Source organism: Barbus barbus (assembly GCF_936440315.1).
Source record: "Barbus barbus genome assembly, chromosome: 3".
In the NCBI taxonomy this organism is placed as follows: domain Eukaryota; kingdom Metazoa; phylum Chordata; class Actinopteri; order Cypriniformes; family Cyprinidae; genus Barbus; species Barbus barbus.
The window spans coordinates 29,008,338-29,152,516 of NC_136731.1; the positions used below are offsets into that span (position 1 = coordinate 29,008,338).

The window sequence follows — 144,179 nt, forward strand, 5'->3', positions numbered from 1 at the left end:
ATCGTTGTTGGAGATGAGGCCCAGAACCACAGTATCATCAGCGAATTTGACAATAGATGTGGATCTGTGAGAGGACACGCAGTCATGCGTGTAGAGAGAGTAGAGCAGGGGACTCAGGACACAGCCCTGTGGGGCTCCTACGTTCAGGGTGATGAGGTTTGAGGTGAACTGGCCAACTTTCACCACTTGAGGTCTGCCGGTGAGGAAGTCTTGAATCCAGTCACAGAGTGAGGAGTTTAGGCCGAGGTCTGTGAGTTTAGAAGCCAGCTTGATGGGGACTATAGTATTGAAAGCTGAGCTATAGTCAATAAATAGCAGCCTTACATAATTCCCATTGTTGCTGTCCAAGTGTGTGAGGGAAGAATGGATGACGTGAGAGATGGCATCGTCGGTAGATCTGTTTGGGCGATAGGCAAACTGAAGAGGGTCCAAACTATCAGGTATGGAGGAGCAGATGTGGCTCTTTACAAGTCTCTCAAAAACCTTCATGACTATAGATGTGAGGGCAACTGGGCAATAGTCATTCAGGCAAGAGGGTTTATTGTTCTTTGGCACAGGGATAATGCCAGATTTTTTGAATGAGGTGGGAACCACGGAGGTAGCAAGGGACTCATTAAAGATGGAAGTGAACAAACCAGCGAGCTGATCGGCGCAGGACCTCAGAATACAAACATAAACAAAATATTCTGGGATATGTCATTCTGAGTTTTTACTTTTGATGGTGGTAAGAATTTTAATTTACCAGCATTTCTTTGGATGTTATAAAACCATTTTTTCTTCCTCCCATTGTTTCTGCCATCTACTTTTCACATTGTTTTAATAACTTTATCTCAGTCTTACCAATTTACTTTCATGTCTATATATATATAAAACTTTCCTTTGGCTACCTTTTCACATTCACCTGCCAATGAATATATCCTTACTAACTCAAGAGATTGCATTACAGTAAAACAAAACGATTTGCTTTTAATAAAACAGTCATTAATACAATTTCTAGACAGTTCTGAGCCAAAAAAAAACATGAAATAGGTAATTAACTATTAATACTTGAATTAGGTGTTGAGGCAGTTATCAAGGTGTTCAGGGTTGCATAATAATTACAGACAGGTGTGTTGGAGCAGTGTTGGAGCTGAAGTATGTAGTAGCTCTCCAGGAGCAGGGCCGGAGACCCCTTGTCTATACAAATTATGATCTTTTTGGTTATTTCTTTCACCCACTGTTGTAGTGCAACAGGGGTTCCATTTCATGTTTTGGAGTCTGTACATTTTGTATCTCTCCCTTATCTGACATACACCTTTCAGCACTCTCTGTTGCTATTTGCACTTAGTGTAAATAAAATCCATCGCTATTTGCACTTAGTGTAAATAGCAGGGGCGTAGATTACGCGGGGGACGTGTCCCCCCCACTTTTTATAAAAAGTAAAGTCGTCCCCCGCACTTTTTCATTGGACAGTTGTGTTCTCGACATGTTGAGGTTTTAATGGAGCAATGTATATAAATGCAGAATGATTTAAAATTCAAAAAGACAAGATAATTTATACATGACGTTTACGTTTCCATGGCAATCAGTCACTCAGTTTGTCACGTCACGACATGCCCAGGCTCGCGCCCGCGGTCCCGCGCTGTATCCATCATTCATTAAGGTCGAGATGAGTTCAAAGCGGCAAGAAACTCTTCACTCCTTTTTTACGAAGAAGTCAAGCAGCGTAATTTGGCATGTGGGATCCGAATAGTGTTGCACGGTGTTCAGCGACTCTGCCTATTGCTCTTGTTGAATAATTAGCCAGTTTTGATGTTCATTATATGGAGGGGGGGAAAAAAGCTGCCTGGACAAACATGCACTTATTTATTTTCAGTGTATTTTTCCGTAACTCTTCCGTACTTTTGTAACGTCTTTTATTTTAACACGTATGAATGTTATCAGAACCCTTCAAATAAGAATAAAGATAATGTCGAACTGAGATTTTATAGCGTTTGCAGCATTGTGACACTCTGCCAATTCTACATGATGTATTTCAATCAAGTGTAGCACTGATCTGATACAGGACCGATCTTCATTTAGGGGTGCTCTGTCATTAGTGCACTAATTTGACGTTTTTATGTGTTGTCAAGAATGAACAAGAAACAGTCAGCCTAGGTTTGTTAGGACAGAATCAGGACGACACACAAGAAATACAAACTTCACAGGTGAGAACAACTGATAGAGTCTTTTAACACCTGGCTGTTTTTACATTGTATAAAATATATTAATACACAATCGTTTGTAGGATTATATATGGACCAATCATAGAAAATAATTAGTCAAATATAGAAAAATAAAAAATAACATTAGTATGATGAACAACTTCTCAGCTATCATTTTTAACTACAGTATGTAATTATTAGCTTGCATATTGGTTGTTTATTAGTACTTAAGCACATATTAATTCTGTATTCTTCATGATCATATTCTGCATCCCATAATCCTAAACTTAACAACTACAACGACTACCTTACAAGCTATTAATAAGCAGTAAATGAAGAGTTTATTGAGGCAAAAGTCATAGTTAATAGTGAATATGTGTTTGTCATTCTAAAGTGTTAAAAAATAATTTAGGATAAAAATGATTGGTTATTGTCCAGCAGTAATTAGTTATTTTCTTCTGTATGTCACTATTCCCTGTATGTACATGTTTCAAACACTACTTTATTTGCTGTAGACAGAGGCAGAAGTGAATTCAGAGTTGAGAGTGGATGAGGTTTCAGTGAGGCTTCAGAGGTAAAGATTATTTACAGCATTGTCTATGATAAGATATTTATTTTAACATAGACTAATCAGACTAATGTATAATAAAACAGAACAGAATAAAGGAGTATGTGAATGTGCAAGTATCCATTACTGTGTGCCATGTACTCTACATACAACACACGCAAAATACAATCTGAAATATGTAAACAATAGTACCCTTATAAGGACATCTTTGTAACTTATACTCAAAAAGGTGCATATAGGCTACCTTAGAATACCAATATGTAGCTACCGTAATGACTTTTGTATCGTTTGACTTATATTTCACTGCTGCATGGTTATACTCTGTATAATGGTGTATGTGACGAATAAAAATCTTGAATCTAATGTACAAATATGAAACTTTTTGGGGTAAATAAGGTACAAAGATGTCCTTTTAAGGGTACTGTCCCAGTAACAAGCTGTTGGATTTCTTTCTTTTTCTTTTTTCTATCTTTCTTTCCTTCTGTTTTATAATAATATATAATAATATATAATCATAAAGCATATTAAGCAAAAAGGTATGATTAAAGATAAAACCTGTCAATTAGACAAGGGTTAACTGAAAAAAAGAACAGGTATAACACTAGACATTCCGTCCCCCCACTTTTGAAATGATGGCTACGCCCCTGGTAAACAGCATCTGTCACTAAAAAAATATGCTATTTGCACTTAGTGTAAATAGCATCTATTGCTATTTACACTTAGTGCAAATAGCCGCTGCCGTTAGAAAAATGGCGGCATGGTCCGATTTGCCAAAAGCCGGTAGTGAGCGGGCTTTGTAGGCATTCTTGAACTGAGTGTAGCAATGATCCAGTGTGTGGTCCTCTAGTTGGACAGGATATATGTTGATAAAAGTTCGGCATGACCTGTTTGAGGTTGGCTTTGTTAAAGTCCCCCGCGATGATAATGGCAGCGTCAGGATGTTTGTTAATGTAGCCGCTGAGCACATCGTGAAGTTTAGAAAAAGCCAAGCCGGTGTCTGTCTGTGGTGGAATGTACACAGCAGTATATGATCGATGAAAACTCCCGGGGCAGATAAAACGGGCAGCAAATAATGTAAAGATGTTCCAGATGAGGCGAGCAGGAACGCGACAGAACGGAGATATTCCTGGGACCAAGCCAAGTCCTGATCCCAGCTGAACTCCTCTGGTGTGACTTTAAATGCAGTCCTTGAGCCAAAAACTCATCACCAAACACCAATGACTTGTACATAAGGGTACAGTCATTTTAGTCACATCCAAAACTGTTGCAACAGAGATGGAAATACAATTTTTAAATACATGAACTATGTTTTCATCTTTGTTGCCACAGTTTTGTTAGTGCCTTTTTCTGTTCTAAAGAAGGGGGTGTCCCAACACTTTTGCCCATATAGTGTCTATACAAGTCATTGGTGTTTGGTGATGAGTTTTTGGCTCAAGGTCTGCATTTAAAGTCACACCAGAGGAGTTCAGCTGGGATCAGGACTTGGCTTTCTGCAGACCAGTCAAGTTCTTCCACACTGACTGAATCAATCATGTCTTTTTGAACCGTGCCTTATACACAGAGGCACTGTCATGTTAGAATAGAAAAGGGTCCTGTCCAAACTGTTGCTAGAAATATTAGAAGCACACAATTCCCTAGAATATCATTATATGCTTAAACATTAAGATTTGTACTAATAGAAATGACTAAAGTAGTCAAACCTGTTCATTAGAAGGGGGTGACACCATACTTTTGGCAATATAGTGTATTAGAGTCAAAAGTTTTTACAGAGGGAATTTTGATAAAATCTCATTTTGTCACTCCATAATTCAGAAAATACTTTTATTGACAGAAAACAATATATTTTCAAAATGATATTGGGGGGAATAAAACAAATTATATATGAACAAATCCCTCTGCAAAAGCCTTCAGGATACAGACAGGAATACAAATGTAAAGTTTGGTGTGTGTGTGAATTCTACTGAAGTGGAGATATATGGCGAAAAAACTCATTTTGATTAAATGGCCTTTAAAAATATGTATTGTAATTGAAATCTATTGACACAAATAGATAAAGTGCTATAAAAGAAACACTTAACAGTGTCTTTAGGATCTGAAAAATACACTTTATGAAAAACCAAAACCAAAAAATATCAAACTTGACAGGTGCATGAAAAAATTGTTTTTGCCTGCAGTGTCTCCCCTTAAGAAAGATTTAACATTAAATGATATTTCCTTCAAAGACTGTTTTTGCTTTGCAGCAAAGATTGGAGAGGATGGTGAAAGGACTGAGGACACTAATTGTGAAGACTGTATGTTATCCATGAGAGGCTCTGAAATCTGGAGGAGATTACATTAGTCACAAAGACGCCACAGAAACCTGTTCTAGATTAATTAGAAAATCTTGTCAAACAGGATTTTAACCCAACTGACTTTTATGCTTTGGGAAGTGTCCTACTTAGTGGTTTTGCAGGCAGAGTATTTAGAGAAATGTTCACATTTGTTTATTTATTAAGAAAAGGGTATTCAATCCTTCTAAATTTTCTTAAAAGAAATTATGTTGACATTAAACACACACACACACACCAAGAATTGTCAATAACGCTTGAAGAAACCTTCCTGCAAAGCTACAGTATTGTGAAAAGTTCTAGGCACTTGTGTAAAAATGCTGTAAAGTGAGGATGCTTTGAAAAAATGATTTATTAACTAAATCAAAACAACATTTGGTGTGAGCATCCTTTGCATTTAAAGCAGCTTTTGGCCAATGTGCACTTGTTCTTGGAGCATCTTGGGAGACATTGCCACAGTTCTTCTGGATTTAGTCTGTCTCAGTTTGCTCTGTTTCTTCATGTCATTCCATACAGACTGGATGATGATCAGATCTCTGTGTGGACTCCTTGTGCAAACAAAAATATCACTGAATTATTACAATTAATGGCTAAATTAATGTTTGGAAAGCAAAAGATAGATATAAATGACTTAAAACCTTGGTGAAAATACTAGCAGCTCAAGACTTTTGCACAGTACCGTGTGTATATATAATTAGATTAACATTAAGATTATCTATCTATCTGTCTCATATATATGGATGTTGATAATCAGATTTATGTAAATATTGATATACTTCTTTCAAAATTACATTTATCTAATTCTGGAATTTATAGTAGCCTACAAATGCATGCAGAAGAGAACTGAGTGTGAACCATCGGGCATCGGTTTTGGCCTGCCTCCACAGCTGATCCAGTTGTTATACATTCAAGGTTGTTTGACTGAGGTCTGGTGTAACATGAGAGCAGCATCTCTATGTCAGAAAGCTCTCCGCTCTTCCCCTGCAGCCCATCCATCCTGCATAACACTCCATCTACACACACAACTCTTCTCTTCTGCAGGGCAGTAAAGAATAGCTGGGATGCTCAATATAGGACACATATTAAAAATGCATGACCTTTAATGACTGTTCATTTATATCTTTTCTGCTTTTTTCCCTGTGGATTGTGATAATTTTGTGGATTCTCAAAGCACCGCGTAATGTACGTCATCCCAGATCAGAAGCAGAAAATGACCCCTTTATTTCAAAGGCAAGCCGTTTATCGCCTGTTCATGTGAACGACATGAGATAAATGACTACAGTTCTCATGAAAAAGACGTGTTATGTTAGCGCATTCAGAATGGAAAGCTTTCTTTGCCAACAAAAGCCCTGTTTTTCTAACTGGCTTTGAATCAGGCTAAGATGCAACAGGGCTGTCCTGTTTGGGCAAATTCTCTGTAATAATGCTTAGCTCTTGCGTCGCTCCCCAACAAATCTATCACTTCTGACGTTTTGGCCAATAGAAATCTGAGCTTGGTGCAGGTTGTATGGAGGGATTGGCCGACTTGTTGCTAAGAGTCAAAGTGCAGTAACTCATCGGAGAGGCATGGCGTTCCCACACTGCTGAATAGAGAACGCACCCCGTTAAGCAGAGACACATACACAAGGCAGACAAGCGTGTCGCAGCTTGTTGAAATATCATGGGAAATTGCACAAGTGCACCTGCAACAAGCTCCCTGGATATGCATGAGCAGAATGTTTTGTGCAATCAAAAACATAGAGAAAGACACTACAAACTAGAAACAGTTCAGGACAGAGTAATGAGAAATAAGAGCGTTTGTTATGCACAAGTATTTGTAAGCGATTTAACTGTGTACATTGTGGGTAGTACATTTTATTATTTTTAAAATGAGGTCTCGGGTCCCCAGGGGGCCACAAGGTGTTCCATGGAAGGTGTAGGTGGAGTTAAGTTTGAACTTACTGAATTTGGCATTGTTGTTGTTTTATGGTGCCTTCTAAAGACTGGTTATACATCATGCCATTAATTGGGATTGTATTATTAATACAAAATAATAAAATATATTGGTAAATAAAAATATATATTATATATTTTACAGTATAATATATGTATACTGTAAAAACTGTATTACTGTGAAATATCATTGTAATAGAATAAAGTTTTCCATTTAATATATTTTAAAATGTAATTTGTTCCTGTGATGGTAAAGCTGAATTTATTCCAGTCTTCAGTGCCACATGATCCTTTAGAAATCATTCTAATGTGCGGATTAAGAAATATTTATTATTATCATTTATGTTGATATTTTTGTGGAAACCATGATACACATTCAAAGGTTTGGGATAAGAAAATCGTAAATTAATATTTTTATTCAATAGGGTCGCAATAAGGCCAGGACACTTCTGAAAAAGAGGCTAATCTATACATTTCATGTCATTTTCCTTGATAAATTTAAGGACAATTTACTAAACTGATCAAAATTGACATGAAATTACATTTTGAAATACAAATAGAAAATAATTTAACTTTTTGAAATATACCGTTTTGTTTTACTGCATTTATGATCAAATAAATGCAGCCTTGGTGAGAATAAGATACTTTTTTCAAAAACATCAATTATTCCAAAGTTTTGAGTAGTAAAATAGATTACAGACTAAAATACATGGCTGCTTTTATATTTTAATTTTTTAAATAATCATATTTTGGGTGCTTTGGCATAAAAAACAAAACAAAAAAAGCTTTAGAATCAAAGAACTTTCACAACACTGAAATACCTAAAATGCCCTCTGCTGTGCTAGTTGTGTCACTACAGCTAAAGACACTTAAATTACACATTTCTTTGCATTCAAGCCTGGGTTAAAAATGCAGAAAGGATGATATATATATATATAAATAAATAATAAAAAAAACACATTTCAGAAGTCAAAAGTGTTTATTTAGTTTGACCAGGTTCTAGCATTACCATCATATACATTTTCCCCAGTCGTAACTTGCAATTACATATATAATATACTATGTGAATACACAAATTTGTAAGCATAAAAAAAATTCAAATACAAAAACATGTTATAGGATAATAATAAGTATAGGAACAGCAGTGACAAAGTGGAGCAAAAGACAATTCAGTCTGCTTTTGCCCGTTTTCAAAATACATTTTGCAGATTGCACGCTTTAAATGGAGAGAAAAATAAAAATAAAAAATTAAATCTGAGGTGAGATACCAGCCTCAGGAGGGAAAAAAAAAAAAAAGCGAACTTCACCGGGGCCCATCAAAAACAAGTTTAAGTAAACGGGCAACTGAAATGTACACCGTGGCTGACAAAGTCCAGCAGACATAAAGGAGAAGTGAGATTGGTGCATCAGTGTGCGCATCCTAATTTCTCCACCAAGAACTTGGAGGCAGGGCATAAAAAAATAAAATAAAAAAATAAAAGCGAGTTTAAGGGCTGCAGCGCCCTACACAGTGATGACCATCACTCTCCAGTGTCACGGCCTGAACGATGGGCGTTTTCAGTGCGCTGTCTGGAGCCTCGGAGGCCATAACAGAGGCACGTTTCACCACGAGACACTGACTCAGTGAGCAAGCAACTTAACACTCCAACGATACGAATCCAAACCTCCTCTCTAGCTGCTAAGACACAAGGTTAACGTTAACTAACTAGGTAACTGAGAGGATATGTAAACATACAGGCCTTGAAACCAAACTAGAATGTGCTGTCACATAGTCAAGGCAAGTAAATGTGTAGTATTATTGTTTATAAAACACTAGCCATGTAAACTTCGCCTCGATCAGGCAATATTAAGAGATTGGACGAATCTCTGCAAACAATTATAGCTTGTATTCCACTAGTAAAAGCCCTTTGTGTGTGTGTGTGTGTGTGTGAGAAGATTAGGAAAAATAACATGCACTGAATATGATGCTCTTTAGTCTATATACAAGATGTCAAATAGATATGCTTGAAGCCTAGCAAAGTGATGTATTATTTCCCTGACCACAAGTCCAAATGAAATTCAGATCTTGTGTCAGTTCATTAAAGGCAACATTGTCGAAATGTTTTTAAATAAACTACAGGATTATGTATATTTGGAATCAACTTTCAAAAAGTTTAACAAATCAGGAACTGCAGTGTTAAACTATGTAGATGTTAATTTTTGTCACTCTTCTAGAAGTTCCGTTCTGTCTCCATCTCTTACCAAAGTGTCAACAAAATAAGCCCTACAACGCCACTAATTAACAGTCGCTGTCATGTAAATAAAGCATTGTTCGAAGAAGTATTGCCAAAACAAATCAGACCGAATGCCATCGTGGCTTCGCCTTAATTCTCCAATTAAACCAAATCTAGCTCTGTCACAAAGTCAACAGTGTTTGGTGTTTTCACCCCCAAAAAATGTTAAAAATAGTTCCAGTTTATCCAAACTCCAAGTTAATCCAAGTGGAATGAATATGGGGATGGAAGACAAACCTTTTCGGTTCCGTTTTGTTTTTAAACAACTCAAGGCAGCGACAGTAAAACCTCACATAATGAGAGGAAACTTTCAGGCAAACAGTCACCGATGTTCTTTCACCCTTCCAGTATAAAATCTAGCACTATGCGAGTCAAAAAAATAAATCAAATCAAATCGTAATCCCATCTGCTCTTACAAACACGCTAAAACAAAAACCCATGCTATAAAAATCCACCTTCCCTCACCTGTCAACGTTATATATAATCCATCTTAATAATGTAATCTTAATCAAAAAAATACTTTAACTTTTTTTTAAAACTCCACTCTCTTAATTATAATCTTAAACAACGAGGTTCAACTTTCTGGCATAATATACAGTTTTAAGTTGTTTTTTTTTTCCATTTTAACAAAATTTCTCACTGGACCACAAATGACATGATAAACATTTTGTGAAAGTCGATAAGAGACCCTGAGTAAACATGATTGGACCATGCGTGATTGAGGCCCTTTTTGCTCAGCTTACTAATGACATGCATATTCCTACCTTTCAAACAAAACGATTCAGATAGACCCGCCAATGTCAAGAAACAACAGTCCGGTATAACGGTGCAGGCACAAACAAGTGTCAATTAATCTAAAACAAAACAGAACATCCATTCCAAATAGGTTGTCATTCCGCTTGACAATTCTCTCTCGATGTGATATGGTGCGTGTTGTTTTTCCCAGCAACTGCAGGACCGGAGGATATAAAACACAGTTGTTTCACATTCGAGAGCCTTGTTCTTGAAGAATCTGCAAAAGAGAAACAACTGTTAATGGATGGATTGGATGATGAAAGTGAGCATGTCTAAATAAAACAGGGAAAGACATGAAATATTCAATATATGATTTAAAATTCACCACAAAAAAAGGGGACAGCTCATTTCTGTGAATCAGTCCAACAGTGTATATGGCTGTACATCACTACGCATTGTTTAAAAATAATAAATAAATAAATAATAAATCTTAAGAGCATTCATTTAAATATTAATGTAAACAAACATTTAAATAAACAACATAATAAAATGTATATAAAATCAGCTTAAAAAAATCTGTTAAGTGTCATGATACCATTATCATTTCTATTAATTTTTAAATTAGTTATGTTTTCTGTTTTAATTTTAAATCAAGTTTTAGAAATTTATTTGAATCTATTTTTATGTTTTTAATCATTTTATCTATGTTTTATAGTTATTGTCGTAGATCAAGTTAACCAAAACAAAATTAAAAAGTAGTGATGCCAATACAATTCAATACAAACTAAATATTATAGTTAACTAAAACATTTGGCATGGTAAAGAAGAATCAAATATCTTTGATTTAGATCTATTATTTGGCATCATTATTTTTAAAAATTAATTATTGTAAACTGGTAATAAAACAAATTATAAAAAAAAACATTTGATTTCAGCTACAGTTCAGCTATACATATACCTCTCATGTCTTAATATCTATTGAATTAAATTAAATCTCTTCATGTTATAAGAAATGGTGTGGAAAACAAGCCTTGTTTCTTTTACTAAGAATTTACTACTACTTGGATAATGGCAGTTTGATCGAAAAAGAAAATTTAACATTAAGGCATTGCAGAGCAAATAAATATCAAAAAGTACACTAAACATTGTTAAAAATCTGAGATTTTTCCACAATCACCCAGCCCTAAACGTGAGGCCTTTGCTTATTTGTATAAGCGATTGTGTGGCCCTCACAGGAACCATACAACAATGCCTTGGTGATTTCATCCCAATGTGTTTATTACTTTGCATAACCCTTGTTGACCTGATACAGCATTACACTACCACAAAACTACGGAAACAGAGCCGAATGAAGCCATAGAAGATGATTTTCAGAAGGAAACTTGTGGCTGCAGCATCTGATGGGGAAGCATTAAATATTGAGCAGGTTTTCCATTATTATCTGGGATCAGAAAGCAGACTAGATGAGCAGAGGATGTAATTGTAGGGCTTTCTAATAGGCGCGAGTACAGGCAGATGGCATGCGTCAAATTGAGCATTACTAACAGAGATTCAGAGAGGGAGGGAGCAAGCGAGTGCCACTGCCTTCAGCAGAGACCTAATTATCAGCTTAAGTGATATGTAAATGATGCCTCACCAAGAAATACTGGAAAAAAATAAAAAATAAATAAATAAATATTTTCACATCCTCAGTGTGCACGGCATGCATGGAAACAAAACACTCAGGCATGAACACATTTGATCTGGTTAATCAACTCTTTGTATGTTATGCCATGTGACCATCCGAAGAGCAGAGCTTTGGGATATTTTCTTACGATATGTGCATAAGTGACTATTTCTGTCCGGGCACGAGGGAAGACTGCACCGGAGACTGTGAAAGGGTTCTGTCAGCCTCACCTTGGCCTTTTCACTGGGCTCGCTGTTTGTGCCGTATGACTGATTGTGCAGCTCCTTGGAGACCACGCAGAGGAACTCTGCTTGATCCTCATTTCCATAGTTGTACGAAGAGCCGATGCTAACCAACTGGCAGGAGAGAGGAAAGAAAAACACATGACGACAGTATTTCCATAGTGAACCGATTTGACTACATAAGATATAAATACAAAAACACTTCCTTGCGATATATTGTTGTTGTTGGTGGTAATAGTGTGTAAAAGAGTACATGTAAAAAGCAGAACCCATCATGGAATGCTTTACATCAAAGACCACAGAGAACAATTTGAAAACAAATATAACAAATGTGTCCAGGTCATATTTTACCACAAATCCCAAAACAAAAAAAAAAATTAAGCTTTTTTGTTTTGCATTGAATTGACAGTTGTTTTGGTAAAGAAGTGACTAATGGGAAAAAATAAAAAAAAATAAAAAATAAGCAATTTAATATTTCTCAGTAATGTACTGAATTTTATTTTATTTATTTTTTTAAAATATTTTTTTGCATTAAAGTAATATTAATTTTGTGGTGATGAAATGACTGCAATGATACATTAATTAATGAATTAATTAAATATGATATATATCATGGGTAGTTGACAAATAAAAATTGGACTGTGTCCTATGGTGTGATATAGCAAAAATTATATATTTCAAATGTTTATTTCCTTTAATTTTGATGATAACTGACAACAAATGAAAGTCCCAAATTCAGTATTTCAGAAAATTTGAATATCAATTAAGACCAATGCAAAAAAAAATATTTTTAGAGATGTTGGCCAACTGAAAAGTATGAACATGAAAAGTATGAGCATGTACAGCATTCAATATTTAGTTGGGGCTCCTTTGGCCTGGATTACTGCAGTAATGTGGCATGGCATGGAGTCGATCAGTCTGTGGCACTGCTCAGGTGTTATGATAGCCCATGTTGCTCTGATAGTGGCCTTCAGCTCTTCTGGATTGTTGGGTCTGGCGTATTGCATCTTCCTCTTCACAATACCCCATAGGTTTTCTATGGGGTTAAGGTCAGGCGAGTTTGCTGGCCAATCAAGAACAGGGATACCATGGTCCTTAAACCAGGTACTGGTAGCTTTGGCAGTGTGTGCAGGTACCAAGTCCTGTTGGAAAATTAAATCTGCATCTCCATAAAGTTGGTCAGCAGCAGGAAGCATGAAGTGCTCTAAAACTTCCTGGTAGACGGCTGCGTTGACCTTGGACCTCAGAAAACACAATGGACCAACACCAGCAGATGACATGGCACCCCAAACCATCAATGACTGTGGAAACTTTACACTGGACCTCAAGCAACGTGGATTATGTGCCTCTCCTCTCTTCCTCCAGACTCTGGGACCTTGATTTCCAAAGGAAATGCAAAATTCACTTTCATCAGAGAAGATAACTTTGGACCACTCAGCAGCAGTCCAGTCCTTTTTGTCTTTAGCCCAGTCAAGACGCTTCTGACGCTGTCTCTTGTTCAAGAGCTTGACACAAGGAATGCGACAGCTGAAACCCATGTCTTGCATACGTCTGTGCGTGGTGGTTCTTGAAGCACTGACTCCAGCTGCAGTCCACTCTTTGTGAATCTCCCCCACATTTTTGAATGGGTTTTGTTTTTCGTCTTTTGGACAACTGTCAAGTCAGCAGTGTTCCCCATGATTGTGTAGCCTACAGAACTAGACAGAGAGACCATTTAAAGGCTTTTGCAGATGTTTTGAGTTAATTAGCTGATTAGTGTGTGGCACCAGGTGTCTTCGATATTGAACATTTTCACAATATTCAAATTTTCTGTAATACTGAATTTGGGACTTTCATTAGTTGTCAGTTATAATCATCAAAATTAAAAGGAAATAAACATTTGAAATATATCAGTCTGTGTGTAATGAATGAATCTAATATACAAGTTTCACTTTTTGAATGGTATTACTGAAATAAATCAACTTTTTCATGATATTCTAATTTTATGACCAGCACCTATATATACACGCTTTTATCCAAAGTGACTTACAAATGAGGACATTAGAAGCAGTCAAAACCAACAAAAAAGAGCAACAACGTGCAAGTGCTATTACAAGTCTTGGTTAGCCTAACGCAGTTCACATAAAACAGTGTTATTTTTTTTATTTTTATTTTTTAATAAAACGAGTAGATATATATATAAAAAACAAGTAGATAGAATAGAAAAAAAACTTGTGTTAGTTTTACAAGAAAAGCAAGCAGTTAGAGAATAAATATGCAATTTATAGAAGGTCAAATGTGTTTTTTGTTTTTTTAATAAAACGAAGACAGATAGATCAAATACAATTAGAATAGAGAGTCGTTTCTTGAAGATGGGTAAGGATTCAGCTGCTCTGATTGAGTTGGGCAGGTCATTCCACCAGATGGGAACAGTTAATGAAAAAAGTTGGTGAAAGTGATTTTGTGCCTCTTTGGGATGACACAATGCGTCGTTCACTTGCAGAACACAAGCTTCTAGAGGGTACATAAGTCTGAAGTAATGAATTTAGGTAAAGGGGTTCAGAGCCAGTGGTGGTTCTGTAGGCAAACATTAATGCCTTGAATTTAATACGAGCAGCTATTGGTAGCCAGTGCAAATTGATGAACAGAGGTGTGACGCAAGTTATTTTCGGATCATTAAAGATTACTCTTGCAGTGGCATTTTGGATTAATTGTAGAGGTTTGACGGAATTGTCTGGAAGACCTGCCAATAGAGCATTGCAATAGTCAAGTCTGGACAGAACAAGAGCCTGAACAAGGAGTTGTGTTGCATGTTCCGAGAGAAAGGGCCTGATCCTCTTAATATTGTATAATGCAAATCTGCAGGTTTAGCAATGTGGTCTGAGAAAGTCAGCTTATCAATCACAACTCGAAGGTGTCTGGCTATTTTTGAAGGAGTTATGGTTGAGGAGCCTAATTGGAAGGTGAAATTGTGATGAAGTGATGGGTTTGCTGAAACTACAAGCAGTTCTGTCTTAGCTAGGTTGAGATGAAGGTGATGGTCCTTCATCCAGCAAGAAATGTCTGTTAGACATGCTGAGATGCGAGTAGCTATCGTCAGATCATCAGGATGGAGAGGTAGAGTTGAGTGTCATCAACATAGCAGTGATATGAAAAGCCATGTTTCTGAATGACAGAACCTAGTGATGCCATGTAGACAGAAAAGAGAAGTGGTCCACCCCAGTAGCTAGATGTTGCAACTTGGATACCTCACCTATCCAAGATACCTTGAAGGACCTATCTGAGAGGTAAGACTCAAACCACTGGAGTGCGGTTCCTTCTATATATACACACATATACACACATACACACATATATATATACACATACATACATACACACACACACACACAAGCAATGTGAATGCTCCTGAGCTAAATTTCAACTGTCCCAGATAAGGGTATGATTACATGCAATGGAATCATTTAAGTTCTTTATTTTTAATACATTTGCAAAGATGTTAAAAACCTGTTTTTTACTTTGCCATTATGGCGTATGGAGTGTAAATTGATGTGGGGGGGCAGTAATATAAAGCAGTTTAACATAAGGCAGTTTAACATTTAAATTAAAATTATTTCTGTTGATTTAATTATGCTAAATTACAAATTATTGCTATTATATTCCAAAGCAAAAAATGCTATTTGAAAGTCACTTGTTTATCTTTTGGTGTAAGGCAACAAACTCTAATCATGACAACATGAGTGTTTGCTTGTGGGGGAAAAAGAAGAGATGATTTGTCAATGTCTCTGTCACATTGAGAAATATTATGGAAAAAGTCAAATGGGCAAGCGAGATGAAGAGAATCAGTAAAACCCATCACAGATTATTCACAACCAATCTTTTATTTGGACTCTGAAAAAGGAGCATCAACATTTCAGGAAGGCGATCATTGACTTTACACGAGTACTGATGCTTCGGCCTCTTCAGTTTCTAGTTAGTGATTAGACTGAGCCACCAGATGCTCTCTTAGATGCTTCACTCACCACAGGCTGTTGAACTCCAGACACTTCCTCACACCTGCCACTGACTACAGATGAACTCACTTGAGCACCTAACCGCCCACCACACCACAAATTAAAGCTTGTCCCTCAAACACCCCAAGCGTAAAGGCTTCACTGTTTCTATGCCTTACCCTTCCACCACAAGAGCATGAATATGCAAAAATAAAAGCAAACACTGTTTAGCATGCTAGTCAAATAAAAGCGAACTTCCAAAAAGAAAAACTTCTACTGCTCCTAGATGCCCTAAGATGATATCGATCTCAATGCTAAACTTTTCAGACTGCACCCTCAAGGCAAACATCAAATTTATCAAAGCAAATATCACACATCACTATACTAACATAATACACAGTTGTTCCATTGTTTTACCTTAAAGGGATAGTTCACCTAAAAATGAAAATGTTATCTATCTGCTTACCCAAAGGGCATCCAAGATGTAGGTGACTTTGTTTCTTCAGTAGAACACAAACGAAGATTGACATTTTTTGAAATCACCATTGACACTCCTAATTGAGATTGTAGATAGAGGGTCAATGGTCCATTTGAGAGATAGGTGGCGGTAATGCACTTATAAGTCTGTGATCCACCGTGAAGCAAGTAGTAGTAGTTCAGGACAGTTGGACCGGGCGGCGGATCAGAGGAAAAACAAAAACAAAACAATATAAACACTGATCAGTTTCTTGCACAGACCAATCGTTTCTTGTCTTTGGACCTCAATGTATCGTCACATGAAGCAGGGTTTAATTTGGTTTTGTATGTGTACGCTTTGTTTTTTCTCTGAAAGCCGTCAGTACCATTGACAAACCGTTGCAGTCTGTCAGTCATATAATGTTAGAGTTAAAAATCTTTGTTTGTGCCGCTGCTCCCTTTTTTTTTTTGCGGTGAATTGTGGGATTTTTCAGGGAGCGAACATTCCAGTGAACTGGAAGGATTTCGCGATTGAGACAGCCCTTAAAATAGCCGACTCCCTGATCAGTGCCCTAACTAATGAACAAGTGAGCTGAATGAGATGCACCCAATGTATGTAATGTACGCGGATATGTTTTTTACGTTCAGATCAAAGTGTAAACAACAAACAATGTTTCCGTGTACGGTGCTGCTGACACAGAACGTCGTTTACGTATGTGATACTCTCCAAAATGGCGCTATAGGGTGACGAGGAGGAGACAAATTATTGAATTAAGTCATTATTTTTGTTTTCTTTGCACACAAAAATATTCTCGTAGCTTTGTATTATTTTAATGATGTTCTTGTTACGTTTCTGTGCCTTGAGTGTGTTAGGATCCTAGCTGTTTATGGGAGGGTCTGAGAGCTCTTGGAATGCATCAAAAATATCTTAATTTGTGTTCTGAAGATGAACGAAGGTCTTACAGGTTTGGAATGACATGAGGGTGAGTAATTAATGACAGAATTTTCATTTTTGAGTGAACTATCCCTTTAAATTGTGTCCATGAATTAAGAACAGATTAAGGTCAAAGCAAGCATTTTCCAATCTAGCCATTTAAAAATAATCAATTTATGATGGATGATGACATAAAATGTTGATGGAAACAACAACCCAACACTATCTATTGCAATTTCTACGCACAGCATTTTTAAAAGGTACATTTACAGGGGATGCCTGGCATTCTGTCACCTTAATGCTGCCCACATAAGGCAACACATCAGGACGAGCCAAAAGCAGGTCAGGAGTGCACACACACCTCCCTCACTGCACCAGGGAAAACCCTCCCATACTGCACGCTTCATAGATTGACTAATGCCACCTCCACACCACATGAAGACTGCAAACTTCCCCATTCGCTACAGACTTTGCTATGAATTTTCAATGGATGGGTGTTGTAGAAGATTTTTATTAGTCAAAATCTGAATTAATCAAGTATAATTAATGTGAATTTAACCACTTGTGTATTAAGTTATATTTCCATTATAAGCATATGCCTGTGTGTTAAGGGCTCGCATGGATGGAATGTTCTGACCCTCATGATGGAAAACATATGTGGAAATACAAAGGAGGCTTCTTTCCTTAAACACGTCTAGGAGCCCCTTCTCTCTAGGGAAAGAACATGTGTGTAAGGAATATTGCCAAAAAAGGAAAAATGCACATGTATGAAATGTTCTGAACACGCCTAGAGGAAAGACTATTTAAAGAGAAACTCAGAGAACATTTGGTAGAACTTTTCTGCAGAAGACTTCTCGGCTTTATTTTCTTGTTATAATAAAGTCTATTTTCTGGCATCAAAACCCCACAAGGCTCTGAGAGTTATTCTTCAGAGAGAAGGGAAACCACCACAGCGTCAGTGCATTTAAACCTGAACTGGTCTGGTTCAGATGTTTTAAGAGAAAGAAAAAGCACACTGAAACATCAAGTGAACACAAAATGTTTTGCAAACTAGTGTAAGTGTAGTAAAATTAGCATCCCCACATTTGAATCCGTATGTAACTTCTAACCATTGAAAGCAGCAGAAGCACCTACTTAAACCACTGCCTTTAAATCACAGATGTCCACAGATGACCATCATATTTAAAGAACAGCATATTTATCAAAGTTGTTACATCCTGTCTACAACAGACACAACTGATGACCACAATAGCTGGAGTCAATCCACACTAGAAGCTGCAAGCTATTGTACAATGTTCACTAACTCCGACCAATCTGCAGTAAGCTCAAATAAAGGAATGATTACTTATATATACACAACTATGCTGCAACAACTGATGAACGGCTGGTTTTATGATTAGAGGATATTTCATCCACAAAAAAACAAAACATTTTAATTGTCACAAGTGATTTTAGGCATCACAACATTGTAATGTACAATTATATATAAAAATAAATTAATTGAGAATTGAGATTACATTTAACAGGTGTCATCAAGTGTTTTTAAATGTTAATTGTTTTTTTGTTTGTTTTGGGTGAGTATTCTTATGATCAAATAGGACACATTTATATGATCAAAAATGCAGGATAATAGTAAATGATATTGTGAAATATTAAAATTTAAAATAACTGTTCTCTATTGTACTATATATTTTAAAAACAATTTATTCCTGTGATTACTCCAGTCTTCAGTGTCACATGACTCTTCAGAAATCATTCTTATACTGATTTGATGGTCAAGAAACATTTTTTATCAACACTTAAAATCAGTTGTGCATCTTAATATTTTTGTAGAAACAGTGATATTGGTAGTATTGACTTTAAAAAAAAATTTAAATACTACTGTGTTTTACTGTAATTTTATAACTGCAAATATCTTAGTGACCCCAAGCCTTGGACTGTAATCAATTTAATCAATAGTATATTTAATTAAAAAGTGTGTGATATCAGCCAGCAACCGATATTGTACCAGTATATTGTGCATCCCCAAATAAACTCCTACAGTTTTTCTAAAGATCTGAAACAAGAGGGTAATCCTAATGCTCTCTTGTGTTTCTAATCACCTGTTCAAATTTCCAGCCATCTGACATGGTGGAGACCATCTGTGTCAGTTCCTCCTCCTGACACTGCAGGACTCTGTAGACGTGCTTCACAGGGAGCTGAAGAAATAGGAAAAGCAAAAGAGAAGACAGACAAATACTATATGAAGAGGCAAGACACACCTTTGCTTTCTTTTATTTTTTGTCAGTGCTCTGATTTAACTGCAAAATGACCCACAAATGTCATCAGATTTAGCTGAGAGGGCAGATTTCAGGACACATTTGTCATGGGATATGGCAAGAACATTTTGAAAGGACCTAGAAATGCTGTGGAAGATGAACTTATGTAAAAGAAAGGTCTGCAGAATGACCCAAGTTACAATTTTTATGACTGATTAATATGTTTGAAATCAATGGCCCTCATTTATGAAACATGAATAGAACAAGACACTGATGCTTGCATACAGAACTACCACAGGCTCAGCACCCTCCTACTTCCACTCACTATTACGAACCTACATGCCCTCCAGAAGTCTGAGATCTGCTAGCGATACCATCACAGAGAGGCTCAAAATCACTCTCCAGAACATTCTCGTTCACCATTCCTGACTGGTGGAATAATCTTCCCACCCCTATCCGGACCGCCGGATCCCTGTCAATCTTCAAGCTACAACTGAAAACTCATCTCTTTCGGCAGTACTGGACTTCATCCTAAACTCAAAAAAAAAAAAAAAAAAAAAAGCTCTTTCCCTCTATCTTTCTCTCCCTCCCTTACTAGCTTGTACTTATCTGAACAATGACTGAGACTTGGTGTTACGAGCACTTCCTCTGTCTGATTGCCTGATTTTTGTATTCCCCAATTGTAAGTTGCTTTGGATAAAAGCGTCTGCCAAATGACTAAATGTAAATGTAGAACAACTGTGTAAATAATCTGTTTAATAAATAAAGCCGTTAATAAATATGAGCTAAACCACTGAAATGTATTGAATGTTTTTACTCAAGGCTTTTTATTTCTTTGGAATATCTTTTTTTTTAGATTTCTTAGTTAGATTTCATGTTTCCAATGAGCACAAGTAGATATACTTTTATACCCCCTGCAGAACAACCCTTTTTCTATATTCTGAAGATTTACATATACTAATTTTACACAATAATATACTTAATTTTGTTAGATAAGTAAAGTAGCATAACAATAAAAAAAAATAAAAAATTTAAATTACATTCAAGTTCCAAATTGGACGTACCTGAGCCATCTTACAATCCCTCTCCCTGATTTTGTCTTTGACCAGTTTAATCAATGAAGTGATATTGTAGAATTCAGCCTCTTCCAGCACGCCTGACGGATTAAACAGATTAAATATTTAATAAAAAAAACACATATCATTAACAAAACATCTTAATGTCAAGAACATGTCACAAACAAGTTTCAACTGAATTTAGCTGCCAATGAGAACACCAGAAGAAATCTAACAGCATGTTCAGCCATATCTTAAAAGTTCATGATGGCATTCCCATCATACCTTCCTCTGCTAGGCCTCGGTTCAGCACCAGCTTTCCATGTCTCAGATAGTTGAGCACCGGACCAAAATAAGTGGGATCGCGGTCTATCAAATAAGCACCGGTTTCATCCTGGATGAGGAAAGAGCATTGTTAGTGCCATAAGACTCCTCTCCAAAGGATTTTAGCATAATAAGAATAATTTATTCAAATGTGGATTATTAAATTAGTCTTAAATGATTTTGCAGCTCACTAGATAGTTTGTTTAAATCAGTATCAGTACTGAAGAGTGTCTGTTAAGGTGTGGCTGACATTTAACATACATGCTGCAGAGCCCATAGGGATGCTGATCCATCTGCAGCACAACATCATTACCACGGATCAATACTGAGGTCAGAAAAGCGTGCTTTATTCCACAATGTTTACGCTAAAACAAGAGCAACTGGCAAGTGTAACTTTAGTTAAATCATGCAGTTTCTGTTTTGCAATGAAAACTTCTTTAACTGTAAGAAATATTTTTGACTAAGCCGACAGACAGACAAAATTCGGTGTCTTTTTCAACCTTCGTTGCCCTAATAAATGATGCATACTGACCTTTAAAAGTTTTAAAGCATCCAGGCAACCCTATTTCTTCTTCTGTCACAAAGAAGAAACTAGACGAGTTATTAAAAAGACCAATATACTTGTTTGACATGATAAATAATCAAACTCAGTGCATAACATATATTAGCACTAATTAAACCAGTTTAATTGGTTGCCAATTCTATTCTGGATCAGTTCCTCCCAAGTATAGAGTGTTTTAAGTATTAAAAGGGTTATTTATTCATTTAATTATTTAGCATTTTGCTAGCAATAAAAAAAAAAAAAAAAAAAAAAAGTAATATAGGAACGAAAACCGTAAATATGTAAAATAAAAAAATTATATATATATATCCTTATTTTATTTCCCTAATTTTTAATATTTATAAAAAAAAATAAACAAACCAGCAACTCATTTCTGTATTGTGTACTCCAGATAAACACTAGCAAAAGTATTTTGTTTAATAGGATAATTAATAATACAGTATATCAGTGTTCATTTCGTTGACGAGTAATTTGTCATAATTGTCGTCAACAACATTTTTTTTTCACCGACGACAACGAGACGATGATGAACGAAAACTCTTTTCGAATGACAAAAACTATGACGAAAATCTATTGACATATTCGTCAACGGATAAAAACGAGACGAACATGTTAGGGAGGGACGATTTGGGAAGAGATTCATTCAGAACATAGTTCTGTAGTGCATAGTTAGGAGGTTAGATGCATAAATATGAACCGGCAGGACATAAGCTATAATACACTTGCTGCACGTCTCATAAAACATTCAAAAATGTCAATATGTGGAGTAAAGAAGAGCAGACATACGGATAAATCTGATGACGCAAGAGAGAACTCGATTCGGTCCGGTTTTCTGACCGCAGACACTGAAGCATACACACAGAAAGCGCGTCTCACAGCGTGCGAGTCACATGAACAGAGAATTACACATAAAATGATGTCGAATTGTCCGTTTTGACGAGCATTCACATAAACACAGTCAATTACGTCTTAAGTGAACGTAAACAGTAGGGAGAACGCGTATCAGTACACTGCATCCATTGCATTCGGTTTTAAAGGGATAGTAGTCTAATTAAGTTGCTATTGTCTGTGGCATTGATGTTAATCAAGCAACAAAAGACAGACAGAAAATCACTAACTGGCCTTGACTGAAAAACTTTAGTAGCCCTAAAGATTAATTTAAATTTATTTATAGAACTAAATATGTCTGCTTGAAAGAATGAAGAATATTGTAAACAAGTTGCTATAAAGAATGCATGATTATCCTATATAACCAGTGGTATTTCATTAAAATGAAGCCTGTGTTCTTGTTCTTTATGAGAAGCGGTTTTATTTCATTTTAACATAAAGGCATGTTGTGTGTCACCGCAGTTAAATCTGTGTCTATCATGATAAAACCTTAATATCAAACTTATATAATGAGTTTGGAAATTTTAGAGAAATGTTTAATAAATGCACTGTAACTAAACCCTGTAAATTAGATTTTAGTCGACTAAATTTACTGTAGATTTAGTCGACTAAAATGTTATGATATTTAGTCGACTAAAACCAAAAACAACTCAAATGACTAAACTATGACAATCTAAATCAAAATTTGCTGTCAAAATTATCACTGCAGTTTATATGTTAATAGTTTAATCTGATGAACATTATTAAAATAATTTAATTGGTTTAGAACACAATTTTAACACAATAGTTAATAATAACAATCGTTGACTTATTCAGATAAACAACAGTAAAATTAATAATAAAAAAAAAAAAAGCATTTAATAATCTTGGTTAATTGCAGCACATACAATATTATGAATCGTTAGCTATCTAAATACACTAATGTGAAAATATACAATTGTACATATGAATATACAATAAATGCTGTAAAAGTATGGTTGAATATTAGTTCCTGTTAACTTGCGCTTTTAAACAGAATCGATATGTGAGCAGTTTAATCAGTTAATAGCTAATTTAAGACCTATTCGCACGGGACTAGTATTATCTGGGACCATGTGTGATTTTGAAATTTCCAGCCAGACAGACGGTTACTAACAAAGACTAGTAAACTAAGTAATAAATAAGGTTTACTAGTACAAGCATTGGTAGTTTTTATTACTTACGGTTTAGCGAGAACAACACTATTATTGAGGTCCTTGACCCGTATCGCAGCAGGCAAGTCTGTACTAATAAAAAACATAGACGAGGTGTTCTTGTATTGCAACATTAAAGGCTTACACGAGCTGATGCTATTTACGATATACTGCAAACGACCTCTTTAACTAGAACTGACAGAGCTGACTTTATTTGGCGAACAAGCTAACGTTACATCAAGTGTTATCAGTTAGGCTAAGCTAGTAAGCGGAGCTCCATTCACTGTAACTTTACCTGCTAGCCGTCTAGCTACAATATTAAAACACACCAATATAGCGAAATGAAACACTACTGATCCGTCATTTTGAGTTTTTCCAGATTAAGCGAACTGTTTAAAGCCCAGATAAGCGAAGTGGCGGTTAGTGTTTGCTGTCATGCTCGCGGTATAAATACCTTGTCAGAGTCGAGGTCGGGGTCGGCCTGGCACAGGCGGTACAGGAAAGACTTCGGGTCTCTGCACAGCGTTTGTCTCGTCGTGAGAAAGTACGTGCCGCCGACGTTCAGACGAACCCATTTGGACAAGCCGCCTGCAGACGGCTGCAGTCTCTCTCCGGGAGAAAGAGCGGGACACCTGCGAGCGCTCGAGCCGCTCGGGTCAGGGCTCTTCTCCGCCATCCCTCCTCGGCACTCCCGCTATCTTCACTGATGATGGAACTGAGCGAGAGCAGGAAGTGTGCGGAGTTTGAGAGCCGCTGTGCCCTCCCATCCCAGCCAAATACTCCGCCGGCTGTGTCTCCAAATACACAGTGCTGACTATCCAGACTGCACACTTTTGACAGCCAAGAACGCTGCGCGCGCAGTGATGCCCTAGAATTATACCTAGATAGGCAGCTCGGTAAGTTTTGACACGTAACCATGATTTTTTATTTTTTTATTTTTTTTTCAAACTACAGGAATTTTCTTTTTTATTTTCCTTTTCCCCTCAAACATCTTCTTTCTTATTTCTAAGAAATTATGTAATTAAAAAAAAAAAAAACAGAAGTGGACTGACAAGGACCTCATTGAAAAATCATGCTTTGGTAGATCTTAACAAAGTGATTATGACAGCTTAAAAGTAGAAATGATGTGAAAAAAAGTGAATTATGACATACAAAGTCAAAATTATTACATGCAGCGTAATAATTATGAGATAAATTGCTGAAATTATAAATTACATCAATGGTAAATATCAATTATGACATAGAAAGTAAAAAGTGCATTGTGTTTTAGGGTTAAAGAAAATGTCTGTAAACTTACGGTAAACTTAAACTTAAAAATTGTGAGAAAGTCAAATTCTAAGATAAAAAGTCATAATTATAAAATACTATGAGATAAAAGGTCAAATATGACAAAAATGTGAAATTATGAGGAACTAAGTCATAATTATGAGATTAAAATTTGAAGTTGTTATAAAAAGGCAATTAAAACATAAATCAAAATTATGATATACTAAGTCATAATTGATAGACGTCAAAATTATGAGATACAATTGTAAAAGTTCAATTGACGACATTTTGACTTTTCGTCTTAGTCATAATTTTATTTTATGTCATAATTATGATTTACAAAAGCAATATATTTTTTTCTTATTCTGTGAGATAAGGTAATATTTCTTTGGTTTAATAAGATAAACATCAGTAAACATTTAATTGATCAATGGTTTAGTTTGACAAACACAAGTAGAACAGTTCATATTTCAATGTCTTAGATGAGTATAGTGATCTAGTTTATATTTCTATGGTTTAATCAGATAATGTTTCTGCATCGGTGGTATGAGAGTGTGCATCGTGTTCTCGTGCAATAAGGATCGAATAAAGACTATTTGAGTGAGCCACGTGAAGACTGATAATACAAAAGACAGTACAGTGAATAGCAGGCATTTATCATCACTTGATGGTCCCTCTATTGCTACAGTATAAAGTGAGATGTGTTTCTCATAGCTGTTGTTTTACTGGGTAGGAAAGCCTGTGAAAAACCTAAACCCTAAAACCTGGAAAGCCGAATGGAAATGAGAAATGAAATGAGTTCATTCGGCATGACCTCATTTCAGCACTGCAAGATGTTGATAAATGTAAACAGCCAGCATGCATGAGAGAGCCAGATGTACAAGACATGGAAAGTCTATTGGGAGCTGTTGTCTTAGCACTGCTGTCTCGCACATGCTACCAACACTCTGTCAGAAACACAAGCAGAAAGATGTTACTCTTTATATACTCTTTTATTATGAGACTTAACATGATTTTCTCCTGGACATTCTTCAGTTTCATTAAAGGTGCGCAGAAACCCAAAGGGCATACACATTGAATCTGATATAATTTAAGTGACCTGATTAGGACACATAAAAATCTTGCAAAATATTACAGCCATCATTTACATTCAAAGGCTTTACATCTCAATATTTACAACACGTGGCCCCTGAACATGAGTCAATTAAAATCTCTGAATATTAGAATTTACATAATATTAGGTACTACAGGCTGAGCCGCTGCCAGCAAATGATCTGATATATAAGAATAAAATTACGCAAGGTGCAAATCCAGTAACACTGTGTTACTTTCTGAATAATACATCATCTGTACATCACAGTTATATTTGCTGACAAACCTAGTCGATTTATAAATACACGATTGAACAATTCCTCAAAAAACACACTTCTGTGCTTGGTTCTCACTTGCAGTTACAGCATTTCCGTTCGTCTGTGCTGGACCAACATCCTTTTAAATGTATTAAGTGGTCAAAAACTGCATCTGCAAGCACGGTCCTTATTTACAGTTGCGATTCTCTTCACAGCTCAATTCCCATAGGTATAACACCATATTTACACTGCAAGAGAGTGACCTGGCTTGTCGCAACACCTAATGCTGTTCGCTTGCTGTGTATACTGTGTAACGTACCTTATCAAGTACTAAACCGATATTTATAAATAAAGTATAACATAAAACAAATATAAACAGCAGATTTAAGGAACCCAGTGCAAGTTTCACATGTGAATCCACAAAAAAAATCCATTGCTGGGTAAATTTCATACTGAATATAACGGCTCAAAAGTGATTTTTCAGATTATGATAATTACATGTAATATGATATTATACAGGTGAACAAGACTTGGAGAATAAATATAAATATATTAATGATGGGTGTATCAATTTAATATGTACTTGACCTGTTGGATCATTTGAATGTCCTCTATCATTATTATTTTACAAGGCAACAGATTGAGTGCCCCCCCCCCCCCCCAAGCTTTTGGGGATACTTCCTATGTATATACATATCTACATACACACACACACAGACACAGACACACACACATATATATATATATAGTACAAATTGTGGTTTTGCTGAGTTTTACTAATCTCTGATTCTATATTACACCTGCTAAATATGGAATATTTATGCACTAGTCCCATAATTGTGCAGTTGACTTCCTGATTGGTTGTTGAATGGTGAAGGACTCCGACCTCTAAGACTTGCCTTGACTCCAGTGGTCTTCTGATGCCCCAGCATGCCAGTAGTCTCTTATTAGTGATATACTGTTCCCCACACCTCTTTAATCTTCTTACACCATTTGTCCGCATTACCATTGGGATCCATTAGATAATATGTCCTGTTTGGCTGCATATGAAAAACAATGAAAAGATTTAGAAGCATTTAGCAGAGTCCCAAGCAGTACTAAGATATTACAGGGCTCTAGACTGCGACCATTTTTTGAGAGTGTGCCAGTAAATATTTGACGTGGTCGCACTTGTGCGAGTGCATGGTCTGCGCCGCTCCAAAGCGTCTGCTTCATACAGCGCGCGCTGCAGAGCCGCGGCACATTATAGCAGGAGTCAGATTTCACTGATCACGTGAAGACAGGCGCTTTCAGCGCGAGCGCTTCAAGTGTAGAGCCTGGTTTTATACTCACTGCTTCAGCACGAGCGCGAAGGTGCGCGCAGCGGACGGAGAAGTAAAAGACCGCTTCTTAAACCAGAGAAGGTGAACCTTGGTATTCTTGTAGAAAAAAACGTCCTGTCAGCGACTGCCAGTTTAGTTTTACTTTTCTTTTTATTTTCGTTTTGAAAAGCTTGTTATCTTTGCTGTTTACCTCACGTTACGCTATGGAGGCTTTCCTTAATTTTTTTATATTATTATTATTTGATTCCTCAGTGTTTGCTAAACATTCTGTAATTTATTAGTCGGTATATAATACAGCATGTGATGAATCCTATGCCATGCCGTCTTATTCGTTTTTGTTAATAAATGTTATGTAAGCTAGTTTGTAATTGTAACTTACTGTTTTATTGTTGTTGTGCTTTCTAATTAAGAATAACAACGAATCCATCTTTTGTTTTAGTCTTAAAAAGTGAAAGGTGTATACTATAGATGTAAGCAAAACAAACAATTATCTTTTCTTGTAAAGTGTGACACCAAGATCGTGAATTTGAAAGCGAAAGTGAAAGCAAAAAAAGGAATTCCTGTTCACTAAATTTAAATTACAAATAATACCGATAAAAAAGAACGGGTTGAATGTTGAACACTTTCGTTACCATATAACTATAAACTACGATAAAAATTAATCAGCATGCATTGATTAATCAAATGTTGTATCAAAAAATAAATAAATAAATAACTGAGAAAGTTAGTCGCACAAGTGCGACCAGTGGGAAGAATGAGTCTAGAGCCCTATGTAAAACTTTACTGTAAATTTACAGGCATTTTCTAACAGTATTATACTGTATTTTTATAAAACAGTAGCATTCTGTATATTTTACAGAATGTCTGTAAATATACAGAAATTTTCTGTTTTCAGCCCGCTAAATTTGTAATACAGTACCATACTGTAAACACATTGCATTGTGGGATATATTTATTTCGCGCTCAATTCAAATGTGATGTGATCTCCAAAGAAGAAGAAATGTGAACAGTGTATTACAGGCAAACTAGATTCGTCAGCGGGAATTAATTGAACAAAATAATTATTCGCGTTATTAAGATAATAACGCGAATAATGGTTTGTGAATCTGTGCGTAGATAAGCTTTGTGAGCTTCGTTTCGCGTTTCAAGCGTTAGTGCCTGTGACGCAGCAAACAATGGACGACGCTGCCTGAGCAGACGCGGAGATAATTTGTCATCTGAATCATCTAACCTGTGCCTGAGATGATGCTAATCGACTGGAGCATGAGAAGATGGATTAATGTTCGACTAAGTATCGATACGGTAAGCTTGTCTTTTTTTCATTCACATTTTTACATTGTTTCTACGCATGGTTTGATTTTGGGAACGTTAAACTTAACTTAAATCCCGAGTTAGCAATTCACTTGGGTAAAATTGGTTTTATATTCGCAAATTCACAACATTCACATATTTCCGCGTTCAATAACTTTCTAATTATTTGTGCAATAAAGTTATTTTTGCGGACTAAGCCAGAGCGCGCACACACACGTCACACACCGGATGCGTGCGCGCACTCAGATCACTTGGACCTGGTTGTGTACAAGAGGTAAAAAACTGTATAAATACTGTTCATTTTCTCACACAAACCGCTCGTTTCGTGTCTTAGGCCATCAATGTGTAGTTACGATGGGGAATTGTTTAATTTGGGATTTCTCTGTGCATGTTCTTTTTCCCTCTTATAGAGACAGTGACCTATACCTGCCATTATATGACTGACAAGCTAGAACGATTTGACCTAAACATATCAAAATTGGATCTACTGAAGAAAAAAAGACACCTACATCTTGGATGCCCTTGGGGTAAGCTGATAGATACCAAATTTTAATTTCAAAGTGAACTATCCCTTTTAAGATGTTTATGCACACCTTCCTTTAATCCAACAATCAAAAACAACTTAAATAGCAAATAAGACACACATTCACATGACCTGCTTCTGATTATTATTTTTTTATTATTATTTTTCAGGCTGAACAATCTGATGAAGATCCGGTGCTAATGTAAGTGCTTCCCATTTGTAGTCCATGTTAAAAAATGTCAGTTCTATGATCGTGCTTTTTAATGTGTTATAATTTTGCCAGCACATGAAAATCCATAGTCATGTTCCTAATGCTTATTTCAAAAGTAGTATTCCTGATTGCTTCCATGTCTTCCATGGTCCTACAGCTGCTCCCACACTTGCAGAAATTAGATGGCCTTACCCTTCAAGCAGATGTAAGTAGAGATTACTTAAAGCATGTTGCAAATAAATGTGATTTGTTATGTCTTGGTTCTGTTAGTGATGGTTGTGCTGTCTTCTTAAAAATTGTTTCAGGTATTCACCACTCAATCTGATGTCCAGCAGTGTCTACATTTGCCAGAGAACACAACCTATAATTCTTGGTAAGTAAACAGTAAAGGTTTAGTACACCCTAAAATTAACATTAAGTCATCATTAACGCTATGGAAGCATATGGGTAGCAAAATTCAGTTTGAAATAATTTCAAATTCAGTTAGTAATATGCAAAATGGCAATGCATTTCTGTATTTTAATTGACATTTTACCCTAAATATGTGCAAAGTTTAGTGCAAAATGAAAATGGAAATTCAGTTATATAATTTACATATGATATTTTCTACAATTGTGCATCCTGTTGCCAAGCCCAGCCTTGATGTAGCCTAAAGATTGACAGGTCGGGGGTGTGTTGCATTTTCAAATACATTTCGAATGCATTTTCAAATCCACATTAACTTTATATTCATCATGGGGTATTAAATGAAAATGCAATTGAAACGTCTTATATATAAGTGTCAATGCATTTAAGAAAAATAAAAGATATTTTAAATTACAATTTTTCTACCTTTTTACTGCACCTTTGGATCAGAATGCATTCTGAAATTACAATTATCATGTGGTATTATGATGTAAAAACAGTTTTTGCTTGGACATGTTAAACATCTAATCAATTTGGGTAATACATTTTAATTTCCATTTTGCAACTTATAAAGCATTAAAATATGTTTTTAATTTGTGTATTAAAACTATTGTAGGAAATGGCAAATGTAAATTTTATAATTTAAATAAAATTTATGTGATATACAATAAAATACATATGTGCACTAAATATTGCACATATGTATAAGAAAATGTAAATTGAAATATATCACCATTTTACGTATTGCATTTCAATTGAATTTTGCTACCCATATGCTTCCATGCACCCTGGTGTTGTTCTAATGCCCTATGACCTTCTTTGTTTTTTGGACCACTAAAGGAGAATAATACAAATTAAAAAAAAAAAAGCCTGCTCACGCTTGTCCATATAATGGCAGTGATAGTGACCAGCATCAAGATACAATAGTATCACAGAATATTCACATGCAACATGTCATGTATTCCAAGTGTTCTGAGGGAATGCAATATTGTTTAATGAAAATCCTGACACTGACATTGGTCTTTTGTGCTCGACTGTGCATTCATGAGATACTATTATTATGCAGTTCACAGCTATAGTTGTGAACCCTGTAAATGGGATTTCCCTGCACATATTTCAGATTTAGTTTAATAGTTATGTTGAGTTGAACTATGTATAGACAACTAAACAGAACTGCAATGGAACCCACAATAGTTTATTTGAAGTATTTTCTTTCTTTTTTTATTTTCAGGTCAATCTCTAAGCAACCAGCGGTAAATGTTGAGCAGCCCAACTTTGTCTCTGGCCTTGCAGTGCTGTTTGTATTATTGTATGATTTCAACCTCCAGTATCAGGAAGAGGTGGCATGCACCCTTGCGACTGAGGTTAGCATATTTGCCATTGATATATATATGATAGAGTGAATTGTCACTAACTTGTTTTGACAGTATTTGTAAAGTACTTAAGTATATTTTAACAAATATTTTATACAGTTGATTAAAGAGCTGAATGACATATTGCATATTTAACATTATCATGTAGTCATGTAATCACATCGTAAGTGTTGCAATTCTCTGTGCTGTCTCACAGAACTCACTTCTGTGAGATGCTGTGTGTGTATGTGTGTATATATATATATATATATATATATTAGACATATACATAATGTTCACTTTTTTTCTTTTCTGTCTTTTAGATGCTTTCTCGACATCAGCCCTGCATGTGCATCAAAAACCAAGAAAGGAAAAGTGACTTACAAGAAGACTGGACATGTTGTGTAAAAAAAGAACAGTACTGTAAACCCACATGTTTCCTCTCTTCTGAAAGACTTTTAAAAAATATATTTCTGAAAAACCTTTCCATTCTTTAAAAGTAAATAAGATTACTGTATTTTCAATTACTTGCTAATTGTTAATTGCATTTTACATGTTTTATATTTAAAAGAAAAAGGAAAAAAAAAACTACAGCTGGCATTTCAGCCAGTAAATTCATATAAGGCAATTGCCTGGTCTTTTCTTCAAAATAAATAAAATGTTTTAAAACTCAGAAAATATTATTTTCTCTATTTTTTTGTGAATACTGTTATGAAAAAGTATATTTTTAATTTTGTAAATCCAAGAGTACTGAAATAAAAGCAGGATTTACAGTATTCCCTGTAAAGAGCACAGTGTAATACTGTAAAAAAAAGTTATATAACAGTATAATACTGTATTTCGTAAATACAGTACAGAACTGTAAATGTTGTGTACAGTAGTAGTACTGTAAAAATACAGTATGTGGCTGGCAACCCAGCTGCCAGTATTATACTGTAAATTTACAACGAAAAGTTTTACAGTGCTGTTATTACCATCTTTTCTTTGGATACCTATCCTTAGAGCACCATGTTAATACTACACCATATAAATTATATTTAGTAATCATTCAGTATGATGCATTTATCAAAGTACCATAAATTTAAAGGAACACTTCACCCAAAAATTATAATTTGATGAAAATGTACTCATCTCTCATGCCATCCGAGATGTAGGCCTAGATTATTTTTTTTATTATTATTCTATCGGAACAGATTTGAAGAATTACATCACTTGCTCACCAATGGATCCTCTGCAGTGAATGGGTGCCATCAGAATGAGAGAATAAACAACCGATAAAAACATCACAATAATCCACAAGTAATCCACACAACTCCAGTCCATCAGTTAACATCTTGTGAACTGAAAAACTATGTGTTTGTAGGAAACAAATCCTGATTCAGACAAGATGATGTTTTCACTGGAAAAAGCAATGTTATGGATAGAGCACTCATATTTTAGCAGGAAGCGATAGTTTGAACATCTTAAAGTGGATTTTTTTAAATGACCTTTCATGCAGTGTGTGACACAGCTCTAAGTGAATGAAAACATCCAGCAGTTTTAAATCTGAAAGTGCACCGTGTATAAAGTTATTGTCTCCCAAAAGAATGAGTAGATTCTGAATCATTGAAACTAGTCGTTTATAAAATGAATCCCACACATGAAACATTAGCATATTGCCCGCCCACTTGTTGGTCTTTTCATATTGGTCTGAATGAAAATGCAAATTCATTCTTTGCCACTAGGTGCTGCTTTTGGAGTGATAAAAATAGCAGTTTCCCGGTAAGAATAAATAACGTAAAAATAAATACATATTATAACAATGAAAGTGTTTTTTGACCTTGCATGCATGTCAACCTGTTGTTGGGGACTCCCAAAACCAAAATATGAACCTTTCATCACCCATAATAGGGGCCCTGTAAAGATGGATTTCTTCCCATCTTTTCGCTTCACAAGATGTTAATTGATGGACTGGAGACGTGTGGATTACTTGTGTATTGTTGTGATGTCTTAATCAGCTGTTTTGACTCTCATTCTGACGGCGCCCATTCACTGTAGAGGATCCATTGGTGAGCAATGATGTAATGCTAAATTCCTCCAAATCTGTTTCCGATGAAGTAACAAACTCATCTCTAGCTTGGATGACCTGAGGGTGAGTACATTTTCAGAAAAAATTTCATTTTTGGGTTAACTATCCATTTAATACCATCCATAAAGCTTCAAGGCAACTATTAGTCAAATATAAATGACATAAAAATAACATCATAACCTACAAATCAATTATAGAAACATCTATATATAAAAGTACTTATGTATCTATATTATAATGTAATAAAATAGTTTAAAAAAATATTAGAATTTTTACCGTGTGGACAAAAAATGTCTTGAAATTCTTGGCATCAGGACGCAACTCTGGAGACCAAGGAATTTCCCCCTTTAGTACTTTATTCACAGGATCCACATAATATAGATGTGGGCCTTCTGTCAGTAAAAGCTGACGGCGTCGAGCAAACAGTCCCTGTGAAAAATGACAAACAAGAAAGGGTCAAAAACATTTACTGTCAATACCAACTGCAGCCAAAAGAGGGTGCTATTTGTTTTCGTATTCAACTCTTTAAAAAAAATGAAAGAAAACCATGCACCTCTTTTTCACTCTAGATACCATAAAAGATTAAGAACCAGAGAGAAAAATGTTACCTTTCGTTTGTCAACTGGTCCCATTTTATATATCAAGTTATTTTCAACAAACTGGTGCCTTTAAGACAGAAAAAAATAGCAGATGTTAATGAATAACAAGCTGGCAGTTAGTGCTACTTGTGTTGTTGAAAACAGAACTATAATGATCAAGAGTTCACTTTACAATGTGCTATAAAAAAACCTAACAGGAAATGCAAGAGATAAAAATTTCATAATTAGCACATACACACGCAACTCTTTATAATCTCTATTACTATGTGTAATAACAAAATGAATGTGTGTTTAAAGTGCGCTGTCACTACAGGATGGCAATTTAATATTTAACCAGAATTAATGTTTATGAGCAGGAAAACTCATTTCTGAATGAAGGTTATAACATACCAAGGGTTGCCACTTGTTTGCTTCTGCAGCAGAAGTCGTTTCTCCTCACTGGAGAACTGCAGGTCCAGCTCAAAGGAGTTGCTGTCCAGGTCATGGATGTACTGCTCAATATTGCTGCAGGATCTCAGTGGGACGATCTGAGATGAGCAGGATGGGACCACCTGCAGGCTGCTGAACTGACAGAGGAGATCTTCATACTGTGGGATTCAAATAAAACAGCAAATCAGTACACAGTGACAAGACCCAGTGAGCCTGCACTTATGAGCTCACAATTTGTACCATTAACTTGACTTTAGAAACTTAAATATTTAACTTTAATTTAACCTGAACCAGAGGTGGGTAGTAACGAGTTACATTTACTTCGTTACATTTACTTGAGTACATTTTTTGGGTAACTAATACTTTTAGAGTATATTTTAAAATGGGTACTTTTACTCTTACTCAAGTATATTTTTAGAGAAAAAACGGTACTTTTACTTCGTTACTGTGGGCGACTCTCCTCTCGTTACTGTATCTTAATGCAATACAAGTTAAAAATGCTTCGGTTTATTCCAAACGCGCCGTCTACTATTCTTTGGGCAGTGAACGATGCCCATTCGCGAATGATTCATTCTTTTGAGTCGATTCTGTTTAAAGGCTTTATCAAACCAGTTGGCAAACCAGTGAATTGGTTCGTGAATCAGTTTGAATGATTCGTTCAGTTCCCTGCCGCACGAGCTGAGTCTCTGAAACGGTTCTCACTCAGATAACAGAGAGTTTAAGAACATCAAGAGCGCTGAAGATGTGGCTTTGGATCTACAGTCAGTTGAAAGCAAATCTGCAAAGGCTTGTTTGCTAGAGCTATATAAAGATCTTTATTAGATGAACACCGCGTGTGCTGTCTACTGTTCCACAGGTATAGGCCACGCTACCACTATGACATCACCAGTTTGTTGTACATGTACCTTACATTAAATACAATGTATAATTTATACATTAAATAAGCTGTCACAGAGTATGAAATGAACACCCGCGGAACCCGCGTTAGCTCTGCGCAGCGGCGCGCGGCCTGTTCTAGACACAATTAATATTCATATTTTTACAATATTTATGCTTGCAAAAATATAGGCTACATTTGTTTACATTTTGCAGAACAGAAGATCCGTCAATATGCATTTGTTTCGTTATGTTCAGAGCAGTCATGTGAGGAGCTTTCAGAGGTTTCAGTGTCAGAGGTTATAGGATAATACATAATTAATTTACTTTAAAATATAATTTAATTCAGTGATGCAAATCAGAATTTTCATCAGCTGTTACTCCAGTTTTCGGAGTCATATGATCCTTCAGAAATCATTATAATATATCGATTTATTACCAGTGTTGGAAACACTTTTGCTGCTTAATATTTTTTGGAACCTGTGACATTTTGTTCGGGATTCTTTGATGAATAGAAAGCTAAAAAGAGCAGCACTGATAATAAATCAACATGATTTCTGAAGGATTATGTGACTCTGAAGACTGGGGTAAAGGCTGATGAAAATTCTGATTTGCATCACTGAAATAAATTACATTAATATATATATATTTTTTGAACGGCAGTGTGTGTGTGTGTGTGTGTGTATACACATACACATTACATAAATGTAATCTATATATCTAAATAAAAATAGACTATATTCAGTATATGACCCAAAGTAACTAGTAACTAACTACTTGAGTAGTTTTTTTATCCGATACTTTTTTACTCTTACTCAAGTAACTATTCAGACTATTACTTTTACTTTTACTTGAGTAAATATTTCTAGAATTACTTTTACTTTTACTTGAGTACAGATTTTGGGTACGCTACCCACCAATGACCTGAACTCATGGCCGATTGTAATGTGTTTTAAAGAGTGAAAAAGAATATTAAATGAGAAAAAAAAATAGATGGCAGGGCTTGATTTCAGCACCATCTCTAGCTCACAGTAGGTTGACGGTCAGAAGAGAGGGTATTAGGATGTTCTGCACAAGCCGTCAAGCTGACGTCATTAGAAGAAACACCATTCTAGATGGGAAGCAAATTTTCAGATATCACGAAGACAAGGTAATTTTCAGTGGATTAACTTGCACGGGTTATTTGTTCACCACAAGACTGGTAATGTGTGCTAAGTAAATAGGATCAATTTTGATTTCATCCACACTTCAAAGAAACATGAAATGTTAGCAGTAAAGTAGAACCCAGTTTTCATAGGTTTAATAAGTGGTCAGTTTTGATTTCTTATAACGTGATGTATTAGGCTATTTAAAAACAAAAACAAAGTGAAATAAACAAACAAAAAAAACAATACAACCCCCCCCCCCCCCCTCAAAAAAAAAAAAAACAAAGAAACAAGAATAAAACAAAAAACAACCAAACAAAGCAAAGAAACAAAAACAACAACAAAAAAAAAAAAACACAAAAAAGAACAAAGCTACAACAACAAACAATCAAAACACTGTTTATATGTCATTTTTCACTGCATTGTGCATTATAGGTATGATAAATCTAACTAACATTGCCATAGAAGTCTTCATCATCTTCAGCCATGGCTGGTAGGTAAGGAGTCAGCTTGGGTGGAGTCTGAACCTGCAAGTTCTCCCATGAGATTGTCTCAAAGAACATGTGGCCTTTCAATGGATTGAACCCACCCATTTCCTCACATCCTAGCCGTTTTCTAGGGTCCAAAGACTGAAATCAGAAGGAAAACAATGACTGTGCTTCAACATACTTGTGCGGCCCGAAAGTGATGATAGGTAGTGGAAACAAAGATTCTTACCAACAGTCGCTGCACCAGATCTTTAGCTTTAGGGAAGAACTTCTCAGGAAATTCATATTCCAGTTTTATTATCTTTTGGAAAATCAAGTACTCGTTTCTATTAAAAGACAAAAGTAAATGACTAACTGAACTAAATCAATATCAACTGAATGGTTTGCAGCGAAGATCTCTGCATCAGCTGAGAGAACGAAAGGGTTAAGTTAGTCACGTGGTTGAGTGTTTTGTTTTCAATGGCCATCCAAGCCAATTTTTTGGTTGTAATGTAACCAAACAGCAAGCGGGCCATGTGACCCAGTGGTTGGGGTTTCCTCAGAAGCCCTCTGTACTGTCTACACAAACAAGTCATAATCACCAAAGCCAACACTTCCTGTTATTTCACACCATGTTTTTTAAAACTGTGATTACAGCAGTGATCAACCACCAGCGCTTCAGCTGAAGTGCAAAGCATCATCACCACATTATTTTGAATATTTAATTGAACTAAAGCTGAATTGATCAGTAATTTACCCGGCTCTAAACGGAGGTAATCCAGCCACCAGCTGATAGATTATACAACCCAGTGCCCAGAGGTCAGAACTAAAAGAGAAATATCACAGAAAATAAAACAATTCAATGCAACTTATTCACATCTTAATCTGGTAATATTGCATATTAAATGCCAAAACCTTTTGCAGGCTGATTTTTCCGTCAGTAGCTCTGGAGAAACGTACTGTGCAGTGCCAACAAAAGAATTGGCTCTTGCTGTAAAGACAGATCTTGATATTAAGAGCAGATTTAGGTGGGCAAAACATCATTACATATCTTCAGTGGCCGTAACCGCGATGACAACTCATGTGTGCACAAAGAAAAATGATATACTGTCCCATATTTATGCTATTTGTGAGCTGTTGTGAGTGTATCTATATAACAAACACTTCATGCCTGACCTACAAGGGGGTCGAAGGAAGTTAACGACAGTCGTTAGGAAAAAAACAACAACCAGAGCAAAGCAATTCCACGAAATATTTAATAATGGTGCGTTACTTTGAACGCTGTCTGCTGACAACTGTTTTGCTGTCCCAAAATCCGTAATTTGAATGTGCATGTCTTCGCTCAGTAAAATGTTCTCTGGCTTAAGGTCCCTAAATAAAAAAAAATTAAAAATACAAATGAATATTTAAAAATGCATTACGAAATTATTTCTAGGGTCATATTGTTGGTCAAAAGCGCAAATTACCTGTGAATAATTCCCATTGCGTGCAAATACTCGAGTGCACAAACTATCTCAGCAGTGTAGAATCTTGTGCAAGTCTCATCAAATGAGCCTATTTTGCGAATGAATCTAAGTAGTTCTCCATTCTTTGCATAACTGAGGGCGAAATCTGAGGATTAGACGTTAAGAACATTTTAAAGTAATAATGAGTTTAACAAACACACTTGATTTCATTTCAGTTTCACAGCTCAACACCACAGTTTTACTCTGAAAAGGATACATAATTTATGGGAATCTTGAAAGGTGAAGAAGAGCTTTACAAAAAAGGGATGATCTATGCTTGACAATATATCCTTCTCTCTAATCACATAGTGTGCTTTATTCTCTTTCCTGATGTGATTCTTCTCTAGAATCTTCACTGGAAAACAAATTGACATCAGTTTAGTTCATTTAATTATCATCATATTATATATATATATATATGTGTTTGTGTGTGTGTGTGTGTGTGTATGTATATATATAATTTAATATAATATAATGCCAATTACTTGCATATTCCTGTCCTGTGGCCAGTTCTTTTGCAAGCACAACCTGCAATTCAAATGTGTACAGCTATTACAACAAATCAATGAAGCCATCGCAAAACTTTATTGTTATTCAACTACCAAAAATATCTGTCACTAAACTGGCTATTTGGACCCCAAAAAATATAAATTTGTTTTAAAATGGTTAATTATTAAATAATTATTAAACATTTTATTGCAAAGTCTTCTGACATGCAGGCCACTATAACAAAAATTGCACCCACCGTTGAGAAGGAACCCTCTCCTAAAATTTTGCCAAAGCTGAAATTCTCCTTCTTGCGTGATTGTGGAGGCTTGATGGTAGACGTCTTTGGCTGAGCGCTTGCCTCACCCCCGCGGACATCCATACTGAGACAGTGAGGAAGGTTGGAGTTGAGCTGAGACCTCACCATTGATGAAGAAGCACAGGAGCACACCACCACGCTAGGCTGGATGGGAGCAGCATCGTACTGAACAAGCAAAACACACACAGAGAGCAAACATGACACAGACTCAGACATGCGGCTGCATGTGCAATGAGGAACAAAACCACCTTGGAGGCAGTAACCAGCAGCTGATAAAGTACAGTAGAGCTTCCGCAGAGGGGAGGGCTGTGTTTGTTTTCACCCAGGATTACGAGTACTCACATTCATTCACTCAGACCCGCCTTTGTTTACGCTGCAGAGAACGCAAAATATTTACCCTGCTGAAGTTACAAAAACATCATTTTTGTGCCACGGTTTTGGTTAAGTGTAACCACACTTTTGATGCTAACATACACACACACACATACATACATACATACATACATGTAAGCAATAAGGCACTTGAGGCCGTGCTGTATTGTGAATAAATCACGGCTGAAGGGCGTCGTGCCTGCAACCCCTTTAGCCGTGATTTATTCACGATACAGCACGGTCTCAAGTGCCTTATTGCTTTTATAAAAACGGTTAGTATACAATAAATAATATATAAAAAACTAAAAATGTATGTATTGAAATTTTACTTTTTATTTTTTCAAGTATAGAATTAGAATAGAGAGTGCTAGAGTTAAGCCCCGTTCAGACTACACAATATTTTTAGTTGGTTACGACAGTCACTGTGTCAGATTATGTGATTTTGACTCATAAAATCTTGTTGTGTCGTGAACAAGAAACATGTCAGACTATTCATAGCTTTCAGTCACAAGACCGGCTCGAAGACTTGGAGGGTAAAGCATCCACAGAACTGCAGCACAAGTGTGTCAATTTTTCATCTGTTTCCCAGTCGCAAATATTTCGATCACCTCTCAAAAGAATAAAAACAAAGGTATTTCTGAACAAAATGCAAGTTTTGGCCATTTGCAATCCATATTAAGCACCAGCGGCAATATTTCAATCATAAACAACGTGACAAAACGTTGTAAAATCACTTAAAATGTAGTAATATATATAAAAGGGTAATATTAAAAGATGGAATTCAGTATTCACCATATTAATGGTGCATAGTTTACATAGGCAAGCAGATGAGGCCAGAATATAAACGCAATCCGCTTAACGGTTCAGTGTTTTTTCCTTATAATGGTTTTCTATGGGAAGCCATTTAACATGAAACTTTGCACATTGTGTTTATATTCTGGCTTCATCTTCTTTCCTATACAAAAAATACATCATCAATAAGGTTTTTACTGAATTTCGTCTTTTAATATCTACGTTTTACTACATTATTACTTGATGCAATCTGTGTAAAAATAACTGGCGGTCAGTGGAGCAAAGCTTCGTTTTGCCCGCCAGGTGGCCGTTCCTGTAAGGGTGTGACGTCACGTGAAAACTATCAATACGATGCTACCCGAGCATTCATCACATGCCGTCATTAACGACATGCATGATGTCATCGGACAAGACAGAAAGTGCTATGAACGTAAACAAACAGCGTGTTTTGCCCTGTCTTGCCATCAGAAATCCCCAAAAAGAAAGAAAATGGACACAAATCAAAATGCTGGGTTAAATACAACCTAGTGCTGGGTAAATATTGGATAGAACACAAGCTGGGTTGTTTTCAAACAACAGTTGGGTTAAATGTTTAACTCAACCTTCTGGGCAGTAACCCAACTGCTGGGTCTAAACAACCCCATCGCTGGGTTCGTCCATATTTTACCCTGCGCTGGGTTGTATTTAACCCAGCATTTTTTAGAGTGTGGATGACATGAAGAGGATGGGAGGTAAAATTGTTTTTATTTGACCTTTTTTCACTGTCGCGGTAGTCCCTCATCATAAATGCAGGAATACTGTTGCCGTAGCTCCACAAACATTTCCTCCATTGTTTGAAAGCTTGTTCAAAGGCGCTTCTGTGCTTCTACTGGCCAGTGTCACAGATGTGATGGAACTTGTCGTGTATGACGGGAAAAGAAATTAAACATGCTAGACTTTCTGTGTTGACATCTTGAAGTGTCGCAGAGGTGTCGTGTACACACTACATGAGCTGAAACGATTGAATCGTGCGTCCCGATGCCCATTGTCGTTTAAGAATCCCCACAACACCCTACGTCAAGCAGATCGTGGCAAAATCGGGCTAAAATCATGTAGTCTGAACGGGGCTTTAGGGTCAAATAAAGATGGAAGAGATGTGTTTTTAGTCAATTCTTGAAGATGGCTAAGGACTCAGCTGCTGGGATTGAGTTGGGCAGGTCATTCCACCAGGAGCGAACATTTCATTTAAAAGTCAGTGAAAGTGATTTTGTGCCTCTTTGGGACGTTCACTTGCAGAACATAAGCTTCTAGAGGCACATAAGTCTGAAGTAATGAATTTAGGTAAAGGGGTGCAGAGCCAGAGGTGGTTTTGTAGGCAAACATTAATGCCTTGAATTTTATGCGAGCAGCTATTGGTAGCCAGTGCAAACTGATAAACAGAGGTGTGATGTGCATTCTTTTTGGCTCATTAACAATTAATCTTTCAGCCGCATTCTGGATCTTTTATACATAAAGTTATATCTGTATCAATATGAGGCAGTTTAGCTTTAAGGTAACACCCAAAGCCATGCAAATAAAGGAAGACCTGCTTCCCCACAGCAGGTTGATCACTCCTCGTTTGTTTACTATGAGAAATGTGGAGAGAGAAAAAAAACACATTCTAAAAGGTTCTGTTATTAGTGTAAAGCCCTGGTACTTTCCAGACACCTGCTACATAAGGCACTTCTCCAATACCACTTTGCCAAACACACTCAACCACAGAAACTAAAGAGGACTGTCCCACCTGCCTGTAACTGACAAGATGGATGCTGCAGAAGCTTGACATACAGAAAAAAGTAGAAACCATGCCATATACACACAGTATTGTGATACATTAAAAGGTAGAAGGAATTTAAACTGTCCACAAACAGCACTAAAATAAAGTACTAAAATAAGAAAATCTCAGACATGTGCAGCACCAGTCAAAAGTCTTCAATGTTTTTTTTATTACTATTTTATTTAATTCTTTAATTTGGAACAATACTATTCCGAATATTATTTAAGTCATCAATATTATGAAAATATTAGTGCTGTCAAACGATTAATGGCATCCAAAATAAAAGTATTTGTTTACATGATATATATGCGTGTGTACGGTGTATATTTATTATGTATATATAAATATAAACACATGCATGTATACATTTATGAAAAATATGTTATGTTTATATATTAAATATATTGACATATACAATATAAGAATATAACTATATAAATGTATGTAAATATTTTCAAAATATATACTGTATGTGTGTGTATTTCTATATACATAATAAATATACACAGTACACATACATATATGTAAACAAAAACTTTTATTTTGGATGTGATTTGACAGCACTAGAAAAAATGCATTATGCTGTGACAAAAAGGAGCATCCTAGGATTTTTGGGTTACTAGACTTCCAAATAATCTTAATTCTTAGAATTATATTTTTATTATTATTTATCTATTTAAATTATCAAAATATGTACTGTCAAATTATATCTCGAATGCATGAAAGCCATTTCCTCCACATAAAGACATGCTTTGGTAAATCATAATTATGACATAAAATGTCATATTTACAACATAAAAAGTCAAAATTATGAGAAGAAAAATGTTACTTCGTATGTAATCATTTTTACAGTCGTTAATGACTTTTTATCTCATAATGACTCATTTCAGAATTTCTTCTTTTTATCATAATTGTTACCAAAGTTTATTTTTTTGTCCAATTAAAATATTGAGTTTATGAACAAATACACACACAGACATTATGTTTGTCAGAATATAAGATAATGAGAAACTTGAATGGTAGTGTGTGTTTGTAAAAGGATCAGCTATCTGAACAGATATTTCAAGTATTAACAGGTAACATCACTTCCTTCATAGCACATTAATCATGTAAATGGGAGTGGCATAAACACAATGGCTAAAAGAACAGTAATGATTTCGAGCTGCGGAATAAGGCCTCCACCTCCCTCTGGATCAATGCCATCAAAATAGTGTACCACGCTGTAATCTGATCGCACAACGGACATCTTTCCTGGAAGTCACATTTAAAACTAGATTAGTAAATTAAATTTGGATAGAGTCAACAAATACAATACCCTGACATGACATATTTAACAACCAGCATTGCATGACTTAAAAAGCAAATAGCGGCACTGTACGCATGAGAGAACACTATAGTAAAGGTTGACAGGCTGCCAAAATAAGCGTGAATGCAATTGAGTTGGTAAACCTGGTCATAAAGGGCCTTCACAAGGAAAATGCATTCATAAAGGTCTAGACAAAGTGCTTTTATGTTTTAAAAAACAAATCATAATCTTAATCAAACACAGCAAAAGACAGATGACAGCATATATGTAGACAATGTCTAGCCTGTTTGCATATTGCTGTTAAACATTTGAGTGACAACATTTCTGTAGATATCACGTGTCGAGACATACAAGCAGCAAATGTCAGATCATATCTTCGAGTGTAAACACTTGTTTTGCTCACACAAAGCCATGCACAATGACTCTGAGTAACTGTTTCATTCAGTGCATTTGTAGGTAAGAGATGCAGCATGAATTTCCTGTATGTGCTGCGGCTCATTATCAAATATGTGGTCACACAAACAACACCCTGAAGCAGATGTCATAACACAGTTTTCCTAGTACAGCTGCATTTGTCTAATTAACTATAGTATTTATTAGCGGCAGGATATTGATCTTGTGGAAGTAATTACAGGGTCTTTTCTTCTGGCCCCTAAATGTTATCCAATTAAACTGTGATACTAAATAAGTAGTTTTAAAAATCATTGTGTGGATACTGCTGTGGTGTATTTTCCATCTAAATTTTAGAATAATATATTTAAATGATTTTTTTTTTACTGCCAAATAATACTGTAATACGTGCAAAGTCCATTTCTGCCACATAAAGTCATAACATATAAAGTTGAAATTATGAGATACTAAGCCATAATTATGAGAAGATAAAAGGCTAAATTACAAGATAAAGAGAATGACTTAATTTTGCATAATTTCAACGTTTTAATCTTATAATTATGACTTAAAGTTTCATTTCATTTGACTTATGTCATAACTGATAGTTTACCGATGCATGATTTTTTTTTTCTTATGTGGCAGAAACTGAGGTTAAATAAAAAAAAAATAGACACAAAATGCTTCTGAAAATTCTAGAAAATTTGATTTCAAAATGTACATAATATTTCAGATTTCCATGACTCTTCCAGGTTTTCCATGACCATAACTAATCATATTTTTATTTTTTTATATTGTTCAACAAATGTCCTAAAAAAAAAGTGAACTGTAAAATGTAAAACAATCAATTTAAAACACCCATGAAATGCTAACTTTTTTGAAATTTTGGTTGGTTGCTATCCAAGCACAACTCCTCTGCTTTCGAAACTGTATATAGGCTAATTTGTGGAAATAATCATGTCGGCCTAATGATAAGTACTATTTGTTTACATGCCTCTGCTGTAAAGCAGCAGGAGCTGTCGGAGTTGCCTTTTGAGTTGGATTAGCTCGTAATATACAGCTGGTTAAAAGCCATGATGTTGTTTCTCGAGTGAACACGTCTCTAGGGAGAGCGGTTTCATGAGGTGACTGTACAGACACCTTAAACAAATTAAACAAATCCACCATTAACAGACTGCGCTGCTGCGTCACTTCCTCTGCTGTTTGTTTTTAGCCTGTCAGCTGACAAACTACAAGTCAAAACAACCACAGTAATTACAATAAAATCACACTCTATATAACTAATACGATCACTACATGCAATGATGATGAACTATGTTAAAGCACGGATTTTATTTATTTTTTAATTTTTTATAACATACAAATTAGGGAATGCTGACGTGCCCTTCGCCTTCCAAAACGCCTAAACAAACAAATTACATAAATTATTTGAATTACATTCACAGAATAAAACTTACTAAAGTGAAACCCTCCCAAAACACCCTAAGCTGCTTAGCTAGAAAATAGCCAGTGGCTAATTTAGACAGTGTGCATAAAGATGCGGCTCAGGACATCCTCTCATTCGGCGTGACTCGAGATGTTGTGTTGTGTTTTTCATCATGTACTCACAGCTTGGCTCTTGGTCTTGGCCATGGACGGCTGCAGGCGGGTAATGTCTCAGTAATGTTGTCATTACAGACCGAGCTCTCTGTAGTGTCTGGCCGCTGCAGCTCTGACGTCACACCACAACAAGCGCTCGCGCGCGCGGCGGACTGGGAAGCGCAGTGCGCGCTCTAGACAGCAGAGGGCGGCACAGCGCAGCCTCAGGGGATCAGGGAGACACCTACAGATCGCATTTCGCTTCTCTGACGGCCGTAATCCAGCCATCTATCTAGCCTGTATTGTTTTCCTCTTGTGGATGGACTTTTCTTTTGCTGTTCAAGCAAATGTGAACGCAAACATGCATGCCATGCCCTCCCATTTACCTCTATAGAAGTTTATCTGCTCAAAGTTATCACTTCCATTTACCTCTATAGAAGTTTACCCTCTTAAAGTTTACTTATAGTTACTTTCATATTTAGTTAGTTAGTTAGTTATTGTTTGTCTACACTCTACTATATACATCTATAGAAGTTTATCCTGTTAAAGTTAATGTATTTATTTAATTATTTATTTTCTACACTCTCCAAATGAGCTCTATAGAAGTTTACCTGGGGCCTGTTCCATAAAACAAGTTTACCAAATAAGCCAGGCTTATTTCAGTAATTCTGACTTATTTTCACTTGATTTGGTTTCTGAAAGCAAAATTACCATAGCTCAAGCTCAGTCACTGTGGCAATTTATGCTGGCAAACTAACCTGGTCCGGAGCAGGCTAACTGTCAGGCTAAGCTGAGCTCCTGTAACTCTGACCAATAGGAACGCATCCATATTACCACTGACTCTCTCACATACAGTCAGTTTAATTTATTATCGGTCCAAAAATAAAAGTATACAGAAAATACACCTTAAATAATCAAATAAATAAAAAATAGGCTACAACCAACTGTATTTAATGTATTGTGCCCAAAATGTAGGCGAATGACATTTTAACATAGTGGCTACTTGTGCATTCAGTTGATCAGAAGTTTCTAGCCATGCAGCCTTTCTCTCTGAATTTATGACAGCTGTACCTTTTATGGTTATTAGAACATTAAAACAGTACAATCTAAAATGGCTCTTTAAAGCATTAAAGCATAAAAACACAATCAAAAGTTAAAATCACTGAATTAAAAATGTAAATTTATAATAGAAATCAGAGTACATTTTAACTGATAAGAGGAACACACATTTAACTCATTTGAGCTAGTGATACAGTTGCTGCTATCATAAAAATACACTTATATGTAGGAAATTAAAATTCTATGTGTCACATTTAATGTCCAACAACAAATATTTTAGCAGAATGTATATTTTATTCAGAATTCTTGCGCTAGTATTCTATTCTGCTCTGTCTGTGTAGCGCGCATGCGCTCCGCAGCGCTCGTTCGTTCTCTAGCATAAGCCTCGCCCACTGCTGACAGCTAAATGGATATATTTGCATGGCTTTCTGACATTTACAGATGTAAAAAATATACCTGTGACGTATCAGTTATACACTGAGGAAAACACAATGTTTCAAATGCGTTAAACAGCACAAATATTCGCTGTTTGCTACGGTGGATCGATTTGATCCATGATCGACATTAAGGGCTGCTTCAGAATAAGCGTGTACGTCACATTATCCTGACTCACTGAACCTGGATAGCATTAGTCAGATTGCGTGAACTTGAATTGTCGTTTATGGAACTGCTTTAGTCCCGATTGATTTGTTAGGTTATTTCAAGTCAGATTTTGGACTTTAATCCCTGCTTTTCTTACCGTCTTTTATGGAACAGCCCCCTGCTTGGAAGTTTCTAGTGATCCTGAAGAGCTTGATTATCTGGATCAGGGGGCTGTTCCATAAAAGACGCTAAGAAAAGCGGGGATTAAAGTCCAAAACCTGACTTGAAATAACCTAACAAATCAATCGGGACTAAAGCGGTTCCATAAACGACAATTCAAGTTCACGCAATCTGACTAATGCTATCCAGGTTCAGTGGTCGGGGGCCAGGTCAGGAGTGGACGGGGCTTATGCGAGAGAACGAGCGCTGCGGCGCGCATGCGCGCTACACAGACAGAGCAGAATAGAATACTAGCGCAAGAATTCTGAATAAAATATACATTCTGCTAAAATATTTGTTGTTGGACATTAAATGTGACACACAGAATTTTACTACATATAAGTGTATTTTTATGATAGCAGCAACTGTTAATCACTAGCTCAAATGAATTAAATGTGTCTTCCTCTTATCAGTTAAAATGTACTAGGATTTCTATTATAAATTTACATTTTTAATTCAGTGATTTTAACTTTTGATTGTGTTTTTATTAGGGCCGGGACTCGATTAAAAAAAATAATCTAATTAATTAGAGGCTTTGTAATTAATTAATCGAAATTAATCGCATTTTAATCGCATACAAATATTTGACCTGAGAACAGTGAGAAGTAAGTTTTTTCATATGGATTTTTAGTATACCATTGAATAATGACTGAATACATAAGCTTAAGCAACAAAATATTGTTTATTTTTGTTCAACCAAGTCCAACAGACCAGTGCAATATTGCCATTAAGTGTAGCAATAGGGTATTTAGAAATATAGTAGCCTACATTTCAGACATTCAGGTACCCTATAGGTAGGTATACCTTCTGTAAACTGTTTTTTAAGTAAAACGCAATACTTTCAAGTACATTCAGAACATCGGAAACCCTGACTATTACTGTAGACAACATCTCTGTTGCTTCAGAGGCCATAACAGACTTTGCTATATGTTTAGCATTGAGGTGATACTTGAGGCTCGATGTGCTGCGGTGATATGCGAATTCCTTGTTTTTTTATAACAAAATTTCCCATCCACAGGGCCAACCAAAGCGGTCTCATCAGCTTCTTTGTCCATGTTCACTGTGGTTTGTTTTTGTCTGAACGCTAGTTGGTGCTCCAGTATAATCGGTCCGCCGAAAATCATCCAGTGAGAAACATTCCGCGGTGCAAAAATAAGTGCGATTAAAATGCGTTAAAAAAATTTTACGCGTTATTTTTGTGTAATTAATTAATCTAAATTAACGTGTTAAAGTCCCGGCCCTAGTTTTTATGCTTTAAAGAACCATTTTAGATTGTAATGTTTTAATGTTCTAATAACCATAAAAGGTACAGCTGTCATAAATTCAGAGAGAAAGGCTGCATGGCTAACTTCTGATCAACTTCTGATTTAACTATGTTAAAATGTCATTCGCCTACATTTTGGGCACAATACATTAAATACAGTTGGTTGAAGCCTATTTTTTATTTATTTGATTATTTGAGGTGTATTTTCTGTATACTTTTATTTTTGGACCGATAATAAATTAAACTGACTGTATGTGAGAGAGTCAGTGGTAATATGGATGCGTTCCTATTGGTCAGAGTTACAGGAGCTCAGCTTAGCCTGACAGTTAGCCTGCTCTGGACCAGGTTAGTTTGCCAGCATAAGTTGCCGGGGTAACTGAGTTTGAACTTTTTTAAGTTTGATTTATGAAACCGAATCTACCAAAAATAAGCCTGACTAACCGAAATAAGCCTGGCTTATACTCTAATCTTGGTTTATGGAACAGCCCCCAAGTGTGTTTGATTAGGGTTGGAGCTAAACTGTTCAGAGCTGTGGCCCTCCAGGAATTGAGTTTGAGACCAATGGCTTAAACTGTCAAATACAGTTTATACAAAGTTTATGTTAAAAAAAAACACATGAGTTACAAAAACAGTTGGTTATGTCTATGAAGGTAAACAGCTGGGAAAGAAATTGCATGTTTATATCAGACCTGTGTACCAGCAGCAACTATACAGCTAAAGACACAACAGTTAGCATGCTTTGCTTGAACTTTCGCCATGGCGTTAGAACTGGTAGTGGTCGCTTGTAAAAACACAACAGTGGTGCCATGGGTGGAAACATGCAGATTAAGGGGCGGTAATATTAAAATAAGATCCCCTTTCTATGTCACAGAGAAGCGAAATCTGAGCGGTTCGTTTTTTTCACAAGTCTGCTGAGAAAGGCTTATACCAAAAAAATATATATATTTAAAAAAAAATGTAATTACTAGGTTGTTCTTTTTTCACGTTTTCTGGGTTGGTAGATGCACCAGTGCCCCAATTATAGCAATTAAATATAGAAAATATTTGAATTTGTAAAAAAAAAAAAAAAAAAATCTGTATCTGTAAAAATACAGATTTTCATGAAATGTCAACTTTAAGATTTCCCTTCACTGGAAGTAAGGGGCCTAGCCCAACCCCTGAAGAACAACCCCATGCAACTTTACAGATGGCACAATGCAGTCAGGAAGGTAACATTCTCCTGGTATCCACCAAACCCAGACTAGTCCATCAGTCCGATAAACAGAGAAGCCTGCTTCATCGCTTCACAGAACACATATTTGGTAATGTGAGGCTTGTGTGCAGTTGCTCGGCTATGGAAACTCATTCCACGAAGCCCCTGTCTCACACTTTTTGTGCTGATATTAATTCCAGTGTTTGTTTGTAACTCTTCAGCTATAGAACCAGCTGAGTGCTAGCAACTTTTACCCGTGACTTTACCTTGTGGCTGAGTTGCTGCTTTCTAAACGCTTCGGCTTTCCAATAATACCACTTACAGTTGACCTTGGAATATCTATGAAATTTCACAAACTGACTTATTGCAAAGGTGGCATCCTATCACCGCACCACACCTAAATTCACTGAGCTTTAAAATGACCCATTTTCCAAATGCTTGTAAATGCAGACTGTATGGCAAGGTGCTTAATTTTATACAAAACTAATTACTAATTGTTGTATATGAAGCAGTGTAGGTTCATAGTTTTAATTTCACACATATTAAAAAAAATACAGTACTTTATTTATTTATTTATGCTCTCTTGAGTACCCATATTAAGGTTGTTGGCCATATACAAACATATGTTACTTACATACCTCTCTTTATAATGCACCTTCTGTTTATATTTCCTTGCAACCTAAGTTGTATGTACAGTCATTTGCACTGAGCTAGTCTCTCCCCATCTACCTCATAACTTGCACTATATGTCATAAAAACTGAATGTATATACACATTTTTATATCTATTTATATACTTTGTTATTTGCACTTCTGGTTAGATGCTAACTGCATTTCATTGGCTCTGTACTTGTACTCTGCACAGTGACAATAAAGTTCAATCTAATCTAATCTAATATGGTTACTTATATTTACTTAAACTGCTAAAACCTATCTATTCTTTACAGGTGAAATTGCAGTCAGCTCAGGTTTGGCTTTAACATATTACATATTAATTTCTTCTCAGTACAAATACCAAAAATGGAAATACAGAACATCCAACACTAATATTACTTAATGAATGAACAAAAATGAAAAAACACAAAATCATACAATCACTGCACACAAAAACTCAAATCTCACTTGAAATGTTAACTATAGTAGAGGGAGTATAATAGCTACTTTACCACTGGAAAACTTGTTTGTATTGAAGTACAGTATAAGAAAGTCTGGTTTACATTGTTTGAAAAGGCCTGTACATTTTGTTCTAGAACATAAATTATATACAGTCATACTTCAAAAGTGAATAAATGGTCAGATACACTCTTTAAAAAGGTGCTTCATGATGCCATAAAAGAATCCTTTAAGGATTCCATTAAGAACCTTTAACAACAGAAGAACCTTTCTGTATCACAAAAGGTTCTTTGTAGCAAAAGAAGGTTCTTCAGATTATTAAAAAAAGGTATGAAAGAGATGACCGAATGTTCTCAAAAATGGCATCGCTGTATGTGAAGAACCTTTTAAGCACCTTTATTTTTAAGAGTGTATCAATTCAAAATGCCTTCATATCTACAGAAGTCCGTGGTGTAATATCTTCCTGCATTTAATCATTGGAGGTGTTTTCGTCCTGCTCCACATCTCTGGTGAAGGTGGGAACGAGGCCTGTGGGAGTGTTGGTAAGAGTACAGTAGTCTTGTTTGAAATACGCAGGCACTGGGTTAAGGATAACCGGTGCTTTAGAAGCCTCGCAGTCCTCAAGACACTCGAGACTAAGAGCCGAGTCCTTCAGAGACAGAACATCCCCGTTCAGACACGTCAAGTTCAGAGACTGGAAGAGGTTGTCCACTTTATCAGGAAACTCATCGCAGAACAATGAAAATCCCTCACACGGGATGCTCGTCTCGCTGCGCGTATCAGGCATTTGGCACGGGGCCCAGACCTCAGCTGTGGGGCCCACATAGGGTGTGTGGCATTGTGCTGTGGGATACGTGCCCGTTTTCTCTACCTGACCCTGTAATGTGGTGACCTCGGAAATCTTGTCAATTTTTGAAAAGTCTTCCATAACTTGAAAATCTTGTAAAGGACTTTTTGCCAAAACCCAACACTTGTGAAAAAAGGAGGAGGGCAAACATTAGTAGGATCTGAATCTATGGATATATTGGCAACACTTTTGAATACCGTTCCGCCATTAATGAATATCTACACAGGAACAAATGACTAATGCACTATTGACATTGTAGTAACTACCATTACCTAACAATATACACTGATTAGTGATTTAGTAAGTAATAGCGCCCAGTTGAAACTGATAGTTTACTATTAGCTAATCAATCCTGGAGAACTCCTAAGAACTACCGTATACAGGTTCATAATTAATGTGAATTATGTATAATCAATTATTAATTTTAAAGTGAAGATCATGGTAACCCACTAGTAATGACACATTATTACCAAATCCTTCTAAAGGAGCTACTAATGATTTGTATCTGTATACTAAAGTGAAAATCATCATAACATCATAAAATTGACTGACTTCATTGTAAGCTTTTGAGATACATTTAAGGTTTTAGATAGTAATGACTCAAGTGTTACTACATCCTTCTGAAGAAACTATTCATTATTTGGATTTGTATTCTAAAGTGAAGATCACGGTAACCCACTAGTAATGATTTAAGTGTTACCAAATCTAACAAAATGAATTACTGACCAGGACCTTACAAAAACCTCAACAATGATTTCAGTCGTTACTAGGGATTTATCATGATCTTCACTTTAGAATACTGATAAAAAAAAAATGAGTAATTCCTTTAGAAGGATGTAGCAACACCTGAATAATTACCATCCAATGCTTTACAACACTCTCAAAAGCTAACGATGATTTAAGTCGTTACTAGGGATTTCTCATGATCTTCACTTTAGAATACTTATCCAAATAATTAGTAATTCCTTCTGATGAATTTGGTAATACTTGAGTCATTACTAGTGGGTTACCATGACCTTCACTTTTTAATTAATTATACATTATGTATTATTCATATTAATTATGAACCTTCTTAGGGAAGTATGAAAATATAGTACTGATTAGCTAATAGTGAAATACCACATTCGTCTAAGCACTATCACTTACTAATTCATTAATCAGAGTTTCTTGTTAGATACTAGTCATTACTAGAGTGCTAATATTGCGTTACTCGTGTTCTTGTGTAGTTATTAAGTAATGATGGAACAGTATTATAAAGTGTTGCCGATATATCTTACACAATCACATTATATATTATTACAATTTAAATTAAATGAAGTTTTCCATAAGAATAAAATGTAATTTATTCCTGTGATGTCAAAGGTGAATTTTCAGGATAATTACTTCATTCTTCAGTGTCACATGATCCTTCAGAAATCAGGTTAATATGCTGATTTGCTGCCCTAGAAACATTTCTTATTAATGTTGAAAACAGTTCTGCTTTAGAGTTTTTGTAAGTCAGTTTTGTAAGTTGTTGTTTTTTATATAAATTAACTTTTACTTTTATTCAGCAAGGATGAATTAAATGGATAAAAAAAGACATTTGATAAAAAGACATTTGTGACCCTGGACCACAAAACCAGTCATATTTCAATTTATTGAAATTGAGATTTATACATCATAAGGTTTCCATTAATGTATGGTTTGTTAGGACAGGACAATATTTGGCCGAGATACAACTATTTGAAAATCTGCAATCTAAAGGTGCAAAAATAAATAATAAAAAGAAAAATGAAATTGAGAAACTTACCTTTAAAGATGTCCAAATAAAGTTCTTAACAATGCATATTACTAATCAAAAATGAAGTTTTGATATATTTATGGTAGGAAATTTGAACTTGATCTTTACATACTATCCTAATGATTTTTGTCATAAAAGAAAAATCTATAATTTTGACCCATACAATGTATTGTTGGCCATTGCTACAAATATACCCGTGCTACTTAAGACTGGTTTTGTGGTCGAGGGGTCACATTTATAATGTTACGAAAAAGTCTATTTTAAATAAATGCAGTTTTTTTTTTTTTTTTTTTACTTTCTATTCAACAAAGAATCAAAGAATCCTGGAAAAAAATGTAACATGGTTTCAACAAAAATATTAAGTAGGTGTATTTATCATTGATAATAACAGCAAACAATTGAGCACCAGTTGATAAAAACTGAGCAACAAATCGACATATTAGAATGATCTCTGAAGTATCATGTGACCCTGCAACATTATAAAGTAGGCTACCCACTATCTCACAAGCCCTTTCGAGTCATGTCATGAAACCCCAAAGGATTTAAACCCCTGGTTATAAAACTATGGTCTATTTGAAGTGTGAAATATTACCTGAAAATCGCCTTGGTAATTTTGATAGAGTGGCTGGAAGTACGTTGCCGGTGTTGGCACCCATGAAATTTCTTTAATCTTAAATCTGCAATGCACAAATATCACATAATATTCCCAGTTATTTTCCCTGCGACACCTGAGTTGCTCATTATCCCATGTACGGCGCAGAATATGATAAACAATTACCTGGCAGCAGGAATGGACATAAGCAGAATTAAAAGTCCAACCATTGCAAGCATTCCAATGACAATCTTGCTGACTTGACTGGGCTCATCTTGTGCAAAAATCTTAAAGGCTTAAAGAATCAACAGAACAAACACGGATGGATCGACTTTGATTTTATGTTAACAGATATATTAGAAATGAGAGTGTAAATATAAACCAGCAGCTAGTATTCACTTCTGTGTGCTGTTTCCCATTTCACTTCGCTGCTCCAGTCGCTCCACGTTCCACTGTAGACCTCTCTTTTATCTACCTTACTCTTCACCATCACAGTGTATGTAGAGTCCGGATCAAGCTTCATTTCGTCAAGCTGAATCATTTCTTTGTCTGGTTGAACACTGACCTCCTTAAAAAATAATGTTAAGGTTAGGCCATTCATAGAACACATCTATTTTCAAACCAGGAATATGTAGATAGATGGTGACATATATGTTTCTTTGATGTGGGTGAAACAGAGGATGTTCTCTGAGAACATGCCCTATGAATGGCAGACATTCATAACTGAATCATGACTGTCTTACACTTGTGTGATCTCCATCTTTGTAGTACTTGAATTCGTATATGATGGATAGAGCTGCTCGGTAGGTATGATTTTCATATCCACTCTTCCAAAAGAAATGATACGTCCCATTTGCATACTGTACCGTCAGATTAAATGGGGTTTTTGGTTTAACTGCGAAAAGAGAGACGCTTCATGTCCATGTGAACTATAAACTGTGTAAATCACTTTTTTCTTTGATTACATACAAATCTACTCACTATTTTTTACTGGCTCAAAAGAAGCATCCAACAGCGACAAATTCATAATTCCATTTTCCCAACAATGAAGTGTCATGGAATATTCATCAACACTCCTGAAGCCTGATTGTACTGTGAAATTACAGATGTGATCTTCGTGTACTCTCTGAAGTTGGCAGCGATAATTCCTGTGTGTGAAAATCCATGTTTGGGAAAATCTTGCAGTGCACTGGTAATGCATATAAAAACTGAAAAATAGTGAACGAATTACAAATTAAGAGAAAATTGGAGTGAATGATTGGAGCATGCTTACTGTTTACTGATGATTGAATGAGCCTCCAGCCAGTATGATAAGTTTCTAGCAGATGTGACTGGTAGTTTTAAAGAGCAGCTGATGGTATGCCAGTAATCTGTCACACACATGTGCCCTTTTGTCAGAGATGAAACAGGGAAATGGTCTTACATTTTTGGAAATCCATTGTAACTGAAACTGCAGGTTTAAGAAACATGTTTTACCCTGTGAAGCGGCTTTAACCTGCACTGAAAAAGCCAAGAAAATGCAGAAAATCCCAGTGCGGCTCATTGTTCTTCTACAAAGCTGTAAGAACGCACTCTTCCAGACTTCAACTTGGCCAGAACTCACACTACTCCACACATGCAACTGACAAGATATGAAATGTTCAGCATAAATTATACAATTTATTCATTTAGAAGACATTAAAGGCGACAAACAAGTGAGGAATACAAGAACAATTCATCTTTAAAAAGCTTCAATATAAGATCCCCGCAGGTTCCATTCATTTAAATTCTAAGTCATTAAAAATGTTCATTCTGAACGTGTAAACAGTAAAAGTCAAAACACCCAAGTATGAATGTACGCTCAAATTTGAAAGAAGACACATATCAACTCACCAAATTTATTCTGAAGCATTAGAGAAATATTACATAATAGCGTGAAAGCTGAGGTCTGAGGCAGTGAAGGGCATCAAGATGGCTTTATATACAGAGAAGTTCCTGTTTATGTAGGAGGTCTTAACCTCAAATTGTATCTAAAAATCTCTCATTAGTGAAGATTGCATCTCAAGGTTCTTACTTCACCAAACATCACGAATGGAATCACACGTTAAACTCTCACAATAAATGAACTTTTGCAGGTAAACACATTTGCTTAGGAGATTTTAAACTGTATGTACAACATAATGTAACTGTAGCAAGGAGAGAGTTTGCACACATTATGCACAGAAGAGTTCACATACTGGTATTAAATCTGCATGCATTTTGAATAGGCCTAAACATAATTCTTTGTTATTTTTTTATTATACTAAATTCTACTAATAATACATCTGTAACATTTCCAGTCAACTTTCCCCACGTATGACTGATTCTAAAAATGACTGCAGCTGACATTTAGCGCAGTGATTTAAGAGATTAAAAGTTACAAACATGAACTTTTACTTGTGGTTTTCTACTGTACGTCACAGTGTCTTTTTCATCTTTCACGTTCAGCTATTGCAGAAAATGTTTTAAAAGTGCTCCTGCATTATACAGTTTGAAAAATCAGGCCACAAATGTTGCTATACAAGTTGATGTTTCTTATATAAGGAAAACGGTAACACTTTACAATAAGGTGTCATTTGTTAACATTAGTTCATGTATTAATTAACATGAATGAACAATGAACACTAAGTTTATTACACTCTTTATTAATCTTTGTAAATGTTAGTTAATAAAAATGCAGTCGTTCATTGTTTGTTCATGTTAGTTCACAGTGCATTAACTAATGTTAACAAACAAAACTTGTGATTTTAATAATGCATTAGTAAATGCTAAAATTAACATTAACTAGTTCTTAGTTCATGTTAACTAATGAACCTTATTGTAAAGTGAAAACTTGCTTGTTAATACTTATTTGGCTGAATAGCTTTTAAAGAAAAAAAAAACTGTACAGTAATAAGGCTAAAAAGGTCATGTAAGTTTGCCTCAAACCCTCCATTCTAGCTGCAAATAAAATCTGTAATCACCTCTAACCATCAGAGTGTCTACTTCTTAGTAATAAATAATCATTAAAATAAAGTGCATGAATCATTTCATGAAAATCACAGCATTAATGGAAAAATGAAAAAGTTAAGAAGCACTTGACAAAAAAACAAAACAAAAAAAATCTAATATTCTCTCTGCTGAGCTAATGATTTGTACAAAAGATCTGATATGTAGAAATACCCGTAGTATTATCAGGTGGCTGGCATTTTGTAGACCTGTCTGAAACATGCCTTTATCTTGCTCAGAGCAAACTCTGATAACTGCAACATTGTGTGCAATGACAGAAGAACCGCAAGCTCATGCCTTTGTCATGCAAAAAAGTCACGAAATGCATAATTCTCAGTCTTACCTCATTAGATAATCAGTACCTAAACACTGGTCGCACTGCATGTCCCATACTTTTGCTACATGCTGAATAAATGCACTTCAACTGCTGCTGGGAAAGTACAGAGCTGCAGCTGAATATGTAGTAAGATGGTATGCCAGTATTGAGACATACAACCACATCATAAAATCACCACAGTCTTTTGTTTGTGTTACCATGTAGATAATGTGTTACTTATCTTAGGTTCCAAACATATTTACACTTTCTGTAAATACTTTGAATATTAGTTGATCAGTATGGGTTTTTCAATGACCGAATCTGGAACTTGAACTTAAAAAAAAATGCACAGATTAATCTTTTTTGGACGGGTCACCTGACATAGTAAAAACCCTTGCACTTTTGGCATGTCTTTTTTTTTTTTTTTTTCTTCAGTGGACAATGATTTGGCATGCACTAATTCTACTCTTGCACACTAAATGCAGAGGTTGTGTGGTTAATTTGGCAAAATTGCAAATGAATAATAATAATTCAAAATGCTTTTTATCATTCACACAAAGAATGCTAACTATATTAGCATCCACATCAACCCACAATAAAGTTCTATTTATTATAGAAGCATACTGGAGTTCTGTTGACTGCACTATAAATGCTTGAGCTTGTTAAAGCAGGGTGGATTCTGATGGATTGGCTGTCAATGCCTTTATTGTTCTGGAAAATATCATTCTGAAAGTGGAATCATACCTCTGTATTGTTATAGTTGTGGTGTGAATTCTCTTAAATTTCTTGGTGTGAACGGGCCTTAAAGGACACGAATTATGGAAACCTGCCTCAAAGTAGAAAATAATTATTTAAAAAAAAATCAACTACGACTTAATTTATTGCGATTTTGAGCTATAAACTCACAGTTACGTTTTTATGCATTGGTTTTTAATCTGAGATGTTATTTCTTGTAATTGTGACTTTATTTCTTGTGATCGCTTATCTCACAGTTGTAATACAGCTCAAAATGTAATTATATTTCTTATCTTAATCGCTCACAATTACTACATTGTTTTTTTCCCTTTTACTTTCAGTCAAAAATGGGCTTCCGTAGTTATAGCGATTAGAAAAGGAAAAACGGAGAAATTTTAAAATGTAGTAGGATTTCAAAAGTAGGATTTGAAGAGAGTAGTTCATGGGAAGTTCTTGTGACAACGTCACATTAAAAATAATCAAGTTTTACAAAATTTTACTGAAATATAAAAATAAGTATGATGGAAAAAGTACAACCCAGTCCATTAGAGTGACAAATAATTATTATTAGTAGCACAACCTCTGACTACAGAACTTAATCTGGTTAGACGCCATATTGAATTTAACACGGATTAAAACGAGGCTGTGAAGAACAGGTTTACAGACTTTACAAAGTATTTTATTTATTTTTTAACAACACTACAATCCTTTGAATGCACTGCACTACATTCTCTCACAGCCTTGTTTCCAAACCTGTCAAATATTAAATATGGCGCTACCTTGACTAAAGTCTATAGACCTAAAGGAATGATAGTATGCAAATTGAGATGCAGCCACACACACATACTGTCCTGCAGTCTTAATGTAGACCAACGTCCTGTGAATGATCACACAGCTGATGTCTAATGAGTCCATTTATGCCACAAATACAGTTCAGTGTAATAACAAACAGCTCACAAACACATTGTGAGCAAGTTAGCTCCAACCAGTGAAGTCTTCAAACAATGTGTAGATTCTTTCACTTTCTGTTGCCTATTATTCTGCAGTGATTTAGTTTGTTCTAGCAATAGTAGCTCCCATGAACATCTACTTTCCATTGCTGTGGGCATCAACTTGAACTGACGTAAAAGCCACCCACTGTTTGACATAATTTGAATGGGAGCGTCCCACGCCTTCCAGTGATGAAGTCTCGATCTGCTCGTTCCCATCAAACGCAGAGGGGCTGGAACAGTCTGACTCCAGAAATCCACTGTCTATTGTGTCCAAATCCAAACCCATTTGTGGGTAGCCGTCATCGGACTGCTCATTAGAACTGTAGGAGTCCAGCGAGACCTGCTCAATGTTCTCCAGGTCGTGCTCCTGTAGATGCCAGTCATCAAAGTCTGAACCCTGTAAACTCCTCCCGCCGTCCGGTACAAGAGGCTGCCTGTCATCTGTCTCAGCCGCTCTCTGATTGGAGTCTTTGTCGTTGAGGAAGTCCTCTAGGCTCTGACTGTGACCGGACCAGTCGGCCATGACGCCCTCTTGACCGGACACTGTAACGGTGTCCATCGATATGTGGCCGCCGGAGTGTGCGATGCCTTGACTGTTGCTTCCAAGGAAGTAGAGTTTAGATGAGTTTTGACCTGCCGGACCAAAGTCCCGCTCGGCGGTCCTGTTAGCAGGTTCCTCTGAGCTTTCATTCTGCTGTTTCTCACAAAGCACCTGTAGAGTGGTGCTCTTCTCAAGGACATCAAATCTGTTGAAGGTCAGGACTGGTCCGACCCATCTCTGAAATAAAACACAAGATCCTTTTTCATTTTGTCACAAAAATAAATTTCTTTATGCCCCTCTCAAAAAAGTAAACAAATTTTAATTCTTAAAATCATTTTCATCTAGTATACTGGTGATGTGAAATATATACACTATCATTCAAAAGTTCGGAATAAGAAAGACTTTTTAATGTTTTTGAAAAAAAGTCTCTTATGCTCACCAAGGCTGCATTTATACGGTTTATACAACAAAAACTGTAATATTGCAAAATATTACTACAAGTCTTCTCAAGTCTTCAGTGTCACATGATCCTTCAGAAATCATTCTGATATGATCATTTGCTGCTTGAGAAACATTTGTTGTTATTATTATTATTGATATTGAAATTAGTTGTGCTGCTTAATATTTTTGTGGTAAAAAGTGATGGACTCCGGCGTCTTTGATGAATAAAAAAAAAAAAAAAAAAAAAAAGACAAATGTTCTAGAAAATTATAAATGTCAATAATATCACTTTTGTTCAATCGAATGCATTCTTGCTGAATAAAAGCATTAAATTTAAGACTTTACAACTATACATCTTAAAGCTGTATGAAATTCTAAACCAAATGAACTTGCTAAAACACTGATTAACATCAAACCACTTCTTCACAAACAAGTCCTACTTGCAGATAACGCGAATGACACCCGTATTCACCCTAACCATCATTTCCTGACTTTTAAAAATGTGTTAATTTATAAAAAAAAAAAAAAAAACATTCATTAAATGTTTTTACATCCGTATGAATGGTTAGTAAATGCTCTTTAACACATGAAGATACAATTAATCACAAAGCAACATTTGTCGAGTGTTTGGTGCACACAGAATAAAAACTAATTTTCTAAACAGTAAAACTACACAAAACAATAACGTAAAAAAAAAAACCAAACAAAAAAACAACAACAACAACAACAACGTTTAATTATTTCAATCATTAATTCTGTAACATTCTCAGAAATCTATTGATAAATCTTTAGAATAAGAGGGGTTGGAAAATTACAGCGGTGTCATGGAAAAATTTACACCAAACACGGAGTAGATCAAAATAATTCTCACTAACACCTCTTCTGTTTTGACGGAGTATGTAAAATTATACAATTCTAAAGTATATCCTTTTGGAAGTTAAGAGACGTTTAATGTTTTTTCCATTTGAGGTCACCCCAGTCTACGGATGTCGCACAGCTCTCAGCATGTTACTGACCCCTACTGGAATACATGCTCACTTGCAGGTAAAAATAAAGAAAAATACACACACACACACACACATACACATATATACATATAATACAACTGCTACAGTTCCTCAGTAACGGTTTTGCCACAAGTTCACAACACTGCCACATTTCAGAACGCTTGGGTTTTAGAGAAATCTTCAAAATCCTCAGAAAAGCTGTGACTATTAATATCTTGTCAGTTTCACTAAAGTCCTCTGAGGGACAAAAATAGGCTAACTCAGGAAGCAGCTTTTTATTTCTGTTGTGCCAAGCCTCAGATAAAGGGTAGTATTTTCAGCTCACACTAGCCTACCCAGCGGAATATTCACTAAATTCCCCTTTAGTTAAAAACAACCATTTATAACTACCCACCTTATCAGAGTTTGGTACTTTCGCATAGTACTTTCCATTTGAGGGGAAAACTGCTACTTTCAGTTTTCACGTTTAAGGCAATCTCAAGCAAATGTTTAGAGAGCCCTCCTGTTCCTTTGAAGCCCCTACAGAATGACTCATTTGAAAAATGTCACATTCCCCTATTGCAAGTGAGGTTAAGCATGTTGCACTTCTGAAAGTCCCCAGACAAGATGTGTTATCGTGCTCACACACGCACACACACATACACAGAGACTTCTGCTTGTGCACCAGAAATTTATACAGAAAAAAATACCTTAAAGTCTCCTTGATATGTATGGTAGAGTGGTGTGAAGTACTCATGAGGGCTTGGAATGTTTTGCCACAAGGACAGCTTTTTGATGCGCCCTCTGTAGATGCAAAAAAGACAAAGGGTTTTAGGACTGAAGTGTAGTTTGGTGGATGCATTAACAGGCAGTTATTGTAGGACAGGTTTATTTTTGTAGTGCTTTATACAATAGAGACCGTTTCGAAGCAGCTTCACACAGCATTAAAATGTGAAAGTAGCAGAATCAATTATGCACACTTCAAAAATAATCAATTTTGCTACAAAGACATGCTGATTATGTGCTGAAAGAGAAATGGAAACAGCAGATGTCATGAGAAATGTCAAGCTTTATGCACTTGCAGAGCTTGTACGTCTGACTTCCTCCGGTTTTTTACCTACATGAAAATAGACTGTCTGCAAAAACATATCTGCTGCTTTTGTGGTTTTCGTGAATGTAGGAGGTGAGAAGGCACTATTCATATACGATAAATGCCGTCATATCGATTACTGGAAAACTCAGGCGCTATCGAAATTTAAGATCATACTCGTCTATAGTCTTTTATTAAGCCCGCCACTTTGTGGGATATCAGGCAAACTTCTCAGTACATTATCTTTCAGATTTTCAGGAATGAGTGAACGGATCTAGATAGTTTCAAAAGTTAATACAAGCTTCACAGGCATATGACTTACAGTTAATAAAGTGACTCATAAATTGACTAACAGTCATAACAAGAGAGGTTTGAGTATGCTTCACTTCTCCATATTCCACAAAGTGACTTCTCTACAATTTGTACAATTCCCTAAATGTGCCTCATGGCCTTTATAAAGGAGCCAGACTTCTTGATTTCAATTTTGTCTTTGTCAAGTAAACAGTTTTTACTGAGAAAGGTCATTTATTTCAGACTAACGCATATCTGAACTGAAACAAAGTGAAATATAGGACAAATAAATGTAAGATTGATACTCACAATTTCCCACTGTACACAAGCAGCACCACCACCACAACAGGAAGTGCCAACAGCAGGAAATAGTACTGTTCTGACTCTGGAGAGTCAGAAGTCCATTCAACGCTGTTGCTCCATTCACTCCACATGGATTGAAAAGTTGAAGGATGCACTGCAACCTGAACTTCTGCCACATACTGCCTTCCTGGCAGGAGTTTTTCACTGATGATAACCATCGAGTGTTGGTTCTGCTGCAGGGTGTAATTTTGCGCCATCTGAGGGAGCATCACATGGTATTCAGAAAAATGTCAGCTAAACTCTGCAAAATAGGTGTACTTTTATATTACACATATATTATACATATATACACGTATATATACACGTACACATATACATACATATATATATATATATAGAACAAATTAATTTTACCTGATCTGGGTCACTTTTAGCTCGTAATCGTACTCTGTAGTATAATTTTTTATACAGAGAGTCTTCTGCATAAGCCACAGCCCAGGTGAGGTTGAAATCCCCATCAATTTTTGTAATCTTTAGGTCGAAAGGTTGTTTTGGCTTAACTATAAATCAAAAAGAAAACCAATGTTAGCGCATTGTACACAAGTAATCAAGACTATTGAATTACAGTGGGGTCGAAAAAGCCTGAAATTGCTTTTTGATCAAATCTAAGTTTTTTAAACATTGGTGTTCTTTAACATTCGGATGTTACTGTATCCACCTTATTATGCAAAGCAGAAGTGAGCTACTTTTTGTGAACACACAAGACTTCGGATTCATTAGCTACTATAAGAAAGTGTAGTAAACTGTAAAACTACCTGCAGTGCATTTAATAATGATAATACGTTAAAATAGTTTGACAAGAAATAGCAGTTTGCTATATACAGCAGCATAACATTGTTTTTGTGCTGCTAAAACAATCTGAAGTGAAAGACACCAGAAGTCTTCAAGTTACAAAAGTACACCCACACTCTTATGTAAAAAATTAGACGGATATGACGTTTACATCAAGGAGATATCAGGACATACTAGATCTGTATAAAACAATTTTTTCAGAGTGATTCGTTGTTGGGGTCTCCATATTGCCTTGTTTGCCCATTTGTGTTACTATGATAGAGCAGTTAGTATCAAAGGACATCATCATATCCAGATCCTCTGGCTCCATTGTGCACCAGGATTGTGGCGATTTGATAGTGCAGCTCCCATTCACGGGTTCAAATTCATCCCTGGAAAACATGAAAATGTCCCAATTAAACAACATGTTGCTCAATGGAAATGGCGGCTTAAAAACAATGAGCAGTCTAGACAATGTTTCAGCAAAACGAGCCACTATAGGAATTAAAGTAAGAACACTTTGTTCTAGATCTGTACCTGCAATCTGCCACAACGTGACACGAAGCTGCCCCTGCCGAGTCAGAATTGGAGCAGTTGAGCATAGAGATAAAGTCTGTGGTGCAGGTCACACTGCACACGCCGTCATCTGCAAACAGTGATGTGAGAGGAAATGTGGTCAATCGATCTACAGAAACCGTAGCATTTCTTCTCAAAACAACACCGGAATAGGTCAAAGGACACCAGCTAAATCGCTTTTACTGCTGCAGCTACACTAGAGCCCTACGCGGGACTGTTTTCTTAAACCCGCACCCGCCCGCTCCCGCTGAATTTCTGACCAGGACCCCCCGCTCCCGCAACCTGCGAGTTCCACTCCCGCCCGCGCCCGCAATGTTTGTGTCCACTCCCGCGAACAATGTCAACAAAGCCTTTCCCGGCAACAAAGTCAAACGGTCTGATATCTTTACAGCAAAGTGCAACACATTTTTCTGTAGTTTCTTGCTTAACGTGAGCAGGAAGTGCTGTATTGGGGAATGAGAGCTTGCTTTGACCAGAGAGAACTGTGCAGGTATGTCGCCTCAGGGCAGAGGTGCCAGATGTATGTCCGTTATAAACGAACACTTTTGCACATTTATCGCAACTAACGAAGATTAGTTCTTTCCCATTTTTTTCCGTGGCAATTGAAAATTGTTTCCAGATGTCTGACTTGCCTTGGTTTGCTTTTGGCATGTAAACAGCCGCTTTAATTTTCTTCTCAACTTCATGTGTTGACTCCATTTTTATTGCACGTCAAATCCCACCGATTCCCTCCCGCAAAATTTTCTGACCGCCAAATGAAACAAAGGTAAAACCGCCCGCTCCCGCTAGATTTGAGTCGGGTCCCGCAGGAGCCCAAACCCAATGCAGCCCTCTACTACATACTTTTGAGGGTGTCATGTTAAAATGCTACGTCTTTACGTGTTTTACAAGATGTTTGATGTAGAAGAATGGATGGATTGCAATAAATGTACACTTACCGCACTCAATAAGTCCACAAATTACAAGCAAGGCTATGGCTTGCCATAGAGCCATCATGGAGGAGCAGGGAAAGAATCTGCGGTCGGCCCTGCTCAGATGCATTGTACAGAGCCCACATGCAAACTGCAATCAAAGTAAATAGGTTTTCGTACTGCTGTTATGTATTAATGTGTAATAAATTAATTAGTTGTCTCTTCAAATTATATATTTCCAAAAAATTAAAACAACAAATGTAAGAAAATAATAAACACACACAAACACATATTATACATATAAAATGCACAAAACCATGACAACGATGTATCAAAGATTTTTTTTTTCATAAATAGTTTAGTCTATAATCAACATATTTATATTAAACAAGAAGATATTGTCAAGTTCAAAAAGATGAGTGAAAGTGCCTATAAAAGAAAAGAAGTCGAGTAATTTTCAAACTTACCTTGACATCATTCCCATTGAGTCTGTTTACAAAAATCTAAAATTTGAATGAAAATATGAAATTTGTTGTTCTCAATATAACACCAGTTGCACATTGCATAAGCCTTGACATTTAGACCATGCCAATCTACTGATCAACATGCACAGTCAGAGTACTTGACTGCTTGTGACAAAAATATGACATGAAGGATGTGGTTGTGGTTAAAACAAGAGCCTATTTGCAGATGCTCCTCCCCATGTGAGGCCAATTAAGGGTATTTCCTGTTATGTAGGTGTTGTCCTCAAGGGACTGATAAAAGTGCAATGTCATCAAATTCAGATTTTAGGGGGGTTCAGGACAGTTGATAACAGATAAATCATGGCTTAGCATGAATTAAACAACAACGACAACAAAAGAATAAATGAAAAATCAGTGATAATGTGTGACATTATATATTGCGGTATCAGTGCTGTAATATACAATACTGAATGAAACAAAACATTGTCAAATATTAGATTGTGTTTTGAATATTAGACACTAATATGTATCAGCTCAATCATATTTACAACAAGAATACATGTGATGCTTGAGAGCTAAGAGATCCTATATGTGTCTAAGAAATGCCTGACCAAAATGTTTAATGTCTTAAATCAGTGGGTTTCTCTAGCTCAGTTTGTAAAAACAAGCAGTACAGAAGTTTAAATGTATTGTTATTGCACTAATCAGATACTATTGATGATTATGTTTTAATCAGTTTAATTGTTTTATTAATCAATTATCAATTATTTGTTCTTCGTTTGCTTTGAATTGGACGTTCAGGTGATATTCATCAGCTTGTGTTTATAGATAATAGCTTGCAACTCATTCTCTTGTAATTAAAGGAAACAATCTATTCAGTTTGACTCAAGACATTTGGACGTCGTTGAAAGTTTCACACAGGCATCTGCGTGTGTGCTCACGGGTCCTAATTATCTTGGCTAAGTGTCTGTTTTCTTTTTTCCAGGAGGGAAACTTCGATAGATTTTTGCTTTGAGTTTGCCTTGAATTCCCAATTAAACTGTGCTTGGTCTAGAGTACAGTACTCGTCTTCACTGGAAAGGTATGTGTGAAGTAAAAGCAGAGTTAATTTCTGAGCGTTTACTGTAGTTTGCGGTGTTTTTGTCTGCGGCTCTTGTTAGCTAGCCAGCTATGCTAGGCTAACAGTTTATTCATACCGCACGCAACGCGACAAACTACAGCGCGCATGGATTATAATAAAGTAAATGCATGCATGCATGGAGAGTAAACAATTCTGGCCATGCAGTTTTTACGCCAGCAGTTTATCACAACAAAGCGTGAATTGGCTCATCCAAGCGGCTAAAGTGCGCAGTGAGGGATGCTGGTGTGCGGCATCGCGCTGAAAATGCTATTTATTTATTTTTTTTTGTCCAAATTTTTTTTTTTTTTGACCAAATGTTCTTTATAGTAAACCGCTTTGATTTGTGCCAAGTATAGAAGCCCTGAATGTTATTTACATGCTTAAGCCTTCACACTTTTCCATTGATTCATAGATTTATTTATTTTTTTTTACATTTTTATTTATTATAGATCTTAAGTGTCCGCTAACTGATAACGGTTATCACTTCCTCTTACTAAGTAACCCCCCCCCCCCCCCCTCTTCTCGTACAGTCACACTTTGTTTAGTTGGATGAAACGGTTTTGTTATGAGAACAGTGCATATTTTTAGCATTTTCGCTTCTCCATTTATATATTGTTCTCTCCCGAGAGATTTTTACTGTGCACCTTCAATATATTTTCATTTTCTGCAACTGATAATAATGAACATTATACTTGTAATTATCAAGTCAGCATGAAATAAATTCACCTCATCTAAATGCATTTTTACACCGTAAAAATAGTGAACAATGTACTGAGTTACTATTACAGGCGATTGACCTGTAACTTTTTTTCTTTTTTTTTTTTTTTTTTTCCCTGATTTTAAATTGTTGTGTTTTAGGGTTAACAGATTATCAGTAAAATTAATTAGTTAATGGATAGTGTCATGGCAGAAAATAATGTTCCTTTTTTATTTTTTGCATGTGCATATGTTCTGGGCCTTGATCTTCTGGTTCTTGACTTGCATTCATTTGAGTGCAGTGCCCACATTTCTATCTTAATCAACAACCAATGGATAGAACCAAGTCCTGTCCTACATATTACCGTTTAGATAATCCATTGTACTGTAAGTCACAATACTGAAAAAAAAATTGCGTTTAATTTTGGTTTTAATAACATTAACAGCCTCTGAAGATAATCTTAAAAATGGCATTTTATTGGGTCGGATTATTTTATATATTTTTCAGATGTGTAGTTTGAGAACATGGAATTATGCACATGCATTTCTCTTCCTTTTCCACTTCACCTTTAAACTATTTTCTTGCAGGAGTTTGGTTGTCGTTGAAAGTGGAAAGATGTGAATCATGCCCAGCTCTGATTATTTTTTTTTTGACTCCTGATGATGAGTATCAAACCTTCAAGGTTATTAATCAGGAAACCTTTTTGCTGTTTGGCTATTTTTCATGTCATTGCATTGAAGGGAGAGCTGTACTATTCCTCCTTTTAGCAACCCCAGAGGACATGCTTTTAGAGTTGTATTTAATAGGGAAACATATATTAAATGGTTGTTATGTGAGTGTATTACAACCTATTAATAACTACTGGTAAAATTAAAGTTTGCACATACTGTACATAAGAATCTGTAGCCAGCAACCTTATGTTGAGAGATTTAATTGTATGGTTTAGTCAGATCATCTACTAATGGAGATTGTGAAGTGTACAATCATTCTGCACTAAACAGGAGTGCGTTTCATATCACTATTGCTACAATTTCACTACTGCGTGTTCTTATAAAATGGAAACTAAAAAGCTCTATATATCTGCGACACTATGGTGACACTTCATTGGTGTGAACCCAATGTGGTTTTAAGGTTTACCTCTTATGGTAGTCTCAACCAGTTGGATGAACACTTTAATTTTTTTGTTCTTTTTTTATTAAAGGCCAGAATGCAATAAAATTCTGATGAATATTATTTGGAGCCCCCCGATATTCGGTCTTGTAATAACTTATAAAGGCTTAATATGAAGTTGAATATTGACAATGCAGTTTTTGAAATTGCTCACTGACTGTGCCTAGCAGACACATGCATCTTATTTAAGAGAAAAACATTGTCCATGTTTTCCAGATTTTCAATCATTTTGTTGGTCACAAGTCATGTCTGGTATAGCATTAAGTCGTCTCGCACAAGAACGGAAGGCTTGGCGGAAAGACCATCCTTTTGTAAGTATGCAACATTTCCGATCATAGATGTGCAGTTGTTATACAGAAATTCAGAAAGGGGGAGAGCGATAGAGGTTTGTTTAACTGAAGTGTTTGAGATGCAACAGGTTTATCGAATATGTGTCAGTTTCCAATCAACTTTTTATTTATTTTTATTTTTGTTTTTGAAAATTATGAAATTATTTAGAGTTTTCGTATTATCCTTCGGATGAAAAGCACTGAAGGGGTTAATGAAGGGGAGTATGTTCCATCTGTGGAGGAGAAACTATTTTAAGATGTCACCATTTTAATTTATTCTGTTGAGAAGTCACTATTGAAACTGTTGGGGTGTATTTGCTCACACAAATGAGACCACAGATTAAAGAGTTTCTAGAGTCTGACATTTTGAAACCTTTGCAGCCACCCACAGGATTTTTAAAAAAATTTTTTTTTTTTTATTATTTCTCTCAGGGTTTTGTAGCCGTACCAACAAAAAACCCTGATGGAACTATGAACCTGATGAATTGGGAGTGTGCAATCCCTGGAAAAAAAGGGGTAAGTGTCAACTTGAATATTAATGTGGTATTCATAGAACACAAACATTGCATCCAAGTTTTTAAGACCCATTACTATTTACAACTAGTATTTGCTTTCATCTCAAATGTGTCTGTGTTCTGTGAACTCTGTTATGCATTGCTGTGATTTGGGGAACAAAAGTGTTTCGGATCTTGTTTATTACTATGAAGGTAATGCTAACTTTTTTTTTTCTTTTTTATTATTTTTGTTTTTCAGACACCGTGGGAGGGAGGCTTGTTCAAACTTCGGATGCTGTTCAAGGACGACTACCCTTCCTCTCCACCAAAGTGTAAATCAAATGTTTAGTGGATCTAATCCTTTGTATGTACTTTGTAGTATGCACATTGTCTAATTATGGCTGGTTTTTATCATGTGACTTCAACAGGTAAATTTGAGCCCCCTTTATTCCATCCGAATGTATATCCGTCTGGTACCGTATGCTTGTCTATATTAGAGGAAGACAAAGACTGGAGGCCTGCCATTACAATCAAGCAGGTAAAGGTCAGATCCTTAAAGGTTGCACCGCTTTGTAAATTGATGGACGTGTTGTTAAATGGTCTTTAAATGGAACGGCCAATAACAAAGTGTAGTAGTTCAAGATTAATGTTTAAGGATGAATTATATTTTCATTGGATTTCATTTTCAGGTTTTGTTCTAAACTGAAATGCAAATGTTCTATTGATTGGTGCATCTTAAAGTCTCCTTAAACCAAATCTTCCTTGCAATCCTGAAGAGGGCAGTGTTATCTCATAAAGCTCCGCAATTGATTTATGTTTCTAGATCTTGCTAGGAATCCAAGAACTCCTTAATGAACCAAATATTCAGGACCCCGCACAGGCTGAAGCATACACAATTTACTGGTATGCACCTCCAGCTCAAATATAGTCTTGCCTGTTGAGATTGAAATGCTTATTGCCTCTGTTATGAATCTTGTGTTTGCGTTTCTTTTGCAGCCAAAACAGAGTGGAGTATGAAAAAAGGGTCAGAGCACAAGCCAAAAAGTTCTCGCCGTAAACCACAAGATTTCGCACTGTATTGGAAATGGGTTTTGACCAGGTCTCCTCGCCCCTGTTACCCCCCCCCCCCCTTACAAATCATATCCCCTTCATACTAATTTACTGCTGGGCTTAAAGAATGTTGTGCCATTTGTCAATCCACTGATGCTCGTCCTAACAAACTCTTCCTGGGGGTTTTAAATTTTGGCCTTTTGTATATATATAGTATTTTTGTTTGTTTTGTTTTTTGCCCGTTTGGACAACAGAGATGCTCACACAAAATTGTGAGTTGTGGATATTTTTTTTGGTGGGTGGGGTTACTTGGTAACAGTGCTACACATTTGCAAAAAAAGGCACAAACATCATCCACATGCTGAAGGAATGATATTCCACAGATGAAGTATGAGCATAAAACTGCTTTTGTTTTGCTTAATCTTGGTTTTCTTTCAGACTGGCCTCCTTAGCCTCTTTCATGGTTTTAATAATTTAAACCTTGCTATTAATGTCAGTATTTCAACTGCTGTAAAATTATACTTTTATACTTTCTTTACTTTGGGTTGGCGTCTGTAGAGAGATTTCCATTCCTGATGCAGGCAGTGTACTAAGCATGTACCATTCAGTATGATAGCGTTGTGCTGCCTCGGCCGTCTGTGTTTTGTAAAAGAAGAAAAATACTTAACGTAAAAGGCCTCTGAATCAAATGGTTAGTTAACCGCTGCATCAGTCTCTTTGTGTTCATATGGTGTTTTGTTCATGTAAGTGTATAGAGTAAATAAAATGTTTATACAAAGCCAGTTAGTTGTGACTGCAGGTATGTTCTTCTCATGAATGGATTGATTTCAACCATCTTGAAAGGTAAGTCTTCTCATGGTTCTTGATCGTGGTCACTTTTTGATGTTTGAATGCCACTGGAATGAGGTTTGGTTTACTGCCATTATATATAGTGAAGGGAAGTGAACACAGAAACTTGTGAATTTGAGTTAAACATCTGGGAAGAACTTAACTTGCCTCTGGACCTGCAGTATGCATAACAACTTTGGAAATTGTTATTGAAAGCAGTAATTGTATAGATGTTGTTTGTCGTAATCTTTGGTTTAAATTTGAAAATGGGCAGAAATGAGTGTTAATCTGATTTAATAATTGTGTAACAAGTATTTTATAATGTCAAGTAGTAGACAGGAATGGGGGGGGGGGGGGGGGGGGGTGACAAATTTATCAATTTATAACTTAAAAAAATAGTAGACACCAGAAAACGGAATCATATTATTTTTAAATGATTAAACACTTTTCATTAAATGTGTTAGTAATATGCATATAAATTATTATTAGTGATGATATCAATTGTTTTTTTTCAAAGTTCTAAGATTTGTGATCTCTTTACAAGTTTTATGACTCATGTTTTGAATATGATAGTGATAATGTAACCAATCTGACAGTGAAGTGCCACCTTGAGTGGTGAGGATCTTGCATCATTTCATAACTACAGGAATATTGGTGATTAATAATTAGGCTTTATGTATAGGTTTTGTTTTCTGAATGAGATCAGTTTGTATAAATTAGAGGCAATGTATGTGAACTTATATTGTGGTGATACCTGGTTTGAGAATCAATCAGCTTAAATATGAAGATGTTAAATTATTATTGCCTTGCAGCTGCAGACCAGGACCTCTACTTCGAAGGTCAGTGTTTTGTTGGGCTGTTTGGAGGGATCGAACAGCCAGACACCCATGAGAAAAATGCCTAGCATTGAATGTTAAAGGTGTAACAATGGCTGGCCTTGAATTTGGTAAGACTCCTCATTGAAATGAGAAGTTAAAGCATGGGAATTTCCATGCTAATTATGTATTTTTCCTCACAAAGGTAATGTTTAATCATGCTGACATTAACTTGGTGTTCTTAATGCTCTCATTCTCATGAGAATTGCAGGTACTGTGAGCTTGTCAAGGCTGTTCTAATAGAATGAGACACAAGACAATATGTTATTCTGCTAATTGCGGGTGGAGATTGCTAGAGTGTAACTTCTTGGTAATTACTGGGTTTATTTAACTCTTTGAAAGCTTATTTTGATACTTTTAAGTTTTTGGCTTAATGTACTTAAAATTAAATTAAAAATCCCAGCTTTACTAAAACTGCCACACTATAATTAGTGGTACCTGTGAAGGCAAACTACTACTGTTGATTTTTCAAAAACCTTACCAATCTTGGTATGTAGTAAATATTTTATCAATAAATTATACCTAAAACAATAGTACAACCCAAATTCCAGAAATGTTGGGACGTTTTTTAAATTTGAATAAAACGAAAAGACTTTCAAATTACATTAACCAATATTTTATTCACAATAGCACACAGGGAACATAATACATGTTTAAATGGAGAAATTTTAAATTGTTATCCACTAAATGAGCTCATTTAAAATTTGATGCCTGTTACAGGTCTCAAAGAAGTTGGCATGGTGGCAACAAAGGGCTGAAAAAGCAAGAAAATTTGAAAAGATTTAGCTGGGAGAACATCTAGCAACTAATTAAGTTAATTGACATCAGGTCTGTAACATGATTAGCTATAAAAGGGATGTCTTAGAGAGGCAGAGTCTCTCCAATCTGTGAAAGTGCGTAAAAAGATTGTGGAATACTTTAACAACGTTCCTCAATGTCAAATTGCAAAGGCATATCAAATCTCATCATCTATGATGCATAACGTCATCAAAAGATTCAGAGAAACTGGTGAAATCGCTGTGTGTAAGGGACAAGGCCAAAGACCTTTGTTGGATGCCCGTGGTCTTCGGGCCCTCAGATGACACTGCATGATTCTGTTATTGACGTTACTAAATGGGCCCAGGAATACTTCCAGAAACCACTGTCGGTAATCACAATCCGCCGTGCCATCTGCAGATGCCAACTAAAGCTCTATCATGGAAAAAGGAAGCCATATGTGAACATGGTCCAGAAGCACCATCGTGTCCTGTGGGCCAAGGTTAATTTAAAATGGACTGTTTCAAAGTGGAAAAGTGTTCTATGGTCAGACGAGTCCAAATGTGACATTCTTGTTGGAAATCACGGACACCGTGTCCCCCGGGCTAAAGAGAAGGGAGGCCTTCCAGCGTGTTATCAGCATTCAGTTCAAAAGCCAGCATCTCTGATGATATGGGGGTGCATAAGTGCATAGTTGTATGAGCAGCTTGCATGTTTTGGAAGGTACTATGAAGGCTGAAAGGTATATAAAGGTTTTAGAGCAACATATGCTCCCCTCCAGACAATGTCTATTTCAGGAAAGGCCTTGTATATTTCAGCAGGACAATGCAAAACCACATACTGCAGCTATTACAACAGCATGGCTTCATAGTAGAAGAGTCCGGATGCTGAATTGGCCTGCCAGCAGTCCAGATCTTTCACCTATAGAGAACATTCGGTGCATCATTAAACCAAAAATACGTCAAAGACTACTACAAACTCTTCAGCAGCTGGAAACCTATATCAGGCAAAAATGGGTCCAAATTCCAAAACCAAAACTTCAGAAACTCATAACCTCGATGCCCAGATGCCTTCAAACTGTTTTGAAAAGAAGAGGAGATGCTACACCATGTTAAACATGCCCCCGTCCCAACTATTTTGAGACCTGTAGCAGGAATCAAATTTGAAATGAGCTCATTTTGTGCATAAAATAGTAAAAATTATCAGTTTAAACATTATCCATGTTCTATTGTGAATAAAATATTGGCTCATGTGATTTGAAATTCTTTTAGTTTTCATTTTATTCAAATTTAAAAAACATCCCAACATTTCCAGAACTGGGTTGTACACTAAAATTGCAAACAATTTACTCACCCTCAGGCCAACCAAGATGTAGAGGTCTTTGTTGGAGAAATCAATATTATGGACCAAGGACTCGCAACAGTTTGAGGTTAAAAACGTCTTAAGAATGGATTTGTTAATAACAAACATGCAACTTTTCACTTCATATGACGTTAATTGATGGACTGCAGTCATGTGGATTTATTTATGGATTATTGTGATGCTTTTATCAGCTGTTTGGACTTGATCATTCAGACGGCACCCATTCTCTGCAGAGGGTCCATTTGTGAACAAGTTATATGTTACATTTTTCCAAACCTGTTGTGATGAAGAAACAAGCACCTCTACATGAGTAAATTATAAGAAAAGTTTCATTTTTGGGGGGTGAATTATTATTTCATGTCTTGCAGATCTTTAAGGACATTGATTTACATTGAAAGTCCTGAGCTATAAGTTTCTGAATATCATAGTAGTTTAGAGATAAGCGCTTTGATTTAGGGTAGTAAGTAGACGTAGCAACGACATAGCAATGCACTAGAATTATGTTATGCTGGCTTGTTTTGCATGGAAAAAACAACTTTAGATCTAATTGGACATTAATGCTTTCTGTGAGTTTCATGGCGCACAATAGACTTTTGAAAGCATATGCATCAATCTGCATTTTACTGATTATAATGTAAAATACAAAAATGTCTCCAGAACCTTTAAGAGTAATTTGTGTGTCTTAAGGGATTTCCTACAGTAACCTTGTTGATTGCCATCTTTGAGTAGCTGGTTAAATAAGATTAACACACAATGCAAATGACAGTTCTGCAATTCAAATTAAATCATTAACAGTGCTGTACCCACATCCTCGACATTGATGCAATTCGTGCCTCTCTCCATTTCTGGAAAAGTGGCGTTGATTATTTTTCTCAGTCACGTTTCATAAATGCTGATTGCCATTTAGAGACCTTTTACTCCTGAGTCCTGACATCAATTTAATTTCTAAATGACATTTTCTCTGTATCCAGAATCACCGCACATAATATCCATTTAGTAATCACCGGATGTAATGGGAAAATTGTAGCCTACATGTTCAGGTGTCACAGTCCGTGACCAGGAAATATCTTTGCATTATTGCATTCACTTTCCAAATCAATGCTAGATCCTACTGCATGTTTAAATCAAAACACCCCACTAATCGTCTTTAAAGTAAAGCTCTATTTGTTTTAAAGATGTTATGTGGTCGGTGCTTCAAATCTGATCCAGCCGGGGCAGTGCACTAATGATGTGCCCATGGAAACAGACAGAAGGGTTATTGTGAACCTATTCCTCTGATCAAAAACCAACAGATATGTACAGTCGTCAACCAAAGGATCTACCACACATTATATAATGTCAAGACAAGTCAATTTATAGGGTGGGAATTGAATTATCTGCATATTGATGCGTTAGATGAAATGTATGAGTCATTTTAATATCAAGAAATAACTTTCCATTCTTTGTGTCTGCCTGTTTATTGAGCCGAGCTTTGTTATTCATCACCTTAGACTTGACGTTGGGGAAGCCTTTCGAATTAACTACATTTCTGCATGAATGACTCATGAAATGTGATTTCAGCTGCATCCAGGTATAATTCAGACTTATTCAATTAGCAACATGCACAACATTTGGCAGTGCTGTATTTTTAATGAACAAATGCTTTGTACAACCAAAATAATTAATGGAAAAAGTATGTGAACACTTTTAGTATCTAGCAGAATTAAGCTGCTTTAGCCATTTATGTAGCCCTGCAGTACACTCTCAGAATAAAATAGTATAAAAGTTGACAGTGGAACAGTACCCTTTCAAAAGGTATAACTTTCTACCTTATTTACCCACAAAAGGTGCATTAGTACATATTTGCACCTACATTGTACAAATTATATCTAAACGGTACATATTAGTGCCTTTTGAAAGGCTACCGCCACAGGGACAGCTCCCCGAGAGTGGGAGGGGAGTAATAATAGAGTAACTATTATTATATTATTATAATTTTTTTTTTTTCTAGACCTTTGTGAATATATGAAGCTTGTTTTCACCATGGGATAAAAATTGATGCATTTGTTTTCTGTCTCGCAATTCTGACTTTTGCTCACATTTCTGAGTTTATTCTATTCTATTGAGTTTATTATGTTTACTCACAAATCTCAGTCTTGCAATTTTCTTTTTCAAAGAAAAAGTTCACATTTCGCAGTTCTGTTAACATCTCGCAATTCATAAAGCTGGAGGGGGCTGAAATAGATTTTGTAAACCCCTTAATAAAAATAAATATTACAGAAAGACAATCATAAGGAAGCTTGTTGCAACTTTATATTTTGCATTTCTAACCTAATATCTTACAACTGACAATTTTTCTCAGAAAAAAGACCTTTGTGAGTAAAAACTCAGAATCACAATATATAAAGTTGCTGTTGCTGTTATGTTTCTGTCATATTTATTTTTTAATATGACATTTACAAAATCTATTTCAGCTTCCTCCAGTTTTCCTTAACGCATGGAAACCAGTTTCTGGTGCAGAATTAGAAGAGGTCATTGCCATTTTTATTTCTTGGATTTTACTTTATATTTAATATTTGCAACTTGTATATCCAAGTTGTAACTTAATGTCTTGAAATGTAACTATAGCTCAGTGGAAAAAAAAGAATGAATAAATAATTGAAATAATATTTAGCTCTTTTTTTTTTTTTTTTTTTGTCCTTTTAAACTCTAAGGTATTCTATAAGAAAGCAGTTTTCTATCAGATGCTGCTTTTCTTTAGATTATGTAATGTTCTTTGAGGCTCTGTCATCCGATCACTTGTGGAAGCACTGAATATAATATAAGCCCTAATATATGAATGCTTACGATTATACAAAGGAGGAGACGCCTGTACGATGACGATTCAATCCATGAAAGCTTTGAGTGCAGTCTATGAGGGAAGCTTGAAATAAATATTTCCATGTGATCTTTTCAAACTGATATATTTGAATACAAAACAGTACGTCGCACCACAAGTGGGCTGGTGGAAGTGGAAACCTCTAGAGCTTCAAAGGACCCATCAATTGCGGCGAATGGCTATTTATAAAGTGCAGGCCCTGATTCTCCATGTTACAAGCACTCAGTGTTTGCAGGAAAACAACACAGTAGCATCCTGTTCAAATCTAATTCATTCTGAGCCGATCACTTAGCGTGCACTCAAAAAGAAAGAAACCTGCGTGCTGTAGTCCAGTTGAACTCATTACATTGGGTTATGGCTCAATAACAGTGCCTCATACTCTTAATTATGGTTTTTACGACTTTTAACGTTTTAGTTGTTGTGGAAAGTCTGTTTCGATGCTAATGCATCTATAAATGACTAAATTGGACATATTAGATGTAACTAGTCACCACTGGAGCCAAATGTATTGTAACAGAATGAGCTGTTGGCTGTAAATTGAGTTTTTCTGTGCTTTATAGCTGCTCTGTGTTGGGGAGTAAGGTAGTGATGCTACTAAATTAGCTAAGGCTGGGTACACACTAAAGGATTTTTAAACACACACACACACACACACACACACACCCGGAGCAGTGGGCAGCCAATGCTGCAGCACCCAGGAAGCAGTTGGGGGTTTGGGCTTTGCTCAAGGGTCTCACCTCAGTTGTGGTATAAAAGGTGGAGAGAGCGCTGGTTATTCAGTCCCTCCATTGACAATCCCTGCCACACCTGAGACTCAAACCCACAACCTTTGGGTTACAAGTCCAATTCTCTATCCATTAGGTCACGACTAACATGAGGGGGAAAAAATCCTAGATTTAACTGTTTTGCTCCTATAGTGTGTGGTGTCCTTGGGGTGTTATGGTGCTAAAATGGTGCTAAATAGCACTAAAGGTGGTTCATTGGCTCATAATCATAGGGAAACCACGCAGTTTAAGTGCTATATAGCACCTGTCTTTAAAGGTGCTCTGTAGAACCACAAGAGGAACCCCTTTCTCCTCCTCATATTTTAGATGTTACTCCACTCTCATATATTTGCTGTGAATGGGAATTTACTACAATGTCACAAGCTGTTTTGAATCACTTTTATGTTTTTCTGAGGTCAAAAGTCTTGTGTGGGGGCCCTGAAATATTTAGGGGCCTTGGGGGCAAAAAGTTTGAGAACCATGTTATCTTCAGGAAATACACTGTATTTTATTGTTGTTTTTTTAATCCTTTCCCCAACTAAATTAAAATACTAAGAGACAGTTACAGAACCTTTAAAGAAATTGTGTGTGTGTGTGTGTGTGTGTGGTGCAGCTTTTCCAAAAATGATTTGAACCCTCATAATGAATGTAAAATTTGCTTAAGACTTTGCCATTCTGGGAATATGTTTGAACCCAGTTGAACAACAGCTTATAAAACAGTCATTACTAAAGTCTATCAAATCTGATCAATAACTTCACATTAATAAGAAAATCTACAAAATAATAACAATAAAAAATAAATAAAAGCTACCATTGTTATGCGGTATTTCAATGTTGTTACTACTAATTAAAAACTGAATTTTTGAAATTTCAAACTTTACATGAGCTAAAAACCAGTATGAGTAATTTCAACACATCATTATATGAAATGTATAAAAAAATATAATTTAAGAATTACCAATATCAACTGGATTTACTTTCCTTTTTATTTTATAAACGACTGCTCAAAAAGAGTCAAATTTTTGAATGTTACATAAATATTACTCTGGAAAATTTTAAATAAATTAAATACATTTTAGTTGCATAAACTTCCAGATGAATAAGATGGTCTACTGCTTGGTTCATCAATAAGCAATATAACAAAATTTTGGCTCAAAAGTGTGTGAGATATGGAAAGGAGACTATAAAAAGTATATACAAAAGTATTTTTGAGATTGATTTAACTCAAAAAAAAAAAAAAAACTCAATAACTGTTATGGTCGGGTGGTTGTAGTAAAAAAAGGCGCTCGACGAAGGAATAAACAAAAGGAGTAATCTTTATTTAAGGGCATCAACACACACTTGACATTTAGCTAATTTAAGAACAGACCAACCCATGAGGAGAACTGAGGACCTTTAAAGGGATCGGGACAAAGGAACAAACGAGATAATTAATTAAACACAGGTGATGAGGATGATAGATAATTAACTAATGACAGGAAAAAACAAATATGGGCAAAACAGGAAACTAAACAGAAACCAAACTGTGACAATAACATAGTGTTGATATTTGTCCTGACACATTTTCAATGTTTGGTTCCCATACTAAAAACCCTAACTGAGATTATTCATTTATAATCCATATATATATATATATATATATATATTTTTTACACCAGCAAAAAATATTCCTTATTATTAAAGTTATTAATTATCATTGCCCCCCCCATTATTTCAGAGTTAGCACAGCTCTTGTGTGGAACATTAAACAAAATGAACAAATGACATTTGGCAAAGATTGTGTTTTAATTTCCTGAATTGACTTGCCAGATCTGTTTTAAGAGATTGACGTTGGCTCATCCAATAGCTGTGTTACACTAATCTAATCTGGTTTCCCACGTTGAAAGACCGGTAATCAATAACCACAGCTCAATAAGATCAGCCTATATTAATGAGGGAGTGGGCCAGTTTTAAAGAACTCTGTCACGTGCACACATTTAAATTAGAAACGCAACAGAATAAGGAACAGAACATCTCAGTGATGTTCTTCAAGTCTACAAATCGCGATCTACAAAGACTCCTCAATGTGATGCCGTTGTTTTTTTCTTTTCTTTTCCCTCTGGCCCTGAGCACTAAAAGCATCATGTTTTCTCATATTCTCACACACATGTGCATGAACACAAGGCTCTCACACATTTGGTCTGTGACAACATGAGTCACCGCACTGTTTGGGAGCTCAGGTCCACACTTCTGTTTTACTCACACTAAAATAAATGTCTCAGATCTACTGTCTGTAGGGGAGCACCTCCTCCTACTGGTTTGCCTAATTGGAACAAAACAGAGGAGACCTCCATAAATGCCAAGTCTTGGCTGTGGCTTTCTTTCAGTGAGCTCGGAAAACAATAGCCTAGAGGTTTTTTGGAGATTTTGTGAAATTTCCCTTAGTTATGCAATGCTGACAAACCCACAGTAAGAGAGAGTCAATTATTGGGCTGATTTATAAAATTGTAGGCTGTCCAGACTGATATTCATCTGTTTGGCAGGCAATACTCATGCAACCCTTATAGAGAATTATTCTCCATACGAAGCAGATGACTTGCTGTAGCTACAAATACTCACACTTTCTGGACGTTTATAGCCTACCTGTTTCGCATAACGAGGTCTTTATTATTATTATTATTTTATGTTGCAGCACATAACCTCCACATAAAACTAAAACATTTTCTTGTTCTATAATATAGTATAAAACACGGCAGCTGTTCTTTCTTGGCAAAGCGGCTGACAGCCCCTCAGCAACAGCTAGAGGCATTCAAAGTAGTCTTGCACTTCCCTTTACCATATATAGCTCACACCGGCGCGCACAAGAGCAGACGGAAACGTCTCGGAGAAATTAAAACGTTTTCCTGTCATCAGATGAGGACAAATTAACGTTTATTGCTTAGTTGACATCTCCCGTCTTAAAGAGATATACCACCAACCAGTTGCGTAGATTTCGATGGGCGAAGAAAAGTCTGAGACGCGCAGAAACAGTCGCCGGCGCATCGCATCGCACAGCAGTGAATGAGAAATCCACAGGTGAGATGCATTTCTATGGATTTATACGTGAATTGTGTTGTCTGAATTGTGTTATTTCGTTTAACATTGTGAATTACAGTCTAATAAGCTTAAGTAGGAAACATTACTAGCTTTATTCTGTTACCTGTGAGTACAAGTCAATGTATAAGTTGTTTAGTCTTGCTTTACACCTGCGTAATAGTGATTTTTTTCAATACAGTAAATCGTATTATTTTTGTAATCTAGTCTGCGTAATGGCTTACTACGGATTTGAATCGCGTTTTAGTGGCTTCTTGGGCTTTTTAAGCGTTTGATTGAATGTTTCTACCTTTTTATTTTTCCTGCTTTCAGATCTCTGTTTATGTCTTACAGTAGTTCAACACCTGTAGCTATGTCTCAACAGATGTTATAGGTGGTAGTAGCTCTCAGAGGGCGCAGTTTTTGTATTTATTTATTCATTTATTTGTCTGACAATGAAAAAGAGCATTTTGCCCTGAAACTGAATCATCATCTTGCTTTTGTATTGTGTACGCAGTCATTCATTAGACACAAGTAGAATTGTAAATGGTGTGATGTATAGCCTATCAAGTTTTGTTGATGTATATTAGCTGATGCAGTGTTTCATTTCACATTTATTTGTCTAGAGTGTAAAATGTAATGGATTAAATTGTATAAAACTGCTCCATGCACTAAAAATAAAAATACTAAAAATAATAAATTTGAAATTTAAAAGAGTGCAGATTTTAGCCACCGACTGTACACATAATGCAAGAATAATTGAGAGACGTGTGTTTGTATAACTTAGGGTAGCCATAAAAATCTTCATTTAAATGCAACTACATATTTTATTTCACCCTAGTAATATGTTGATGGTGCACAAGGGAGTTAGTTGCCAAGACAACAACACATATAGACACAAGATAAGGTTGACAATTCAAGAAGCACAAATTATAAATCATGTGTAGTATATTCATTGAAACACAGTTTGAAGTGCAAAAACTTTTCAGTACAAAGAGGGGAAAAAAAACAATTAAATGGCACATAGTAGCTAAACAACTTAATAGACAATTAGATGAAGTGGAGTTTATTCATAACCATTGGCTCATTAATTTTATTGTAAGTTGAGTGGAAAAGAATTTAGATATGATAAAATGTATGGGATTTTTATATTCTGTATTCATCATAAATATCTCATAAATTGTCAAGAATTTACAAAATATTGTATACAAGATTGAGATATCTAGCTGAAAAATGTCTTTGTATTTTTACATTGGCCATAGAGAAGTGAGCGCTCACGCAAGAGCTTGTCCTGTAATTGAATGTGAAAGCTCTGCAGTCTTCCCTTTGGTGTCTGATTGACAATTTAAATCTTTGCTGTTCTTATTGAGCAGACGTGTGAGCAGAGCTTCCTGCCACAGGTGAAAGACAGCACTCCATTCTCTCATCTGTCTTTTTGTGAGTTGCTGTGAATGTCTCAGTACATCTATAGAAAAAAAAGTGGAGTTGTATTACTTTTTTTTTTGCAGCAACTATATATTTTAATGTGCTGCAATCAGATGCCGTCTTGGAGTTAAAGAGTCCTTTGATTCGAAAGTAACTGGTATTTTATTAGAGCTGTTGGCTTGCAAATTTCCATCCTATTTTCAATCCTCTCTAAAATCATGACGGCTCGTCATAATGTACTCTTTATGTTTCCCAATAATTAGCTGCTCCGCTCTAGTAGAGTAAAATTATACTGCCTAATTTGAGAAGAATACTTGAAAGTTGCTGTTGATTTGAGCAGTGACTTGTTAAAACCGTAGTAAATGTCAAATAAATCAAGGCAATATTATTGTTTCATTCTATCATATGAAATAAGAAGCACAAGATAAATTTCCATTGTGGACAACACAACCTTACAACTGGAAAATATGTGTAATAGATGGTAATAATTCACCCCAAAATTATTTTTTTCAGTATTTACTCACCTTTTCTTCATAGCTCTATTCTTTACGATGATAGTTTATAGTGGCCATGCCTAATAAGGTAAAAAAAAACAACAACCCATCATAGAATTGACCGTTCTTGTATGCTGTATTTCAAGTCTTTTGAAGCCATATAAAGCATTGTGTGATGAACAAACTGAAATTTAAACCATTATTCACTGAAAATGCGTCAGTGAGTTGATCGAGAGCCATAAAACTATTGTATAGCTGCAAAAGACTTGTATATAGCTCAATTTTTTGTTATGTCTGGAGCTTAACATTTGTGCACAGACATTTTGAATGATGTAAGAGTGAGTAAATGATAACAGAATTTACATTTTTTGGTGAACTATCCTTTTAGCCAGAAAAGAAATCTAGATAAACTGCTCTTTTTCAAGAAGCAAGCATACTAAATTAAGCGGCTTTCTAACATACCATGTTTCAGTCGAATTTCAATGCAGCAGTGCATGTATCCTTTGTGGAGAATTCAATTCCGGGATACACTGCAATGATCTGTGAAAAAATCAAACAAATTAATAAAATAAACAAATAGATAAAAAATATGAAATAAATAAAAATGCATGATAAATATAGATATACATATATATGTATATATAATATAATATAATATAATATCTCAATTAAATATTGGGTAGTATTTAACTTTAAGTACTGCCCCCTTAGTTTTAATTAAATTAAATATTGCGATATAATTCATCAAACATTTTTTATGCTTAAAATGTATTGCTGCATTCCCTTAGTAGTCCATGCCGTCCTCTGAAGTTCTCCAGTGAGATGACTTTTGAGATGACTTATGACATGTTGTTTGTTGAGCTGTTCTCATGAGTCAGCTCCCCTGTCTGTACGTGAACAAATTCATGCAGAAAGTATTCAAGGATCAGGGAGGAGAGTGATCTCGTAATTGACGCACCTAGTCAGCGATCAGTTGTGTAGTGTGCACAGCAACATGACAGGAGACAAGAAACTGATTCTTTAAGTGTCCACAGGGAGATATTTTCAGTCATGCAGTGCATGTTTGGCTTATTTTGAAAGTATTTAAGAATTATTTGAGATGTTGTGATGGTTAGGATGCTGATTTAGAGGGAAGTTGCCCATGTAGGCAGTGAGGCAGATCACTAGGTTTTGGAACAGTGCCAATATTGTACTAGCTGTCATTGTTCAGTATTCAGTGACACAACACGTTCATTGTAAAAGACTGTGTCATTGGACGTCTATCTGATTTGTTCCATCACATGGTGAGTGTAAACATCCATAACCATCTCAAATGCAGCTTGGACGGACACAGAACTATTCTGAAACAGCTATACAGAACAGCTATTCTTATTTAGTTTCATTTCAGAGAGACCGATTGGGTTTTGAGTCCGATCGATCCCAATTGCAAAATGTCTATGGTATTATGCCTGATGTTAACGTTGATCAACACTGCAGATTGGCTCTTTGAGAATGGCCTTGTGGGGAATAAACTGGCATAGATCCCCTGATGACCCCATACACTTTATCACAGCCTAGGATTACTGGTCTTATCGGCCTTGAGATCGTAATGATATGAGCCCTGGTTCCTCCCCTGTATTAGTGCTTCCTAACCTTTTTTTTTTTTGTCTCAGGACCCCAACCGTAGTAGTACGTGCGTGCCATTTCATCCACAGCAAACCTGAAATTTGTTGCTTTTTGAAAACTATATTATATTATAGTTTATTGAATATATTGATTATTAATTAATATTATATACTAATATATATATATATATATATATATATATATATATATATATATCTATATATATATATATATCCTCGCGCCGTAAAAAGTTCAAACTGAGGAGGGAGGGCGGGGGCTCCGGAGGAGGGAGTGGAGCAGGAGAGAGGGCAAACCAAACACAGAACAAAATAAGAGTCCATGGGAGATTGGAAGATGGGAGGAACCAATGGGAAGCCAGGAGCAGGAGGAGCCAGGTTTTGAGTCAGAGACCAACCAGGACAAGGCCCCAGGGTCGAAGGCGGGAGGAGCCAAGGTGGGAATGACGCCTTGACAGTTGTGGACACCCTGGGGACGACCGACGGAGATGTAACCCTTGCAGATGGAGCCGAAGAGCCAATGAGTCCACACTCAGCCGATGGTCCTGGAGCCGAGGAGGAGCCGCAGCGACGAGCGTCCGAGGAGGAACCGGAAATCCAGAGGTCAGAGGCTGAGATGGTGGGACCGAGGATGAAGGCGGAGTCGGAGGGAAGGAGGAGCCAGCCAAAGCCGTAGGTGCAGGCAGGTCGACAACTGACCAAGGCGGAGCCGGATGGACGAGGGAGCCCGGGGAAGCCATATGGCCGATGGTTTCTGGTGGAGCCGAGGGAGGGAGGAGCCAAGGTGGAGCCGAAGTGTCGACGGACCGAGGTGGAGCAGGGGGCGCAGAGGTCTGAGGCAGAGACAGATGATCCTCTGTGTAGGATTGAGCTGATGGTCCGAAGACACTCGGCATATCCAGCTGACCAGTAGGAGGTGCAGAGGGGCTGAAGGACATCAGCTATGGTGGGGCTGAAGGACTGTTTGAGTGAGGAGGCGGGAGAGGGAGGCTGGGCGGGACTTCAGGACACACAGGAGATTCAGGGCTGGACAGGACCAGCGGAGACACAGGAGATTCAGGGCTGGACAGGACCAGCGGAGACACAGGAGATTCAGGGCTGGACAGGACCAGCAGAGACACAGGAGTTTTTGGAAGAACAGGGGACTTAGGGTTCACCTCTCCAAAAAAGTCGATCAGGTCCTTTGAAAAAATGTCCTTTAGTTCCTCATAATATCCACCAGAGGCCAGTTCATACTCACTCATAGCGGTAGGAGTGTGGGCAGGGCAATCCTCCATATCCCCAAACTCCACTAATACTCCCTAAGTGCTCAGCGGTGTGGCCGGCTCACACACCTGGTCAGACCATTGCGGGGAAGTAGGCTTCGGGGCGATGGTAAGTTCCAACCTTGTCCTCGGTCCAAGTTCCTCCATCGCGGCGTGCCGAACTCCTTGGTCTGTGGTGGGCTCGTGCGACACCTCCGTCGCATCTTCCGCTGGTGGTGGGCTGGTCTCTGGCAGTTATGGAGTGGGACTGGTGGCGAAATCATCCTCCACAGGGCTGACGGTGAACATAGAGTCATTGTGTACCAGCACCCACTCCACAAAGGCGGCGAAATGCTCTTTAGGACCGCCCGCTGGGACGTGTGCCTTTGACCGCTCGCTCAGGCTAATGTAATAAAAAACACAGAGCGAGCGGTCTGGATAGTGAGTGAGGCACACGAGCTGAATGAAGTCCAGGGTGTGAGCGTCCAGCGGGCGTTCTCCCTGCTCCAGACAAGGAAGTTTTACGGGGGGAAGGTCCATGGAAAAAGGGGAAAAACGCCGCTCTAAACAGTTTAGGCCAGTTATTCTGTTATGGTTTCTAGTAGAACAAACTTCACAGAGAGAAGGGAATCCAAAAATAAAGTATTTTAATATTATAATCCACACGAGTATAACTCAGGGTAGTCTTAACACACGTAACATCAAACAATATCTGGCAAAGAACTGGGGAGAACTCAGGACTTAAGAACACAGGGGCTAATGGGATAATTAATAAACAACAGGTGATGACGATGAACTAAACTAGACAGGCAAAAACTAGGTCAAAACAGAAATTCAACATATAGACGTGACAATATATATATATATATATATATATATATATATAATTGATATATAGTTATTACCAGGGCCTAAAACTAACATTTTGAAAACCTGCTAGTGGTTGGTGACTTGAGAAAATTTACTAGCCATTAATATATTTTACTATGCTTTATTATTATTATTATTATTATTATTATTATTATTAAAAACAGGCAGAACAAATAAAGGAAACACATCTAATTACAAATTTTATTATTATTAATCTTTTGAATGTATTATTATTTTTGTGTTATTATTATTATCTAATCAAATTATTATCTAATTCAATAGAAAAGATCACTAATACTACAAAACTGTACTTAATAATGACAATTTTATTTTAATAACAACAACAACAAATGAATGAATGAAGCATATATAGAGAGCTTTATTGTGTATTGCTGTACACCCAAAGCGCTTTACAATTATGTAGGGGGGTCTCTCCTCAAACCACCACCAGTATGCAGCATCCACTTGGATGATGCGACGGCAGCCACAGTACAATGGTGCCAGTGTGCACACCACACACCAGCTACAGGTGGAGAGAAGAGAGAGTGATATAGCCACTTCAGTGGATGGGGATTAGTAGGAGGCCATGATTGACAAGGACCAGAGGAGGGAATTTAGCCAGGACACCGGGGTTACACCCCTACTATTTAAGGCCGATGTTGTGCCCATTTTCGACTGCCAAATTATTACCCCTCTCGTTGAAATCTATCAGATGATTAGGCAATCACTATCTGATTGCCCAATCCTAACCCTCGCTTAATCCTAGCCCCTCCCCCACACCTAACCCTAAACCTACCAATACTTCTAGGGGGGTAATAATCTGGCATGGGTCAGAATTGGGCACAACACACACCAAGCCGACTTCAAAGAACTAGCGGCGACGAAAGCTGATGGTGTTGTCGCCTCGCGTCGGCAGCATCGGACTACAAAGCTGCGCTCGAACACACCGCACAGACTACAGCCGACAGCAAACTAACGTGCGTTCTGTGCATGCGCAGTGTGAGAGGAATTGACTGTCTATATCAGCAGCTATCACTAGTATATATTCGTCATTCAAAACGAGAAACTGAAACAAAGATATACGAGATAAACTCAGATATATGAAAGCAGCACTTGTTTACCATTTTGAATATCAGTAACGTTGATAACTTTAATCATTTTAAGCAGCTGATGATGTTATGAAAACATTCACGTATTAGAACGATTGGGAAAGATCACGTATCATTTTAACAGCCTTCTGTCTGTACCGCCTTCATTTACGTGCTTGTTTTCATCACTTTTGCTTTAATTCTTCGTCACTGACTCGTTCCCTAAACTGAACATCCAATCAGAGTTCTCCCTCTCGCCAACGGTAAGCCGACGAACACACCAAACAAACTAGCCCGACCGTCGCTCACTATCGGCTTGGTGTGTCCCGGCCTTTACGGTGAGTGTCTTGGGATTTTTAATGACCACATAGAGTCAGGACCTTGGTTTAACGTCTCATCCGAAAGATGGTGCTTTCTGACAGTATAGTGTCCCCATCATTATACTGGGGCGTTAGGACCCAAACAGACCACGAGGTGAGCACCCCCTCCAGGCCTCACTAACACCTCTTCCAACAGCAACCTAGTTTTCCCAGGAGGGCTCCCATCCAGGTCCTCTACCCTGCTTAGCTTCAGAGTGTAACCGGTCTTGGGCTGCAGGGTGATATGGCTACTGGCATGCACATACATATTGGCACTGACAACAACTGTAGACCTTTTTCACATTTCTGGGTTTCTCAGCAAACTTCTAGAGCACTGAATTTGGGAGGATCATATATATATACACACATATATATATATATATATATATATATATATATATATATATATATATATATATATATATATATATATATATATATATATATATATATATATATATATATATATATATATATATATATATATATATATATATATATATATATATATATATATAGTGAGGGAAAAAATTATTTGATCCCCTGCTGATTTTGTACGCTTGCCCACTGACAAAGAAATGGTCAGTCTATAATTTTAATGGTAGGTTTATTTGAACAGTGAGAGACGGAATAACAACAAAAAAATCCAGAAAAACGCATTTAAAAAAAAGCTACTGTATAAAATGATTTGCATTTTAATGAGTCAAATAAGTATTTGACCCTTTCGCAAGACATGACTTAGTACTTGGTGGCAAAACCCTTGTTGGGAATCACAGAGGTCAGACGTTTCTTGTAGTTGGCCACCAGGTTTGCACACATCTCAGGAGGGATTTTGTCCCACTCCTCTTTGCAGATTCTCTCCAAGTCATTAAGGTTTCGAGGCTGACGTTTGGCAACTCGAACCTTCAGCTCCCTCCATTTTCTATGGGATTAAGGTCTGGAGACTGGCTAGGCCACTCCAGGACTTTAATGTGCTTCTTCTTGAGCTACTCCTTTATTGCCTTGGCCATGTATTTTGGGTCATTGTCATGCTGGAATACCCATCCATGACCCATTTTCAATGCCCTGGCCGGCTTCAATGTCCTGGCCCTGATGGTACATGGCCCCATCCATCGTCCCTTTGATGCGGTGCAGTTCTCCTGTCCCCTTAGCAGAAAAACACCCCCAAAGCATAATGTTTCCACCTCCATGTTTGACAGTGGGGATGGTGTTCTTGGGGTTATAGACAGCATTCCTCTTCCACCAAACATGGCGAGTTGAGTTGATGCCAAAGAGCTGGATTTTGGTCTCATCTGACCACAACACTTTCACCAAGTTCTCCTCTGAATCATTGGCAAACTTCAGACTGGCCTGTACATGTGCTTTCTTGAGCAGGGGGACCTTGCGGGCACTGCAGGATTTTAGTCCTTCACGGCGTAGTGTGTTACCAATTGTTTTCTTGGTGACTATGGTCCCAGCTGCCTTGAGATCATTGACAAGATCCTCCCGTGTAGTTCTGGGCTGATTCCTCACCGTTCTCATGATCATTGAAACTCCACGAGGTGAGCTCTAGCATGGAGGGAGATTGACAGTTAATTTGTTTCTCTTCCATTTGCAAATAATCGCACCAACTGTTGTCACCTTCTCACCAAGCTGCTTGGCGATGGTCTTGTGGCCCATTCCAGCCTTGTGTAGGTCTACAATCTTGTCCTTGACATCCTTGGACAGCTCTTTGGTCTTAGACACCTGGGATCCAGAAATCTTGCTGATTGATAGGGGATCAAATACTTATTTGACTCATTAAAATGCAAATCAATTTATAACTTTTTGAAATATGTTTTTCTGGATTTTTTGTTGTTATTCTGTCTCACTGTTCAAATGAACCTACCATTAAAATTATATAATTTCTTTGTCAGTGGGCAAACACAAAATCAGCAGGGGATCAATTATTTTTTTCCAAGTTTTTCATCAATTAATTTTCACACACACACACACACTCATGTTGGTTTTGCTATACTTGAGAGGACTCTCCATAGGCGTAATGGTTTTTATACTGAACAAACTGTGTGTGCTATTGCCCTACACCTACCCTACACCTAAACTTAGCCCTCACAGGAGACTTTTTGCATTTTTACATTTTAAGATAAACTTCATTTAGTATTTTTAATAATTTATTTCCCTTGTGAGGACCGGCCAAATGTCCTCACAAAGTCAAAAATCTCAGGCTTTTACATCTGGTCCTCACAAGTATAGCTAAACACGTACACACACACACACACACACACACACACACACACACACACACACGTGTATAAATGCTGGGCTAAAAATGAAGAACAACCCAACTTGGGTTATTTGGCAACCCAGAACTGGGTAAATATTGTACAGAACACATGCTGGGTTATTTTGACCCAGCTGGTTGGGGTAAACGTTTTTACTCACCATGCTGGGTTGTTTAATTTATTGTTTAAAAATGATTATATTGCTGGCTTAAAATGGGCTGGAAATTAAAAATCACACACAGAATTTCTATTGGCAACAGCAATAATCAAAAGATGAACATTTATTATTAAGCAAGAACAGCCATAGTTCTCTGTATTCACTTTTTACCGAAATAGTGCTAACTCTTGTGCCAGTGTGTCGCCGAAATCTGAGCTGGTGAAGGGCTGCTGTTCGCGGAGGAACTGCGAACTTTAGCCCGCGGCCTCGCGTTTCACTCGTAGCTGAGAGATGGCGTGACTGACTCCAAAACCTGCCCAAAAACAAACAGTACTGAAATTAGAGAACATATTTTAACATCAAATGAAATTACACTCAGTATTAGAAAGAATAAAATCCATTTATGTTATGCAAGGCAAAGGGGTTTCCAGCGCAAAAGGACCGCAGCTGACTGACATCTCCTCCTTATGTTGCATTGCGTAAAATAATATAATTTAAAGACTTTATAAATGGCATAAAATGTATACAAACCTTTATTTCCCCGAAAGAGTGCACCAAATCGGCGGCACTGAGAACCGCTCTCTCCTGTGGACTTAAAAAAAAGCCTGTGCTCTCAGCAGCTGCATTGTTGAGAAGTTTCACCGGAGACAAGCTCAACTCAGTGGTTAGGTAGAAAAAAAATAACCCAGCGTTAAAATATCCCAATAAAATGACCCAACAAGCTGAACCCAGAGTTTGGGTTAAACAAATAACACAGCACATGGGTAAACATATTAAAAATCACCCAATAAAATGACCCAACAGGCTGAACCCACAACAAAAGAAACAGCAAAATAAAATCTCGACAATGGTGTTTTCACGACTTTCAAAAAAGAGACTGATGAAAAAGAGAGAGAGTCTGATAACAGCAGTCAGAAGCGTGATGTCAAATTCACAGTGACTCCCATAGAAGCTGTGTTAAAAACACCCTCGCATTACTGTTAACCTTTTTTTTTTTCTTTTCTTTTTTTTGTAATTTGATGAGGTAATATAATACAAAGTTTAGTGTTATAAATGTACATTAATGTTTTTTTTAAATGAGAATATAATTTTTTACGATGCTGATGACCGTTAAAACACATGATCAGTCTTTTGAAAATGGTACATTATTATTATACATGATAACAGTACAATACAATATTACAATTTATGCCCCCCCCCCCCCCCCCCCCAACATTAAACTACAGGGCTTTTATTTTGACAAGAAACCACAAGGAAACTTTTGAAATGACACTTTTGCTTATAGCAGATTTATAAACCATTTTCACAGCAAACTTGGTAAGCTCTTTGGCACTTTATATTTTCAAATAAACGTTACAAGCAACTCAAACTCACAGAGATGGAGTTTGTGTGGAACAGCATTTACTGTGAATCGTTAAAGGACACACAGCACATCAGATTACACATTTATCTAATTAAAACACAGTCTGCGATTTGATAATCATGCTAAATTATGTTTTCAGGTGTTGTTAGAATTAATTAAAAAGTTACTGGCCATCTGGCGAGTAACACTATTTCATGCCAACGCTGATTATTACTCACATTTGGCACTTGGCAAGTTTTAATTTTAGGCCCTGGTTATTAAATTTAGTACATATGGTTTTTTCTTTTGTGTATCATTCATTACAATAAAAAGATTAGTATTTAAAAGATTAAATATTTCAATTTTTGACAGCCCTAGTATTGTTTTAATAATATATATGTTGTGTGTACATACTTTTTTTTCTCATGATTTCTGTTAGAGAAATAGAAATCTTTCTATGTTCCCATGGAATCACCCACTCAGTGAGCAAACCCATTCGGCGCTTTTATAAGCGCTAACCTCACATACGAACCAAACGGAGCTTATCAGCACAACATGACTGAAGCAGTTCTTTTAATTGTGCACGAGCGGCGCGCAAATCACACTATACTCTGTGCACGTTCACCAGCGCGCTCGAGAAGTGAGAGAAGATTTGTGCTAGCCATTCCTATCGTATTCTATTGAGAAACTGCCACTTTAAAATGCTATGGAGAAAGTCAAACATTATCTTGTGTCTAACTTGTAGAATTTATAATAGATAATCTGTTAAGGGAATAGATTTTCCCTATAGATTTATATTACAACTGTGGCATGTTGTAGCTATTGTTTCTAAAGGCTGTTGTTTCTCATAACAAATGCAATATCGATTAATAAAAAAATAATTATTGGCCTGGTAATGATTAATAGGCTAGCCTTATTATAACAAATGCTACAGTTAAGAACTATGGTGCTTTTCATAAGAGCAAGCACAAGTCAGAATCGAGAGCCAATGGGTTCTAATGATGAGTGATGGAGAAACCTTCAGATATTCCAATGATGGCACAGATTAAATCATTAACAGCCTGATGAACTGTTAAGGAGTAAGAAATAAACAATATCAATAAAAGAAAACGTTAAGTTAGATTGACTTCCCATGGCGTGTTGAATTAGAACATTCTGTCAAACTATAGCCTAAGTGTCTAAATAATATAAAATATATTATATCCTACAGTGTTGGGGAAGCTACTCTGAAACTGTAGTTTGACAAGCTACAAGCTACTCGTAAGTTAAAGTAGTTAAACTACAGTCAAGCTACCCTTTTGGAAAAGTAGTTAGCTACACTACAAGTTACTATCAAAAAGTAGCTAGCTACATTGAAACTACTTTTGATTTTTTTGAACAACGTATATTATAAATAACTGAATAAGTGTCTGAGGAATGTTTTAAGTAAAATATTTAGTGTTTAAAACAATGCAATACAATTATGATTTCAAAGAGTATTGTTTTATTACACACAACACTCAAATATCTCAGACTGTTACAAAAAGTGTAACCTTTACTTGTCGTTTCTTTGAGAGACATGAACTTGGACAAATATGGCCATGGGTAATTAACGTTAGTTGTTTCTCCATCCTCCAAATCTGCCGCCACGTCTTGCTCCATCATGGATAATATGGGTGTGTCAACCCACTTCTGTACGTCAGTGAACCGTTAGCCGCAAGATGCGTGATTAAACAACAGGTGGCGGTAATGGCAAAAAATGAGTTTGTAACCTAACAAGAAGAATATCCTTGCATCGCGCTGATTCGCGCAGGCTCGACAAAACACAATGTAGCTTTTGCTCGCGCTACACCGCTACTTGCTGCAAAAAGTAGTTAGCTACTGGAAAAGCTACACTGTTTAAAAAGCAACTGAGCTACTGCCAAGCTACTGAAAAATGTAGTTAAGTTAGTAGCGTCGCTACTTGTAGTTAACTACTCCCCAACACTGATATCCTATGTAAACAAGTATTTGTTAACTAGGTTGTTACTTTATTGCAGTTACGCAATCAACCAACTTTGGATGTGAGATGGATAGCACAAAAGACCATTTTACAAAAATAAACATTTAAGCAAACAAACAAATAAATAAACCTTAAGAGGGAGCATGACCTGGGGTCCACTTCAACCCCCCCCCCCCCCCCCCCCCCCCCCGCCCCCCCAATGTTCAAACCAAAACTACGCCCTTGCAGCTTTCACTCCAAGGTCTCGCTTGGGGAGAAAAGGCTCAGGGTGTTCTACACCCACACAACTAATATAGATGACACATTCTGAGGATTGTGGGTCTGATTTGATTGGATCACACTGTGGCTAGACAGGTAAAAATATTAAATATGTGTATATCATTTCATTATTAAAGTGAAAAAAGGCACCCATGCAGACAACCGTTTACCTCACCATTCAGAGCTTCATAATGAGAAGGACACTTGACATTTCTCCAATTTATGAAATACTGGAGACACGGTAATGGGCTGTCTCTCAGTGCTTATCCAGAAACACTTAATTTGTGATGGCAGGCCCTGTGATTATCATCGACGCAATCACCGCTCTCTTCTCGCACAATGATTATGAAAACAGTGCTCCTGCTGGATTAGTGGGCCGAAAGCAATAGAATAAATAGGAAATAGTGTTCACAGCACATACGATCAATGTTAAAATTTCAAACAAATAATGTAAAACAGAAATTTATGTGATGCCAGAATCATACAAGATGTAGGGCCCTATGATTTGCGTGATGCAGAAAACGTGGACAGAAGCGCGTAATCCAGTCAGAAAAATGGAATTTACAGTATAACGTGGAATTTGGCTGGACTATACCAAATTTTGGATGAATAAATCAAAAGTAGGTCAGTACACTTAAATCAAAACGCGATATGGACTAGTGTTTGTGAATATTAAGCCACAAAAATTCTATTTAAATATAAACCCATTATGTTCTGCATGTCTCTGTGTGAATGAATGGCGCAGTTTCATTTACTACACACATACTGAAGCACACTTAAACACATAAACAATCTCTAGTCACTTCATGAGCATTTTACTATTGCTTTTGCATAAAACTATTGTTATATACAAATAGAAACCTAAAAATCTTCATAGCAATCCGTCAAAATAAAAGTTTGGTTTAACTTGAAGAAACCATGACAAAAAATATATTACTTAATGTAATGATAGAACTGCAAGGCCTACTAACAATGAAATTATTAAGGAATATTATACCAGAAAAAGTATTTACTAGAATTTATTTTGTTCAGAAAAAAATTAAATACACAACACAGTATTTCTTAAAAAAAAAGAAATAAAATAATGATATTATTTTTAATAAAAATCAATTATTCAGAGATATCTTTGATTGTTAAAATTTAAGCAAGCCATTGGAATGGAATTAGAAAATTAACAAAATACACAGAATCAATTTGGTAAAAAATAAAAATAAATTTAAGAAGAAAAAAAGTATTTCACTGAGCCATAAACATTTTATATTTCTTAACCTTTTAAAAATTCCTGTTAAATTGTGGTTTCAAAATTTAAAAGGAATGATTTCAATTAATTTTACATGCTTTTTGATTATTACAATATAAGTCTAAAAAAATTAATTGGAAAAAAACTGAATCCAAAAAAATTAAAACAGAACAAAACAGAATAATAATAAAAAAAAAAATTGGAAAATGGGATTTGGGAAAAAATAAGATGGATTTCATAGGGCCCTAAAGATGGTCTAGTTAGTGACATATGGCATAAAACAGATAAATACTGACTTGGAAAACCTCTTGTAGTCTGAAAGGTCTTCTTCCTTGGATGACATATCTTGTCAGAAAGAATTTGCCACAAATAAATGAAGGCTGAGGAATAGGCACCGGTCAGCCTGGCGAGACAGCAGCCCTGCCTCATTTTGCTTGACAAAGTCAGAAGGTTAACTCATCTCTATGAATGAGAATGAAAATTATAATCCATACAATGAAGCAGTCGCTCAGCCTTTGTATATGAATGAGAGTAGGAATCTGTGTAAAAGAAGATTATGAAATCAATATAACAATTTGGTAGCAATTGGCGAAATTGAAATCGATAAATATGAAGCCAAGGAGGGAAGCTCATCAGCGATATTGCTTATCTGATGGGGGCACTCTTAACTTACATGCGAGTTTAGGAATAGAAGACAATGTGATTTTTTTTCCAGAATCCCCTGGTCGCCATTGTCAGCTTAAGAGTGATATGTGCAAAACAAAAGCATGATTTGTGCATCTTTTGTTGAATCCTGTGTACCTGCAATGGTGGTTCCTCTCACTCAGCCGTTACCATAGAGACCCCTCTGTCCCCAGTGGAGAAATCTTTGACTGCCAGGCTTGCCGTCTCTCTATTGAGCAACGGTGTCATTCATGTGGCCCAAGAGCCTCTGCAAGGGACAGAGGCTCAGCGGGGACGACCCGGTGAAAAGGAGCCGATGTTCCCACTCTCGGCTATGGCAGCGTTCCCTTGGCAGCTGTTGTCTTGTGTTTGGTAACATGTCAGTTCTCGTCTTTCATGGGAGCTGATGACTGAGACGGAGTGACATTCAATTCAGATGGTGGAGTGCATAATTGAAATGAGTTCACCTGGGAAGCAGCTGCTCGGTGGCCTGGCGCTAATTGCCACCAGTAAGAGCTGAGAATTCAGGTGAATGCACTGCGGTGCCGTTCGATGCACATTGCACTCCATTCCAGCACAGCGACTGGTGGAATTTGCTCTGTGGAAGGAGTCGGTTAGGTGCTGGGATTCAGATGGACTACTTTGCTGTGTCTCATCTTTCAACGTCCCTTAATGTATGTCTGGTCAGATTAAAAGAAGGGGAAAAACAAACACATCCTTTCCTCTTGTCCTGCAGGGTTAATCAAGCTAAGAGAAACCAGAAATAGGCTTGGCTTGCTGGAAAAGAAAAACTCGGAAGCAGACTAAATGCTGGAATAAACCATTTTCACCCAAAATTTTGCCCCTTTCTTACAGTCTGAATGAGTTGACGCTCGTTGATGAAAGTCAGAGCCAGTCTGCAGATTTGAGTTTCACAGAAAACCTTGATGGGCACTGTTTTTTTTTTTGTTTTGTTTTGTTTTAAGTTTCAGGCAATTTCATCCAGTCGTCAGAGATCAAACATGTTTGATATTTTGAGCCATATTTAGAAGACATATTGTTTACATCTGTTACACATCTCATAGCCATAAGGCACGTTTAGGCCAATACACACCGCACAGACAAACACAAACAAACAAATTGGTTGTTGGATTTAGAATGTCATATTCACACTGCACCAACAGACACTGAAAAACCTAGAGTCAGAGATTCAAGTAAGTCTGACAGGGGAAAAAATGTAACCTGTAACCACAATCAAAATTTTACATGTAATTTTTTGCCTGAAAATATGCCAAATAAAATTAAAGAGGGTGATGCCGTGGTTACTGCTTTGGCGAAGACGGGGCGCCCACTTGAATTTATGCAGAGAGCTACGGTACAGTTGGAAATTTTTTTAAGTTTTACTCTGGTGGTCCCCAGTCGGTTTCGGTTTGTCCAGAAACCTGCCATTTTTAGGATAATTTGCTAAGCGCGACCAGCAACCAACTCGCAGTCTTGCCTCATTGTTATGGCAATGGTTCGTGGCCAGGGTCCTGTTTCATAAAACAAGTTTACCAAATAAGCCTGGTTTATTTCAGTTAGTTTGACTTATTTTGAACCAAATCAACTGGCAATAAATCAGACTAACTGAAATAAACCTGGCTTATTTGGTAAACTTGTTATATGAAACAGGCCCCAGGTCAGATTACATCAGAGTTTGTTGTTGTTTGTTGGAAATTCATATCACACAGCTCAGACATTTCACGACCCAACAAACACTGATTAAACATCTTCAGTCTGGGTAAAACAAATGCCAACCAACGGCAACAGACATATAGGGGTAACACACTGCTCAAACAAACTCCGACATACTTGTCTGTTGGTATTTCTGTGTGGTGTGAATTGGCCTTTTGTTGCGTCTGGAATGACTTAAAAGTCTGTTAGTGTATGAGTCATTTAGTGTTTGATATATACTTTTATATTCACCACTAGAAGGTATTTTGAGGCACCTTAAAATTGGTTTTGGCAGGTCATGTCCAAGAGTCGGTCAAGCTTGACCACTGAAAACCGGTTCATAAAGGCAATATAAACAGATCTAAATGACATCGAACAGTGCTTTCTTTGCTGATTTAAAATGCTAAATCTTTATAAATGTTTCTGTGTGTTTGGTTAATCAGGAAGCTGGTGTTTAGCCTTGTCGATTAGCTAGGTCCCCAAGTAGCCAGCTGAAAAGCATCCAAATCCTTGTTAAAATCAGTTAGACGACCATGCTGACCTAGTTTGGAGACCAGCTAGAACCAGCAAACCAGCTCAGGCTAAAACAGGGCTGTCAAGTTCTGCTCCTACAAGTGCCACTGTCCTGCAAAATTTAGCTTAAACCCCAATTAAACACACCTGAATAAGCTAATCAGATGATATTTTCAGCTGGGTGGATTGGTAATCAGCATACATTCCCCTTTTATTTTGAGGTGTTTTGAGGCAATTTTATGCTAGTTTCAGCAGGTCATGTCTAAAGGTCATTGCACACTGAGTCCGAAATTTTCGCTTGCGTTTTTCCATTTTTTCGTATTCCTCATCCTTTCCTATCAAAATGCATGCTACAGATGTGAAAACACAGAAAATCGAGCCTGATCCGATTTTTTTTATGACAGACAAAATTTTCGGAGGCAGTGTGTAAACGTGATTGACACAACACGAGGTCGTATTTATTTTTTAATGTGAAAAATTTCGGACTCAGTGTGCAATGACCTTAAGAGTTGGTCAAGCCGGACTGTAGTAAACAGCTTGAAAAACGTGATGCAATATAAACTGGTCCAAACTGGTCAACTGTGTTTTCTTCACTGATTTACAATGCTAAATCTTCAGGAAAAATATGACCATAACCAAAAAACTGACATTGTGAGATAATGTACCAGTGACATGTAAATGTAGAGTCATATTTGCATGTCTTTGATGTATAGAAAACAACTGATATGACAATGGGCTTCAGAACTCCTCCTCGTAACATTTAGAGATTTGACAAAGGCGGACTCTCATGAGATGAAAGAACCGTTTGTACATCTGCATGTGACATCTCAATCAAAATTATCTGCCGCCACTCATTCTGTCAATCTCTTACGCTCTGTTTTTCACCCCATGGTTCTTTCTCTCTGTATGCCACCGCTTTTCCCAGAAATGTGACTGAATGTGGCTTACTAGTGAGTCACTTTCAGTCCATACCCAGAAGTGGCTGTTCTTGGGTTGAGCCTAGAGTTTAAACCACCGGTTCCAGTCATAACAGAATTAAGAGCCTGTGCCGAACTCTCATAATTTCCGTCTGTAACACATCTGAGCTGTCGGGTGAAAAAAATCTGCCGCCGTCTTGACATTGAGAGTAATTGCAGGCTTCTCTTCTCACACCGATGACCGCTCGCTGCGGCTGAAGACAAATGTGCCTGACACAGGCGTCAATTAACACCGGACAGCAGCTGTGTGCGCTCTATGCAAAGTGTGTTTATAACTGCATTACGAGAGGGAGGGATGATGCCTGTAATTACTCATTGTGCCCGTTGTGAGCACAGCCAATGGTCGGCCCGAGAGGTGGACGCTGGGTTAATTGTTTCGTCGCTCCCGCCTTTGAGAAGTGCTCTCTGATAATGGCCCCCACACGTCCCCTTGTTCTATCACCTTTCCACCCCTCCTGCGGCGTAGCTGATGCAGTGTGTGATTTTGTGCAGATAGTGAACGAGCATGTCGACGTTGCTGGATCTGAAGAGCAGTGTGCTGAGGCAGGTGCAGAGGAGCCAGTCCCTGAGGACCAGGAGGGAGCCACTGTCCAGCACCAGCGCTGGAGGGAGTCCCCCGCCGCTCACCCGCCGCTCTGGCACCATCGTACACAGGTGAGTCTGTACCACGAGAGCTCACTCTCTCAAAATTAAGGCTTCCATTGCAACCGAAAAGGCTTTTACTGCTGAACCCGCTTCTTTATTCACCAGTGCTATTCTATTTGTACTTTAAAAAGCTAATTGTTACCTTATAGGAGAAGCAGAACACAGTCCAGGACTTAATACCACCGATGTAAAGCACCAGTACCAGTACCAGGCTGGACAATAATTAAATATCAATATGTATCGCGATATAATTTTTTTCAATAACGGTGATATGGTTTTTAAACACATTTCCTATATATCGATATACCAGTGTTTCTCATACATTGATTTATTTGTGGCGTTTGACTTTGTTGAATAAACATGAGCACTACACGTTTCAAAATCAAAACGCGTCGCGGGTGTTTTATATGAATATATCTCTGAAGGGAACCGACTGTCTTCAGAAAAGTTTCGATGACATTTTCATTTGATCTGATAAAGTCGTGTTCATGAGCGGAGCTGCTTTGATTACAGCCGTTACGGGGGAAACCGCTAGTTCTGCCGCTCTCACAGCGCCTCCTGCTGGCAGACAATCAGATTGCATTTTCAAGAATAAGCCCGTCTCAAGCAACATGCTTTTGTTGTTGCTCAATTTTTTTTTTGGTTTTCTGCAGCAACTCAGAGCACTATTCATACTCTTAATCCTGGCTGAAGCACATTTATTTCAATCTATAAGAACAATCAGCCTACACTACCAGTCAAATGTTTTTGAACAGTAAGGTTTTAACGGTTTTTTTTTGTTTGTTTTATAAAGAATTCTCATCAGTTCACCAAGCCTGCATTTTTTTGATCCAAAGTACAGCGAAAACAGTACAATTTTGAAATATGTTTACTATTTAAAATAACTGTTTTCTGTTTGAATATATTTTAAAATGCAATTTATTCCTATAATCAAAGCAAAATTTTCAGCATCATTTCTCCAGTCTTCAGTGTCACATGATCCTTCAGAAATCAGTCTAATATGCTGATTTGCTGATGATCAATATTTAAAACAGTTGAGTACATATTTTTCAGGATTCTTTGAATAGAAAGACCCAAAGATCAGCATTTATCTGAAATAAAAAGCTTTTGTTACATCTATACACTATTCCATTCAAAACCTTGGAGTCAGTATAATTTATTTATTTTTATTTGTTTGGAAAGAAATAATAGAAATGAATACTTTTATTTAGCAAGGATGCTTTAAATTGATCAAAAGTGATTGATAAAGACATTTATAATGTTACTAAAGATTTGTATTTCAGATAAATGCTGTTTTTCTGAACTTTCTATTCATCAAAGAAACCTGCAAAAATTCTACTTAGCGGTTTTCGACATTATAATAAATGTTTTTTTTAGCAGTATATCAGAATGATTTCTCATGTGACTGGAGTAATGATGCTAAAAATTCAGCTTTGAAATCACAGGAATAAATTACATTTTAAAATATTTTAAAATAGAAAACAGTTTTTAAATAGCAAAAATATTTCAAAATGTTACCGTTTTTGCTGTATTTTGGATAAAATAAATGCAAGCTTGGTGAGCAGAAGATAATTCTTTAAAAAAACATAAAAAATCATACTGTTCAAAAACCTTTGAGCGGTAATGTATGTTAGCCTATAGTTTGAAGTTAAAGATATTAATATTAATAAGGTGAGTCTGAGATGTTTATTTGACAGTGATTTCACATTTCTTGTTTGTATGAAGGCTAAATACAAATAAAAGGTGAACATTATTTATTTGTGTGTTTTATTTATATATATATATATATATATATATATATATATATATATATATATATATATATAAATAATATATATATATAAAATATATAGTTTTATAGGAGGAGGTTTTGTAGACTTGGTTTTTATGAGGCTTTTTTTAAAATAGATTTCATATCGATATCGGAATTATATCGTATCGACCAAAATTAAGAAATATATCGTGATATAAATTTTGGCCATATCGTCCAGCCCTAACCAGTACAATGATTTATGTTTTCTAAAGAAGAGAATAGTTGTAATCTCTAAAGAACAATGAAATCAATTCAATTAGTATTTGTATGTATTGTGCTTCTCACAATGCATTGTTCCAAAGCTGCTTTACAAAGAAGAGTGCCATTCAAATCTCCCAGAGAGCAAGACGAAGATGACAGTGGAAAAAGTGAATATATTTAAGGAATGGGGAAGAAAGTTCGGAAAGGCCATGGCCTACATTCTCACACTGACACATGCGTAAAACATTGGCAACACATTTCAAATTTCAAGTGCAGTTAAAATTTTCAATTTTCTATTTTCATATATTTTAAAATGTAATTTATTCCTGTGATGCAAAGCTGAATTTTCAGCACCATTATTCCAGTCTTCGGTGTCACATGTTTCCTTAGAAATCAGTCTAATATGCTGATTTGCTGCTCAAGAAACATTCTTCTTATAAAAACATATTATTATCAATGGTTTTAAACAGTTTTTGTTGAAACTGTGACTGTGATTTTTTTGTTACAGTGTAAATGTCTTTACTTTTGATCTGTTTAATGCATTCCTTGTTTTTTTTAAAATAATAATGTACTGATCACAAATTTTAAACAGTGCAATAATTTATAATTGATCATCTGCCACTAACTAGAAGCGGCAGCAAATCATTTTGTTGTGTCTTTGTGCAAACATAAACAACTAATTGGCTGCTGATAAAGAGGCTGCATTTTATTCATTTAAAAATGTCTTTGGTGTTGCCAGATGTGTAAACTAAAGGCTAGTTAAAAAGTATGAGCACTTCGATATGTCCTATGTGTTAATATTATACTTCAGTTCAGAAAATAATTTGCACCCACAAAGTGTAATTTCTTGGTTGCTTATAGTAATACAGTAGAGGTTAATACACTTAACAAATGGAGGGTAATTGTTTCAATGTTCCTAATGCTTCGAGTTGTGTATTGATCTATTAACTTCCTCCAGATCTTAGCAGATGGTGGCATGACTGTCCATGAACAGGCCAGTGACTCATTTAGCTCTTGAACGCCTACTGTGTCTATAGTACATTCATGCTTTGAGAATGACTCAATCTCAACACCTTGTTATATCACATTTCAATTTGATCGTTGTTAAGAATTCAGTATAAGAAGGCCTTTGTGCAGATCATGCAACAATTACCTTTCTGGCTCAGTACAGTATTACCAGGCTTTTTCTTTTCCATTCAGGCCAGGTTTTTTTTAGACAATTTCCAAATAGCAAAGATAAAAGTGGTTTGGTCTCTGTGATTAGCGAAGAGTGATAATGCAAGTCAGTTTGATCGTCATGAAAAGGGAAAGAATGTCCTAATACCAGAGGCTATAAATATAATATGGCTTAAGTGTTTTCCAGCACATCTCCACAGGTGTTACAAGGACAGAACATGTTTTTTTTTATCCTATCTGGCGTATTTGCCACTTTTTATACTTGTAAAGATATCACTTTGACTTATTGTCCTAGGTCACATGACCGTCAGTGCTATATGATCAACTTCACGTCCATAAACGTATGTGGAGAACAGGTTCACTGCTGTAGGTAAACAAAGTCGATTGTTTTTCAGCCGTCCTCTCTGTCTGTCTTGTTTTGATTCCTTTTCGACTGATTTCAAAGCCAAAGGTAATGATGGGCATATGAACATTGAGGTTTCTATAGCAACCAAAACACGTCTGCTTTATTTTTAATGACTGCACCTCTTCTGTCTAGGATGGAAAACACCTGTTACGTGTAGAGCTGAACTAAATGATTGTTTTGCACTTGATTTGATGTAGCCTACCCTTCTCCGCTAATGTTTTTATACCGTACACGAGGGTGATTTCTGTCATTGGCAGCCAGATGTAACTAGCATTGGTTAATGCACGCAATCCCTCCATTGTTTTTCTAACTAGCAGCTGGACTAGATAGGATTCGGTCAGCCTCCTATGAGACTCTGAAGTGCGTTAGCCGCTGTTGCCTCGGGCTATATGACTGTCACCATTAGGTCTGCAGAAAGCTGTTTGTCTCCTTCATTAACACCAAAGAGAACTAATACCTGTAACCCAGATACTCACTCATTAATATTATGCAAATGATACAAAGCTGTGCGGATCATCCCGTCCTTATTCACATCACAGGTGATTACAGCCTGCGTAAGATCTACAGATCTTCAATGGAAACGTTTGAAAACGATTATGCAGAGTAAGATCCCAACCTACTGCGCAAAGACATGTCCAAACGACGTCTTTTGTACGTCATTTTTGAACGTCCAATTTTTTTTATTTGAAAAACTATAACATACAACATGTTATCAAGAAACAAAATAATAATAAAAAGAAAAAGATAGAAAGACAAATTACAACAAATAAAATAGTTCTTACATTGAACGTCCAATTTTGGTCCCCTGAAGGTGCAGACTGTGACGCCAGATGACGTCTTTTTTCCAACGTCTACCGAAGGTCCAATATTGACGTCCACAGGACCTCTGTGTAAGGGCTAAATGTAGGCCAAATGTGGTCGTTGTGGACGTCTTTTCTACATCAAACTAAAACTCATTTTAGACATCAATTTATACTGCTTATATGCTCTGTACATAACTGTAGTCCCATTTCAGAAGGTGGCATACTGTTCAAGTTCATTTTCCTGTAGCTTCATTTGATGGTCTCAGCAGCACATGATAAATGGAAAAGCATACAAAGGTGTAGTGCACTTCCAATTCAATCCTGCTGCTAAGCCAAACGAAGCTACAGGAAAAAGGTCCTTCACCTTCTGGAAACATTGGGGAAGTCGTGGCCTAATGGTTAGAGAGTCGGCCTCGTAATCCAAAGGTTGCGGGTTCGAGTCTCGGGCCGGCAGGGATTGTAGGTGGGGGGAGTGAATGTCCAGCGCTCTCTCCACCCTCAAAACCACGACTGAGGTGCCCTTGAGCAAGGCACCGAACCCCCCACTGCTCCCCGGGCGCCGCAGCATAAATGGCTGCCCACTGCTCCGTGTGTGTGTGTTCACTGCTGTATGTGCGCACGCTGGATGGGTTAAATGCAGAGCACGAATTCCGAGTATGGGTCACCATACCTGGCAGTATGTCACTTCACTTCACATGGGACTACAGTTATAAACAGGTTTACAAATAAATCACAACTCAATTACCACTCACTTATTTCCATCTTTATTGTTTTTAACTGGCACAAACGTCACTAATAAGCTTTTGAGTAGTTACATTTCCTGCCACCTACCATTAAAATCAAGGAAAATAATTTAATGGCTTGCATACATCAATTCAATGTTGAGCATCGTAACCTAAAAACTTTTGTAACCTAAAAACTTTGTAAAATCAACACGTGGTACAAAAAAATAAAATAAAGGTTTCACAGCCCACCTTGCGTGGGTCTGTACCACAACAAATGTACAACAATAAAAAAATAAAGTGTTTAACCAAATTCGTTTTGTGGTAAAATTGAACCATAAGCAACTATATTAAAAAAGGAAAGGACAATGTACAAAAGATTCTCCACAATGGATAATCAGTCCTGAGTGACTGCTGCGTGTCCTCCACCTCCACTTCTTTGCGGTGCATGCTTCAGATGCTCTGAAGCGGTCATCCTTATGAAGTCCTCTGTTGCTGTGTTATCAAATTTCATGGCTGCATCTGCACAAGTAGAAAGAGACAAATGATTAGAAATATGCAAAGGCAATCTGCAGTCATACACCAAGTCCCCATATTTGTAAGCAAAAACGTGTTTACTATGCATCCATTACCAATACTGGATTAATACAAAACCACCTCATCAAATGTTAAAATTGCCATGGTAGACAGTTAGCAGTGGATTTTAAATGTAAACTGGGAAGGAAATGTTTTGTCCAATCAAGACTGGCAGGAGCTAATTACATTTCCTTGGTCAACATGAAACATAGGCTTACCTTTTATTGCTCTATAAACCTGTGTCTTCTCCAAAGATTTCTTGCCCTTTTTCCCCTTCCCCTTGATAATGAATTGCGCCATCAGGGCATTAGTGAAGAGCCTAAAGAAAAATAAATTACATTTATAAATCAACAAATCATATGTAGGAATAACATTACACATCACATAAAACCTTTATACTACGTCCCTCCTTTTAACCCTCTACAACAAATCTTGTCAAGAACAGCTTGTCTATAAGCTGACGATGCATTGTGTTGTGAACTTGAGTATTTTTAATTGAAAAATGCAAAAAAAGTACCAAGGGTTAAGCAAGGAAAAGGCAAATAAACACTTGCAGTCTGGTCCACACCCAGAAAAACATTGAACACCACCCTATCACACACACACTTCATACTGTATGTAGAAACATGCCTGTCCAGGACTTTGTGGACACAGTCCTTAGTGTTCTTCCCTCCAATTCTTGAAATCTGTAGCACCTGTTGGAATAAATTATGATAAAGTTGACTGGTACTCACCAGAGGAACCTAACAGTGTACGAGTGCACTGTATTGTGTTATGCTAAGCTATCCATTACTTCCAGAATTGTAAAACCTACCAGGATATCAAAGGCTTGTGCATCACAGAGGCGTTGCTCCTCTCTCTCAAAATCCTCTAAGGTCTCCATCTAAACCCTGACTAAATGGTGTCAAGAGAACCACCTCTCACTCAACATCGACAAGACCAAGGAGCTGGTGGTGGATTTCAGGAGACAGAGCAGAGAACACACACCCATCACCATCGACATGACACCTGTGGAGCGAGTAAACAGCTTCAAATTCCTCGGTGTTCACATCACTGAGGATCTCACATGGTCCGCTCACACAGATGCAGTGCTGAAGAAGACACACCAACGCCTCTTCTTCCTGAGACGGCTGAGGAAGTTTGGAATGAGCCCCAGCATCCTCAGATCATTCTACACCTGCACTGTGGAGAGCATCCTGACAGGCTGCATCACCGCCTGGTTTGGAAACAGCACTGCTGGCAACCGCAAAGCTCTGCAAAGGGTCGTGCGAACTGCCCGTCACATTGTTGGAGGTGAGCTTCCCTCCCTCCAGGACATCTACACCAGGCGGTGTATAAAGAAAGCCCGGAGGATCATCAATGACTCCAGCCACCCGTCCCACAGACTGCTCTCTCTGCTGCCCTCAGGAAGACGTCTCCGCAGCATCCGATCCCGCACTAGCCGACTGAGGGATAGCTTTTTTCCTCAGGCTATCAGGCTAATGAACAGTAAAAACTAATACACCCTACAGCACACTCCCACTTTACAATATACCACGCACTGCACTTTAATTCCAATACAGTTCAAACTGGACTACCAGTACACTACTGCACAAATACAACAATCTTTTTGCCAGCACTGGATACCATCCAATGCACATCCATGACATTTGCACACCCGGTTTATATATAATCTGCTGCATCTTCGCATATTACTGTGTGTATATAACGTAGAATGTGTACTACATACTGTGTATAATGTGTATCGGTAACTGTATGTCTGTCTAATAGTACACTATGTGTACTGAGTATATGTATGTGTATATTACACATTGTCATCTGTATAAGTCTGTACGTATGTATGGTAATATCTATATGTAAATTGTTTATATGCAAATTGTCTATATGTAAATTGTTTCTGCAGTGTCTGGAGCACGCTCTCAAGAATTTCACTCACGAAGGCACACGTGCTGTGGTGATGTGACAATAAAAGTGATTTGATTTGATTTTGATCCTTTCAATGTGCATGGCTGAAGTGGCAGGTTGTGCTTGTTTATAGCAGTTGAGGAGGTCAACCAGCATGTTTAAGACCTTTTTCTGGTACACTGAAATAAACATTTGATTACATTGGTTGTCTCCAATTAGAATAGCAAGGCTAGCTAGCTGGTTCACAATTGTTTTTGTAATCTGCTTCAGTGTTTGTTATTAATACAGTAGGTAGAGTTGGAGTAAAAAAAAAAAAAGCCTCAGACAAAATGTCACATGATAGAAACCACCCTACAATTGACGGTAGAAAACCAAGCCACTGCTATAATTGAAAAGCAGTTTGTGAGGACAGAGGGAATAGTAGAGGAAGAGAGAGAGTGGTACTATTAGAAGTTTCAGTCTCTCTCTCTTGCTCAGTGTCCTGTCGTCTCACACTGCCAATAGATCAATACTTACCATCCCAAGGTTATGGGAATGTCCATCTTCCGTTCTCGGCATCTGCACCACAGAAAGTCAGTTTTAGAAATTACCAAATGACAACTTTCAATAGATTTGGTCGGATTAGAAGAGAAAATAATATATTTAATATTGTAACGATTAGGGGTGCATCGACACTACTCACTGAATTGCAAAATGCTTAGATGAAATTTGTGGTCTTACACAACTCACCATGCCTTGGCCTTTCATAAGGGGGGCTGGTGAGATCACCGTGCCGTGATCTTTCATCATGACTTGACCTGGCGGGGGGCCTGGAGGCATCACTACGGGATCTGTCATTGCATCTGGAGGCGTCACTATGGCGTGATCGGTCATGTCTGGACCTGTGTCGTGACACGTCATGTCTGGACTTGCCGGCATGTCTCAAACCATCACTGTGCCAGGACTTGGACCTGGACCTGTATCTGGAGACATCACTATGTCTGGACCTGATGCTGGATCCACCGCTGGACCTAGTATCATTTAAATTTATTTTAATCACTTGGACATTTCTTTATCTGACATACCCCCTACTGGTTGGCCAACAACAAGGGCTGGAGACCAGTAGAAGACAGTTGCTACTGACGCTGTGCCTTATCCTGTTTCTTTACCTTGAGCGATAGTCATCCCTGTCCCAACCTCTTGCTACATGTCCAGATCCTGAAAAGCACAAAGAATGTTCTTCCATTTCACAAGGCCTGAAAAAAATTTAAAAAGTGACTGTTTAAAGTGTGATGAGATGAATACTCACTGGGTCTTGAAAGCTCTCTTCGCAGAGGGGTTGTGCTTGCATTTTGAGAGCCTGAACAAAAAGACAAAGATTATTCAAAGATGCATTATTGAATTGAAACAAAAAGGTGAGCATTAGTTGTGATGGATATTTAACTGGGCGTCAACGTTTCCCTTCCTGCATTGGCACGCTCCATCAGGCCAGACAAGTCTGAAACATGTGATTGAGCCTGTAACTACTGTCTTGTGTGAAAGAAATCAATACAATACTTGACTCTCAAGCAGAGAGGAACACTTGGTCCTGAATAGACTTTTGCAATTGTTGTTGCAATGGATAGAGTGAATACTCACTGGACATTTCCCTGCACCGAGATCCTGCAGCTTCCACAAGGCTATCCAAGGTTTGATTTACAGAGTCTGAAACACATGAGTCAGCCTATAAGTACTTTCATGTAGTATATACCAAATTAATATTTACCTTACTTAAAGCACTACTTACTGGCAATTTTACACATTTCTTTTGTTAACTTAAAATGCTCTTAATAAGCTAAAAGCAAACAAAAATGTAAGACAATGGGATGGTTGGTGCAAAGGGAAAAGTAAATACTCACGACGAGTGGACGTTTCACTGGCCCCAGATCTGTCTGCACACTCCGCTTGGACAGCCATGGCTTCATCTTCATCAAACACATGAATCAGCCTGTAACTATCATGTTGTGTTTCCACATTAACATGCTTTATAAGTTGCCATCAGTACTCACAAGCATTGTGTAACATGTTGGTGTCCTGAATGGGCTGCAGCTTCTTTGTCGCAGTAGGGTAAACGGGTAGCTTGACACCTATAAAGAGGCAATATAAAAATAAAACTAAGCATATGCACCCCCCCCCCCCCCCCAAAAAAAGTTCTTTAAGAATTTTATTCATTTTGAAACTGGAATTATAAATTCATAATAGAAAATCATTACCCCTGATGCTCTCCTCAAATTGGCCACACTTCACCAGTATTGGCCAGAATTGCACACCACTACTTTTAAAAAGTGGGATGCCATCAATGTTTACACCGAGGTGCACATCATTACTCTCCATCTGATTTAAATAACGGCATATCCCCTTTTCTAAGCCATAGTATCTGTACTGCCCACCACATTTGGGCTCTGTTCTGTTACACTGTGGTGTAGCAAGGAATGTCCGGCAATCCACAAGCAATAGGTGCCCTTGCTTTCTTAATATGGACAATAATCCATTAAGCAATCTGTGTGTCAATTTGTGCTTCAAGGCCCACTGTCTTAGGTCATCTTCAAAGCTGCTGGTCATCTCAGCTTCATCATTTGGTTCCTTTTCTGAGTCAGTAGACCAATAGTCCACATCAGTGTCAAAGTCAAAACTATCTGATGTCCCAGGAACAGTGTGTCACTGATGAAACTATGTGAAGTCCCAGGCACATTGTCATTGCTAGCACTATTTGGAGTCCCAGGTGCACAGTCACATTTTTTTTAATGCCACAATGTTCATCATCGCTGTCAGAATAACATAGAAGTTGATTGAGTTCTCTTTGGCGTTTTCGCCATTCTCTCATCCTTTTAGCCATCTGTAAACACAGATGTGAGCCCAAGTTAAGTTTACTTGTACTGTTTATTTGACTGGGGCAAGTGCAAAGAAAAGGAGGATGAAATCATAGCACCTTGTTTAGGTGGTTTAACGTAGGTGCTCCTAAAGGGCAGAACACCTCAGTCCACGTCCACAATGAAGGAGACACCGCACGCCACCTGACAGAAAGACAAAGGAAACTATAGCTAAAACTAAAGCTTTACAATACTCAGTAGTATTGAGATGGTGTGGATTATATATACACTGAAGATCAGTGTTAAACAAGTAACACTATTAAGTGTTCAAGTTAATTGAGATAAAGAAGAGCAGATTAACACCTGCTGTTAACAAACAGAACTACACTGAGAAAAAATATTTTGTGGTTAAGTAAATACTACATAAAAACAAATGTAATTTCTACATTAAATAATTTAGTTCAGGCAATAATCAAAAAAAGTAAATTCTATAATATTACTCAATTTAAGCTTGTAGAAATTAAAGTTTGAACTTATAAGTATAATTTACTTAGAATTGTTTGTTATGTTTACAAAGATTCTTTAAGTTATGGTCCCATTTTTCCCATCATGCACTGGGGCATGAATAACTAAAAAGGTAAAATCTTTCACTATTTTAGAGTTGCATTTACACTGTTTTATGGTTGCTTTTGTTGTTAAGTTTAGTAACTTACTGTTTTCTGACATCTGGAGTTCATTTTCTATTCAAAAATGACCCATTCGTACTCAAACACTATTCACTGATTGTCACCATCATTGTGTATGGTCATGGTGAACCGAGTATTGAGGTCTCGGTGTTATTTTGGGTAATAATTATTTTGAGTGGACATATTTAAAAAGGATGACAAACTGTCTACTTGCTTATGTTCATGTTAGCAAGTGAACCACATGTTTTAATAGCATATTATTTTCCAATGCTACATTAAGTCAATTTAATAGTGACTGAGTGAAATGTAGCAGTGCAGTATGAAGATCTAAAAGAAGTTACAACTTTAGTTTGGTTCAACTCAATTAATTATATTTGTAATATAAATGAGTTTAAATGTTAAGTTAACACAACTTGAAATTACTTAGTACATTATATCATATTGCATGTTTTAAGTAAAGAATGTTGAGTGAACTCAAATATTTAAGTTCATATAACAAAAATTATCTTTGTTATTTTACTTAAAATAAACAAGTTGGGTTTACTTAAAAAGTATGATGCAAAAATGGAGCATATATATTTTAAGTAAATCGAACATCAGTTTTTTACCAGTGTATGGTCATGTGATTTCCCTGATGCGGAAAACGCAGACGGAGTTGCAGAATATGGCAAATATTAGATTCAGTTATTTTTAAAACAAGTTATAACTCGTTTTGAAATGCTAACTTAGTTCTTTGACTTGGAAGGGAATACAGTCGTGTTGTTAATCACATAGAGATGCAATGCTAATTGTAACTTAGCCACAGCAGATATAGTTAAGACAAGAAAGCTAATTAAAACAGCTATCACTATAAATACATAAAATCTACTAAGCTAACCGAACTTACCTTCAAGTAGAAAACGATGATTTGATGGAAGCTGAACAAAGCCGAACAGCCACTTGTTTCAGCAGTTCGCGCCGAATGCTTGTTGCCTCGGCCAATCAGAGTGGCGTTTACGGTTGGGTCATGATGACGTGATACCTCATAAAATTGTATATGTAACTAACCGGTCCAAAGACAATTAAAATAAACAAGTAACGTTAAGTTAGAGGAAAAACAGTAAAATAAACATGTACTCAATAAATACTTAAATAACAAATAATGTTTCATCACAAATAACCTATATTGATATGCATTAACCATGTTGATAACAACAATGTTGATATTTGTCTTAAATAAAATAAATATTACATTCATGTCAATTTCCTGCACATGTCTTAGACGTCCAAAAAAGTTACCTAGTCCGACGTTCAAATGTTGAACTGCATATTGACATCCAAATGGGGTCTCGGTTAGACGTCCAAATAGCGGACCTAGTTTGCACGTCGTGTAGGACCGATGGACGCAATATAGACATAATCTGCACGTCCGTCAGACGTCTAATGTTTAGTGGGAATGCAGGCACAGATTGAGAGATTACTCTATTACTATTTTATTACTCATTAGGCTTCCTTTTTATTTTGTAAAAATACATACTTTTTACAAGCTTTCTTAGCTGTATTTTACGGAGCCCCTTAGAGCTCATGGTGGTGGAAAGATTTCGGGGTGGGTGAAAAAAATTTGGGGTGGGAGGAAAAAATATTTTTCAAATCTTTTGTGTTCTCTCGCAAAACTTTTGCGTTCCCTCGCAAAACTTTGCGTTCTTTCACAAAGATGTTTGCGTTCTCTCGCAAAACTTTGTGTTCCCTCGCAAAACTTTGCGTTCTCAAGTTTTGCGAGGGAACGCAAACATCTTTGCGAGAGAACGCAAAGTTTTGCGAGGGAACGCAAACATCTTTGCGAGAGAACGCAAAGTTTTGCGAGAGAACGCAAAGTTTCTCGAGGGAACGCAAAGTTTTGCGAGGGAACGCAAACATCTTTACGAGAGAATGCAAAGTTTTGCGAGGGAACGCAAACATCTTTGCGAGAGAACGCAAAGTTTTGCGAGAGAACGCAAAAGATTTGAAAAATATCTTTTCCTCCCATCCCGCATTTTTTTCACCCACCCTGAAATCTTTCCACCACCATGAGCTCTAAGGGGCTCTGTAGTATTTGTACCTTTTGTCAACACTTGCCGATATTTATGAGAGCATTTAAAAAAACATGAAGTTTTCCCACTGTCTTCAAAGTAGGTGTTCATGTCTTGTTATGTTCAGGATTGTTTCGCTAGATAAGATACTTATTCCTTAGCTGGGATCGTGTAGAGCCCTTTGAAGCTGCATTGAAACAGCAGTTTGGACCTTCAACCTGTTGGCCACCATTGAAGTCCACTATATGGAGAAAAATCCTGGAATGTTTTACAATAAATACAATATAATTTATAATAATAGCCAATTACAGTACGACCTATAGTAGCAAACTTGCAAACCAAAATGGCTGCAAAATGCAATACAAATGGGGTTGAATATATCGATGGAGCTGAAAAATCACTTTGAAAACATGTTGTAGTCTCATTCTTAATTGTAATCATTTGTGTGTCTGATGTTGTTGACCCATGTTGAGTGGTAGGACAATAAAAACACATTGTGTGAGAATACAGGAGAAGCAGGACTAAACAAACCTCTGAACATTCGGATTAATCCCAAATAATACCCATTTTTCAGTTCTGTAGCCACTGATGTCCCATATCTCCAGAAGCAGAGCAGGGTTTCCCTTATTTTTCAGTTATTGATTAGATCAGACAATTTGTAATAGCTTTCTTGTCCTGGTAGTATCTAATCATGCACACTAATTTGAGTTGATCATTACAGCGAATAGGAGAACATTTTATTTTGTATCGTCAAGCCGACCGCAGCTCAAACTAAAACGCACAGAGAGCAATTTGTCATCATTTTTAAAGGAGAAAGACGTGGAGGGTTTCTCCACCACAAGCTTTTTTTCCTGAGTCACATCATTACAGATATGTTACATGACAAAATGTGAATGATTTTGTTCGCTATGTACTTCTGGTCTGTAAGTGAGTATATAGCTCTAAAGCAAAGGAAAAATGCAAATTATAAGGATGCTAGCTTGATAATTCAGTCTTGAGTTTTGGAACCAAGAATATTAAGCTTCTCTTGTTACATTTGTCTTTCTTTAAAATATAAAAGTGATTATTTGAGCCTGTGACTTAATGAATATAAAAATTTTAAGTATTTCATCCAGTTACCACATATTGTCCAAAGCTAATTACTGCATACTCAGTGTGAAAGCTAATCAAATAAATTGAAAAATGACAGTATGAATGTGAGAAACTATAAGAACCAGACAATAAATGTATATTACAGATTCAATTCTTAATCAGAATAAAGACTTTCGCAAAGACAAGAGGGAGCTGTTATAGTTCAGTGCCATGTTTACTCGATATAATCACCTTGTTGTGAGAGAAACAGCGGTAGGAGCCTGGATGTGTAACTTTCATATAGCTGTGACAGTCATCTAAATGACCTGGTTAAGACAAATATCTTGTATTATGATGCACCCACAGTACACTGCGCAAATTATGAGGAATATGGTTGATTGAGGAAGTCTTTGATTGGGGAAGTCGTGGCCTAATGGTTAGAGAGTCGGACTTGTAATCCGAAGGTTGCGGGTTCGAGTCTCCGGCCGGCAGGAATTGTAGGTGGGGGGAGTGAATGTCCAGCGCTCTCTCCACCCTCAATACCACGACTGAGGTGCCCTTGAGCAAGGCACCGAACCCCCAACTGCTCCCCGGGCGCTGCAGCATAAAATGGCTACCCACTGCTCCGGGTGTGTGTTCACGGTGTGTGTGTGTTCACTGCTGTGTGTGTGCACGTTGGATGGGTTAAATGCAGAGCACGAATTCTGAGTATGGGTCACCATACTTGGCTGAATGTCACTTCACTTTGTTCACTTTTGTTTTCACTTTGTTTCACTTTGATTGGCGGCTGCATTAGAAATTAGCGAATGGAATCAGAGGTAATGAGCTCCATCCAGAATTTTATTTCCTGTTGTGTGGGTGAGCATTAATTTTATTTTTTGCACAAAGTCACCGAAATTATTCGTCTCTAAATGTCACCTTAACCAAAGGATGCTTATTGCATATTTAACATTTAATTTTGCTGCGTTCATCTGATTCATGAGTGCCAAGCCTTATTTTTTTGTTCTATGCCTCTGAAGTCCAGTCGGCGGGAGCTCCAGCATTCATACACTTGTATCTGTGTGTGTTTGTGATATGTCAGTAAATCATTTATTTAAATTTTTTTGCTCTCCAATACAACCTTTGAAGTCTGAATAATGAAAATAAACAATATTGTTAAAATAATAAAAAGCTTCATGGAAAAGTCTGTTTCCTAGCAACATGAATGTGGACGGCCAAATAAGCTTTGTGCCTATTTGTGTGTGTGTGTGTCACTTGCATTCGTATAAATCACAGAAGTTGTAATAATCCATGCCTCCCATGCAATCACTTTTCAAGTGATAACAGCACAGGAAGGTTTAAAAGCTTTGATTGGAGATGTAAAGCCAAGCACAGACTCAAAATGTTCAACACTTTTAAACAGCAAGCTTATTGGTTTTCAGCATCACTCTAAGTAAAATATTACAGCTCAGAGGTCACAATTTATTTACTTTGTCAGTTATGTTTCAGATGTTTCTCTTAAAAGCAAGGTAGGTGATTTGGTTCAAAACATTTTTTTTATGCTGGTTGAAAGTCTCTTCACATCCTGATAGCAATCACTAAATTTAAGGGATAGTTCAGACAAAAATTAATATTCTGTCATTAATTACTCCAAATCCGTAAGACCTTCATTCATCTTCGGAACAAAAATTAAGATATGTTTGATGAAATTCAAGAACATTCTGACCCTGCTTAGACAGCAACGCAACTAACACGTTCAAGGCTCAGGAAGGTAAGGACATCAATAAAATAGTCCATGTGACATCAGTGGTTCAGCCTTAATTTTATGAAGCTATGAGAAAACAAAAATATCTTAATTTGTGTTCCGAAGATGAACAAATGTCTTATGGGTTTGGAAAAACATGAAGGTGAGTAATTAATGACAGGATTTTCATTTTTGGGTAAACAACCCTTGAATGTATTAATATGTATTTATATGAACTGTGGAATTCATAGTACTATAAAATGTGTGTCCAATCATATCCCTTGGTCGAATGGCTATGATAGGCTGTCCTACTTGCCTGTCAACATATGTATTTGCCTACCTCTGTGCACCTTGTTCACGAAGACATGATATGTCATCATTGTGTTCCATTACGCTATTGCTGAGAGACCGAGAATGGAAGGCGTTATTATTGTAATATTATGCGCTTACTGTGATATTTTCTCACCTGTGAATGAGACATGAGGTAATCTGACAGCGTTGCATTCAATCCTCCACCAACACTGTCTGTCATCGTGTCACTGGTTAGCCTCCACTGCCTGTGCGTGTTCATGTGTTTTGGAGGAGGTGTGGCTTTGGAGAGTGATTTGGAGGGAGGATGGGATTTTATGCTTTCAAAGCTAGCTTGCTATTGGTAGCCTCTCCGAAATCACCTACCATACCTTTAAAATTCCTCAGGAGAAATAAAAACAGAAACAAATGAGGCCTGTATGTTGTTGACATACAGTAAGAGTATACAGCTACAAAATTAATTCTGTTAACAGAGCTCAGATCACTTGGTTTCGAAGGAATTTGACGCTCTGAAGTGTTTGTTAAGAGTTTATATCAGAATATCTGACTTTTGATAGCATACTTTGGTATCTTGGCACAGTTTTGACTCTCTGGAGATTTTTTCTGAAGCTCTAGAGGAGATGACTAAGGTCTTTTCCCAGGAGACAAAATCTAAGAAACAGGAAACTTAAATGTGCTCTAAGCAAAGTTTTTTGAATACCACATATACAGTGTCCTCACTACTTGACAGATATCATTGAAATATATCACTACCTGTCTCTATCTAATAGTACTAGGCTCTGTAAACAGCTGAAAATAGCGAGAGAAGCAGCCTCTGAAACTAGCCAATCAGAAACAGTCTCTGCCTGTCAATCATTTTGCATGGTTGCCAAGAATGTCTATAATACCTCGAGCAAGTCTGTGATATGATATCTGCCATCTGTGCTCATGGGACCATATTTTATTTAAACCAATCACCTGAGTCGAAAATCTCACGTGATTAATTACTCCGGAGCTGCTCACGACAACACGGATTAGCTGATGGCATCATAAGAACAGGGAAAACATTAGGCTGCATGCAAAATTGCATACTCTCTGAGTAGATACTTCTTTTGAAAAAGTACTTTCTTAGAGACCTTTAAAAAAGTATGTTCTATAATATAGTAAGAATGTGTCTATATAGTATGGATAAATGGAATCCGGATGTAGGCTAATACATCTGTCATGTTGTCATTGTCATGTGACCTTCTATGACAATGACAATGAAAAACAAGGCCAGAATACAAGGCTCAAAAGGCTCAGGATACAAGGGGCGCATTTGAGGCCTAATGGTTAGAGAGTCGTACTTGTAACCAAAAGATTGCGGTTTCGAGTCTCGGTATCGGCAGGGAATGTAGGTGGGGAGAGTGAATGATCAGTGCTCTCTTCCACCTTCAGTACCACAATATTCAATACCACCTTCAATGCCTCTTCTTTTTTAAATCCCCCTAAAACCTAAACAGTGTCAGTAATCAAGCTGTTTTGACATAGGCGGAGCCATGGGGACTTGGGGCAAAAATGTCACTAAATTGGACAAAAATGCCCCCTGCACAAACAAATTAATTTGTTACGTTTTTTTTAGGTGTTGTGCATTTTAACGAATCACACACAATTCTGATGGGCTTAGCAATGCAATGGCCAATCAGAGGCATTCGGATGAGTCATCACTGAAACTCATCAGTTTTGAGTGTTCACACCTTCACTGACTGAATTCCGGACTCTTGCGAATTCTCTCATCATAAACAACAAAGCGCTGATGTACATACAAGGTAAGTAAGACCGTGTTCACACTTGGCGTCTTTTTTGACTAGAAAAAGTTGACAAGAGCGTTTTTTTAATGAAAAACAAAGCTGGCAGCGTCTGTTACAAATAGCAGCTGAGAGCGTCTTTTGTTGTCATAGCAACAGCTGTAACAGACAGTAGCCTAGCGCTGTGTACTGCAGAAATGTCAAGAAAGAGTAAAAAGTTGGCTCTTGCGTTGGCTTTTGAAGTTAACGGGAAAGAAAATGTCGATTCACAACGACGTTTGTGGGTGCACGACATTATACGGGGAAGGAACCAATATTATGATAGAGTTTTGTGCTCATATCATACAGCTCCTTGTGCTCCGAAACTAGTACGAGCAGTCTATCTACCGGCACCTTCTCAATTTTTCTTCTTGTTGTTATGGAAACGACAGATCTCGCTACTCGCTTGTCATTGGTCAGCTGTCAAAAAGGCGCTTGACGTAGGGCGTTTTTTTCAGAAAAGTTTACATTTTTTCAACTCGAAAAAACGCTCTGAGCTGCAGAAAAAGAAGCCGGTGGTGGCGTTTTAAAAAGCGCTCAGGACTTTTTTGAAAACACGGTTTACTCCATAGGATTATAATGTAAAACAGACGCCGGCAGCTTCGAAAAAGACGCCAAGTGTGAACACGGCCTAAGAGAGTCATTTCACTGTGTATACAGCTTCAGTGATATTAACGATAGTTTTTTTTAGATTGCTTAAACTCGCAATAGATCAAAGTCAGTGGTAATTTCACTTTCTATATAGCCTACCTATAATTTATTCGCTGTTTGATTAACTGTGGATGACATCCACGTCTGGTTCTTGCCTAAAAAGATGGGTTTATGACGTTTTAATACATTTGACTGCTTTTAGCCTTACCCTGGAGTTGGTTCACCTTCCGCCTATGCGTTTTGGTTTTGCCCACGACCGCTGACAGATTGTCCCATATTAGCATATTTACGTCTTCAGCTAGTTGTATGCTGTCTGCCATTTTCTCCATGCTCGAGCTGCTCTAGCTACAACAATGTGTCGTAAGCAATGCAGGTGTTTTGTATATGTTTGTGGACATAAATGTGAATATAAGATTGTTCATGTTCTCCAAAATCAGAGCCACTGAGAACACAGTGAATTAGTTTTGTTTTTGATGGTAATGCACCACCAAATACACAAAAAAAAAAACATAGGGGTGTGGTGAGCAGTATCTCATTATCATTAAAGAGACATGCTCCAAAACAGGTCACTGTGAACAAAGTTGTTTTTGACAAGGTAAAAAGGGTGTTGTTTTAAACAACCATTGAGGAATTTTAACCAAAGTATGTTGCAAACATTCCATGAAGACCCTAAAGAATCACACCAACTTGTGGATAATGGGCATCCGTTGTCCCCTTTAAATGTGCTTTAATGGAGAAAAAGATGATTTGCAGAACCTTATGGGTTAGGGTGACCATACGGGAAATTTTGACAGGACGCACCATGCCAGGATTTCTGTATTGCCTAAAACATCTAGGTTTTGCCTGTTTGCACTGTGCAGATCGATTGTTGTATGACATTATTTCACGAGAGCTATAGAGAGCAGAGCAGATGGCTCCTTATGCTTTAAAATCGCTCTTGCGGTACTTTGGTGTCATACAATAATCGGTGCGCAGCTTCAAGTGAGTTGAACGAACGAACAAACACGTGTGCGTATTTACGTCGCTTTGATTGTTCCCACCTTCTCATGTGCCACGACTGGTCGATTATGTACAATACCTGCATGTTATTGATCGTATAAATGGCACATATGGCCACCCTACTTATGGTGTAATTACAACATCTACCAGCAGGGCCTCAAGCCACAGTCACACACGTCACAGTCTATGGCGTCTGTTTTAGAACACTAAATTCAATATGTTACATATAATAATAAACACAAAATGTAAAAATATACAGTCAACTGCACTTATTTTACTGCACAACTTTAAAAATTACACAGTGTCATATCAGTCTTCTATTGGCCACACATGGGATACAAATTTGCAAGAGTTCACCAAGCTTTAATTTTTGAATGCCGTGAAAATTGAGCTTATGTTTCCTTTCTTTCACATTTGCACGAGTATGAATGGAAGTCAGCGGAATGAAAACTGTAGGGTTACCTCTCCTTTACAAGGCCATGATAACCAGCCCAACTTTGAGCTTTGGGGTTTGCGGACATGTTTTTGGAGGTTGGGATTTTGGACAGTGGGTGTGTTCTTGAAATGAGCAAAATAGTAGAAGTTAGCAAACCGCTAAAATCGCTTGCAGCACCTTCACTCTTCTTTTTATCTCATTGGCATCTATGAGAATCAACTGAGAAATTAAAGCTATCTCATTTGTGATTTTTTTTTTCTATCTCACTGGTAAGTACAAAACGGTCTAGACAGTCCTAGTATGAATGGAAGTCAGCGGAATGAAAACTGTAGGGTTACCTCTCCTTTACAAGGCCATGATAACCAGCCCAACTTTGAGCTTTGGGGTTTGCGGACATGTTTTTGGAGGTTGGGATTTTGGACAGTGGGTGTGTTCTTGAAATGAGCAAAATAGTAGAAGTTAGCAAACCGCTAAAATCGCTTGCAGCACCTTCACTCTTCTTTTTATCTCATTGGCATCTATGAGAATCAACTGAGAAATTAAAGCTATCTCATTTGTGATTTTTTTTTTTCTATCTCACTGGTAAGTACAAAACGGTCTAGACAGTCCTAGAATTATCAGACAATGATATAATGTGTGGCCTCATTGAGAGTATATTAATATGGATGTATGCGGACTCAAAGTGTCATCCCTAATTCATCTCCTGAGGGAATCCCAGGAGCACTCTGTTGGATATCTGGGGGTGCAGGTATCTAATGCTCACCTGCTGTGATGGTGTTGATAAAGAAATGGTCTGGAGTGTGTGGGCTGGATAAATAATGAGAGATGGGGGCTGGATCTCACTGAGGGGGTCTGACAGCTGTATGGCCATACTAATGCGATCCCCGCTTATTCCTCCACACACTACTGAAGTCAGGCAGGGCAGAGCAGGAGAGATGGGCGATATTCTCTAGGTGCTGCACTCTGCCAACCAATCCCGCATTGAACGGGCTATCGTCACCATGACGACCAGTTCTGGAAAATTAGCAAGTGGCAGGGGTCCAGGAGTTCACCCCGGTTTGCGTGAGATGCACGCTTCCCACCTCCTCCTCGGATTGCCTGGCGATCGATAAATGAAGTTGGACAGTGTGTAAGAGTCTTGATTGGAAGCGGCAAGACGTGATTGTATACTTGTTGCATTGATTATGTTTAAGCAGTGCGTCAGTGACTAATGTGGACGGAAAACGTCCATCATCTTCTTATCTCCATGGAGGCCGTTTCTCGGGGATGTGCTTCAAGCTGTTGATTTTCAGGCTAGTCAGAGGGACGGGGAGGCCTGTCACCTCAATCCCCAGTGAGCGCAGGCGTTCTGCAGATAAACTCGAAGCAACAAGGTCCACAACAAGTCCTGATATCTGCTGTCAGTGTTTCCCACCATGTTTGTGTTTCGCTTGGCTGAGCTACATCTGCTTTCTGATCCCATTCTTTCAGATGTGTAAAGTAACGGATTACCTGCCTTGCTGAAAAGACCAGCATGAATTTCCATTATGCATCGATCTGGGGTGCATTTCCCAAAGGCATCAGTAGCCATCTATGGTGGCAAGATTCATCATTTTCAACATAGTTCAACATAGTTTCTTGAATCCATAGTTCCAAAGAACATTTGCAAATAGCATCCCAAACTTGTGTGGTTGAAACTACAGCTCTCGGCCTGTGGTTACAAGCATAGTGTCTTGTTATTATGACATGTGGACTTAAATAGATCATGCACTTAAGCAAAATAAGCAGCTTAACATGCAGTATAATCTGTATCTGTAATTCCATACGTTTACAAATTTAATTCTATTTCTGATATTTTTAGGAGAATTAAAGTGGCATTTTTGAGTGCACATGTGCGTATGCAAGTCATTAACAACAGTTCTAACCAACGTGGTTTTGAATGGCGTGCAATAAAGTTCATATGTGTTCTGGGAATAGCCGTAACTAGCTTGGTTGTTTCTCCAATGCATCGTACAACGATAGTTGAGCAACAGGTTTCAATGTCATTGTAGGGGAAACACACCCCAGGTTAGTGCTAGTTTGGTACTAGCCAACTAGTGAAACATCAAAGTAATGTTTATCAGCAAATTTATCTGGAGAAGCTGGTTGGTTCACGTTAAGTATACTAAATATTTACATATTTATGTATTTATTAAAAATATCCTGCAATTGTACTTTTAGTACTGAACTGGTATACATGTTTGCTCAATTGGAGCACCTAATTTTGTTACTTTAATTGTGTGGAAGTAGTGCTGAGATCCAACTAAAGATATACTGAAGTATGTTTGATTGTGCTAAAATGGGACTATTGCAAGTTTACTTCAGGTACACTTTAAATATGTTACATTTAAAGACCGACGTTATTTAAAGATCATACTATTCTCATCAATAGTGACATTAAAACAATTTCTAGGCTTAATATTAAGAAATGTGCATTGTGCACAAGTAGCCCTCCAAAACTGTTTAATTATTATTTTTATATCAGTAAGTCTCGAGCAATATGTCAGTAAATATGTTAATAGATTTGAATTATACTTAGTGTGAAATAAATGTGTTTTAAATATATTACTTTTTTACTTGTCATTTTAAATATATTCATTAACATATAAATTTTTTATGTTGCAATTTGGATAATTGTTTCAGTGAATATTTTCTCTTATTATTGTTTGGTTGAATTGAGTTCATTATCGTTGAATTCATTCATTCATTGAATTCATTATTCACGATTATTATCATTTCTGTTATAAGTCATTATTTGTGGTATTCAGAAGAAGGTGTAGAGCACATCCCAAGTGGCAACTGTTATAATGTATTATCGTTCATATTAGTGTTCACATAGAATACAGAAGTTAACCTTTACTGTCATGGCAAAATATTTTTTACTTCTCTTAAAACTAAGCGTTGTCTGAAAGTAAAAGCTTCATACTAATTTGTCCTCATGTCAGCACTGCTCTCAGTTTCAGCCTAAATTTGACAATTTGACAGTTTATTACCACTTCTCCATTTATCTATGTTTCAGGAATTACATGTCAACCCAAAACAAGCGTTTGCTGGATGCCTGTCAAAGATCTCTCAATGTTGCTCATCTTATCTTATTAGTGTGAATAAGCAGCACTCCAGAGGTCCAGTTAAGATGTGCTTTAAGCATATATGTGATAATGATTACAGTGAAATAAAAAAAACAAATCTGTCCCACACTTGGCTAGAAGGGAAACTCTTTTGTGTAATTAAATGTAAACAAGGGTGAAATGTTCCGCAACTGAACTGATCTGTCTCTATTTCCAGGGTTGCTAGGGGAGACGGGGAGTTCTTTGACCGCATGAATAAAATCCTCCAGAAACAGGATAGTCTGCTGTCTGCTGGCCAAACTGAGGTAGCCACATTCTTCAAAAGATTGCATCCCTGCTTTTACCAAGGTGTATCCCTGTCACCACATTCCCTGTGTGCTGAAGAATCAGGTCATATTAAAGCAGTTCTTTCTCCTGAGCATTCAGCATTCACCCTCCCTCTTCCCCTCATATAAAGACAGCGTCATAGTTAATGTGCTTGAATTAGATATTTATTGAAGAGCGTTCCTCTCCTACTGTTTTCGCAGTAAATGCTGAAATGGACTGCAGTCAATGCTGGCTGAGTAGAAATTTGCCTCCAAAGGGTTCTGGGTGATAAAAGCATTAACTATTATAATGGGTAGTATTGTATACTCACTATTGAATAATCCTACAGAAATGGCATCCTTAAGATCTAATCACGCAATTAATGTATGAAATTATGCTTTTTCGCATCGTTATTGAACACAGTAATCCAAGATTCATCATCTTTGTGCAAACCTTGATGTATAGAAACATATTTTCTCCATTATCCCTTGATGCATGAAGTAGTTAAAGTATAATTTTTACTTGCAAATAAGAATATTGACATTACATATGAAGGACTGAAGAAAGGATGTATGTTCTTAAGCAATCCCTTGCATTCATTTCTCTTTATGTCATTGAGATTTTTGTGCTGTCTTGCTTGAACAGGTCATGCCACAACATATAATTCGGCTAAAGGTCAGGGCCCGTATTCATGAAGAATTTTAGTGCTAAGAGTTGCTCCTAGTAACAAAATTCTACGAAAATTCTTAGAAATGTGGGCGTTTCCTCTTAAAATTAAAGAAAAGATCCTAGTAAAGAAAAAAGTAATTCAGAAAGCATCTTAACCCTTAAAAGAGGTCTTAAGGTCCAAAATTGTTAGTAGTACGGACGAGGACTTTTAAGGGGCTTAAGAGTTTCTTTAGCAGCGGAGAAAATGGACGAAACATGAAGAGGGAGAAGAAATGTGTTGCACACAATGCATGACAGTGAGTTAATAAGACACTACACATTAGATCGTGCAGGGATCATGTTTGTGACTGATCTTATTAAAGACACGCTAACATCTCAGACACCGCGCAGAATTGCCATAGCGCCAGAAATCACTACATTAACATATTTGGCAACTGGAAAAATGCATCTATGCAGCAGTGATGATTTGGGTCTGTTACAGCACTTATTAAGCTTAGATGTCTCTGTTCATTTCCTATAAAACAGTAAGTATGCAGGGCCGATGCCAAGGGGCGTCGCGGGCCGTGCCCCCCCAAACGAGTTACTGCCCCCCCCCCCCCCACCCCCCACTACTTTCCATCCTCTCCCCTCCTTGCTGAACGCGATCGATTTTGAAAGCGAAAGTTACCGATAAAACAGCGCACATAAAGCGATTGCACGCTTTAGCAAGCGTCAGCCACTACACGAGATCACAGATTGCAGCACCCCCCCCACCCCCGACAAACAAACACACACACACACACACACACCCTAGAAATTTAAATGCCCCCCCGATGGAGGTGCCCTGGCGCCGGCTCTGTAAGTATGACAGCATGGTAAATAAAGAATATATATGCATATATGTGTGTGTGAGAAAGAGAGAGAGGAAAAATTATGCCTGTAATTTCAAAGTGAAGGCTTATAATAAACCCTACTCAGCGCTCTTTTATTTCCTTCTTGACAACCAACCAATCTCAGTCTTCAAAAGACGGTGTCATTCCTAGCAACGGGGTCAGCCCCGCCTCCTCACTAAAATAAATGTTAAGAAAATAAATTGTCAAGACTCCTAGTTAGAAATTTTTAAGCTAAAATAGGAGCTCTCTGAGAGGATTCTTAGAATCTTTAGGAATATGGGCCCAGGACTTTTACTTGACCATTGTGTCACAAGCTGGCTCATGGCCTGTGGCAAAAATGAGGGGACACAAACAAGAAGTATAGGCCAAAAAAGGTTGTCTTTATTGTAAATCAAAACTATTAACTTTAAACAAAGAAAAGGAAATGAGGTCTGGAAATGTCATAATGTAAGGTGTATGTAAAATGCATGGATGCGTGAATCCGTGTGTGTACATGACTGAGTGGAAAAACTAAGACATAACTATAAAGGAACAAACAAAACAGGATCATACCTGGAGGAGCAGAGAGAGAGAGAGTGGTTAGTGAAGCAGTTTAAATACCCTGAGCCCAGGTGGCTCCAATCACTAACGACGCTCCTCTGCCTGCAGGAGGAACCGCCCCTGCAAAGCAGAGGAGGGGCTGTGACAATTGGAAAACACGAAATTTCTCTGTTTGCGCCACTCCATTATTGATTTACTTGTGTGTTTAGGATCATTAGCATTGCAATGCATGACCTACACACCTTCACCTCGAGGACAGATATCCTGACATTCACTAGTACATTTTTCTTTATAAGTCAAGTCAGGTTTAATGCCATTCTTCTCATTATAGTCCAACTGTAAGGAAAAACAATAATATGTAATTACTCCACAACCTTATAGTGAAAGTAGCAATGGTATGAGAAAATGTCATGTAATAATAGTAATACATGTCAGCTAACCTAATTGACATGCAAAAATAATAAATGCAAAGAGACTAAATGCAGTGCAGAATGAAATACAATGCCTAGTGAGATTGGATACAAAGCAGACAGAGAAATCCACAAGCGTCAGCCGGCGGTACTGCCGTGGAGATGAAGAGTACAATTAGGATTCATTATGCCCACAAAGACTGCAAGCTATCCGCTTCTTAAGCTGTAAATCATAATACTCCCACCACCATATGGCACGTCTGCTGTGAGGGTCTGAAGTCAGAATTTGCTGTTTTGCTGTGGTCAAAAATAACTTTTCCATTTATGCTGTAAAGTTCAAATTTGATCTCTTCACTCTGGTGGATGTGTCTGGACCATTCTGGTGGTCTTTAACAAAGATGAAATGGGCTGCACTATTCTTTTTGACAAGCAGAGAATCCCTCCTTAATAACTTCCCACGCGCACATCTCTGGCTCAGTGTTTTTACTTAAAGTGCATTCATGAACTTTTGACAGCAGTCAGTGCTAGAGTTATTGCTAGTGAATTGCTGGCTGTTTTCCTAGGATTTTGTGACTGTTGCTGAAATTTTAATTGAATTGGCCACACCCACATGACATTGAATTGGAAATAGAGGAAGTGACGGCTGTGTCCAAATTCAGGGTCTGCATCCTCCTTAGGATCCTTCCTACCCGGTTGAAGGAGGAGGGATCCTCCGACGTCCGCAAAACCCGGAAGTCGGTGTTTGTGAATTTGGACAGCCTACCCTTCTTTCAGTTCCCTCCCACCCGTTGCTCATAACCTGTCGCCTAGCAACCGTGACAGCGCCAAGCAAGAAGCGGGAAAATGGACAAACAAAGAGTTATTCTCCTCATTTTAATTATTTTGGAAGAAATAAAGCAATTAAATAAATTAAATACTTTCTTTGCTCGTTGTCGGAGAGTTTTTTATATCAGACTACAAGACAGTCACATCCAGGTAAGCCATTATAGCCTATTTTTATTTGTTTTTAAGTATTCTACTAATTTCTCCTACAAATTCATTGAGCCGAAGCATAAACTTTAGCTTGTTTTGTCAGAGAAACTCCTCTCCCACTCCGCTACCGCTCGCTTCGTCCGCCATTACGCTCTGCCGAAAAGAATTATGGGATAGGTAGGACGGGAAAGGATCCACCACACCCATCCTTCCAATTCGGGGAAAAGGAGGACGTATTTGTGGGCCGCATTTGAAGGATCCTACGAATTTGGACAGCCTTCGTCGCGGCGCTGTGACGTAACATCCTTCAAATGAGTACTCCGAAGGATGCGGACCCTGAATTTGGACACAGCCGTAATTTAATGAATCACAGTAGAGTGTAACAGTCATGCTCCTGGAAGTAAAAATTCCATTCATTTCCATATGCGAAATTGAATTTAACAATTACTTATAAAAAACAGACTTATTATAAGCTACAAAGTTTAATATATTTTTTTTAATAATCGTGAAATCTTTTGAAATTTAACAACAGAATTCCTGTTGTTTCTCCATCCATTTTTTTTTTTTAAATTTATATCATTCACAATGCTTTATGGGATTATAGTGTCTTCACTAATTAAAGCCATTAAGTACATAATCTTGTACTTTGTGTCCAGTTTTACATTTTTGCTTCAAATCAAAGTTTGTAATGTTGTGATTCACTTCATTGCTGGTTGGTTTGGTTCATGACTTTTTAAAAAAATCCATTTGGGAAAAATGCTGCTGAAAAAGTGGACAGCGCTCAGAAATTCAACAGGCATGGAATTCTTGGAAATTAAGTGTTCTTCCACATTTGTCCAAAAATATACTGAACTATATATGAATTAAATACAAATATATTTTGGTGAAAGTAAAATTGAATTACAATTCTGCATCCCGTTTGCTATTTTGATTCAAATTCAGGAATCAAATTCAAATGGAATGTTTTTTTTTTTTTTTAAATCTTGAATTAATTATAGCACACAAACCTAGTACAGTGAGAATATTAATTAATAACCGTTTGATACCGAATCAGTGCTTTATTCATGGCCCAGTATTGAATACAATGGTAATGATCTATTTTATTTATTTATTTTTCAGATCCTCCCTGAAATAGCTGATTGTGAAGACGTTGATTAGAACATTTGTCTCAAAACACTCCTCTTGGAGAACTGATTATGTTGTAGATTCGCCAAATAAAATGTAATCTATTAGCATAGCTCAAATTAAAACAGGCTCATATTTTGGATCAAATTATCCATTTCTCACAGAGGAGAATTCTGAGGGGCTCATGAACTCTTCTCTTGCCAGCTCATTGCTCTCAACCGGTGAAGCCCTTGAATCTACACGGCTAGAGAGCTGCTTTGAGCTCATTGTTACTCACAATTAATGATCTCCTCACTCATTGATCACCTCACCTGTCATCTTTGTTTCTATTGGTTCTCCATCCTCATGCATTTACAGGAGGAGAGCAGCTGTGCTCCTCCACCCCCGGAGTGCAAAGACCAGGCTTTTGTTCCAGAGAGATCCACCAGAGATGAGGTGAGTCTCCTGGTCATCCTTTCAAAAGCAGCAGTGATTCAGATATCATGATTCCTTCTTGTGGTACTTTGTGGTTTTTCTCCGTTTTGAAATAAATCATTCTGTTATAGCTGGATTTGTTGTATGAGGAGGCGATCTACACCATGGTCAATCGCGTTGGGGTACCGTCGCCAGAATATGTTACCAACGAAGGGGACATTTTTAACTACCTGCAGAAGGTGCAACTTTGTTGTTTTCTCAATAAATTGCATAGTGCATGATTCAAATGCTCCTGTATCCCTCCATAACAACACAAATATCACAATGTGTTTTGTACCTCTGGTGCTTCAAATCCACCAAGACCTAAATAAATATCATGCACTGATTGATTTCTAAATAGAAATGAAAAACACAGAAATCCTTGTTTTATCTTTTGTTTTCAAAGCGCTTGCATTCTTGAAAAAAAAAAGCTAGTCCTTGAAGGGATTGTGGGGGAACGGAGGATTGCACTTGGATGGTGGTGGGGGGGTTTGTTTACTTTGACTTGGTTTTTATGAGTTGAGAGATGCTCTTGTCTCAGACATGATTAAACATCAAAGCCCGTGCCCAATGGGGATTGATGTTCGGTGCTTATATTACACCCATGAAACCCCTGTCACTCCAGAGGAGCCTGACTCCATTCTGAGACCTCTAACACCGAGGTGCAGCAGGTCTTATGTTTGAAGTGTCTGATCTATAATGTTTTTCCTTCGAAAAAAACAAAAAAAAAAAGAAGATTTTTGCCTTAACGGCTGACTGACATAATCAGAGCTTTGATTACCATCACTACTATAAAAGGCAAGAACCCTTTTCTCAAGAATAATGTCTGTCAGCACTCATAACCTTTGAAATTATTTTTTAAAGAGTTAAAATGAGAACAAGGTAGACATGTATAAGTGTCAGTCCTCTGTCGTGTGTGTCATGTGTTCCCGCCTCTTGTATTTGGTTTGTTTCCTGTCCTTGTTTAATGCGATTATTAGTTAATTCTGTTCCAGCTGTGTTTGTGTAATTAACCTGTGTATTTAAGTTCCTGCCTGTTCAGTTTTGTGTCGTCTGGTCTACTCGTTACTCCCCGGTGTTCCTGTCTGTGTCAGCCTTACCTTGTCTTGCCCTGCCTTGTTTGGATTCATTAAAGACTGTTATTTTGAGTTTACATCCTCGTCTCTGTGTTTCTCGTTCATCCTTGCTGTTTGCACCGTGACGTTAAGCAGTTTTTTTTTTTTTGTAGCAGTTTTTGGAGGGCTCAACGGTAAGGATTTTTCTACTACCCTGGTCAGGCCAATTTTCGATCACATTTTTACTTGCCCTGCCAACATTTTTACTGACCCTGCCACAAAAAACAAGTTGTTGTTGTTATTGTTGTTTTCTAGCATTCTGATAAATAACCTTATGTCACCAAAATTTTAACACTTAAGTTTTACAATTATCAGTTCCAATTTTCGATTATACTTGCCAAGATGGATATTTGACATTGTATGTATTTGTCCGTTCAAGCGCAAGAAGATGTGGAAAGAAATAATAATCAGGGGCTCATGCTTTGCCTGAGGCATGGATCTGTGTGCCCGCCTTGCACGCAGAACACACTGAATGGAGTTATTCATGTCTTCTTGTGCTTGAATGCTTTAAAATTATTTTATTGTTCAAATTGGCTGGGTATATTTGTCAGTTAAAGTGCAAGAAGTTTAAAAAAAGAACTCCATTCGGGGTTTGTTCATTGTTTGCACTGTACACACAGAATGCAGTGCATGCATTATGAATTGAGTTTTCTTGCGCATCTTGTGCTTAAATGCTTTAAAATGATAACCTTTCATGATGCATGCTGTGGCCTGATCTGGCCAGTGAGAAATCTGTCAACTGTGCCGAGAGTCTTTCACGCAGTCTTTATTGTCAAGCCCTGTAAACTAAAAGTCAGAGCTTCTGAATCAAGTTGTGCTTATAAGCAATTATTTGACACTTCACTTGGACTCCAGATTAGAGATCCACGAACAACATAAGAGGCTTTTGCACCAAACGTATTCATAGTTCCTATAACTATTGGTAGATGTACCCAATTTTTGGCATGTTTGCACCACAAGGACCGGAAACTATTTCAGTTACAGGAACTCCTTTTGTGGGGACTGCATTAGCTCCTATTTCAGTGTAGGATCTAACCAGGCAGAATAGGAACTTCCAGTGATGTGAGTATACTCTGATTGCACTATGGCATGCCATATGAAACATTGGCACCTGCCATTTTTTCATTAACTCCACAAACATGGAAAACCGCGATAGATGGACTGATGGCGAAATCCAGGCACTTCTCCATTCTCCAATTGTTGACAATGTTGAATGCCATGCTTAGGTGACTATGATGTCTGTCGGTTTACATCACTTCAGAGTTTTTACTGACAGTGCAAATGCAACCAGGAATATGGCCCTGGGGAAAGAGGAAATCGTGAAATGCTTATGTCAGGATTTTTATTCATAAAATCTTCATAAAAATAGCATTTTTTAAAAATAGAAACCACTTACAGTCACTTTCGATCAATTAATTGCATTCTTGCAGAACAAAAATATACATTTCATGTATATACATGTATATACAAAAATATACATAAACAAGACTTGAGACTAAACTGTCAAAGACTTGAAACTGACGTCTGTCATTGCATTACTATAACCATTATACTCAGTCATAAAAACCTCATATTCAAAATGCTATTTTTTTTAGAAACCAATCTTTTCTCTGATCATTCTCTCATTCAGGTCTTTTATATGGGTCATGAGGAGCATGACATCATCCTTCAGAGAGTCAGAGAATCCAAGGTGAGGGTCTCACAGATTTTGTCCAGTACTATAAACATGACTTTCTGCTTCTCAAGCTTTTGTTCTGACAGTCACAGCAATAGTGGTATCTGCTGCCAGCTCGCTATCAAGAGCCAACTTCTTATTTGTTTATAGACAGATTTCACTCTTTTCTTGTTTTGTATGAGTAAAGGTACAATAATTCTTCAACAAGTGGAAAATACTGATATCTATAGAGAACCTCTCTTACTAAACATATGCAGAATCAATGAAAGAAAAAAAAAATAAACAAGTTTTATCTTTTGCAAGACCTAAGAAACTTTGAAATGTCAGAATGAAAGAAGCTCCAGTTACCTCTTGTAACCTCTTACAGGTCTTTGAAAAGAACAGAAAAATGTTGCGTTATTTGAATGTGCATCATAATGATCCGAGCCTTCATTTGAATACCAGTCTCCCACTGCCTGTGTCATACATAATATACTCACCTCTAACATCTGAAAAAGAAAACCTCTATTGAATTCTTTCCTCTCGACAGGCCTTGGCACTACAGCACGGCATGCTTGCATTTATTTTACTGTGCACTCACTCAAGGTGCCGCCACCATGTCGAACAGCAAATGAAACATGCTTAGTTTTTATTACTGCCATGATGTGTTCTAATCCATGTCTGAAACGTTCTTTTGTAGAAAGCCAGCTTTTCTCTCAGGGTCTCTGTAATGAAAGGCAAGAATCTCATGGCGAAAGATGCCAATGGTAAGATGTTTTTGCCTTTTGTGAATATTTGTGTGTTTTGCTTCTAATATCATGTCTTTATGATGTAGTCTGTGGCATTGACTTTTGTTATAGAAAAAAGAACAGAAAGACAAAACATTCACATCTAGACATAATAAATATGTCCCTTAGAAAATCTTCAAAGGACGTTTTATTTATTTGAACTAAATCATCACAGAAATTGTATTAGTTTCAGACTTGATTTTGTCTGCAAAGTTTTATTCTCTTTTTGATGAGCAAAAAAAACACATCACACTCTCAGAATAAAAGGTACAAAGCTGTCACTAGGTTGGTACCATAAGGTAAAAAAGCTAAAAGGTACATCTTTCTATCTTGTTTACCCTTAAATAGTACATATTAGTGTCTTAAAAGTACATGTTAGTCATTTAAATGTACATATTAGTACCTTTTGAAAGGGGACAATTTTGTACCTTTTTTCTGAGTGCATAAATGATCTAACAATAAGACAACACAAAAACATTTCCATTAAAACAGACCATTTGTTTTTATGCTTTGAAATGATTTATCCTGACCTTTACTGAATTTAATTACTAAACATTTTTGTCTATGGGTGCTGTGTAGGCTACAGTGACCCCTACTGCATGCTGGGAATCCTCTTGGGACAGTCGCCCAAAGACACTGAGGAGAAGAAAGAGAGGAAGTTCAGTTTTCGCAAGAGACGGGAAAAGTTAGAGAAGCACTCCAGCGTTAAGGAAGTGCTGGCGGGCCGAGATATCCAGGTGACCGAAGTCAAACCGGAGACTCTTAACCCAGTGTGGAATGAACACTTTGTTTTGTGAGTATCCTTCTGTTAAAATTGAATAGATATTATTAGATGATCTGTGCATGTTTAAATGTGTTTGTTTTCCACAGTGACATTGATGATGTTCACAATGACCTGCTCCATCTGGACATATGGTAAGATGCATCAACATATGTTCTTCAGAATGAGAACAGTCATTTCTGTTTTTCTCACTGAAAAATTGTTTTTTATTTTCCACCCAAGGGATCACGATGATGATGTTTCTGTTGCGGAAGCCTGTAAGAAGCTGAATGAAATCAGTGGATTCAGAGGAATGGGCAGGTAGGTCACACAACAACTGTCTGTTGTCTTAAAGCTAATGAGCCTGAGATATGTCTGACAAATTCTCTGCAAATACTGGTTCAAATGCCTGCTGAATGTATGACTCAAATGGTTGCATCATAATGTTAGATATTTCAAGCAAATTGCCAAATCCGTGAGGTCTAACGGGGCCACTGCATCAGGAAGCGAGGAGAATGCTGATGACTTCCTGGGTTGCATCAACATCCCGTTGAATGTGAGTTCTAATTCTACACACTTTAATTTCTATAACAGTAAGGCAACTCATTGTGTTTGTCATTGAATCTTCTTTTGGATCACTTTCTCTCTCGCTAGGAGATCCCAGTCGTTGGTTATGATAAATGGTTTAAGCTGGAGCCCAGATCCAGCGCCTCTAAAGTTCAAGGAGAATGTCACCTGATTCTTCGCCTCTTTACCACTCAGGTACTGCTGTTCACCTGAGATGTAGCATCATTCATTAAAGGGATAGTAACCCTAAAAATGGAAATTATATTGTTATTTATTCACCGTTATTTATTACAAAGTCTGCATGACTTGCATTATTTTGTGGAACACAAAAGTAGGATGTTGAAGAATACTTTTCCATCTACTTATTCAATGTGCTATTCAGTAATTGTGGAACTCGAAAACCCAGTTCCCTATTTACTTGCATTAAATGGACAAGAGTAGCGAGTACACTGCTGTTCAAATGTTTCGGATCAGTAAGATTTTTTAAAATAAAATAATTTTTCAGCAAGGATGCATTAAATTGATCAAAAGTGACTGTAAATATATATATAATGCTGCATTTAAATTATATTGAAATTAAATTATATTTAAAACAAATCTTCTTTTGAAATTAAAATTTTTCTAAGAATTCTGAGCAAAAAATCCAGTATCACATTTTCCACAAAAATATTAAGCAATTTTCAACATTTAGAAAAATAAGAAACGCTTCTTGAGCAGCAAATCAGCCAATTTCTATTTTCTAATGGCTGTTGAAAATTTAGCTTTGCATCATAAGAATAAATTACATTTTAAAATATGTTAAAATAGAAAATATTTTAAATTGTAAGATTTCAAAACATTACAGTTTTTACAAACAAAAAGAGTCTTCTTTTTAGAAACATTACAAAAATGTTTCTCCAAACTTTTGAAAGGTAGAGTACAACCCGAATTCCGGAAATGTTGGGATGTTTTTTAAATTTGAATAAAATTTAAACTAAAAGAATTTCAAATCACATGAGCCTATATTGTATTCATAATAGAACATAGATAACATAACAAATGTTTAAACTGAGAAATTTTACAATTTTATGCACAAAATAAGATCATTTCAAATTTGATGCCTGCTACATGTCTCAAAATAGTTGGGACGGGGGCATGTTTAACATGGTGTAGCATCTCCTCTTCTTTTCAAACAGTTTGAAGACGTCTGGGCATTGAGGTTATGAGTTTCTGGAGTTTTGGTGTTGGAATTTGGTCCCATTCTTGTCTGATATAGGTTTCTAGCTGCTGAAGAGTTTGTGGTCGTGTTAGATGTATTTTTTGTTTAATGATGTGCCAAATGTTCTCTATAGGTGAAAGTTCTAGATTGCTGGCAGGCCAATTCAGCATCCGGACTCTTCTACTATGAAGCTATGCTGTTTTAATAGCTGCAGTATGTGGTTTTGCGTTGTGCTGTTGAAATACACAAGGTCTTCCCTGAAATAGACGTCATCTGTAGGGTAGCATATGTTGCTCCAAAACCTTTATATACCTTTCAGCATTCATAGTGCCTTCCAAAACATGCAAGCTGCCCATATCGTATGCACTTATGCACCCCCATACCATCAGAGATGCTGGCTTTTGAACTGAATGCTGATAACACGCTGGAAGGTCTCAGTCCTCTTTAGCCCGGAGGACACTGTGTCCGTGATTTCCAACAAGAATGTCAAATTTGGACTCGTCTGACCATAGAACACTCTTCCACTTTAAAACAGTCCATTTTAAATGAGCCTTGGCTCACAGGACACGACAGCGCTTCTGGACCATGTACACATATGGCTTCCTTTTTGCATGATAGAGATTTAGTTGGCATCTGCAGATGGCACAGCGGATTGTGCTTACCGACAGTGGTTTCTGGAAGTATTCCTGGGCCCATTTAGTAATGTCAATGACAGAATCATCCCGATGAGTGATGCAGTGTCGTCTGAGGCCCCGAAGACCACGAGCATCCAACAAAGGTCTTCAACCTTGTCCCTTACACACAGCGATTTCTCCAGTTTCTCTGAATCTTTTGATGATGTTATGCACTGTAGATGATGAGATTTGTAATGCCTTTGTAATTTGACGTTGAGGAACGTTGTTTTTAAAGTATTCCACAATCTTTTTACGCACTCTTTCACAGATTGGAGAGCCTCTGCCCATCTTTACTTCTGAGAGACTCTGCTTTTCTTAGACATCCCTTTTATAGCTAATCATGTTGCAGACCTGATGTCAATGAACTTAATTAGTTGCTAGATGTTCTCCCAGCTGAATCTTTACAAAATGTCATGCTTTTTCAGCCCTTTGTTACCCCCATCCCAGCTATTTTGAGACCTGTAGCAGGCATCAAATTTGAAATGAGCTCATTTTGTGCATAAAATTGTAAACATTTCTCCATTTAAACATTTATGTTATATATGTTCTATTGTGAATAAAATATTGGCTCATGTGATTTGAAATTCTTTTAGTTATAATTTTATTCAAATTTGATAAACGTCCCAACATTTCCGGAATTCGGGTTGTACATTCAGCATTTTTGAAAGACAAAATGGCTGAATTGTCCTTCAAGGTTATAAAATTCCTATTCCTCTTCATAATATTTATTAATCACTCCTACTTCTACTCAACAGAGAGACACAGCCTTGAGTAAAATGGCCTCCAATGTGACCATTCACAAGAAGATGTTGAGCCAGATTCTGGACTATGAACATAATCAAATTCAGGTTGCACTTTTTTTTATTTGCCTAGCAATCATCTGCATCAAGCTTAGAGCTTATTATAACTAGTAGCATTTTAATTGCAGAAAGAGCCTTATAACTGGAATGGACAAGTGTGTGTGGCTGCATGGACTGTGCTGTCCCATCATGCAGTGCAGGCCGACCTCTCCCCTCTGCAGCAGGCCATCATGTGCGTATTAAACATCAAACCTGTAGTGAGATCATAGCTCATTTGTGACATGACACGCAGTCAGCGTGTTTATTGACAGGATGTGCACAACAGCATGAAAAGAGCAAATGCTTATAACACCAAGACCCATCCTGATAATCGCTGCATGCTTCAGCTACACACGCCTGCCAACAGTGAGACTGACACTAGTGTGTAAAACAGATGTTTTTCCATGTGTTTGCAGCCGTTGGCAGTGTTACAGCAGCCATCACCTTTCTCAGAGAATGAGCTACGCTCTGCTCCTCAGGCTGCTGAAAACCGTGGAGGCAGAGTGGGAGGATACCGCTGTGCACGGGGAGCTGGTGGGTTTTTACAACAGCTCGCTGACCCTGAATGTCTGGGCACAGAGACCGGAGATCACTCTGGGGCTCAGTGCTTTTTGGTGTTTTACACATTGCGCTGCAGAAAAATATTTTCTTAATCAGCATTTTTGTTCTTGTTTTCCAGTAAAATGCTTATGCTTGTAGAATGAGACACGTTTAGTTAAGAAGCAAATTTGCATGATATTGAGATTTGTTGCCTGAGAATATTTGAAAGCAATATTTTTGTTTTAAGCATAAAACTAATACAATGTATTGAGGTTTATGTTTATAAAAAGTCATTATGTATGAATATCCTTTACAATTTTTGCTTAAATGTGAAGTATGCGCTACTACTGTCATATTATCAAACAAAATTTCCCAACAGTTATTCTTATCCTTACAATATCTAGCAGAAACCTGAGTTTAGCTTACCTGTCAAGAAGAAACTCCACAAGTTTAGTGTCTCGATTTAAACTCAAACAATCCATCAAATTCCTCCATATTTTAAAAGCACTGCTAAAATTCACCCATTTACCCATTATTTTACCCTGAGCCATGGCTAGACACCTACTAGCTCAGCCTGCTATACAATAGCCATGCCCCAAGCTCTCGCTATTGGTTGAAATGGAAAAAGATCTGTGTTGGCCACTGGCCAGTGTTTACAGTTTTGGTGAGGTAAAACCCACGAATGGAACATTTAGTAACCAATAAAGTACACTCTTAATTAAAATGGTTCTAAACCGAACCAAATTTGGATTCTTTGGTTGTAATAATAGTAGAACCCTTTTGTGCTAAATAGGACCCTTTTTATACGGTTCCATAAGTATCCATGATTTGAAAGTACTATAAAGGACCTATTAAACAAGTAATTTAAAAAAATCTACCAATATGGATCATAAATTCAATATCTCTGTCACTTATTTAATGGAGAATTGGAGATAATTATCCTTAACTGAAGAGAGCTGGTCACAGTTACATGTTCTGTTAAACTACAGAGAGAAAATGACATGATTGGTAGGAAACTAGTTACAATTTGAAAGTTAAAATTAATAGTAATTTTTAAAACGGAAATGTACCAGTCAAGAGTGTGTTGACAGTCAGTCTGTGTAGCTGGATAGCTGAGCTCCAGAAAATCAATGAGGTGACTTTGACAGTTACAGAATTGAAAAACAAAAAAGTGGCAAAAAAGAACCATAATCTTTAACTCAAAGAACATTTCAACAGCAAAGGGTTCTTTGGGCTTATATGGTTATAAAAAGTTATACTAGCAATACTAACAGTAATACTGTTAAAAATAACCTTATTTCTTACGAGTGTAGATTAAGAGGATGTATTTTTTTTAATGAAATAAACTTCACCTTTAAGTACATTTATATTTCTTAATATATTTTAGATATTTTATTGGAAAAACAAAACAAAAACAGGACATGATTTTGCATTTGAAAGGCACTGGATAGTTTGCTAGACATGTTTTTTTAAAAGTTTAATTTGTTTTAACTTCTTTTTAGAATGTGGTGTCCCATGTCGACTTTGTTGCATTGTCAATGTTTGCACAAACATGACTCCTTTTTTGTAAACTAGGTTTATTATATTCAGCGCTATTTGTGGTGTAGTTAATGTTCCGTAAAGTGCTTGCAGAGTTGCGCATTGCAGATTGCAATTGGTGCGTAATACCTTCAGCGAATCGGGTGCTAAAACAATGCAGTCGGCGTGTGCAAATAAACAGCGCTATCAGCAGGTGTAATTAATTTTCCATGAATTCCCCCCTAAGGCTCTAGTTTGGAACTAATTCTTTTCATCTGGGTCCAGTCTGTAATTATGTGTTTCTGAGTGCAGGAGGGTCTGTTGGCAGAGAGCTTCACACTTTACTGTGATTACTGCCTGTCTCAAATGAAGAGTATGCGTCAAGTATTCCCCTGCAACAACTCTGCTGCCATCATACGCTGTGAGCTTATGCTGAGGTGAATTCACACACACACACAGGCTACAAAGACTCATGACCTCACACATATGTTCACAGGAGCTGGCATTCATACGATCGATTTCCAGGCCAAAGGACCAAAATAAAACCATTTCAATTCAGATATTTCTGCCATCAATTGCAGTAGCTGTGTCTGGGAGCGCATGGTGATCTGCCCTTTTGGACTCCTGTGGGTAGATCTGTATTGGGTAGTGGGACACACAAAAATTGACATCTTGTGGGCATTTCTAGTGTTACTACTACAATGTAGTACAGTATACTGGGCTCAGAGACACACTTAACACACAAACAATTCATGTAGTTTCCACATGGTGTTGTTGAATCTGTTCTTTGGATATTGATCTGCTGTGTGTATGTGTGCCTTAGGAGCATTGGTCACCTGCAGTCAATGGCAGCCTTTAGAGCCGTGTGTTCAAACCGCAGCGAACTGCACTTGGAAATAGCAACAGTTATAAAGGTAATAAGGTGATACCGACATACAACAGTGAGACGTGCACTGGTTCCAAAAGGTATTTGGACACTGAAGCCACACTTGTCAAAATGTAGACTACTGTTCAAAAGTTTGGGGTAAATAAGCTCTGCTGAAAAAAACAATAGACACCATTACAAAATTTGTAATGGTTTTACTGGTTATAATGGGACTTTTATTGGTTTTAATGGAAACTGTAATGGACCCTGTGGGTTTCTAATTGGTCACCTTCTATTGGTGGCTTGTTACATTTTTACATAACTATTTTTTAATGGTTTTAATGGTTAAAAGTTTGGTTTGCAATGTTTGTAATGGTATTTGTAGTGGAAACCATTAGAAATTTCTGTGATGGTTTCTGCTGTTTGTGTTTGTTCTTTTTCAGCTGGGAAAATTTTATTTAGCCAGGACACATTAAATTGACCAAACATGACAGAAATCTGTTGTAACATTTTAAATGGCTATACCTTTTCAAATAAATGCTGTTATTTTTAAACTTCCATTTCATCAAAGAATCCTAAACAAATGTATCACGGTTTCCACAAAAATATCGAGCAGCACTACTGTTTTCAACATTGATAATAAGAAATATTTCTTGAGTATCATATAAACATTTTAGAATTATTTTTAAAGGATCATGTGTCACTGAAGACTAGAGTAATGATGCTGAAAATTCAGCTTTGATGTGTTTTAACACAAAACGTTTGTTAGGTTTCAAATTGTAAAATGATAAATACATTGTTCAAAATACAGGCAAAAGTATTGTAATACTTTCTGGTTGCCAAACATAGAATATACTTCTTGTGATGAAGTACACCTGTGGTTGATATATTATACCTTTGTGAACTGGAGAGGAAATGACTTCATACATCTTGAGAGACCAGATGGTTAAAGGTCATGGCTCTGAGAAACGCTCTTGCAGATGCTACTTGATTTTATATTTTGTATTGAATGCAGCAACATTTCTACAGTTAGTTTGATTTATGTGTCCAAAATTGTCCAAAATGCTTTTGGGGCCACTCTACACAGTGATTTTAAATAGTTAATATTTTACTAAATTATGGATACATTTGTATATTACTACTATTTTTTTATTTATTGTTTCTTTGTTTGTTCCTGACTTTAGAGAGGTACAGTTGAGTGGTATGAAGGAATAATATCAAACATAAAACCTGATGAAGGTGTAAGTATTGATTTAATTACCATTTAAAAGTGTTTTCAAATGTAGTTCCAACCATTTATCTACAGCACAAAGAAAGCTTGGAAACCAATATGAATATAGTTTCAGTGGAACTTTATATCAAGACTTATATTAGCATATAATATAAAACTGGAACAAACAGAAAATTTTGTACTGTACAGGATGTCTACATTCATACTGCTGTAGTTAAAGCATCTGTCGTTTCGCCGTTGCTCATAACTGAACAAGAAAGCATTGGTCAGGCATTTCAGTAGCTGATGTATCTGTTGTCTGCACATCTCTACAGACTCTAGAGGAGCAGCTGAGGCGTTTGGTTATGGTGGTGGATGCAGTATGTGCTGATGTGCAGAGAGGAGAAAATGTCTACAACAAGCTTTATTACAGGTATCTTTAGACATGTGCAATTTCAGAATTGCAAAAAATAATGACTATTTTCAAACAGGATTCCAAAGCATGCTCCCTGCCCACCATTGGTCGGTCAAATAGTCCCACTACAAACTCACGCCAAGTCAGGATTGCTGTGTTGGGCAGAACTAACAGAACAATGTTTTGATTACCCTGCAGAGACAAAGCATTTAGGAAAACCAGCCTAAGAATAGCTTATTTAAATCACACTTAATTTTTAATGAGATGGGTTGGGACACAACAACAATGAAACAAGCTTAAAAAAGAACATAGAAAAAGTTTTTTTTTTGTCTCGTCTTTCAGCTCTGTGAAGGTTGACTTCTTCAGCATCTCCTACCGGCAGTTAGAGAAGCTTGTAAGTTTGAGCACCCCTGGGAACGCTTAAAAATAAGTCTTTCCTCGATAAACAGGAGTCAGGTGATGGAGCTTTAATGTTGTGCTGTGTCTCCAGGTGGCAGATGACGTGAATGTAGCAATGGAGCGAGTGTGTGGGAACCTGGAGCAGGAGAGTTCACGACTCACCCAAACCATGGGAGAGACCCTTTTTGAGCTCTACATGTCTCTGAAGTCCCTCAAACGCTTCAGGGAGTTTCTGCCTCTTAAGTTAGTCACTGAGTTCCTCTTAATCCATCAGCATGAGAGCTAATTCATCAGCTAGACTAATTAAAAGAGTGAATGTACATGAGCATAGATTGTTTATAGATTGATGATTCTACTAATTGACAAGGTTATATACTCTTGAGTGAGCCTAATGACTTAGTCATAACTGGTGATTCACACGTGGACATTTATTTTCAGAGACACTAAGATGTTGGCTCTAACTGGATTTCACAACTGGCTCAAGACCTCTATTCATAAATGGCTGCAGATTGTACATGAAAGATCCACTGACAGGATCCGCAAAGCTGTGGAAATGGATCAGGTGAGTTGGAGGCCAAACTAAAGCATTATAGCATAATATAGCTACCAATACAATATGTGATTGACTTAATATGAACATACAAGATTCATTTTAAAACCACATTTAAAGTCTTGTACAGCAATAGCAGTGACAGCAATGCTACAGACAAGTAGACAGGGAGAAATAGCTTATTGAAGGTTCAAGTTCAAGTTTATTTATATAGCGCTTTGTATGATACAAATTGTTGCAAAGCAGCTCTACAGGAAATTAAGTTTCCACAATATATTTATATATTGCAGAACCTTAATATATTTAATTTATAGCAAAATTTGGTAATTCTGTATGTTGTCTGAGCTTTGGCATCCTCTGAGGTCCTCTGAGGGGTTGGCATCATCTTTTCTCAGGTGTTCGGTCATCCAGACTGAAGCTTCTGTAATTCCTAGTTACCATGGGATGTTAATCCCGTGGCAGAAACAGAGAAACAAATAGAGACATAAATAGCATAGCTGCTGTTCCATCTAAGCAAAAATGATTTGTTCAACCCAATCTAAAGAATAATAATGTACATTTGATCAGATATAACTGCAGTACAAGATTATAAAATGCATTATGTGAATGCTTGGCTAAAGAGATGTGTCTTTAATCTAGATTTAAACAGAGAAAGTGTATCTGAACACCGAATGTTATCAGGAAGGCTATTCCAGAGTTCGGGAGCCAAATGTGAAAAAGCTCTACCTCCTTTAGTGGACTTTGCCATCCTAGGTACTACCAAAAGTCCAGAGTTTTGTGACCTTAGGGAGCGGGTTGGATTTTAGCATGGTAGAAGTCAAGTTAGGTATGCAGGAGCTAAACCATTTAGGGCCTTATAGGCAAGCAATAATATTTTGTAAATGATACTGAATTTAATAGGTAGCCAGTGCAGAGACTGTAAAATTGGGGTAATATGATCATATTTTCTTGACCTTGTAAGAACTCTAGCTGCTGCATTTTAGACTATCTGTAGCTTGTTTATTGAAGATGCAGGACAACCACCTAGCAGTGCATTACAATAGTCCAGTCTAGAGGTCATGAATGCATTAACTAGCTTTTCTGCATCAGAAACAGGTAGCATGTTTCAAAACTTGGCAATGTTTCTAAGATGGAAGAGTGCTGTTTTTGTAACATGGGAAATATGATTTTCAAAGGACAAGCTGCTGTCTAATATAACACCCAGATATTTGACTTGACATAAGTGCATACGGTATGAGAGGACGTAACAGTACATCCGTCTAGTTGCAAATTGTAATCCAAGAGATTTTGTGTACTGTTTTTTAGTCCAATAAGTAATATCTCTGTCTTACCTGAATTTAATAGGAGGAAATTATTGGTCATCCAATCTTTTATATTTTTTACACAATCTATTAGCTTAGATAGTTTAGAAGTTTCATCTGGTCTTGTTGAGATATATAGTTGAGTATCATCAGCATAACAATGAAAACTAATCCCGTATTTTCTAATAATACTACCAAGGGGCAACATGTATATTGAAAATAGCAGAGGACCTAGGACAGATCCTTGTGGTACTCCATACTTTACTGGTGATAACTGAGATGACTCCTCTTTTAAATTAACAAAGTGGTAGCTATCGGACAGGTAGGATCTACACCATCTTAAAGCCTGCCCTTGAATACCAGTATAGTTTTGTAATTGATCTATGAGTATGTCATGGTCTATAGTGTTGAACGCAGCACTAAGATCAAGTAATACTAGCAATGAGATGCAGCCTTGGTCTGAAGCAAGAAGCAAGTCTTGTCATTTTAACAAGTGCAGTTTCTCTACAATGGTGAGGCCTGAAACCTGAATGAAATTCTTCATAGAGATAATTTTTTTGCAAGAAGGAGCACAATTGAGAAGACACAACTTTTTCTAAAATTTTAGACATAAACGGAAGATTTGAAATGGGTCTGTAATTTGCCAGTTCATTAGAATCTAGTTGTGGTTTCTTAATAAGAGGCTTAATAACTGCCAGCTTGAATGGTTTTGGGACGTGACCTAAAGATAAATTTGTATATGACCCTGGCGGTCTATACACAGTAGCCAGAGCAAGAGACAGGAGAGATTTCTTTTGCATATCTAATAGTGTAACATTAAGCAGAAGTATTTCAAATGAGTTAAACCTCCTGTATCCTGTTTTCTGAATAACATTGAGAATATCACTATATATTGTTGCAACACTGCCGCCACGACCAGTCTGACAGGGCTCATGTTTATAACAGTAGCTTGGTGGAGTAGACTCATTTAGACCAAAATATTCATTTGGTTTAAGCCAGGTTTCAGTCAGGCAGAGTACATCAAAATTATTATCTGTGATCATTTAATTTACAATAACTGCTTTGGGTGCGAGTGACCTAATGTTTAGGAGCCCAAACTTTAAAAATTGTTTTTGTTCATTTATTTTGCGTTTTTCTGGTTTAATCATGATCAGATTTTTTCGAGATCCTGATTTATATTTTGACCTCGCTATTCGGGGAACAGACACAGTCTGAAAAGATTGGACAACGCAAGTACTTCTGTCTTTTAAGTGGGTAGAACAAAAGTCATCATAGTAGTTATTTGAGAATTGGCTTACTAGTCAGATGGAGCGTAGCGTCCTGGAGATGTTGTCTGACAGGAGTTCCATTCCGACTCTGCTGGGGTGCAGGCCATCAGCACGGAGAAGCCTAGGACGCTCTCAGAAAAGATTCCAATTATTAACAAAGAGCAGTTTCTGTTCTTTACACCATGACAATAACCATTCGTTTAA

At 37.1% G+C, this 144,179-nt stretch overlaps 6 protein-coding genes and 2 long non-coding RNA genes across 11 annotated transcripts in view; 4 read left to right on the plus strand and 4 right to left on the minus strand.

Moving 5' to 3' along the window:
• Positions 1 to 7,973: 7,973 nt before the first annotated feature.
• LOC306856807 (BTB/POZ domain-containing protein KCTD5-like) lies at positions 7,974 to 24,408 on the minus strand. The gene is made up of 6 exons (XM_079396287.1): positions 24,001 to 24,408; positions 20,886 to 20,994; positions 20,610 to 20,701; positions 19,390 to 19,485; positions 11,915 to 12,040; positions 7,974 to 10,295 (listed from the first exon to the last, which is right to left on the minus strand). Exons 1-6 carry the CDS (start codon positions 24,220 to 24,222, stop codon positions 10,266 to 10,268), a joined length of 675 nt encoding a protein of 224 aa, XP_079252413.1. The 5' UTR covers positions 24,223 to 24,408; the 3' UTR covers positions 7,974 to 10,265.
• Positions 24,409 to 24,490: 82 nt separating this feature from the next.
• LOC306856877 (3-phosphoinositide-dependent protein kinase 1-like) lies at positions 24,491 to 45,576 on the minus strand (the record flags this gene model as incomplete). 4 transcript variants are annotated; one of them, XM_079396407.1, is made up of 15 exons in its annotated part: positions 24,491 to 27,201; positions 33,630 to 33,782; positions 33,962 to 34,019; positions 34,343 to 34,539; positions 36,288 to 36,368; positions 36,858 to 37,031; positions 37,120 to 37,216; positions 37,627 to 37,695; positions 37,785 to 37,860; positions 38,143 to 38,240; positions 38,336 to 38,480; positions 38,592 to 38,729; positions 38,860 to 38,902; positions 39,120 to 39,344; positions 45,440 to 45,576. In XM_079396407.1, the coding sequence occupies 15 exons, from the start codon at positions 45,461 to 45,463 to the stop codon at positions 27,109 to 27,111; spliced, it is 1,671 nt and encodes a 556-aa protein (XP_079252533.1). In that variant the 3' UTR covers positions 24,491 to 27,108. The 4 variants fall into 4 exon arrangements, with proteins under 4 accessions (XP_079252533.1, XP_079252535.1, XP_079252532.1 ...); XM_079396409.1 differs by lacking the exon at positions 36,288 to 36,368; XM_079396406.1 differs by lacking the exon at positions 45,440 to 45,576 and having other exon boundaries at positions 39,120 to 39,395.
• Positions 28,629 to 29,855, plus strand: LOC306848930. The gene is made up of 3 exons (XR_013782287.1): positions 28,629 to 28,785; positions 29,205 to 29,321; positions 29,488 to 29,855. It is a non-coding gene; the product is annotated as an uncharacterized lncRNA (long non-coding RNA).
• On the plus strand, positions 29,874 to 31,718 carry LOC306848936. Its single transcript, XR_013782288.1, has 3 exons — positions 29,874 to 29,901; positions 31,165 to 31,297; positions 31,609 to 31,718. It is a non-coding gene; the product is annotated as an uncharacterized lncRNA (long non-coding RNA).
• A 4,703-nt stretch (positions 45,577 to 50,279) lies between the features above and the next one.
• On the minus strand, positions 50,280 to 55,985 carry LOC306848733 (interleukin-21 receptor-like). Its single transcript, XM_079383469.1, has 9 exons — positions 55,929 to 55,985; positions 55,533 to 55,677; positions 55,330 to 55,444; positions 55,038 to 55,204; positions 54,800 to 54,951; positions 54,456 to 54,624; positions 54,243 to 54,351; positions 54,057 to 54,141; positions 50,280 to 51,807 (listed from the first exon to the last, which is right to left on the minus strand). The coding sequence occupies exons 2-9, from the start codon at positions 55,597 to 55,599 to the stop codon at positions 51,307 to 51,309; spliced, it is 1,365 nt and encodes a 454-aa protein (XP_079239595.1). The 5' UTR covers positions 55,600 to 55,677; positions 55,929 to 55,985; the 3' UTR covers positions 50,280 to 51,306.
• Positions 55,704 to 65,730, minus strand: LOC306848725 (interleukin-21 receptor-like). Its single transcript, XM_079383459.1, has 8 exons — positions 65,543 to 65,730; positions 65,103 to 65,226; positions 64,126 to 64,234; positions 63,784 to 63,980; positions 63,172 to 63,317; positions 62,764 to 63,014; positions 61,784 to 61,877; positions 55,704 to 59,883 (listed from the first exon to the last, which is right to left on the minus strand). Exons 2-8 carry the CDS (start codon positions 65,203 to 65,205, stop codon positions 59,200 to 59,202), a joined length of 1,584 nt encoding a protein of 527 aa, XP_079239585.1. The 5' UTR covers positions 65,206 to 65,226; positions 65,543 to 65,730; the 3' UTR covers positions 55,704 to 59,199.
• A 601-nt stretch (positions 65,731 to 66,331) lies between these two features.
• LOC306848517 (SUMO-conjugating enzyme UBC9-B) lies at positions 66,332 to 71,180 on the plus strand. Its single transcript, XM_079383118.1, has 7 exons — positions 66,332 to 66,620; positions 68,743 to 68,837; positions 69,288 to 69,371; positions 69,609 to 69,681; positions 69,778 to 69,887; positions 70,173 to 70,252; positions 70,346 to 71,180. Exons 2-7 carry the CDS (start codon positions 68,772 to 68,774, stop codon positions 70,404 to 70,406), a joined length of 474 nt encoding a protein of 157 aa, XP_079239244.1. The 5' UTR covers positions 66,332 to 66,620; positions 68,743 to 68,771; the 3' UTR covers positions 70,407 to 71,180.
• Positions 71,181 to 99,583: 28,403 nt separating this feature from the next.
• The window catches only part of LOC306849703 (BAI1-associated protein 3-like), a gene marked incomplete at both ends in the record, with an annotated part of 59,349 nt that continues 14,753 nt past the window's right edge, over positions 99,584 to 144,179 (plus strand). The window contains 21 exons of the mRNA XM_079384947.1: positions 99,584 to 99,732; positions 123,185 to 123,272; positions 128,219 to 128,296; positions 128,407 to 128,514; positions 131,060 to 131,119; positions 131,784 to 131,850; positions 132,451 to 132,664; positions 132,742 to 132,786; positions 132,875 to 132,952; positions 133,082 to 133,187; positions 133,286 to 133,393; positions 135,826 to 135,918; positions 135,999 to 136,102; positions 136,326 to 136,443; positions 138,280 to 138,404; positions 138,791 to 138,881; positions 140,017 to 140,073; positions 140,378 to 140,475; positions 140,800 to 140,851; positions 140,948 to 141,099; positions 141,295 to 141,418. Of these exons, the coding sequence (XP_079241073.1) occupies positions 99,584 to 99,732; positions 123,185 to 123,272; positions 128,219 to 128,296; positions 128,407 to 128,514; positions 131,060 to 131,119; positions 131,784 to 131,850; positions 132,451 to 132,664; positions 132,742 to 132,786; positions 132,875 to 132,952; positions 133,082 to 133,187; positions 133,286 to 133,393; positions 135,826 to 135,918; positions 135,999 to 136,102; positions 136,326 to 136,443; positions 138,280 to 138,404; positions 138,791 to 138,881; positions 140,017 to 140,073; positions 140,378 to 140,475; positions 140,800 to 140,851; positions 140,948 to 141,099; positions 141,295 to 141,418 (2,115 nt within the window). The remainder of the gene's footprint in view (positions 99,733 to 123,184; positions 123,273 to 128,218; positions 128,297 to 128,406; positions 128,515 to 131,059; positions 131,120 to 131,783; positions 131,851 to 132,450; positions 132,665 to 132,741; positions 132,787 to 132,874; positions 132,953 to 133,081; positions 133,188 to 133,285; positions 133,394 to 135,825; positions 135,919 to 135,998; positions 136,103 to 136,325; positions 136,444 to 138,279; positions 138,405 to 138,790; positions 138,882 to 140,016; positions 140,074 to 140,377; positions 140,476 to 140,799; positions 140,852 to 140,947; positions 141,100 to 141,294; positions 141,419 to 144,179) is intronic.

Coding starts and splice junctions, on each gene's coding strand:
- LOC306856807 (XM_079396287.1), bottom strand. CDS start 24,222: ATGGCGGAGAAGAGCCCTGACCCGAGCGGCTCGAGCGCTCGCAGGTGT. Junction 20,702..20,885: donor CCGAGGCCTAGCAGAGGAAG/GTATGATGGGAA, acceptor TTAATCCGTCAG/GCGTGCTGGAAGAGGCTGAA. Junction 19,486..20,609: donor GGGATTGTAAGATGGCTCAG/GTACGTCCAATT, acceptor CTATTTCTTCAG/CTCCCTGTGAAGCACGTCTA.
- LOC306848733 (XM_079383469.1), bottom strand. CDS start 55,599: ATGAGCCGCACTGGGATTTTCTGCATTTTCTTGGCTTTTTCAGTGCAG. Junction 55,445..55,532: donor GGTTAAAGCCGCTTCACAGG/GTAAAACATGTT, acceptor CTCTGACAAAAG/GGCACATGTGTGTGACAGAT. Junction 55,205..55,329: donor CATTCAATCATCAGTAAACA/GTAAGCATGCTC, acceptor TTTCACACACAG/GAATTATCGCTGCCAACTTC.
- LOC306848725 (XM_079383459.1), bottom strand. CDS start 65,205: ATGCATCTGAGCAGGGCCGACCGCAGATTCTTTCCCTGCTCCTCCATG. Junction 64,235..65,102: donor TTGTGGACTTATTGAGTGCG/GTAAGTGTACAT, acceptor CACTGTTTGCAG/ATGACGGCGTGTGCAGTGTG. Junction 63,015..63,171: donor CTAAAAGTGACCCAGATCAG/GTAAAATTAATT, acceptor ATGCTCCCTCAG/ATGGCGCAAAATTACACCCT.
- LOC306848517 (XM_079383118.1), top strand. CDS start 68,772: ATGTCTGGTATAGCATTAAGTCGTCTCGCACAAGAACGGAAGGCTTGG. Junction 69,372..69,608: donor CAATCCCTGGAAAAAAAGGG/GTAAGTGTCAAC, acceptor TTTGTTTTTCAG/ACACCGTGGGAGGGAGGCTT. Junction 69,888..70,172: donor CTGCCATTACAATCAAGCAG/GTAAAGGTCAGA, acceptor TTATGTTTCTAG/ATCTTGCTAGGAATCCAAGA.